Raw genomic sequence first — 144,179 nt, 5'->3', positions numbered from 1 at the left:
AAAAATAGACAAAACTGCTTATAACGTGGTTTATAATATAGCCAATAAAACTGATTAAAGACCCATTCAGTGATTTGCTCATCCGAATGATCGTAAAAATCATCAGAATTCAGATTTTGTCATTGTCATTATGTGCTAACATAGCCTGCTAGTGGTTCAGCCGAAAGCCATATATTTCAAACAAAACCAGGCATTTTACATGAATCTGTAATCTATATACTGACAGTCTATAGATTAGCTACATGTACTTGAATGGGGCTTCGACTTCGTCAATACTGCTCTTTTCTTCGTTTTTTGCCAAAAATGACAATTTGAATAAATTATTCTTCACTTTTAAGCAATTTATAAACAATTTTTTAATGAAGGTATAATTATTATGTACATACAAAACACATTCCATCGCAGGTATGACGTTGAACTGACTCAGCGTTCGGGTCAAATCCTTCCACTGAACATGCGTCATTAGACACGTTTTGCATGCAATTATAGCAGAAATCCAGCCCTGTACATGCAAAGACAAAGAATAATACCAATAATTTAATATAGCGGCTTCTATAAAATTGGTGTATCTAGGTAGTTTGCCAGCATTTTCGACATCATTCGCAAAAGATTAGACAAGGTTGCCAGAAAACGTTTAAATGTCGAGTTATATAGAGAGTATAAAACGTTTTCATACCATTCAAAAAACGTTTTTTGATAACTTACTACAAATATTCTAATATAATGTTATTTAAGTGTTAACAAAATATTTGGCAAAAAATGTTTTGCAAAATATTTTACAATAACATTTTGAAATTAAAAACAAAAAATTGTTGTAGTGTGTTTTCATTCAAAACATTTGTTTTCATGACCTTTATATAACCCGACATTTAATGTTATTAAAATGTTTTTAACAACACCAAAACCCAAAATATAACACATTTAAAACGTTTTTAAAACGTTTTGTGTTTGCTGGGTTACACCATGAAAGGGCCTTGAAACACTAATACAACGATTACCGAAGAGATATAGAAACACAACAAAAATATGGCAACACCAAACCTGAAAATTCTGTATTGAGACATAGCTTATAAGTGCGCACTGCGCAGTAACAGAGGCAGAGCCTTAATTATGTTAGCTATTCCAGATGTGTGCAGCTGTGAGCCAAACGATCTATCATCATTGAACAATGGATATACCTAGCAAACACAAAAACGTTTTTAAAACGTTTTAACTAAGTTATATTTTGGGTTTTGGTTTAGGGTAAAACGTTTTAATAACATTAAAATGCCGGGTTATATAAAGGTTATGAAATCGTTTTAAACGTTTTGTATGAAAACACACTACAAAAATATTTTTAAAATGTTTTCGAAATGTCATTGTAAACTATTTTTGCAAACATTTTTGGCCAAATATTTTGTCAACACTTCAATAACATTATGTTAAAATATTTGCACCCAGCAAACACAGAAATGCTCTTAAAATGTTTTATACAAAACGTTTTAATAACATTTAAATGTCTGGTTATATAAATGTCGTGAAAATATTTTAAAAACGTTATTGTAAATATTTTGCTCAAACATTTTTTGCAAAATATTTTTCAACCCCAAAATAACATTCTATTTAGAATGATTTGTACCAAGTTTTCAAAAATGTTTTTGGAATGTTATTAAAACGTTTTTATACCTTTTATATAACCAGACATTTAAATGTTTTCTATAAAACATTTGTGTTTACTGTGCAGTAAATTACCAACAAATGTTATTTAATGTTATGAAAACGTTTTATACCATGTACCCTTTATATAACCCGACATTTAAACGTTTTCTGACAACATTTTCTAACCTTTTGCGAATGATGTCGAAAACGTTTTGTGTTTGCTGGGTACGTGCTTTTTAATACGTGTTTTAAATTGGCAGCTAGATGACCATCTCAAAATTCTTTCGATAGTCCAGAGGGTTATTAACCCGAAAACCTAATGGTTTTGCAAAGCCCAGTCCTTTCCCTGAACTCTAAACTAAACTTAAGCCGAAGCTAAACCTAACCCTAAACCTAGGCCTCTAATCCTAACTCCGGCTCTATCTTAATTTTGACCGTAATTAATTTTGGACTGTAACAGGCAAAACGAGAAGAAGCACAACGCAGATTTTGGTAAATTAAAAAAAAAGCTTTTCCACAGGACAGTCCCCGGGGACCGTCGTGTACCGACCACTTGGGGTGTACAGGAGGTCAATGGTTTGTTGGTGTGTGTGTGGGGGTGGGGGGGTGGGGTGTGTGTGTGGAGGGTGGCGGGAGGGAGAGGACACTGGCTAAGCCACTTCCAAAGTCTGTTCAAATGGGCTGTTCCCAAGATAATATTTACCGGATGCAACTGGACGAGCTCAGACACATAAGGTGGTGACATGCAGTGGAAAGCGAAAACAGAATATAAGTTATAACTAGCACAGTGATGGAAGTGGCAGCAGTGGTATCGCCCAAAGGAAAGAAGATGAACAACTCAGTGAAATGGTGAAGAGGACATGCATGGTGATTTAGGTCATGGAAAAAAGATAGAGCTGACATTTGACCTTAATTGCCAGTTATAACTAACTGAAGGATTACGATTTAGCTATGTTTAATTTGGCAAAACAGGATAATAGTTTTTCAATTAAAAAATTATGTTGCATTCAATCATGGAAGAACGAGAATTGAGTTTGGTTAATGTCCTCTGTGAATGACATGTCATTTTGATGAGTCATTTTGAATATAAATCTGTTAATTTTGAATTGAAATTTGCGATTCCTCCATCGGAAGAGTCTGCCTTGTTAAAGGCAGGTGATCAGATTTTTTTCGTTTGTGTTTTATTAACCTCACGTTGAGGTCTGTACCAAAATAATTCCAATTCCCAAGTTTTGAGGTAAATTGCGAGACACTGCACGATTTAGGAAATGGAAAAAGTGCTGTATTTCTAAACACAGCACGAAAACACAGCAGAATACTAGATAACACAGCCCTATAACAGAAAACATAAGATTAAAAAAAAAATCAATTCTGTATTTCCAAACACAGCACGCAAACACAGAACTATAATAGAAAACTTAAGAATAAAAAAATCCATGCTGTATTTCTAAACACATCACACAAAAACAGCACAATAATATAAAACATAAGAATTAAAAAATTCATGCTATATTTCCAAACACATCATGCAAACACAGCACTATAATAGAAAACATTATTTTTTTAATAAAATCCACAGCACTATAATATGAAACATAAGAATTAAAATTCCAAGATGTATTTCCAAACACAGCACTATAATAGAAAACATACGAATGGTAAATAATGTATGCTGTATTTCTAAACACAAATCCATGCCTGATTTCAAAACATATCGCCAAAACGCAGCACTATAATAGAAAATTAACACAGCACTAAGAAAAAAAATCCAAGATGTATTTCCACAGCACGAAAACACAGCATTATAATAGAAAGCATAAGAATTAAAAATCCATGCTGTATTTCAAAACACAGCACCAAAATACAGCACTATAATAGAAAAACAAAAAATGTAAAAACAGTCGATGCTGTATTTCCAAACACAGCACGAATACACAGCACTATAATAGTACAGAGTGTCCCCCCAAAAGAGAACCCTAGTATGTAAAGAAACCTTTAATCGTTAGCTTTAATAAACCAAAACAATAATTATTTCAATCGGCTCACAACTTTTGAAGATATGCCCTTTTAAAGAAAAGTACCCGTGTTTCACTCTGTCCGCCCATAGCAAACAGAGTGGTTGGGATGGGTCATGCTGTGGAGTGGCCTGCACGATCACCAGCAATCACACAACTTGATTTCTTCCTTTGTGGCAAAATCCAAGATCTTTGCAAACATATTAATGCCGCATTCGCAAGTATTCGGGGCTCAAGGTTGGTACGCAGCGCAATTGATGCAATGAGGACCAGAGCTGAAACCTGTATTCGCCAAGGAGGCAACCAGGTAGAGGGCAGAGCAGCACAGTAAACTCACTCCAGAAGAACCAAAGACAAACCAAACAGGCTGCCTTTTATCCTAAAAAAAGATAAAGGGCTTATGTTGTACTTTAAAAGAAAGCAAGAAACAACAAAGTAAGAAAGTAAGAAACATAATAAAACAAAAAGGCATAAATAACCAAGAAAAAAAGTAATTGCAAGTGGAGTAAAAGAAATCCCATCCCACATTTTTACCCACAAATTAATGACACTTAAAACAATCTGTAGCCCATCACCGGTAAATACCAGTTATCATTGAGGAATGTTTGATATTTATGCATGGTACGTGTACTCATTTTCAATCTTGAAGCAGCCAAACCTCCTCCGCGGACAGAGTGAAAAACGGGTTAAAAGAGCATATATCTTCAAAAGTTGTGAGCCGATTGAAATAACTGTTTTGGTTTATTAAAGCTAACAATTGAAGGTTTCTTTACATACCAAAATATATTTGATCAACTGTTCAAAAATAGAAGAAAAAAAGGGCGCAATGAGGGTTTTCTTTCTATTGGGAGACCCTGTATAAAAACATAATAATTATCAATTCCATGCTGTATTTCCAAACACTGCAAACACAGCACTATACAGCATGAATATTTGTTGATTCTTATGTTTTACGATGATAGTGCTGTGATTTTGTGATGTGTTTAGAAATACTGCATAGATTTTTAAAAATCCGTATGTTTTCTAGTATAGTGCTGTGTTTTGGCGCTGTGTTTGAAAATTCAGCATTTTCCCGCGTTTTATAAAAATCAACGCCTTATTTTCCAAACACAGCACCAAAACACAGCACTATAATAGGAAACATATTAAGAACTACAAAAACCATGCTGTATTGCCAAACACAACATCAAAACACAGCACTATAATAGAAAACATAAGAATTAAAAAAAGAAATCCATGCCTTATTTCAAAACATAGTATCAAAACACAGCGCAATAATAGAAAACATTAAAATGAGAAAAATCTATTCTGCATTTCCAAACACACCACCAAAACACAGCACTTTAATAGAAAACATAAGAATGAAAAATTCATTGCTGTATTTCCAAACACAGCACCAAAACACAGCACTTTAATAGAAAACATAAGAATGAACAATTCAGTGCTGTATTTCCAAACACAGCACTATAATAGAAAACATAAGAATAAAAAAAGAAATTCAAGCCTTATTTCAAAACACAGCACCAAAACACAGCGCTATAATAGAAAACATTAAAATTAGCAAAATCTATTCTGCATTTCCAAACACAGCACCAAAATACAGCACTTTAATAGAAAACATTTTTGTTTCATAAAATCCATGTTGTATTTCCAAATCCAGCATGATTTTTAAAAATTCTTATGTTTTATTTCCAAACACAGCACCAAAACACAGCACTATAATAGGAAACATAATAGAAAACATAAGAATGAAAAATTCATTGCTGTATTTCCAAACACAGCACCAAAACACAGCACTTTAATAGAAAACATAAGATATTGTATATATTGTATATTTTATTAGAAATCACATAGCAGCCAACGGCTGAATTGCATGACATTTACATTAAAAATAGCATTATGAAAAATACATACATTTATAATTAAAACACTCAAAATTAAAAAAAAAACATACAAATAAATAAGAACACATTATAATTGCACTTGACTGGATTTGGAACAATATAAAAAATGACTGGCAGGAAAAAACAAACTACATTGCCTTTAGGATGTTGGTGAGAAATGGTAGGGGACTATTTTGAAATCTGTTGGTCCTACATCTAAAAGAGTCAAATTTTGGTTGTCTTCTGAGAGTCATGTGGGAGTGATACTTACTAGGTGGAAACCAGGTTGAGAACCTCACAGACGTGCTTGCTTTCAGGGCAAATTCCTTGCAGATGGTTTGTCTCCTTTCAGACAACGAATGAAGTTCAAGGGTAGCTAAGGAATCTGCATAGGTAGTGTACTTTCTACCAAGGATGTATTTGCAAACACGTCTCTGAATTTTCTCAAGCTGGGCCACCTGATTATGAGTAAGACCAAGATAAGAATGAAAAATTCAATGCTGTATTTCCAAACACAGCACTATAATAGAAAACATAAGAATAAAAAAGAAAATTCAAGCCTTATTTCAAAACACAGCACCAAAACACAGCGCTATAATAGAAAACATTAAAATTAGCAAAATCTATTCTGCATTTCCAAATACAGCACTTTAATAGAAAACATTTTTGTTTTATAAAATCCATGTTGTATTTCCAGCATGATTTTTAAAAATTCTTATGTTTTATTTCCAAACACAGCACCAAAACACAGCACTATAATAGGAAACATAAGAATTAATAAATCCATGCTGTATTTCCAAAACACAGCACTATAATTATATAGGCATATCACCTCAAAAATAGCGCAGCAGAAACACAATATTTATTATTTCCACATGAATGAGCTTTATTAAAGCATCAAAAATCAAAAAACGGAATTGAAATCGATGTAGTGGCAATTTAGAGATGCTCGTAAATGCAATGAAAACCTGCCACAAATGGCTGATATGACAAAATTGGCACATTTCGAGATTTTGAAGGTTTATTTGGACGCTTGATTGAAAAAGCAGCGTTAATTGGAGGATCACAAGTTAAATGCCTATCTTTCCTAACTTCGTTAGAGAAAATAAAATTAAAAAAATCTATCATTGAATAATTATAATAAATTAACCAAATATACTATTTTAGCAGACAAATTAAAGCTGAAAAAATGACTAAGTACACAACTAAAACAGCACTATAACATCAGCTGATTAATATGCAAAATTGATGCCAACAGAAAACCGTACATGTATGATATCAGGGTGCGGGTTTTTTGCACACATATGTATACAAAGTTCTTTCAATTGATAACAGAAAATACACAAAAAGTAATTAATTATGCAAATTAGCAAATTACAGCTAATTTTGTATTCATGATATTATTATGTAAATTAGGCATGAGTAATTTTTTTTTCAATATTTAATGAAAGTCTATTCACTCATCATAAAATATTTTGTCAAGAGTGAACCTGTTATGATGTTGAATAAAGAAACTGCAGTTAATTACTTAAATATAATACAAAAAATATAAAAGTTTGACATTTTGACGGCATCTGGAATAGAATTTCAATTTTCTGTAAACATGGTATGTGTCACCATTACTCAAAGCCAAATCCGAAAATTAAAAATGAAAATTCATTTGCAATGCGACTTTAACATTTTGTTATCCGGATTTAATAACACGGGAGGACAAATGTGACGTGCCATATCAAAAGGAGACACTTTTGGGCAGGATCGTAAATGGAGAAATAGCCAAAAATCTGCCCGGGGTGATTTTTTCACAATTTGGGTTTGTTGCGAATTTGCGATGTTTTTAATGTTTAAAATATTGTCTGATAGTTTCAGACCAGAATAAAACTGGCATCTTGTATTTTTTGAAACATTTTCAAGGTAATTCCTACTCTCAACATTGTCAATAACATTTTTAAAGGCCGATATCTCAATTTCCAATTTGATAATACCATAACGTACGAACTCAATATCTTTGCTTGGGAATATCCCGATTTCATTGGGGGAAACGGTTTTGTGGAGCAAAATATCTCTATATTTAAGATATGTAAAAACCTCAAAATTATTAACCTGCCCAAAAGTGTCTCCTTTTGACATGACACGTCACAAATGGTAAAATGAACCGCCATTACACTGTACCACGTATACAAAAATAGTGTGGCCTTGGACACACACAATTGCTTACAGCTATTGTGGTTTGGAAAACTACTTCCTACACAAATGTTATGTTTCAACTAGTTTTCCTCAAGTGTCTCATTTGTTGTCGACCGAAATAATTTACATGCCAAGAAAGATTAGTATTTCAGCTAGATGGTGGTTATTTATATAGGCTTATATTTGCTGATTTATGAGCGATCGTCAAAAATCCAGTAGCAGTAGCTCTTAAACAAAGTAATATTTAATTTTTACGGACCCGATGGTAGCCCCGGAAAGGCGTCACACACCATATATTAAAAAATCAAACAATTGGCAGGGATAAATGGAATATATGAAGAAATTCATATTTTGACGTGGATGTTTTCTAGAATTGGCCAACTTTGAAGCGCGCGCTTTTCAATTGTTATGCTTGTATGCACAGTGTGGCAGAATTATTGTGCAGCCACTGTGACATTCCTACTACAGCCAAAGAAGTAAGGTACCAGTTATGTTCACCCCCTGCATATCCTAAACAAAGACAGATATGTCACAATTGGAACCAGCAACCAATAGATGCACCTTTGAGCTCGAATTTAAGACCTCATTTGTTGCAATTGTTCAAGAAATAAACACACGACGATCTAAAAACTCAAGGAAGTTGTCCGATTTAAAAGTTGCAGTTTGCTCTATTGCATGCCCTATTGATTTGTACACAACGCGTTCGCTAACAAGAGAACTAGCGCCGTGCTTCCATTGATTAGCACGTTTAAAGTAGCGTCGTGTTTTCATTGATTAGAACACTTTTGATTTAGTTTCTTCAGGTTTTAGATCACCGTTTCTTTAATTCTCAACCAATTTTCAACAAATAAGGTCTTAAATCAGAGCTAAAGAGTACTGGTTTTGGCGGCTTGTTTTTAATCTTACATATTTGTGTTTATCTAGGATATACAGGGGTGAACACAACTGATACCTTAATTTTTGACTTACTGTAAAAAAACCAAAAAACATAACCCGATATTTGCTGTGTTTTTAGTGTTTTTCTGTCCATAAATCGTGCAGCACACCGGGGGGGGGGGTACTTCCATGACAGTTATGCATCATGTGCCTCGGGATAGACCCACTTTTTCAAACCGGCTTGTACACAATGACCCCCTTTTTTGTGTTATGGTCCTACCTATAACCCAATGACTTCCTTTAAAAAAATTCATGTACTGACCCATTTTTCTATTTCCTGCTATACCCAAATGACCCCCCTTTTAATTCCCAAATTTAGGCGGTATTTGTGTTCTCCTCCAGAAATAATGAGATTTTTCACATTTCCAAGGTGGCCAAGTTGTTTTTACGCAGTTTGGCACTTATTTATGTGTACTTAATGATACTCTTTTGGCAATCCTGTACTCAATGACTCCCATTTTACTTTTTGTTACCCCAATGACCATCCTTTTTCAAAGTTTCATACCGAATGACCCCATTTTTATTCAGGTTGTGTACTGAATGACCCCATATTTTTGTAATTGTACATTTGACCTGAATGTCCCCTACTTTTAACATGGCCGAGGCACATCCCTGCCATTTCAGATAGGGAGTGCCTGCACGGGACAGCACATGCATATTGCACTGGCCGTTTTGATATTACAAGTAAAAACGTGTTTCACAATGGCGCATAGAAGGTATATGTGGTATATCACGGGCTACCACTTTTTCGTTCATAAGATCTAAAAAGAGTACATTTCAGGCCTAAAATTTCACTTGGATATGAGAAAAATATGAGCTTTCTTCTAATGCCAAACTCTCTATTTTGATAGGAAGAAGTGGGGAGGGGGGGGGGAGATGAGTCCAGTAGAAAGAAAAAGGTGCCCCTCTGACAAAAAATGAAAGAGAAAATCTGGAGGGCAACGGAAAAGTAAAGGGGCAAGGAGCCCCCTTTCCACCAAAATTCACCCTGATCATGGGCAAAAATAGTGCAAAATACAAAATTGTTGCGCGCTTCGCGGGCACACCATCTCTCTTGAAAACAAAACCGGTATATGTATTGTATGATGCAACTGCAATTTATTTCGTCCGTGCCCCGAAATAATTTTATTCCCCTCTCCTGACTAAGAAAGCTGGCTACTAATTAGTCACCCATCTTTAATTTGAGAAGTTTCTATTCAAAATGAGTACATCATGAAAGAGTGTGCCATGTACATTTTTACTTAATTTCATATACATGATATAAGAATATAATGAATGTATTACCTACCTTCATCAGCTCTTATATTAACGCGACTAATAATAAACACAATGATTAAATATGGGGATAGCTCCATGTCGATTACGTAATGGTGATGATAGCCCAACCCTGTAAAATAGTCAAGAGCAAACATAAATCAGTTGGTCAATTTGATTCATCAGGTATATTAATTAATCAGTTTATATAGAATTCATTTGTCAAGACCAAATAAAAACCAAAACACCCGATCAAAGAAAGGTTTCCTCTCATAGGGGATGGTTAAATAACAACATTAACGCTTTGAAAAAGCCCGAATGTATCTGTCGAAACTGTCAGTAGAAAACCGTATTGTTTTCATTTGGTCTTGACAAATGAAGTCATTAGCAGTTGTTAGTCAATTGCGATATCACCATCACCACCACACCACCATCTCCACACCACCACCACCACCACCACCACAACCACCACCACCACCCCCACCACCACCACCACCACCACCACCACCACCACCACCACCACCACCACCACCACCACCACCACCACCGTCTTTAGCAGCAACTAAACACAAAACATTATTATAGTTATCTTTATCATGTTTATCTTACCTTCAAATAGATTTAATCCTTCTAGCTGGGTATAACGGTAGCCAAGACGATTTTAATCTAACTCGGCTGGTATATGCTTCAAGATATTAATGCTTTCAAGTAATTTGTCTATTACTGCTCAAAATCAAAATCAATACAACTAGAGACGCTGTGATCATAGAGCACGAAAAAAGCAGTGCCTTAAATTTTTGGCACATTTGACGCCTCACACTGACTATTTGTGTCATTACTAGTGCAAGTTGCGTCACTGTTCTATGTTTAATGTATGAGAGGCATTTTTGAGATAGGCCTATTTGACCCTTTAAGACATTTCAACCAAAATGAACAACCCAAAGACACTTTCTAACGTTAAAGCATGTGTGCAAGTGGCGTAAGTCTACTAAATTTATATTATTTGCGGCGGAAGATGCATTTTAAAGGTAGTTTGTCTCGGATCGGAAGTAACTCCTTAATGACATTTGACCCCTAAATATGTAAACATCCCGTAGACTGTCTTTTGGCAATACAGATATGCAAGTAACGTCATTGTGCTATGTAATTTGAGTGAGAAGAAGCATGTTTAGCTGAAAAATCATGCTTTTGATCTCTGTGACCCTCTGCGACCCTTGACCCCACGATTGTCATTTGACAAGTGTGGTCTTGCTCGGCGATACTTGTGACCAAATAACGACATCATGTGAGTGCGACAGAAAATACGATTGACAGAAGAAAGAAGAAATGGCTAGAAAACAAAAGACAACCCTGGAGACAGACGTGCCTACTGCACGTCAGTGTGTTACATAAGCTCCACAGTACTAATCTTTACCCGTATTATGGTGTCCCAGAAAAACGGACCCTAACGAATGTGGTGATACTTTTGAATGCATTTTCTGCAAACATTCATTGTTTACCTGATGTGAAAGTCACATATTTTGGCTATCATTTTCATAAAAGAACCAGAGCTTATTAAATGAAGCGTGTAATTCGAGATTATATTGTTAAAACTGTTTTATTAAGTGAACTCCCATTTTTGTGGTTGCAAACATTGTGGTATTTAAATATGCATAATAATAATAATAATAATAATAATAATAATAATAATAATAATAATAATAATAATAATAATAATAATAATAATAATAATAATAATAATAATAATAATAATAATAATAATAATAATAATAATAATAATAATAATAATAATGATAATAATAATAATAATATCAAAGCGCTTTACCCCAGCAAACACAAAAACGTTTTAAAAACGTTTTAAATAAGTTAAATTTTGGCTTTTGGTTTAGGTAAAAACATTTTAAAAACATTAAAATGTCGGGTTGTATAAAGGTCATGATAACGTTTTAAAACGTTTTGTATGAAAACACACTACAACAATATTTGTTTAATGTTTTCAAAAAATGTTATTGTAAACTATTTTTAAAAACATTTTTACCAAATATTTTGTCAATACTTAAATAACATTATGTTAAAATATTTGAACCCAGCAAACACAGAAATGTTCTTAAAATGGTTTTTTCAAAACCTTTTAATAACATTAAATGTCGGGTTATATAAAGGTCATGAAAACGTTTTTAAAACGTTATTGCAAATATTTTGGGCAAACATTTTTCGCCAAATATTTTTTCAACCCCAAAATAACATTCTGTTTGGAATGCTTTGTATCAAGTTTTCAAGAATGTTTTTGAAATGTTATTAAAACGATTTTATACCCTTTATATAACCCGACATTTAAACGTTTTCTGTAAATCATTTTTGTTTGATGAGCAGTAGATTATCAAAAATGTTTTTTAAGGTTATGAAAACGTTTTATACCCTTAATGTACCTTTTATATAACCCGACATTTAAACATTTTCTGACAACCTTTTATAACCTTTTACGAATGATGTCGAACACGTTTTGTGTTTGCTGGGACATTTATTCCGCTGTCGTTAGATTATGTCAGCTGCTATACAATGCCCAAAGCATGCGTATACCTTTGGGCGGCGCTCAATGGATAATAGTCATAATAGCTCCCCATTTCACCACTGGGTAGAGAGAAGCAAGTGAGGTAAAGTGCCTTGCTCAAGTGCACAACACGATGGCACCACCGGGGCTCGAACTCACAATTCTGCGATTCCGACGTAGAGCCCGTACCGCTGCGCCAACGCCCCCTAAACGACGGTTTAAGACACATTTTAGAATATTATTACATAATTATGTCGGGGTCCATTTTTTGGGACACCATGTAAACCTGTAGTTAAAATAACTTTCTGAGCAAGCTAGTCTAGCTGAGCATAAACGCTGAATCACAACAGGTAGTTAGCTATTTTTAAACAAATATTGACATGCGCAATAGCTTTTGATTTGTTTTATTTTTTATATTTTGAGGGTCCTTTAATTTATGCTTTGTTTTCGATGTGCTATTTTTGGAACCCAAGTTTTTTAAAGGGGTTTTGACAGTCCTTGGTACTAATCCTTTATCAAAATCACAATTTGGTTATCTTCATAACTGTTAATTTACATAGTACATTTTTAGGTTTTATTTTATATATTTTTTAAGCTACTTTTGAAATTAAATTGATTTTCCCTCTTTCTTTCCTTTCTTCCTTCCTCCATTCTGTCCGTCCACATTTCCTTTTCTTTCTTTCCTTCTTTCTTTCTTTCTTTCTTTCTTTCTTTCTTTCTTTCTTTCTTTCTTTCTTTCTTTCTTTCTTTCTTTCTTTCTTTCTTTCTTTCTTTCTCTTTCTTTCTTTCTTTCTTTCTTTCTTTCTTTCTCTCTTTCTTTCTTTCTTTCTTTCTTTCCTTCTTTCTTCTTTCTTTCTTTCTTTCTCTCTCTCTTTCTTCAAGTACAGACGGTACGCTCAACTATTTTCATATGTGATGCGATCAAGCAAATAATAAATTTTCAGTTTCTTATAGGATAGTAACAAACATTTGCAAAGTTGCATTTTGCAGAAAACTCCATTGCAATTGAACAATCAATTCCAAAGATATGAGCAATTAATGAGTTTCCAAAACAATAGAAAGGCTATATCTCAATATTTCCGAGTTCCTACTGATTTTGCTTGATCGCATCACATATTTATCATAACGTAAATTTACTACCTAAAACAAGGCTTAAAATACAGATTAAATTATGCATTGAATATTGCGATGCATTAAACAGACAATACGTTAAGTTATTACTCGGCTATCACTCAAATAATCATATTTAGATATATATATATATCGTGTTCCGATCAATATCATTTCGCTTTTTATCTTCTTCATATATATCGCGCTTAGCTCAACGGTGCAGTTTTTACAGAGCACAAGATGTCGTTTAATTCAAATTACTCACCTGTCACTCTAAGATAATAGAGTTATACCCACAACCTGTGTTTCTGCTGTATAATAAAAATCAACTTATATGCACAATAAAAACATAAAATTGGGAAAGCCGTAAATAAGCACATTGCGATTGCCAGCAAATATAATTTGCAAACGTTCTTGTAAACAAATCCAAAGAAATATTGGAACGTTAAACACAACGGGCTACAGCATTAATTCATCTATTGTTCTGGTTAGAGCGCTGACATAATTGGAAAATGTTGCCGATCAATAAACACAATTCTTCACCAGGTTCGCCGTCGCAAACTGTAACGACTGCGAACCTGGTGAAGAATTGTGTTTATTTATATAATTCCCGTCGATCATGCCACTGTTTTTCCTTGCAACTCAATATTCATGAGAGTGTGCATTCAACGTCCAGTGACTTGTGTTTGGCAGGTGTGAAATACATCTGACTGGGTGTTTTAATTACATAATGCATAAAGGTTTGGCATTATTGAATGGCTGCCTAGTGGTGTTATGTGTTTAGTGTCTACAACAATTATTATTATTATTTTCTTTATTCATTCTTTTCACTGCACTTATCCTTTCTTATGGTGATGAAAATGAGCTGAAGAAGATTGCAAGAATCTTCTGAAACGCCCTGGAGAAATACTCGTTCCATCGGATGGTGAGGTAAGCGCTAATTCTCGCTATTCGCAATAAGGGGCGCCGCCAGCGGTTTGCGATGTAATCGTGATGTATCATGGGAAAAGGTCGACATCAAGTCCGCGCAATACGAATATTACCATGCTATTTAGGAACACGTGACAATATTTTTTAGTTTGTCAAAATAAAGGTGTTACACGCGAATCGATACTCAATAATACTTAATAATGTGATTTGAAATGTGCACAATTAATTTTTCTCTATCGATTTGCGTGTAATACCGTTATATTGACAAACTAAAAATATTGTCACGTGTTCCTATGTAATAGCATGGTAATATTCGTATTGCGGACTTGATGTCGACCTTCATGATACATCACGATTTTCCCATGATACATCACGATTACATCGCAAACCGCTGGCGGCGCCCTTATTGCGAATAGCGAGAATTCTTTTTCTGTGTGCAGACATGCTCGAGAAGTCTAGCCAAGAATTTGCTCACAGATAGCTTCACATTCTAGGCTAGAGACCATTGCACTCAAAATCTAGTCGGATTCGCTGAAGCGTGACACCGTGCAAAGCAATGGAAGTTCAGAAGTAAACACAGCTGATCACAACAGGCGATTGCATCAAAAATGTTGCTAAAATTACACTTCAGCAAAATTTGCACACGATAGTTACGCATTCGATGCTAGAGTACTTTGCGTTGGTTTTTCGGTCGGACAGCGGTGCAATTCTTTGCACCGGAGGTTATTTATTCTGTTAATGTTGAAATTTGGATGAAAGTTATTTCGATGAGTCAACTGTATCTTTTTGAGCAAGAGTTACCAAATCTGGACAGTATAAAATTTTGCTGAAGCGTAATTTTAGCAACATTTTTGATGCAATCGCCTGTTGTGATCAGCTGTGTTTACTTCTGAACTTCCATTGCTTTACACGGTGTCACGCTTCAGCGAATCCAACTAGATTTTGAATGCAATCAAGGAACTTAGATCTCCGACTGACAAAGGTCATTGCGACTGACAAAGGTCATGATTCACACAAGTCTGACCTCATCTCTACGATCTGAATTGACATAGGTCAGTTTATTTCCCGGTATGCTTGGTAGGCACATCGGTCTTACCATAGACCATGGAAGATATTTAATAAATATTTGCTCAAAGTAGGTAATGGTGCATCCAACGGACGAGGTACAAAACACACCAAGGATCAAAAGATGATACAAGAGACCTAGAATATATAAAAACAGAAAGATTCGAGCCAGATATACCAAATTGGTGTGGGGAACAAAGACAAAGACAAGATAAAAACTAATGCAGTATGTAAACCAGAATGGTGTACACGGTTACTGCACTAGAAAAAATCCAAAACCACAGGGATTGTAGACAAAGTTGACAAAAAAAACAACCGACGTTTCGAGCAGATAAACTGCCCTTCCTCAGGGACAAACAACAAAATATATAAATACAGCAAAGAATTGAATCTAAAGCATAAAAATAATTAAATCATAGCAAATAATTAAACCAAGGTAGCAAGCAAAATGTCAAAACTACAGAGCCATATAGCAACTCTACATGAAGAGAGTTGGCTTGCTACTGGTCGGTTGTTTTTTGTCAACTTTGTCTACAATCCCTGTGGTTTTGGATTTTTTCTAGTGCAGTAAGGCACCAGAGACAAATTTGTTCGATCTTTGGATCGACCGTCGATGCTGCTTCGATGCTTGTTATTAATGATTGATTTATCAACTAATTAATCAGAATTAACACTAAATTTATATTGGTCAATATTACAACAGGTGCAAATTACTAGTTTATCCCAATTAACCATAGTCAATTAATTAATTTCATAAATAATAAGGATCGACCAAACATCGATGGTCGATCGAAAGATAGAACTAATTTGTTTCTATCGCCTAACCGTGTACACCATTCTGGTTTACATACTGCATTAGTTTTTATCTTGTCTTTGTCTTTGTTCCCCACACCAAGTTGGTATACCTGGCTCGAATCTTTCTGTAAATATTTGCTCCACAATTTATCAATACATGTATGATAAATTATTAAAACATCGTATAAGAACTATTCTATAGTAAATCAGTTATACCAACTGATGAGGCATTAAATATGCAGGATATTAATCATCTTCCTAATAGGCAGACTATGGTACATGTTATAGACGTGACTTTTTACTTCCACAAATGGCCGTTGGACGGACCTCATCTCTTCTCAAATTGTGACCTAGGTCCCGACATTTAACCCTATGCAGTCTCATCCCCCTGATGCAATGGTCTCTAGTCTAGAATGTGAAGCTATCGGTGAGCAAATTCTTGGCTAGACTTCACGAACAATGGCAGCCATTGATAGGGGCATCTGATCTGAAACAACCTGAAGTGTGAAATAATGCAGGCTTTGCGGGAATTTTAAACTGCGTTCCATCAACCGTGTGACAGAAGGATGCTGAAAGTTTACGATGCAATACAATAATAAGATTGGTTTTGAAGTAGGTAAGGGCTTTTCCACCCAATTGGTCAGTTACAAAACCACAAAACTCCCTGATCATGACTGTTCCAGTCACTTGGCCAGTTTGCCAATTACTTTATGTCCAAGATAGAGACAGTAAGATCCAATATGCAATCTAATGTCGCTGGTGTCTCAAGTAGTCGGCATAATTGTAATTTGTCTTTCAGAAACTTTGACACGGTGTCATTGCTGATGTCAGTGAGATTATCACAAAGTCTCCTTGTCCATCCAGTCTTCTGGATCCCCCACCTTCGTGGTTGGTTAAGCAACAGTTAGATGTTCTACTGCCTGCAATTACCTCCATTGTTAACATGTCATTAATGGAAGGTTTTGTTCCAGCATCCTTGAAAGCTGCTATCATATACCCACTGCTCAAGAAAAGTAGTTTGAACCATAACACTCTTAATAAAGCTACCGCCCAGTTAGCAACCTGACTTTCATCTCCAAGGTGCTTGAACGTGTCATTGCCAAACAGCTCAATGAGTACATGTCAAAACATCATCTTCATGAACCATTACAATCCGCTTATAAACAGTATCACAGCACAGAGACCGCTCTTATAAAGGTCCACAATGACATCATGTGGGCCATGGAAAGACAGGGTGTTACTATTCTGCTACTGTTGGACTTAAGTAGTGCGTTTGATACCATCGACCATGAACTGTTAATTGCGAGACTTCAAGATATTCTCGGGGTACCTCAGGGGTCTGTGCTAGGACCTCTGTTGTTCCTGATATACACGCTGCCCATTAGCCCCATAATCCGCAAGTATGATATGGAACTGCATACCTATATGCCGATGGTACAAAAATTATATATCTGTGTGCCCAACATCTGCTCATGGCGTTGAATGTGCTGTCACCAAACTTGAACACTGTGTCAATGAAGTTCAGGAATGGATGTCCATAAATTTCCGGAAGCTTAACGCTGAGAAAACTGAGGTTCTTGTCTTTGGTTTCAGAGCCCAACTGGCTAAATTTAACCTACCCTCTGTTCAAATCACTGGGGTCAACATTCCTGTTCAGTCCAACCATGTCAGAAACCTTTGGGTCATGTTTGATCGCGGTATGACCATGAGTGCTCAAGTCGCTAACATTTCCAAAGCTGCCAATTACCAACTCATTAATATTGGTCGAGCCCGCAAAATGCTCACCACCGAGGCCGCTAAACTCGCTGTCCATACCCTTGTTAGATCTCGGTTGGATTATTATAACAGCTTACTAAATGGCATAACTGGCTCTCTGTTAGGGATCCTCTCCAAATTGTCCTTTGAAATCAAAAGGCCCCTTTGAGACCCCTTTATGACCAGCCCCTTTGAAATTTAACAACGCTCCCAATATTTACCCGTTAAAACTTTACAATCACCCCGTTAAGAATCCCCGTTATCCCCTTTGAATTGTTGACCTAAAAGGTTAACAATTCTCCCCCACCATGACGTTGATTGCTGATGTGGGAATTAATTTCCCCATTGTATTTTAATGGTCTCCCCTTTGCCTGCCCTTTAAAGTAGTCAAATTCCCCTTTAAGCATCCGTTAACCTGATATCTAGAGTATTTGACCCTAAAGGTTAGCAATAATGAATTAATACCTCCCATTTGAGCGCCCTATCCCCATATCTGGGGACATTGACCTAGAAGTTTAACAATACCAAAAGAATTTGATTATGGGTTGAACTACAATACAGTCCATATGGTTAAGGTTGAGTTTACTAATAGGGAAACATCAAGGGTTTATCTATAGTTTAAACATAGACTGTATAATTCCTTTCTAGGGTCTATGGTTTAAACCTGGGGGTTTAAATATGTATATTGTTATGTGTGTGTGTGTGTAACCAAAAGAATAACAAATTGAAGAAAATGGTATTGTGGTGAAAAGGTTATGTGAATATATTTAATAACACAAAATACGCAATCTCTTTGTTTACCTTTGATTTATCTTGAGATCAACATCGTAACACTTAAATACATAAAGTGTTTTCATATTCGATACAAATCTAAAATGTGACGACAACGTTATGTTAAATGCAGGGTGAATACAGTTTTGAAATTGTAGGCTAACACAGTTTAATCTGACAGGTAATTCATATTAATCCAGCTATAGACAGTAATCAGTAATTAGTGTTAGTACTACATGTATTATATCTGCTTTTGAACATGTTGAACAATGTATGTTTTTGCTCATCATAAAAAATTACCATTTTGGCAGTTCCTTCACTGATAGAATCTACATTATATGCAACAATTATATGCAAAACACAAGCATTATATAGTTGCTTGATAAAATGAAATTGGAATGGAGAAATATTTATAGGCCTATTTGATGTGGCATGAAACTGCAAGTATCATCATAAGTGCGTGTTATTAAAAGTGCTTTTGAACATGTTGAACAATGTATGTTTTTGCTCATCATAAAAAATTAGCACTTTGGCAGTTCATTCACTGATAGAATCTATATACAAAAATTATATGCAAAACACAAGCATATAGTTGATCGACAAAAATGAAGTTGGAGGAGAAATATCTATAGGCCCTATTTGATGTGGCATGAAACTGCCAGTATTAACTATAGATATTATATACATTATCATGATTATTAGAACTGCTTTTGAACCTGTTGAACAATGTATATTTTTTGCTCATCATAGAAAATGAGCACTTTGTCAGAATTTTTGAATACTGATAGAATCTGTATTCAAAAATTATACGTAAACACGCACTAAAGAAATCATGTTTAGAAATTCAACCCTTTTTTTATTTATTGTATGAGCCGCCCTGTATCAATATAGATTGTATTATAGTTAACAGGATGAAAACATTTTTAAACAAACATCTTTTACTATCATATTGCCACATTGTCAAAAGTAACTGAGCATAGGAGACACATGCACCATGAGTAACAATAATTGGAGATTATTGACGGTCATTTTCATATGATTAGTTCTTTTCACACTATTTAAAGGGGCTTTAAAGGGGCCCGTTGATTCTAAAGGGGAAATTAATCTGCCCAGGGAATAGTGGTATTGGAGGTTAATATCGTGGGTCATGTTGGCAAGATTGGCAGACATTCTAAGGGTACGTAACGGGTCCCCTTTAAATTTAAAGGGGGAATATATAGCTACCCAGGGAATAATAATATTAGGAGGTTAGCTAGGGTGACTGGTTAATTGCAATTCCATTCCCCCGCAAACAATATCGCCCTGTTGAACCCGTTAAGACACAATCTATGTTCCCCGATGAAATTTTATGAAATCCCCTTTGCCTCCCCTTTAAAATTATATCATGCACCCTTTAAAATGCTCAAAGGGGACTCAAAGGGGCCACAAATTTCAAAGGGACAATTTGGAGAGGACCCCTTAACATGTCTTCAGAACATTCAACGCACCTCGGCTCGCCTTATTACCAGGAAGCGAAAATATGATCCCACCGACCTCATCGACTTGCATTGGCTTCCCATCAGACAACGTATTGACTCGTTCTGGTTTTTAAATCCATCTGCCAGCAAACCCCTGAATACATGTCTGCCATGCTGCAAGTTCATACTGGTTCCAGACGGCTCCGTTCTACATCTTCATCTGCACCTCAATTTGTTCAACTTCGCACTCAACACTCAACTTTTGCCGACCGGTCATTTTCATGCCACGCTCCTCGCATTTGGAACCAACTGCCAGATCGCATCAAACTTGCTGGATCTTTGGATATATTCAAAAAACTCTTGAAACATCATCTTTTCAATATTGCTTACAACCAATTACATTTTTGCTTTTAATAATTATATTGTTGTTATAGTAGTATATTTTTGCTTGTATCACAGGGTATCATTGTATAATCATTGTTTATTCCTTGCTTTTTGTGCCTAGATTATAGCGCCTTAGTGCAAATTCTTTTTGGCTTTTGGCGCTCCATAAATGTCAGTGATTGATTGATTGATAATTACAACTTCAGCTGTCAGAAATAGAGCAGGTGCAGCAACTGGTGGAGTTGGCATCGTTCTCAGTTCTGGTACAAAAAGATCACTAGCTAGCGTGACACAACACACAGACCGTACCCTGGCTGCCAACTTCCAGGGTAACCCAGCAACTACAGTAATAGTTATCTATTGTCCAACTAACGTGGACAATGAAGATAACATTGAAGCACACTATGACAACTTAAGAAGAACCATTGATTCTAACCCAGCTCACAATGTCCTTGTAATAGTAGGAGACTTCAATGGTAGAGTTGGAACTGGAGATGCAAATTATACCTATCATGACGCAACCAACAGAAATGGAAAGTATATGGTAGATTTGGCAATTGAGAAAAACCTCATTATTGCTAATACTTACTTCCGAAAGAGGAATGGAAAGCTGTGGACGTACATGAGCCCAACGGGAAGCAAATATCAACTGGACTATGTTCTGATTCGGAAAAAGTGAAAGAACAGCTTGCTGAGCGCTGAAGCTCATAGCACCTTTTCCAGCATAGGATCTCTTTTCCAGCATAGGATCTGATTATAGGATCGTATCAGCAAGGATCAGACTAAGCCTAAGAAAGAGCAAGGCTTTGTCAAGAAAGAAACACTACGACTGGAGGGTACTGTGTTCAAACAATAAGTTACAGCAGCAATACACAATTGAGGTACGCAACAGATTCCAGCCTCTAGAAGACATCAATGAAAATGCAACCGAGCGATATGAGAGATTCATAAGCGCCACTGCAGAAGCAACAGAGACGACCATCCCTGTTAGATAGAAAATCAGGAAGGCGTGCTTCTCAATAAAGACCATTCATGTAGAATCATTAAAGAACGTGTTTCTGTTACGTTTATTTTTGAGGTGATATGCCTAGTACCAGTTCATACCAAAATATTTATCGGCATCATTCAGTTTGTGTTTGAAAATGACAACTGTAAGCATGACACCCATATGTATTTGTTATTATTATTAAAGATACGAGACATGACAAAATACAGACACAAATTGTTCTGAGGTATCACTTAATTATACATTTTATTTCTTTGAATTTTAACAACCTGAAGAAGTTGCCTATTTTGCGGGGTAATTTTGGCAGTACCTTTCGGGGGCTCCTAGTCATGACTGAGTGATTATTTAAAATGTTGTAGTATGATGGAATTGAGTAGGGCCCAATGTAAAATTTCAGGATAAATAACACATCATAAAATGCGTCTGTTTGGAAATAGTATTGAAAACATGTACAAAAACTGTCAAAGTTACCGCATTTACGGTACCAAAATGTGCAGAACAACCTTCTCCATCCGTACAATCCATTGATGCGCTTGTTGATGTTCATTTAATCGATTCAATCTGATCCACTCAGGCCAAAGTCGGAAAATTTGAAAATTGAGTTACTACCATTACTAACTTGCTCAGTTTCTTTTTTGCCGACTTTAGCCTGATTGGATCAGATCTAGTCACAAATTACCTCTTGTTTAACTATAAAGATACTTTTGTGTATTATGAGTGGCTTTTTCTAAAACCTTGAGGTGTTTATAAATTCATTATCCTCTCGTTTTCGTGTTGATTTCTAAAGTGGATGACTGAAAGGTCATTTTTAATTCGGACTAAGTGAAATTTACTGTGCATACATTTTGATACTACAAATAGATAACAGTCATGATCATACTTTTCGTACTAATACCTGTACTGTAAAAACAGTGTTTAGAAAGTCAAAGTGAAGGCAAGAATGTGTTTAGAATTAAAACGTTATGTTTGGAATATGAATGTCAGATGTTTAGAAATTGAACACCATCATTGATACTTTAACACATAATGTTTAGCCGCTAAACATGTTTACATAGTGAAGGCAAAATTGTGTTTAGAAAAGTGTTTAATTTCTAAATACTGTTTTGCAGTGCATCTTTTAAAGGAGTGCTTCAGTAGGTAATAGGAACTTAAATTTGGTGAGTCATCTGGCATATGATGTCTTGCACATAAGCACAAGACAAGGTGCAAGAAGCAATTAAAACGTGGCGATCATGATCATTGGTATCAGCGCTAGCAGAATCAGTGGTAGAGTGGTATCAGCAGTAGGAGCAGCAGCATTTGAATCATCAGCAGTGGTACGAGGAGCAGCTGTAGTAGAAGCGGTGGTATCATCAGCAGTGATATCAGTAACAGAAGTGGTAACTGATGATGTGGTTGGAGCCGAAAGCGTGGTATTGTCTCCGTTACACAGATCTCCATGACACCAAGTTACATTTAAGTTTTCGCTTCCCGTTATTACAGAACTACTGTCGTAGCAGTAAGAGGAATTGCTGGAACTGTTGAGACATTGAGAAGAAACTCCCTCGTCACAACCCCTGATTACAGAGCTCGGTTTCCCCAATGTCTAAATCGATCAAATAGATGTAAAGAAGGGGAATGGAATAAAAGGAAAACATAAAACAGATCAACAACAATAAAAATAAATAATTAAAATGCCACTACTCAATTTAAGTTATTAATAGTTTAACCAATAGGACTAAGGGAATTAGTTTCAGTGATGATATGCATTTAATAGGATTAGTATTGATGGTAAATTGAAGTTATGTAAGGCAAGTGAAAAATACTAAACCATGAGCAAATGAAGGAGTTTACATGTTTGAAGCAATGCACTTTGTGGTATATGATCCATGATATAAGCATGCAACGGCCATTGGCCATTGGACCGGGCGTGATGAAGCTATGAAAGAAAATGGCTGTCTCAGATTCTTGAGTTTTTGTTACTATTTTAAATCTGCATATAGTATTGAATTTCGATATGTGCAACCAAAAATATATACGTACAAAACACATTCCATTACAGATATGATGCTGAACTGATTCGGAATCCGGGTTAAAACCTTCCACTGAGCATGCGTCATTCGACGTATTTTGAACGCAACCATAGCAGAGATTCATCCTTGTACATGCGCAGTATTCCCATCTCACTTGAGGATTTTGTGTGAAGCACCACGGCCCATGAGGTTTTCCATCAGGATTCCTGCAGAATGCGCCATCATCTAGACCACTCAGTGAATAATTGCCAAGTGTGAAATTGTGTGTATGAGGAATTTGCATTGACCAATCCTGGCAGTTGTTACCATTCGCTGTTATCGGTAGTGAACCACGATAGTCCTCACCCCGTGATATATACACGCCTGTCAAATATATGAATATCACTTTAAAAATGTATAGTAACATCGCGCATATAAATAATCCGCGCTTGCGTATCGTAACGCGCAAACAAGCACGCGTAACTAACGCCAGTATTAAGCCCACGTACTTGTTGCTTGCGTATTAACAGCGTATTAAAACAGTGGACGCAAGATACATCAACAGCCTTTTAAGCAAAAACTTGTGTTATTTCCATGAAACAGCTAATGAATGACAATAATAACCTATCTGTTTTACAATCATTGCGTGATATCGCTGAGGGTTTATGTTGGGCCGCGGTATTTTTCCTCGGGCTCGCGCTCCCCCGGAAAATTACCGAAGATTTCAACCTAGAGGTTAGTTGAAATCATGTTGAAATTTCACGTTGAATTTTCAACATGATTTCAACCAACTTTCAATGCAAAAATTAAGAAGTTTGAAATCTGTGCGTCAAAATTTCAACCTGATTTCAGCGTTATTTTAACGTCAGGTGTGCCCACTGGGAAAAAGGTAAAAACTGGTTTGCGCTGCAAAAGAAAGTCTTGTCAGACTCTATTGTCATTAAAATACATAAGGACATGTTTATATTTATCTGGGATTCATTAGATAGTGTGTAGTATGATAGCAACGAAATGTTCAGCAAAATATTTACAAGATTCTTTGTAAACCTTAACCTCGCATAGGGTTAAAGGCTGGCTCCCTGCTTTACGGATGCTGAGATATCTCCCACACACTGTTGTATCACATTCAACCATCAATATAGGGTTTGACTCCGTCTCAGAGTCCGTAATTGGACTCTTCCTGCAGACTGGATTCAACGTTCCATTTGCGTTATTACCAATATGAACCAAACTACCATTTATTCTGTCAGCTGAAAAGAAGTGGAAGATTAAAAATTAGCAACAGTACTACTGGCGAAATACATGTATGTGCATGTTTCTTAACGCGCTTTACGCAGACATGAAAGGGAAAGAGGGTGGACGGCTGTTAAAGGGATAAGACCTCACGTGTAACACACGTATTGGGGCGAATTGTGTCGAGTAGTAAGAGGGGATCCCATTTATTCTTCTAACCTCTTTTTTGTAATCCTGAAAGTGTCTATACTGTAACTCGTCTCACGTTAAGAGTGCCGTCATTGCGTTTACGTGATTGCATTGCCAGCGTGCGGATAAGCCGCCCTTGTAGGTTGCGATTTCCATACGCCGTGATCGTACGCCCGTATAACTCTTCAAAATCATGTTCCTGTGACAGAATTTGTCCGTCTTTATAATACATAATTGGTATTCAAGGATATTAAACATACGAAGGTAAGTCTAACTATTGATTGAAATCCTTATAATAAAGCAACAGTGCGGTGTGAAAACTTCATTCACACGTGCGGTTCATAATGTACAGATTTTCCTATGAAATCGGGATTGAAATGCACGTACGATCAGCCGTATAAAAGAGGTTATGATTGGTTTATTGGATACAAACGGCCGACGGAGTAACGCACGGTGGACGTTGGAATTTTTGTACGACGGTCACGCGGTTTATTCCCCCCACAAAAAGGTGTCATTTTGAAAATAAAGGTATGATATACGGCATGCTGAATTGTTTTAACATAGACACTGCTAAGAAATCTGTATAGGCGCCCTCCGGTGATAAAATTTTAGTCACAAGCATTTGAGGGTAGTACTGAGTACCGTATGGAGCATCGTAATATCTCTTTTTTGTGGATGTATACGCTTGCGGGATTAGATTTATAGTCACAACGTCAAATTTGGTCTTATATAGCACGCAATTCGAAGTCGGGACTTCTCTCTTGTCCAAAGGGTCGCTAGTCCGAAAGTTCTCTAGTCCGAAGGGTCGCTAGTCGGAAAACAAAATTAAGTTCGCTAATCCGAAGAGTCCAAATATTGAATAAGGGTTAGGGTTAGTGTTAGGGTTGGGGTTAGGGTTAGCGAGCCTTATTCTATATTCGGACTAGCGAACCTTCGAACTAGAGAACCCGACATTCGGACTAGAAAACCTTTTTCAGAATTAGGACTAGCGAACCTTTGGTGTTCGGACTAACGAACCTTCGGACTAAAGAGCCTTCGGACTAGAGAGTTGTCACCATTCGAAACTACCACCACGAAATACACACATGGCGTTACTCACAACTTGAAACGAGACACACTATAGTAAATGCATTTTTATATTCCCACCATGAAATATTGTCCCATGAAGTCTATGTTGACCCAATAGCCCCATTGGTTAATACAGGGATCAAAACACAAATATGCTTCGATTTCAAAGCGTATCAAATTATTTTGTGCGTACGACCTGGTTGTGGAGTTATATGTACCACAAGATCGAAGGCCAATTTACAAGCTGTACAGGGGTCAAAAATTAAGTTTGCTATGGTTTTCGTTAAACATGGGACAAATTGTTTGTCTAGCTTCAGGGAGTAAGACAAAGAATAGTTTACATATAGACGAATCCAACAAGCCAAGTCATGGTCAGGATTTGGCGGCCATATTTGGTTCCCCGCATGCACCAAACAGGTGTTGTGAGTGCCCAATTGGGTGGATTAAACCCGCTTAAAATTCGATGTTAGATTCTTTTGCGTTGTAAACTGTCATCATTCTTTTGTCTACGTGTAACACGGGTGATAGAATGCAGTTTAAAATACCCTTCAAGGCCGCATCATTTCACATTTTAGGTGAGATAGTTGGGTCCCCGTCGCGGCTATGGCCGCCATTGAGGTGCAGTAATGCGTGAAATTGGATTCGCCTATAGGATAGCATACTGGTTACTATGCGAAAAATAGGAAATAAGACAGCTGTATAGCGTTTAAAATTTTAGGAATGAGTTTTTTCCACGTTTTATCTTTTTAAATTGGGTCAAAAACGTAATGAGACAATATCTGCGCATTTAACCTTTTTATTTATTTTGGTGACAAGGTATATCAGAGATTTATTGAAACTAGCATCTTTTACGCGACCTAATCGCCTCCGAAGTGAAGTAATAATCGGGGTAACTACCATAGCAATAGGTAAAAACAATTTTTGAATATATCGCGCTGCACTACAAGCAGGTTGCAATCATCCCCTGTGTATGTCTGCAATCATAGATTGAATACAATAACGCTCTTTTCAAAGATACTAATTTTACAGTTACAGGTGCGAGTGATCAGCATGATATGGTTCAATGCAGTTTATGTACTAGTGTAGCGCGGTATAATTGTTTTCATCTATTGCTATGGTAGATAATCTGATTATTAGATCATTACGCCGGCGCATACACGATCAATTTGATTGATCAACATCAAAAACCCTAGATACAAGAGTGGATACAGATCTGCCATTGTGCACTGTTGAAAGAGTCACCAGCACAAAGTTTCTAGGCCTTCAAATTGATCAAAATCTTACTTGGAAGGAGCATATTGTAAATATCATTAAAACTTGTTCTCTAAATGTCGGCGTTATTAACAGAGTTAAACATTTTCTACCCAGTGAAGCTTTGTATACATTATATTGTTCGTTAGTCTTGCCGTACATGAATTATAGTATTTTAGCATGGGGATGTGCCTGCTCTTCATATATTCATAATCTGTTTAAAATTCAAAAAAGAGCATTGCGTATTATTAGTAACAGTAATTACAGATCTAGAACTAATCCTCTGTTACTTAAATATAATACTTTAAGCATCAAAGATATGTACGCTCTAGAGCTTGGGACATTCATGTATAAACATACAAATTGCTTATTACCCAATGTTTTTGACGACCTTTTACAAAGCACTCTGAAATTCACGCTATAAACACTAGATATAGAAACAATCTCATCTTACCTCGAGTCAAGAAAGTCTTTTGTGAGAAATCTATTAAATATGCAGGTATAAAGCTTTGGAATGCTATTATTCTGATATCAAGTGCTCGTCATCAGTGAAGCAATTCCGGAAAAAGTATAAACAACATCTTATGCAAAGCTATTCTTAGTCTTTCAATCATGTGTACCTCACCAATATTTTGTTCACTAATTTCATTAATTTACTTCAATAATTAGTTTTTGATATGTGCATTTTTGTTTTTCTTTGTTTTTTCCTTAAATGTTAACATAGGATATGTCATTGATGGACATGACAGCTGGTTGGTTGGACTCGGCATTTTTGTTGTCTACCAACCTGCTGCCATGTCAAATAAATGCCATATACCTGTATCAAGGGGTTACAGAGCTACAGGCCTTTGGGCCTTTACTGTAATTCCTTCACTCATCGTTGTATTATGCATTTCCATAATTATTATATTTGTATTATTATTTATATCTTTATAATGTATTATTCTTATGTATTTTTCTTGTATCATGTAATGAGTGAAAAGATAATAATAAATCTATCTATCTATCTATCTAACTGTACACACGAACATCAATAGTGATATTTACCGTCAATAAAATCAAACTAGATTAGATCTCTTCAATAATATATCTTTTGCCAATAATATTGAAGAGAAATATTACTTATAAATGTATCTAATCCTGCATCTAGAGTCCCCGCTATTAATTAATAAAATTGATTGTGTATGGGCCGCAGTAGAGTCAGGTTTGGGCACATGTTGCTCCTCGATGAAGCTGTCCTGAAGCTGACCCGAGGTAGCAGGGATTTGTACAGAAAGAGAGCATTATACGGACTGTGTATGCAGCAAAATTGAGCTATCGTTGACACGTAGTGCTCCATCTCTGTATAAAAGAACTTTGATAACTGCAGACTAGGTATCAAAGTACGCCAAGCGAAATTAACCATATATAGACTACTTAATTTTGCAATTTAGTATTTTTAAGATATGGCTTTTGTCTTATGTGTTCGGATACTTTTTTGTAGGTAGTATAATAGTTAGCTATGTTCTTACAGCAACAATCATTGCGATTGAAAATTTCCACCTTGCAGACGCATACAGACTCCCCAAAATCCACCATCCACCACGCATCGTCGAATCCATATACTATTGGATGTAAAATAAAAATCACATAATTAGGATTTCGTTGTACGTTGCTGCGCGGGAATTAAGAATTAAGACCGAGAAATATCATGCACATCCGGGGCGGAAATGACACCCGATATATCAATCCTCGGTTAATTCCCTAAACACTATACACCCTGTCTCAAAAAAAAACCCTGTGCAAGTGCAAAACATCCTCTTTGGCAATTAGAAAATTCCGTTGTGACATGATGCTTACATCAACGTCAAGGGCGCAGTCTTAGCTCTCAAATGCCGTTTGTTCTGTTCAATTTGCTTGTTTTAATCTCAAGAATGTTTATTTAACAACAAAAGGCGAAATCACATTTGTGCCACTTTTACTAGGGAAGAAGGCTAGGCTCATGCTGTAATGTAAATCACTGATAGCTGATGTTGATGCATCTAATGCACCCCCTTCGAGGCTCGTGCATCAACATCAGCGCGTGTGCATTATTTTGTCTAATTTCTCTCCCAACACGTAATATACGCGTTCATATAAGTGTACAATACTTAAGTTTGTCTTTGAACATGTCTTGAGCGACAAAGTGAACAGTATTAACATGATAAAATCATTGACATGCACATGTATTTAATTTTACAGCAGAATGTGAAATATTTATTTATCTTTTCATCTGTTTTAAGTAGAAAAAGAGAATCATTATACCTGTATCACGATAAAACAGTAAAAACAGTAAAAACAATTATTTTTGTGTAATTTATGCATGCTTTTGATTTCACGAAGTAACTCTTGATAAACTTGATCATTTATTTACATTTACATGTCAGTACTAACAGCCCTCTTCCCTAGTAAAAGTGGTACAATTGTGATTTTACCCTTTCGTTGTTAACTAAACATATTTCAATATCAAAACAAGCAAATTGAACAGAACAAACGGCATTGAGAGCTAAGACTACGTCCTTGACGTTGATGTAAGCATCATGTCACAACGGTATTTTATAATTGCCACATAGGGCGCTTTTCACTTGCACAATTGTTTTTGAGTTTATGTTCACTTCGTCTTTCCCAATTTACGACGATTCGCGATTCCTTGATAAAGGCATATGAATGAACGTTAGGATAAAAAAATCCGCTTAGCTTAACTTTTAAGCAGTCTATAAGATGCATTTGTAGTTGTATGTGACCTATTCCTATACGCCTATTAAAATTGTATAACACACATTGTAGACCAAGGACCAAATAGCATTATTTTTTTACAATATAAAATAACATATAAAATTATTACTTACAAACTAAATTATAATTTTCGCAAAAACACTCATTGTAAAAGTAAAATGATACATGATTCAGAATACATTGGTGAAAGGATTTATCCCCTATACGCTGGCGAAGTTACGTAATAATCGGATTAACTACCATAGCAATAGGTGAAAACAATTTTTGAATATACCGCCCTGCACTGATACGTTCACGCGGTACCACTGCATTGAACCATATCATGCTGGTCACTTGCACCTGTAAGATTAGTATCTTTGTAAAGACCAGTATTGTATTCAATCTATTATTGCAGACATACACAGGTGATGAGTGCAACCTGCTTGTGTAGTGCAGCGCGATATGTTCAACATTGTTTTCACCTATTGCTATGGTAGTTAATCCGATTTATTACGAAACTTCGCCAGCGTATATCCAGTACGACGGCAACTACTGACCTCTTTTGTTCGACTGATAATTATTACAGGTTGGTGAGCACGGCTTACGTAACACACAATGTTGAAAGTTTAGCTGGCATATGTTTTTTAGCCAAATAGCTCCTAAAATGGAAGACTCGGGTCGTTTTCTGCTTAAATTACGTACCATGACCACGGATAAAATATTGAACATTCGTGTAAAAACAACAAATAACGTGTAAAAGTTGAATTATATGGGAAATAACGAAGCTTGAACATGTTCATAGTACTAGCAGGAAAAATGAGAAAAAATGCGTGCCATAAGCACAAAAACGTTCATATCTATCAAGCAAGAAAAAGCGCGGGCGTCAAAAACGGATGTGATGTTAGATAATAACTAAAGTTTGTTTGCCTGAAAAATTCATGAAATTTGGTAGCTGTATAATGCCTAGTCGTATATTGAAGATGTTGAAATACTGGCTTTCAGAGTATCTCTGTGCGTGACTATTGTCACGCGGTGTGTTACACGGCTAATAATGTTTTCCCTATGAACAAATTTTCGTTGTTAATTGTCCATTGTTGGTTATCTAGCTAATAATAAACATCACTAGACAATTATTAATCGATATATGGACAGGCCAACTGCTAATTTTAGCTAAATTTCCTGGTGACATAATAATGCCAATGGTCACGCATGATTACGACACGAGGTCTCTTTAAAAGCAACTTTTCAACCTACAACTCGATTATTACAGCAATCATATTCGCTGAAAATTTAATACAAGGTGAAATTAGTTAATGTCTATCATTACAGAAAAGTGTTTTGTCCGCGTTTTATATAGTTGTATGTAACCATTTTAGTGATCATGACATGCTTTTTTCTCATTTTTTAAGCTACTTCGCGCACCATAAACATTAATCTTTTCCGCAATAGTTCAACCTTTATAAGTTATTGTTTGCTTTATACTCATGTTCAAATCTTATCCATGGGCTTAATACGAAAATTAATCGAGAAATGACTCGCGTATTCCATTTTGTGAGTGTTTTCCAAAAATTTGCTGGCTTATTTTCACCATTTTGTTACGTAACAGCAGAGGTCAAGCCGGTAAAAAATACCGGAAGTGAGTTAAGTTGCCGTCGTACTGTCCACACCCATTCATATATCTCACGATCTCACCTAAAGAACATTAAACCAGTTAACCGCACCGACCCACCATGTAATAAAAACACAGTTCACCGGGGAATTTTGAATCATGGGAAGGGCGACTGGACATTAGGAAACGAATTTGGAGAAAACCTTCTGTTAATAAAATACTATACTGAGCCACCAGTAATACATCAAAGAATGTCTTCCAATTCATGAAAACAAATAGATAATCAGAATATCGGAATAAAAGCTTAGAGGGAAGGTCTTGCTGCTCAGCGAGTGTTTGTAATTATCAGAAGGTTTCCCCTGATTCATTCTCTAATGACTTTGCGATTTAAGAATGTCCCATGTCCAGCTCACAGCGATATGTATCCATACAAAAAATCAGCACCGCTGAAAGGGTCTTATGCAAAGAGCTTTTAAATAGAAATAGAGTCGCAATAGATTATATAATCTTTTGTTCGTTTGATGCCGATTAGAAGTTGCGACAGGCTATTCATAAAAGTGGTACCATTGTTTCGAATAAAGGGGTTCCTCCATTAAATTGGTCACTGATCCGGCATCATATTAACGCTCTACACAACAGGCGAGTATCAATAAGTGACCACACTACAGTCATGTGTAAGGGCAGTCATGTGTAAAGTGGTACCATTGTACTCACGTATCCCAAATGTGTGCTTGTGTGGGTCTGAAGTATATGAGGAGGCTTTAGCTGTCGATGCAATCATCTTTACCACCCACCTGACGTTAGGCGTTTCATTTAAATAAATTGAATGCTCTCGCTGATCGATTACACATTAGAATGTATGAAGGCTGCCATGTCTAGTCCATATATCTATATTACACTATAATGGTAATCGCTATACGTATACATGTAAGTATAAGTATAGGCCTATAAAGGTTGTTTTTAAGAAATTTCCATTTAATTTTATTTTAAGAAGGAGATTGGTATAGAAATAGTGGCGTACCCAAAGAGGGAAGGGGGGGGAGGGCAGATTCACCTCTGTGAGAAGTCTTGGGAGGGGGGAGGGAGGCAGAGGGGAGGAGGGGATATGGAGAATGAGAGAGGGCTGGAGGAAGGAGAAATAAAAAGATATAATAAAGACAAGTAGATAAATAGAAATATAAGGAAAATGTTGGGAATGAGAGAGGGAGGGTGAGAGGGGACAATGAGAGCGAGGGAGTGATAAAGTGTAAGCCTAGGAAAGAATAAGTACGTAAGTACAGAGAAGGGAAAAGAAAGGAATGATGAATACATTTAATAATTATTATTAGGCCTATATAATAACTAAACACATAACAGCACTGGGCAGCCATTCGATGATGTCAATGCCTTTATTCGTTACGTAATTAAAACGCCCAGTCAGATGTATTTCACACCTACCAAACACAACTCACCCAATTTCGCAAACTGGACGTTGAATGTACACTCTCATGAATATTGATTGGCAACATTTTCCAATATGTCAGCGCTCTAATCGGAAACAATAGAACAATAGACCCTGCAGAGCGTTGGTCTTATGTACTTGTTATTGTTAGTTGTGATTTCATACGACTAATATTCGCTTACTACCAGGCGTGTCGGAAACTGTCAGTTTCCTTTATCGATGCTATTGTCGTAATGACGATCTGTATATAGCTGATGTTGACTGCTGCTTAGCAACCAAGTTGCCAGTTGATTTTCTGTCAGTTATCAGATCGTCAAAAAACTGACAGAAAATCAACTGGCAACTTTGTTGCTAAGCAGCAGTCAACATCAGCTATATACAGATCATCATTACAATAATAGCATCGATAAAGGAACGAAACGTCTGCAAGTAAGTGGATATTTTATTGGACTAGTCATATGAAATCACAACTAACAATTCTTCTATGAACAGTCATCGTACATCGTAAGATCCTTGAACAAATTCATCTGGACTGTCAAGGATCTTATGTACGACTCTCGGATATTCATGATTTCTTGATTTGAAACGTTTTAAATGACTTTTATTTGTATATTCTAGCGTTTCCAGATCTTTTACCAGTTTACTTCAGTCAAAACACATTGGGTGGCAATGGGTATACAATACATGTTTATTGACCTGATATTTACCGGCCAACACTGAAACAATCACGATAATTATGTCTTTCTGAAATATATTTCAAAATTCTAAGCTGTCTAAATGTTGCAAAGAATTTGAATACCAAGAAATCAACAGGCATCGGAACATTGGAATTAAATAAAATTATTACAATGTTCTAAATTATCAAGAACCTTTTCTTTTTCCTTCCTAAAAATAATGTTGAGAGATAATTAGTATAAGATTATTAAATGTCCAAAGCGAAATAATATTAAATTTTCCTTGAAATTTGTTACATGAATGCTTATCATGACATGCGTACTTCAAGTTTAAGCACGGCATGGGGCTAAATCTAAATCTAAATCATTCAAGCTCATTATGCGAACCATTACTTCAGATACTTCCAAACTCTTATCATTCTTTAGAAAAAGGAAAATATAAGAAAAAGGTCCAATTTTGGATAAATCACAAGAGGTCCATTCCCTTGAAAAGATATTATATGATAAAAAAAGAGCCATAGAATGTCCATTTAGCAGGGGAGGGTATGAAAATCCACATGTTATCGAAGCCTAATTCTTAATTCTTAATTCCTTTTTTTTAAAGAAAATTCAAACAGCTGGTTGCCATAAATTACAAGCTGCCCACCCAGTAAATTATCTTCCTTGTTTTGAGGGCAAAAATAAATTAAATTACTTTAGAACGGAAAATATGCGGGTGTATTTCAAACTTACGTATGAGTGCATATTTTCCGTATAAAAGTTTGATTTGCGAAAGTGTTAAATACCTTTATCAGCTCAAATGAGGACATTCAGTCCTGGCTATAGCTACCCAGACAGCGATAGTAAAAGTGCGGCTAAATAATAGTATAGATACATATCGTCGCTCGGATGACATAGTGGTGTATCACGAAAATGGCCATTTTGAGATAATTGCATCTGAAGTTTTTGCAACTTTTAACCGTTTGTCATATATACATTGCCTCGATTAAAATGTCCCCTTTTCTTGAATGGATTTGAAACTATAAATATTTAAGTTACATTTAATGTAAAATATACATTGTTGTCATTCACCAATTATTCTAATTAGTCATTAAACTTATACGTCAGTATGTCAAATTTTTTGAAAAATTATTCCCCATTCAAAATTGACACAGGACACGTGATACGCCAGTATGTCGAATAATAGTTGAATTCATATCCATATTGGCCACACAGCCACAATATACGCCACTATGTCGTCCAAAACACGGAGAATGTTGTATACAATTATTCCATTGAGTGAGATACGCCAATCCTAATTAGTGATAATACTTAATTAATTAATGACATGCATGTCTTGAAAGTTTGTCAGAATGTAAAGCTTTATACATAGATTATGAAACCTTATCTCGTTTTCTCAAAAATGACTGATACATCGGTACCTGTCGTCCAAGCCACGATATGCCTACAGAACTATAGAACGGAAAATATGCGATTGTATTTCAAACTTACTAGTATGGGTGCAACTTTCAACTTCCCATTTTTGATTCGTGTCACCATCGATGGCCCGTGAAGCTATTCCACCATGTGCTGTTGAGCTTTGGTCAGTTACTTTACCAAAGAGAGGATACGGTATTGTACACTGATGAGTTATAAGATCTGTTTGATATAAAATGAATAAGAAGTAAATATCATGTACTTCATTTTTTTACAAATGCCAGGATTTGTCTTTTATCGGGCAAATTTAAGCATTTTCAGCAGAAAAGAGCTAAATGACATATGAGCAAGCAACGTGGATTTTGACAATCTGCACCCAAAGCCCTTTCGACCTATTATTTGGCTTTTGTCAACTATATATATATGGTAATTAGCTGGGGGTCAAAACTCCATATGATCATCGTGTTGTCTATCTATCATGATCTATGCGATCTATTTGGGCACACGTTGATAATTTTGTCATAGTGACGAATTGAGGAATGTGAGAAATTACATTCTAGTAATGGTTAAGTGATACAACCTGTGCAGTACTCTTTATGTATTATTGTAAGTTGTTTTACATTCTGTTTTAGAATAAAGAATGCGATTGAAAAAAATGTACATGGACTCTGTGTATATCTTTCGCATGCATTTACTCTATTTAAATACTGGCAAGATAATTCGAACATGCTTTAGGCTATTCCAGTCGAAATAGACTATCACAGTTGAAATGACCTTAATCTCCCACACAGGGGGTGCAGAAATGGAGATGCTTGTTTTAGGTAACTCAATTTAGAATTAACACTGCCTGTGTGGAAGATTAAACGTTATTTATTGTTTTTGCCTACAGTGTAAAGTGCCGGGAGAATTCACTTTATCATAATACAAATCTAATTAAAGCCACCTCTACACCCCCACAAAAAAGAAGAAAAAACAAACAAAAAACAAACAAACACACACGTGGAAATCATATGAGATTATAAACGGACCAGTTGTATATTCATACTAATAAATGGCATTTTGTATGATATATGGTTAGCCCGTATTTGCGACTCTACCCATACCCATACCCATAACAATGAAAAGAATGTGATCCATTAAAAAAACAAATATATATTATATCAATTTCAAATCTAAAAAACGGTTCAAAAATCCTTCGAGCGAAGTATTATTGATAGTGATTAAGACTATGGACAGAAAAAAGGCAGACAGAGGTTAAGATTTCCCCCAAAGCTCACCTCAAACAAAAGCTAAGCCTTGGTGCTTGCAGGAAGGATAACATTTTTGGTTTACTAGTGCCTTTTCATATTTAGTCTGCTCTGGAGTATATGTTTATGTGATATAAAATTGGCAAATAAGCATATTACGTGACAGGTGCACTGTTACCTCATTTTATACATGTGAATATGAAGAGCTTGTTTCCAAGCCATGTTAAGTCCACAACCACATGTTTCTCATTTACTTGTGCGGTACATCACAGTTACTTTGACAAGTTTGAGATTAGTTGTACCTTCAATAAGCCATTATTTACCACAACAATGTTGCACAGCAATATGCGGACTATTGTTCTCATTTGGGAACCAAAGGCGTCACACAGTATTGTTATCGTACATCCATCCACAGTTTGCTTTGTAATGGTGCATCCAACTGAAATTACTATACCTATAGCATCACAACCCATTGCAATATCGCACAGGTAAATCAGAAACATGTGTTTGTGGACTAAACATCATTTGGAAACAAACTCTTCATAATATGTATGACGTACATACCTTCATCAGCTCTAACGTTAACGTAAATAATCATAAACACGTTGATTAAATATGGTAAGTTCATGTTGATTACGTGAAGGTAATGATACCTCGAACCTGTAAAAATATACAAGGACAACATAATCAGTTGGTCAATTGCACCAACAAAATATCAGGTACATTTTCAAGTATATGTATTAACTCTTTTAACGCGGGTGTCGACTGCAGACGACAAGTTTCAAATTTTACTTTAAAAATTCAAAAATTTCAGAAATGTCAATTTACATGACCATATTTGGAATCAGCATGAAAAATACATTAAAATGAGTACAATCAAGCCTAGTATTGGTTCAGTGGTTCCTGAGATAGCTATTGATATTTTGAGAAAATGTCTCAAAACTTGGACTTTTTATGTTGAAGCCTATGGCTAGCATGCAGCGCATTAAATAAGTGGCAAATTTACATGCTGATTTATATTCAAATACATAGACAAATAATAATAAGATGCATAAAACGATCAATATTGCAAATTATTGAAAAGCACAACATTGAAGATAACAAGCTGCATTGCACGATACACTGTAATATTCAGTGATAAAAAGTACAATTCAAATCGCAATTCGCACTCACCCCAACAGCAAATCACGCACACCCCACACACTATACATACCCACCTACATCCACCCCATCAACCTTTTTATGATATGAACGTGACACATGAGCAAAAAACGACACACAAAACACGGAACAATATAATAGTTAGCTCTATCTTACCCCTTCAAGGTCGGTATACCGGTAGCCAAGGCGTTTTTTTAATTAAACTTGTCTGGTGCATGTTTCAAGATATTTATGTGGTATTCTGTCGGTCCGTGCCACGCCACTTCCGGTTGATGATGCGACTTACGGTCGAGTGAAAATATTCGATTTTTGTTGATGATTTCTGTCATGGTGTTATGTAAATTTCGATCGCAAATAGTCAGTGGAATCAAACAACCGTTTCTAAGTCTTCAGAGTGGAAGAAACTTACTTGATTTACCGTTTATATACTGACAAACTTAAAATTAAATTCAATGGTCGAGTGTCGTTTTTTCCGAAATTGAAGGTCACTCCAACAACATCGCTATGTAGCCTCCTTCACAGCCGGTTTCTGTTGTTCATACAAACCGTGAGCCACATGCAGTTTGGGCCCGAGACTAGAGATAGCCCGGATGTTGGACCGACAGAATAACTGCACATAATCATTATCAAATACAACTAGAGACGTTGTGGTCATAGACCCAGAACAAACCCGTGCCTTTATTTGCACCTTTGATCCCAAAACCTCACGCTGACTTTTAATGCTATTATTACTAGTGCAAGTTATGTCATAGTCCTGTGGTGTCATTTTTTGGTAGAAGAGGCATTTTGAAGGTATTTCTCTCAGACCAGATGTGACCCATTCATGAGATTCCAGCCCAAATCTATAAACAACCCATAGACACTTTCTAACATCAATACATGGGTGCAAGTGGCGTCAGTCTACTATGTTATGTGGGGCAGATGAGGCATTATTTAAAAGGTATTTTGTATCGGACCGGAAGTAAATTCGTAATGACCTTTTACCCCAAACCTATGAACACCCCATAGACCGACTTTTGGCCATGCATGTGTGCAAGTAACTGTGCTATGTAATTTGAGTGAGAAGAAACATGTTTGACTAAAAATCATGCTTTTGGCTGGTCTGTTGTCGACAAGGCTGTTGTCGATAAAGCAATTTTCATGATTACAGACAAGCATGAACCATTTTTTTACTTGTTAATGTATTGCTTTGTCGAGAACTTGTCAAGGCTGATCTTGATTATCGACAATGAAAAGTCTACTCGACAACAGCCCCATGATTCACCTTTGTGACCCTGATCGATCGATTCGCATCCAAGATTCATTGATGCGTATGACCAAGTTATGCATGGTCAAAATCGACGAAGGCATTTGTGATGCGATCAAGCAAAATCAGTCGGAACTTGGAAATATTGATTTTGAGATATAGTCAAACAAAGGAAATATTTCCTTTTGTTTCCTCTTGTTTTGGAAACTCTTTAATTGCTCATATCTATGGAACTGGTTGTTCAATTTCAATGGAGTTTTGTAAATGCTTCTTACTATCCTATAGGAACCTGAAAATTCATTATTGCCGAGTTCCGACTGATTTTGCTTGATCGCATCACATTTGAGAAATGGCTAGAAAATAAAAGACAACGTGGCTGCATATACCATATACTGCATGCATGTAAGAAAAAAGACCAGGAAGAAAAAAGACACAGCAGTGGGTCACATTAGGTCAGTGGCGTAGCTTGGGTCATCACATTGGGGGGGTGTTTCGGGCACCGACCATGATTGGGCGGGGAACAAGCCGTTTTGCGGCAATTTTCTTATGGGATTTAAAAAAAATTCAGATCGATTGGGAGGGGGGTGGTGCCCCCCGTGCCCATATGACACTTCACCACTGCATTAGGCACTACATCTTATTTGATCCTTTAGCACGATTGGTGTCCAGTTCAGTACCGACGACTCTTTTTTCATACCCTGGTAATGTAATACATTGTATCAAGCATAATATCTAACATTTGCATAGTGTTATCGTTTTTTATTTAAATAAAACGAAAGCACTATCTAAATGTACAATAAAAAGAGTGATCGGTACCTATACCTATTGGGGCACCGATAGTGCTATGGGACTCAAAATAGATGTTGTGCCTAAGCTCCATGAACCATTTCCCGTACATAGGGTGTTCCAGAAAAATTGAAAATAAAAAACTACAACCCCAAATATTCAGTGTTTACCTAATGTAAAAGCCTCATCTTTTAGCTATCATGTGCAAAGTAGAGCTCAAGTTTTAAGTTAGAGATGATATCTGTATTATCAAGTTTAACCCCGTCTGCAAACACTAGGTTGTGGCATTTAAATATGCAGGCAAACACTAAAAGTCCGCTGTTTGGGGGATTGGCAGTCCATTTATAAATTTTATTTGACGTATTTTAATCATATGTTTTTTTTCTGCAATCATTTTAAAATATTAATAATAAATTAAAATAAAATTCTTTTTTCCTTTCTTTCTTATCTAGGCACGTGCAACGGGACATAGATATTGTATTTGTTGCGTTTAGTCTTCTCCTTCTCCTTACGACCACACCTTTGCTCTAGCTCAAGAACTAAAGTAGCCACGGGCCCATACTTGGTATAATGATGACCCGTGACCCAAACAATTTCTTAGGGTAGTCTCGACTCCAGGGGTCAAAGGTCACGGGCCCTAGTGGCCCAAATGTAAAAATACAAAGCATGGAATTTCTCAACAAATAAAGCAGCTTTAGGGCCCTGAGTTGGTTCAAGAATAGCCTGATGGGTAGTCTATATTTACAGTTATACATGAGCCCCATGTGTCATATATTATGGGCCCCATAGCCCCAAATGTTAACATAAGGGGCAAAAGAAATACAGGGCTAGCTCTAAAATACAAGGGCTTATATGTGGAACACGTATGAGCCTATTGAACACATTGGCCACAGATGTTCAATGCCAGGGGCCCCAGAGACCCAAATTATAAAACAAAGGGCCGGCCGTTTCTCAGCAAATAAAGTAGCTACAGGGCTCAGATTCAGTACACTATGTCTTCAGCATTATATTGTTAGGGGCTGTGCAATAATTATGAGCCCTGGGGGAGGGTAAAATTAGGGGGGAGGGGCAAGAAATTTTTGGAACACATTCATGGGGCGCCTTTTAAATAAAACGCTCTAAAAAGGCTTAGGAAAACAGTACGGAAACGCTTAAATACCATTACACCTTATGTGTTTATGAGCCACATAGGCCAAACATAAATGAGCCACAGGACCCCAAATGTTAAAACAAAGGGACGGCCGTTCAGGGGTGTTAGGGTGGAAGTCACGGGCATAGATATTTGAGATTGCTCTTCCTTTCTTTCTTTCTTTCTTTCTTTCTTTCTTTCTTTCTTTCTTTCTTACTTTCTTTCTTTCTTTCTTTCTTTCTTTCTTTCTTTCTTTCTTTCTTTCTTTCTTTCTTTCTTTCTTTCTTTCTTTCTTTCTTTCTTTCTTTCTTTCTTTCTTTCTTTCTTTCTTTCTTTCTTTCTTTCTTTTTCTTTCTTTCTTTCTTTCTTTCTTTCTTTCTTTCTTTCTTTCTTTCTTTCTTTCTTTCTTTCTTTCTTTCTTTCTTTTTTTCGTCAGCTACGTTCAACGTTCACATATTTTCATGGGTCCATTCCGCTAAAATTTATGAAGCTTCGTAAGTGTTGTAAGTTCCTTTTCACTAAACTAACTTACGAACGGTACTAATAGGGATTTACTACAGGGTCCCTCAAGTATTGGGTATTCGTAACTTTACGAACGGTTATTTGAGTGTTAAAAGTTTAGTGAAATGGACGGCATATATCATAACGTTGATAAATTTACTCCCTAAAACCTGGCAAAGATTAAAGCATACATTGACTATTGCGATGTAATAAACAGACAAAACGACAGGTTATTACTCGGGTATCACTCAAAGGAACGTATTTTAGATATCTATCGTGTTCAGATCAATATTTTTCGACTAAAATAGCATTCGCTTTTTAGCTTCTTCTTCATATATATCGCGCTTAGCTCAACGTTGCAGTTTTAACAGAGATTAGGAAGGCATTTAATTAAAATTACTCGCCTGTCAATCCAAGGGCAATGTCAGGTGTTTTCTTTCCCCGATGGCGAATTACCATAAACTTTTGTTTCTACTGTATGATAAACAGAGCCGGATTTACCATTGAGCCAGATGGGCCTGACCAAGGGCCCACAAAATTTGGCGGCCACCAAATTGTTCTTTGCATTTTTCTTATTTGGTCTATGCTTTGTTCCAAAATATAGTAAAATTGTAAACTTATATGCGCTTCTCGCGCACTGGCCCTTCAACTAGCAAAATTAACTTTCATTTTGAACGAAAAGTAGTGTAAAATTTATTTTTTTTGCGTGTTTTGGGCGCAACTTCCCTGATAAAATGGGAATAAAATATGCCCGTTCACCTCTAAATTTTTATAATTTCGCCGCGACTGTCGATCTTATACGGAAACCAAAACTTGGCCACTTGAGTGCACATGCCTTCCTCACGGTGAGTTTGGGGCCTCCAAATTTTGGCCTGACACAGAGCCCCTAAAAAGGTAAATTCGGGCCTGATAACAAACGCTTATATGCGCCATAAAACATAACAATTAGGATTGTCAGTAAATGTAATTTGCAAAAGTTCTTGTTAACAAATGTAAAGAAATATTGGATAAATTTATGTTATAAATACAGGGTGTGCCTGGAAGAACTGTATCGTCGGAAACTGCAATGTTTGGGTATTTTAAGCCATAAACAAAGCATAATTGAATAACCGATGTGGTTGAGGAATATATCAGCTATCACATACTTTTTGAACTTTGACATTTTTGAAATAAAAGAATTTTACGAAACTACCTCATTTTCAATCCGTTCCAAGGAGTCAAATATCTACCAATGATAATAAATGCCTCATGCGCTGATGATGCGCAGCGATTAGCACTCCGAATACAGATCATCTATTGATTTTTGAATCCGTAGAAAGGTTTGAAAATGAGGGTGTTTGTTAAAATTCTAATATTTTCAATAACGGAGTGGGCTATTGTCAAAATTCACCAAGTATCATCATCATCAGTCGGCTGCGGAGCAGGCGACTACAAGCTTTCTCCACCTATTGAGATCTTGGGCAAGCGAAACAATTTTGTTTGGCTGCAACATCCCTTCAGTATCTCCCAGGAGGTGCTTGACATACTGTAAGCACAGTGTGCGCGGCCGTCCCGGTTTCCTCTTCCCATGTGGTGGAATATAAAGGGCATATTCTTTCACAGGCTTGTCGTCTTCAAGACGCAGTATATGGCCGAGAAATTTTAGTTGATGAATCTTGACTCTGGCAACCAGTGGAGTGGTGTTGGTCAGATTGTAGATGGTTTCATTTGGAATCCGATCCACACGCTTGATGTTTAACATGACTCTGTAGCAAGATGTTGCACAGGCATTGATTTTGTTTTCCATGTCCTTGGTGATTACCCATGACTCACACCCGTACAGAAAGACAGTAACACAAGTTGTCTCAAACAGCTTGATTTTTTTTCAACAAGTATATGATAGCTGATTTTTTTCCGCAACCACGCTGGTTATTTAGTTATGGCGTCAAAATACCCAAACAATTAAGTTTACGACGACACAGTTCTTTCAGGGACACCCTGTACATCAATGACGTTTCGTGTTACATCGTAGCACTATTGAAATTGAATGATAAGTTCTCCCACTCCTGCTTGTCTGCTTAATGCCGGGCTTAATGTTGGAACTTGACTATGGAAGCGCTGTTTCCAAGTTTAGCAACTGGTCTTAAATATGTGGTAGAAAATGAATTTCCTCATCTCGGTTTAAGGCCCATTCTCCGATTAAGTGTTCAAGTTTGGTCTCAGGAATGACAAAATGCTAACCACGAAGAATTCCCAAAAATCATTCAGAATCAGTAACCTTTAACAGTTTCAGAACAAAAAACAATGCATGGGTGATTTTTTACAATTGTTCATTTTTGAACAATATTACTTGTACGTATTGGGGATAACGTATCTGTGGTAGCGTATCTGTGAAGCCATTTCCCAGCTTTGTCTTAAATGTGGTACATAACACAATAGTTTCAAAGTAAAAAAAATAGGTCTATTAACGGCAAAAAGTCCTGACGTTACGTTCATGTCGTCACAGATACGTTACCTAAATTCTACCCCTCGGAAATAACGCTGTGATAAATAAAATGAAGCCAAATACCATACCACACTTTAGTACATTGGGTGAAGATTGATCAAGTATGGGTATTAAGTCGGAAAGTGTTTACATTTGCACGACTTAATACCCATATATCCCTTCCATCTCAGCCATTTATCATTAAAAAGAAAAGAATTAAACACCTGCTTTGCTTTTGAAAATGAAGAAGAAGAATACCAAAGATTAAGTTTTCTTTTACAAACACATGACTATCCATGCCTACTGTATTGTTTGAGAATTGAGTCCTATGGACTCAGATACAACTTTTAACACTGTTTAAAACGGTCTCTTTTTTTTACATAATGAACCATTGTGACTGAACGCACTGACGCGTGACGCTGAAATTTGGTCCACATGTGTAAAACAAATACGGCTACCTGTATCTTTTTACTGGTTTGCATTTTGTCAACTATTTTTCGATTTATTTAAAAAAGTATTGGGGGGGGGGGGTCTGTGACTCTGTGCCTCTGTCTGTGACTCTGTCTGTATGTCTGTCCGCCTATTTTCTCGGAGACTAGGGGTCGCACGTTCCTCAAACTTGGTGGGTGGGTGCAGCTTGACCACAGACAGAACAAGTTTGTATTGGTTAGTGGGTCAAGGTGACCCGAGGTCATCCAGGGGTCAAATGAGTAAAAACTGTTTTTCTCAGAGACTGGGGGTCGCACGTTCCTCAAACTTGACGGGTTGGTGCGTCTTGACCCGGGACAGAACAAGTTTGTATTTGTTAGTGGGTCAAGGTCACTAGAGGTCATCTAGGGTTCATATGAGTAAAAACTGTCATATGGGCATGCAACTTGGTGGGTAGGTGCATCTTGACCTAAGACGGAACAAGTTTGTATTGGTTAGTGGGTCAAGGTCACCCAGGGGTCATCTGAGGTCAAATTAGTAAAAACTGTTTTCCGCCTATTTTCTCGGAGACTAGGAGTCGCACGTTCCTCAAACTTGGTGGGTGGGTGCATCTGGGCCTCAGACAGAACAAGTTTGTTTCGGTAAGTGGGCCAAGTCACCCGAGGTCATCCAGGGGTCATCTGAGGTCAAATTAGTAAAACTGTCGTATGAGCATGAAACTTGGTTGGTACAGTCAACCTTTAGAGTCAAATTTTGGAAGGTCATTTGGGGTCATCCGGGGTCACCCAGGGGTCATCTGAGGTCAAAATAGTAAAAACTGTCGTATGGGCATGAAATTTTGTGGGTACAGTCAACTTTTAGAGTCAAATTTTTTGACGGTCATTTTGGGGTCATCCAAGGTCAAATTACTAAAAACTGTCGTATGGCCATGAAACGTGGTGGGTACAGTCAACATTTAGAGCCATATTTTGGAAGGTCATTTTGAGGTGACAAGGGGTCATCTGAGGTCAAATTAGTAAAAACTGTCCTATGGGCATAAAACTTGGTGGGTACAGTCACCATCAGCCAGGTAATCGCGACAGCCGAGAACCGCCAAATACGGGTAACCGCCTAGTTACAAATAATAGTGCTTATTTAACTCATCCAGCACATCTTTATTTTTATTGGCCTCTTGGTAATTGGAAATGGCCCCTGGTTCTTCCAAATCTTGTTGAACCAGGGGCCACTTTTTTGCCAAAGTGGGCCCCTGGTTCAAGCTCTCTTATTTTCACCCTTGGTGACAGCCTTATCCCTCCCACTTTACCCCATCAAAATCATGCAGATTTTAGTATCAGGTTAAACGGCCTTTTTAAGGCCTGAAATATGTTTTGGTCAGGCATTATTAGCAAAAACATGGTAGTTTGGTTGTTACCAGTACCACCCACAGTGGTGGCACCATGGGGGGCATGGGGAATCCCCAGAAAAAACTCAAAAGACAAAAATTTCCAATTTTTGCGGTATTTGCGCAAAATTTGTTGATTTTGCCCCCCCTGAATATCACTTTGCCCCCCCCATGCCCCCCGAAAAAATTCCTGGCGCCGCCACTGACACCCAGGAAGTCATGTGCTGCTCTGTAGGCCACTTTGATACACATTTTGCTTCTAGGGTCCAAACCGCTGGAGGAATTGAACTCAAAACTTCAATATGAATATTTGAGTGATGAGCTTCAAAATCATGTGTTACAATCAGACCACCCAATTTGAAGGTTGGTTAATTTAAACATACATGTAACAATGGCTAAATACAATAGCAATGGAATTTGAAAAAAATGAAAGTATATACAGTCATGAAAACCATATTTTAGCAGTAGAGTACCCTGACATAATGAGGAGTTCATGAATAAAAATAATTTTGTAGTCTTAATTCAAGCCCATATCCACCCAGGGCGACATGCTGTATGTTCCTGCATCGGTTACTTTAGCATGCTGTATTGTGCTGTGCATAAGTTATTGCATGAGTAACAGCCGAAAATGGTTATCATAGATTCTCAAATATGTGATGCGATCAAGCAAATTCAGTCGGAACTCGGCAATATTGATTTTGAGATATAGCCAAACAAAGGTAATATTTCCTTTTGTTTCCTGTTGTTTTGGAAACTCTTTAATTGCTCATATCTTTGGAACTGGTTGTTCAATTTCGATGGGGTTTTCTGGAAAATGCAGCTGTGTAAATGTTCATTATCTCCGAGTTCCGACTGATTTTGCTTGATCGCATCACATATACGGTCTTGATCAACCTGTATTCCTTGTTTAATGTTTTACTTTAAACTTCTGTGTGATTTCGGATTTTATGTAGACTACCAAATATAGAAAATAATGAGGCGCCGGTGAATATTCATAACATTTTACCATCCATTCATTTACCGAGATCTTGTTTGTCATTTATTGTTTGACCACAAACGTAAACACTCACGCACATGGTGCATGCATGTGCTAGTCCATTATATGCGCGTATGTTTGGCGAGCAGGGACACAATATACGGAACGCACCTTGGCTGGCGACATGGAGGAAAACAATGGCATATCCATTGCTTCTTTAGCTTTATTGTTTTATACTTTCTAGGCATGTTATAACTTCTATCTTCACACATTTGAGAAAGCAACTCCTAAGTATAAGTTACATTAATAAAAGTTATTTCTTTGCGACAAAACAAGTCGAAATACCACTTGAAACTATGGGCGACACAGATTTGGCATTTTGAACACTTTATCGGAGAATGTGCCATAGCCTCCCCTTTTCTTTATCCTAATCGCTTCTGTTATGTATTTTCAATAACACAACGAGATGAAACGAATTAGACAGGGGCAGGAATATTTAAAAAGATGCGATTTTGAAATGCAAGAAGAAACCTGAAAAGGAGGGAAACTACAGAATGATTAATATGGATCGACAAAGATGCTCTCTTATGTGGGAAATCAAGCCGGGAATCGCACCTGGGCGGCAGTGCTGAGAGGCGAGTGATTTGTCCATTACGACAACCCATCTTTCACACATTGGCATATCTATTAGCCTTTTAGAGGTATGACGGACACAATAGGTTAGCGTTACACGAAGGGGGTAAATTCTTTTCAATTTGGCGGGTTTTACCCATATTGAATACTGCCCTCCGATTGTATACGCCATGCTTCGAAAAGGCTAAATTTGCATTATTTTTGCACCTTGTCCTTTAAATGTTCACAAGCCGGGTTACTTTCGCTTATTATAGTGATTTTTGCTCCCTTTATACCCATGATGATGTCATTCTCGTTGCATGCACGTTTATTAATAATCAAACAATGTATTGTTTGAAAACGACTTCTTTTATTTAGAGCGTTTTGTACATTTGTTATCTTTCTATTTAGTGTGTAGGCTTTGTGTAGTTAGCGCCCACTGATCTTGCTGATTGGCAAGACTTACAAGAATAGAATAATATTTGTGACGTGGTATATCGGAAGCAGACATTTTTGGGCAGGATCGTAAATGGAGAAATAGCCAAAAGTCTGTCCGGGGTGATTTTTTCACAATTTGGTTTTAATGTTTAAAATATTGTCTGATAGTTTCAGACCAGAATATAACTGGCATTTTCAAGGTAAATCCTACTCTCAACATTCTCAATAATATTTTTAAAAGCCGATATCTTAATTTCAAATTTTATAATACCATAACTTACGAACTCAATGTCTTTACTTAGGAATGTCCAATTTCATGGGGGAAAACGGCGTTGTGGAGCAAAATATATGTAAAAAGCATAAGATATGTAAAAACCTCAAAATTGATAATCTACCCAAAAGTGTCTGTTTTTGACATGACACGTCACATTTTATCGGGTAGAATCTTAGGCACCACAATAATTAGTTTATCATATAGCGCTATCAATGCCCCGATATACGGACTGATGGCTCTTCCCATACTACCCTGGAGATGTAATAAATAGTATTGGGCATACTAATAAAAATGTGTACATTGTTTTCATTGTTATTTTAATAGACAACGATAGCATTAGGCAAAATGTTCAGGGTACTATCGGGAGACTCTGGGTTCGATAGAAAGAACTATCGGTACTTCTTACCGGACTGAGAGCTATATGGGTGAAAATTGAACTTGATGCCTTACCTATCTACGCTTTCCAGATAAAATGCAGTAAATATAGATAAATAATAGATTCCGTCGTTTGATTTAACAGGTGCAATATGTACTGTAAGTATATAACGTTATCAGTTTTTTAAAACTTATTCATTGCATTTCTACATGCATACTGTAGCCGAGCGCACACAAGAACACTGTTTGGGCGCACTACCATGACTACAGTTGAACTATTTAACGTGACATTCTGCTTTTCATCAAAATCAATATTTCTTTCTAATCATGCATAAAGTAAATCTTCCGAGTCCATGTGATATCAATATGTAATAGGAACTTAAACTTGATGAATCTGTCTGGCATTCAGTTAGGACGCGGGACTACCGATTGTTATTGTTCTGCAAGGCTCACTCAGTCATTTAATAAGGCAATACAAACGATCGAATTTGGTATTCAAATGAACAAAATTTTGAGTTACACCTTTTCAGTGTAAATTTTTTTTTTCTCGGCCAAATGAAAAGCAATAATTTTCATTTTTTCAGTAAATATCAGGAAAAACTGTAATGCTTGACACTGTATTTTTTTCAAATCTTAGTGTTAAACTTAGTCGTGAAATTCAGTCATTTAGTGTAAGATTTTCGATTTTGATAGGCTTCAACTCTGCCCGCGAGCCTTTTTTGGATCAATCTTTTAGCTTTTCAAAGTAATATAGTTCGCTAAAGAAGGATTTTTCCCAACTTTCTAACGCACATCACCGTGAGCGATATATCATAGTTTTGTCAGAACTTCCGTTTTGATTCCATAATTTTTGACTACCAGCTGAAAAATTTTCAAATCCACGCGTGAAATCTTAGGCTAATACTAGCATTGTGGATCGATATCTCTGGGTGCCCGGCCTGGATACAGTGTTGCCAGAACTTCAATATAGCAAAGAAATTACCTAGTGTTTCAATTGTCATGAAGGTGACTGGGTATAGTGCCTTTTGTTTGTGTTTGTTTGAAATTGCTTAAACCCACCGAAAGTCATAATCAATGAAGCAGCCAAAACAATACAAGGTTAAACATGGAAGTTTATAACAACCTATTATAATGACCTAAAGGAAAAATCATTTATGGCAACAATGAGCCTTGCATTGTAACTTTGTAAGTCATGGTTAAAATGTGTTGAGTACCCACCCCACCCCCATAGGCCTACATAATATTACATACCGGTACCTTATAATATTTATATAGCACGGCTATACATGTAGCTATAGCCTACATTTAGAAAGTAGGTCCTATAGCGCTAAATTATGACAAATAGGCCTACACAAACCCGAACGCAAATCTGAAGGGTGTAATGAAAATGCCAACCCGCGATGGGGGGGGGGGGGTCATTCAAAATTCACCTGGAGATAGGAGGGACAGAAAATTAAAATCCCCTCTAATAACACGCGAATTTTTCTAGGTAAATAAACAAACAAACAAACAAACAGACAAAATGGTTTTCATAATCATGGAATCCATAGCCCCTATAAATTGAAATTGCAGGCTATCACGGGAGCAAATTTCCAAAATTCACCTCATTTACCAGAATTGGGGATTTGGGCTACCAAATCGCTGGTCAGGCAATCCTGGTTTTCAATGGAAAAGGGACCTGGTTGACAACAATTAAAATATCGATTATTTCTGCTGGTTGTTCTCGAGATAAAGTACTGAGTTTGACATTTTCGGAGCATGAAGGGAAAAAGGGTAAAATAAAAACGGAAATTCTGACAAAACTATAATATATAGACCCACACGATGTGCTTTACAGAGGTGGGAAATATCTTTCTTTAGCAAACTATATTAGTTTGAGACGATAAAAAATGAATTACGTAAAAAGCTCGCGGGCGAACTAAAGGCCTATAAAAATCAAAAATATCACACTAAAAGACAAAATATGATGCTTGAATTTTAACACCAGGATTTAAAAAAATGTATATCCAAGCACTATGTCTTTAACTGACATTACTGAAGAAAAAAAAAAATTGCTTTATATTTGACCGAGAAAATAAATTTCATAGCAAAAGGTGTATCTCTGAATTGTGCTGATTTTAACATGTATCGATCGACTTTTAGCGCGACTATGCATTTCTAAAGAATTGGTAGTCCCGCGTCCTAACTGCATTATGGTGTCTTATATATCAGCACCAGCCAGGAATATAACTTTTGATGCAAGGAACAATCAAAACATAGCCGCCATGATCATTGGTATCAGCAGTAGAAGAATCAGTGGTAGAGTGGTATCAGCAGTAGTAGCGGCATCATTTGAATCATCAGCAGTGGTACCAGCAGCAGTAGTAGAATCGTTGGTATCATCAGCAGCGGTACCAGACACAGTAGCTGCATCATTGGTACCCGCAGCAGTAGTAGAATCGTTGGTATCATCAGCTCAGCAGCGGTACCAGACACAGTAGCTGCATCATTGGTACCCGCAGCAGTAGTAGAATCGTTGGTATCATCAGCAGCGGTACCAGACACAGTAGCTGCATCATTGGTATCATCAACAGTGGTAGCATCATTGGTACCAGCAGCAGTTGTATCAGTAGCAGAAGTGGGAGCCGAAAATGTGGTATTGTCTCCGTTGCACAGATTTCCACGGCAACAAGTTACATTTAAGCTTTCGTCTGCCGTTATTGCAGAACTACTGTCGGAGCAGTAAGAGCAGTTGCTGGAACTGTTAAGACATTGAGAAGAAACTTCCTCGTCACAACCCCTGATTATAGAGCTCGGTGTCTCCAATGTCTGAATTGGTTAATAAGATGTAATGAAGGGAAATGGAGTAAAATAGAACATAAAACAGATCAACGAGAATAATACATTAATTAAAGACGAAATCAACTATAAAAACAACAACAACAACAACAACAACAACAACAACAACAACATGAAAGAATGAAACTACTAAAATTTCAGCGGTTAATAATTTAATCAACCCAACTAAAGGAATAAGTTTCAGTGGTGATATGTATTTAATAGGATTGACATTGATGCTCGATTGAAATTATAAATACTAAAGAATGAGTAAATGATGCTGTTTACATTTTTAAAGGAATATACTTTGTGGTATAGCAGGCCTATGACCCATGCTATAAGCAATATCACTTCTAGATAAACTAGTAGGCCCGTGATGAAGCTATGAAAGAAAATGGCTTCTTGAGGTTTTTTACTGGACTTGATGAATAAAAAAAATCATTTTAAATATCAGCATTTAGTGTGGAGGAAACTCCGTATGAGCAACTTAAAAAAAAGATATATTATACGTACAAAACAAGTTCCATTACAGATATGATTCTATACTGATTCGGAATACGGGTTAAAACCTTCCACTGAGCATGCGTCATTCGACGTATTTTGAATGCAACTATAGCATAAATTCATCCTTGTACATGCGCAGTACTCCCATCTCACTTGAGGATTTTTAGTGAAGCACCATGGCCCATGGGGTTTTCCATCTGGATTCCTGCAGAATGCGCCATCATCTAGACCACTCAGTGGATAATTGGCAGGTTTGAAATTGTGTGTATGAGGAATTTGAGTTGACCAAGCCTGGCAGTTGTTACCATTCGCTGTTATCGGTAGTGAACCACGATAGTCCTCGCCTCGTGAGATATACGTGCCTGTCAAATATATCAATATCATTTTGCTTTGTTTCAATAATATCGGTGGTCTTCAAGCAAAGATACGGCCAATTGTGTAAAGTAGTCCTAAAACAACTTGGGCCACTAGCATAGTGACTGAATTGAGTATAATATGATAAGTATCATATTATTTATTTATTAATGTCAATTAAGGGATCTGGAATGAGCGAATTGAGCGTTTCGACAGTATTTTTTGTGGGACATGAGAGCACATCAGACATATCGAATTGCATTCTGAATACGAGGAATGTCTTTCTGATATCAAATAATTTTAATTTTTGAAATTCACGATATAATACAAATTTTATGACAAATTATTAAAATTTCATATTTTCACATTTTGATATATAACAGTCCTCGAAGTAAATTTTATAAATCTAATGATATATTCTTAAAGTGTATGTAGCTGGGAGGAAAAGCCGACGATCAATTGATAATTGTGACCTTTCATATTGAAGATATGGATTTTTTTCCCAAAAAGACCTAATTTTTTTTGGTGTTTTGGGGAAAAAATCCATATCTTCAATACGAAAGGTCAAAATTTTCAACTGATCGTCGGCTTTTCATCCCACCTACATACACTTTAAGTATAAGTCATCAGATTTATAAACTTTACTTCGAGTACTGTTAAATATCAAAAATATCAATTTTTAATCATTTGCCATAAAATGTGTATTACATTGCGAATTTCAAAAAATCAAAATTATTTGATATCAGAATGACATCCTTCGTATTCAGAATGCAATTCGATATGTCTGATGTGCTCTAATGTCCCACAATAAATACTGTCCAAAGGTACATACCCCACCCCTTAAGTGAAAGAAAAGCACCAGAAACCTTTGTCTTAGTTCTAAAATCTTTGACGATAAGCATGAAAGTTCATTTTTTTCGCAAAATTCCAAGACTGGTCTGGAAGGAGTCTGCATAAACATCACGGGATAAATATTAATTAGGGTGTGTCGGGAGATGGTGTAAAATAATTGTTAAAATATCTCGGCCAAAAACAAACCCCTCCGATTTCCGTTTAACTGCTAAGCTCCCAAATTTGGTACAATTGTGCACTTTGTGATAAAAGCATGGGAGTTTCCACACATGAAGTACATGGTCCAAAGTCTTTTTTAAGATGCGGAGGCATTTTAGATTTGACCCCTAGTGACCGTTAGAGGTCACGAAAAGTCATTCAGGGTAAAAATCGGAGCAAGATGAAATTTTACCCCAATCAAAATGTGCCATTTTTACCCCACAAATCCTTGTGATCATACAAAATAATGTGGTGTATCTGTTGGCAAGATTCGAGCATTTTCAAATTTTTACCCCTGAATGACCTTTTGTGACCTCCAGAGGTCACTAGGGGTCAAATCTGAAATGCCTCCACATCTTAAATTAAAATTTGAACCATGTACTTCATGTGTGCATACTCTTATGCTTTTATCACAAAGTGCACAATGATTCAGCTTATAGGAGGTGTAATGTTTGGTATTTGAAATTATACTTATGCTACCTATGGTAGACATGTTCTTAATCGCTACACACAGGGATACAAATTTCAAATGGAGTCACCCATTCAGGAAACTCCTTTGAAAATTCAGGCTCCCTGTGTGGGAGAGTAAGGTTTTTGTCTTCCAAAGTGGGGTATTACTACAAACCGTCCCAAAACAAACGATTCACCGAGCGGCTCGGACAGCGAAAATGGTAAAACTTGAACTGGTTTTGCGCTGGAAAAAGAAAGTCTATAACGTCAGACTCTATATTCATTAAAATACATATTGACATGTTTATATTTATCTGGGATTCATTTGCAACGAAATGTTAAGGGGTACTACACCCTCAAGAAATTTGTGTCTATTTTTGCATTTTTCTCAAAAACTAATAACACAGTGGTAACAAAAGTGTTATATATTATAGGGCAAGGAATCCAATTACTACACTGGAATTTCAGTGACCCAAGACAAGCGGTTTGTTATTTATGATAAGAAATAAGGTAACGCTAGGGTGTACCTCGTTTCCTATCATATATACTGAACCGCTTGTCTTGAGTCACTGACATTTCAGTATAGTAATTGAATTCCTTGCCCCAGTAATATACATAACTTTTGTTATCAGTTTGTTATTAATTTGTGAGAAAAATGCAAAAATAGTCACAAATTTACCACAGGGGTGTAGTACCCCCTTAAGCAAAATATTTACAAGATTCTTTGTAAACCTTAACCTCGCATAGGGTTAAAGGCTGGCTCCCTGCTTTACGGATGCTGAGATATCTCCCACACACTGTTGTATCACATTCAACCATCAATATAGGGTTTGACTCCGTCTCAGATTCCGTAATTGGAATATTCCTGCAGGCTGGATTCCCTATTCCATTTGCGTTGTTACCAATATGAATCAAACTACCCGCTAATCTGTTACCTGAAACGAACCGCATGATTAAACATTAGCAACAACAGTACAACTATAATCAATATGTGCATGTTTCTTAATGCGCTTTACGGCTGAATTGTTGGTGTGACAAAGGGATAAAAAGGGCTCATGTGTAACAGGCGTGTTGAGGGGAATGTTGAGAATCCTTTAGTCGAGTAGTAGTAAGAAGGGATTCCCATTAGTATATTTCTCTAACTTCTTTTTTTGTAATCCTGAAGGTATCTATACTGTAACTTGTCTCAAGTTGAAAGTGCCGTCGGTGCATTTACGTGATTGTATTGCCAGCGTGCGGATAAGCAGCCATTTTAGAGAGTTGCGATTTCCAAACGCCGTGATATACGCCCGTCTATCTATTCACTCCTGTGACAAAATGTGTCCGTTTTATAATATATAATTGATATTCAGGAATATTGAACATACGAAGGTAAGCCTAACTATGGCTGGATATCATTATAATAAAACAACAGTGATGTAAGAAAATTTGACTTCATTCATACATGCGGTTCATATCATCATATGTGTCAGATTGCCATTGAAATGCGTGTGAGATCGACCGTCTTTGAAACGGCCGACGGCGTAACCCAAGGTGTACGTTGGAATTGATATATTAGAGACATTGCGATTTTCTAAACGCAGCACGTGGAACGTACGTTTTCGCGTACGTTTTACGTACGTTAATACGGTGTTAAATATTGCTAGTCTCGGTTCCAGACTGGATTTTGCTCATTCGTCACGAAGGAGAACAAGTGAGCTGAAATAAAGACTGTGATATTTGATCTAATTTAACAGCTTCTAACCTAGGTCGATAGAGGGCATAGTGATTGAAAAAATAACAGTCCCGATAACAGTAAGCTGAGTCTTTGCCTGATCAAAAAGGCCGCTTTTGATTTTGACCAAAATTTTGACCTACATGCTGATTAAACTTAATTGTTTTTTGTGCTCCCCAAATATTATTGTTGCCCAAAAACATATATTTTGGGTAGATTAAAGATCACTACATCCATACATCATGACTTTACTTTCAAAATGAGTCTTTTTCGTCCTGAAAATTGGGCGCGTTGCATGGACTTAGACATGGGTGATCCCGTCGCTATGGTAACGCCCCGGGGTCACCAATATGACGTCATGTCTACGATAGCGAATACAGGGGTCAAAAACTAACCTAAAGGTTGCTCTGATTTTCGTTAAACTTGGAACAAATTGTTTGTCTAGCTTCAGGGAAGAAGCTCAAAGAATAGTTTCCTTTTTTTATAATAAGATAATAATGTTCTGTTTATTATTCGAAAAATAGGAAAGAAGGCCGCTGTGTAGCTTTTAAAATTTGAATTTTAGGCGTGAGTTTATTATTTTTCCTGTTTTATCTTTGGGTCAAAAAAGTAATAAAACAGCATCCGCGCATTTAGCTTTTTTATTTAGAGAAAAAAGATAGGATTTTGTCTTTTGCCTCGTGTCATAATGGATGGACTGGCCAATATTTTGAGTAGTGGATGCCGGTACGATACCTTTTATTCTCATTCTTATTCAGTTTAAATATAATTTTTTTTATTAGTAAAACTGTTTTTTTTAAAGAAAAAATAAAGTTACTTTTGTTGGGACATCCCCGTTGTTTTAAATGAACGAAACCGTCACGAACATCTATGCCACTGAACCGCGTTCTTATGTCACGCACGTGTATTACGCGAACGCATTATCGTGAAATCATTGAGGATCGAGTTGCATTCTGAATACGAAGATTGTCCTTCTGATATCAAATAATTTTGATTTTTTGAAATTCGCAATGTAATACACATTTTATGGCAAATGATTAAAAATTGATAATTGATATTTAACAGTACTCGAAGTAAACTTTATAAATCTGATGATTTATACTTAAAGTGTATGTAGGTGGGATGAAAAGCCGACGATCAATTGAAAATTTTGACCTTTTCTTTTGAAGATATGGATTTTTCCCAAAACACCAAAAAAAAAAAAAAATAGGTCTTTTTGGAAAAAAATCCACATCTTCAATATGAAATGTCAATTTTAATAATTTGTCATAAAATTTGTATTATATCGTGAATTTCAAAAAATGAAAATTATTTGATATCAGAAAGACATTCTTCGTATTCAGAATGCAATTCGATATGTCTGATGTGCTCTCATGTTCCACAAAAAAACACTGTCGAAACGCTCAAAACGCTCATTCCAGATCCCTTAAACCTCTTGATGAAGCTGGCCCGAAGTCTGATAACCACGATAACAAAGTTTTGCAGAGAGCATTGCACATACATGTAACAAGCAAAACTTGAGTTATCGTCGACACATAAGGAAGGACAGCTTTTATGGTCTACTTAGCTCAGCAATGCTTTGCTGTCTTCGATAATGCTTCATGTACGCCAGAGCGTTCGATAGGAACAAGCGAACAGTATACGAGTTTGCTGATATTCCATTTCTCCATTATGACATTTCTTCCTTTATCTCTCTTTGCAGTTGTTCCAGCGATGACATCCACCCCTTAATCTATAAGCTTAACAACAACTCAGCCGCTGGGATTGATGGAATTACAAGTTGGTTGCTATCCGTGGTGTGGACTCATAATCTGTTCCTGTGCATTCTGGAGTTCCCCAGGGTTCTGTCCTGCACCTCTGTTGTTTCTGATCTATGTTAATGACTTGTGCCTTTCTTCCTTTTCTTTAAACAGTTCTCTTGTTCTTTAAGCGGATGATACTACTCTCTTCAAGCCTATCTCTGCTCCTGATGACTTGGTTGATTTCCAATCCGACAATGATTCCATCCATTCTTGGTTCTCCCTTAATCACCTTTCTGTCAATTTCTCCAAAACAAAAGTCATGGTCATTTTCACTAAGGGAGGACAGTTTTTATGGTCTACTTAGCTCAGCAATGCTTTGCTGTCTTCGATAATGGTTCATGTACGCTAGAGCGTTCGATAGGAACAAGCGAACAGTATACGAGTTTGCTGATATCTATCGGAGCGTTCAGCAGAGCAGCAGGATTAAAAACACGGTCGATGGTAAAACCATAATCAATTTCCTTTGTGTTCAGTAAGTACATAACGACCCACTTATCAACTACTCAAGTGGTCATTAAATAAGCATGTCTGGGGTCGTGTTTTGCGGTCAATAGAAAGTCAATAGTGCAATTAGGTTTCAAGGGGTTGTTAATTCAAGCATGGTCGTAAAATAGATTCGATCAATATTTGGTCAAAGTGTGGTATCGGAGCGCTGTGTATAATTGAGCGGATCCTGACAGAGTTTGCTACAGGCTTTTATGGGTTTGGGCTCTGATAAAAGCCAGGTACCTCTCCGATACAATGCGCTATCGAAGCCAGCAAAGCATTGCTGAGCTAAGTAGACCATAAAAACTGTCCTCCCTAAGAAGGACCATTTTCCGGATCTCAATCTCACTCTTAACAGCCCGCCTATTGAACGTGTGTCTTCTGCGACATTTCTTGGTGTCTGGCTGTCTGACAAGCTTTCCTGGAATCTTCACATTGATCACATATGCAGAAAAGCTCGCAAAATCATCGGCTTCATTCTTGGATCTTTCCAATCAGCCCCCTTCACCATCCGTCGTTCTTTGTACTTCTTCTTCTTCTTCTTTGTGATACTGCACAACGTCGCCTGTCGTGTCATTATTCAGTCTTGGAACCTCTCCCATGAGGACTTTCTCTTGGATTCCGACCTGCCTCTTCTTAGTAAGCGTCGTGATGTTGCTTCTCTGTGTCACTTATTTAAAATCTTTGCCAATCTTTGTTCTTCTCCCAACCCTTTCCAGCCTCATCCCAGACCGGGTCTACGAAACCTCAATTCCCGCGCTGTTCAAGTTCCTTTCCGCCGGCTTTCATTGTCCCAGAGATCATTTTATCCGTTTGCCTCCTCCATCTGGAATTATCTCAATGTCAATGCTTCTTCCCTCCAGGCCTTCAAATTGGCCATCCAGTCCCACCTCCTTTAACCAGTTCACATAATTTTGTTGGTTTGTTTTATTTTATTGTGTATTGATTATATGTATTTTCTAGTAATGCTTTGATTTTAATGTAAGGGCAATCCTTCAATTTATTGTGTTATCAATATTGGATCTGCCTGGCCTTGTGCCAAATGTTATAAATAAATAAATAAATAAATAAATAAATAAATAAATAAAGAAATAAATAAATGATATCTATCGGAGCGTTCAGCAGAGCAACAGGATTATAAACACGGTCGATGGTAAAACCATAATCAATTTCCTTTGTGTTCAGTAATTACATAATGACCCACTCATCAACTACTCAAGTGGTCATTAAATAACCATGTCTGGGGTCGTGTCTGCGGTCAATAGAAAGTCAATAATATCTGTAAGTTTATGTTTATATAAAGTGGTGTAATTAAGTTTCAAGAGGTTGTTAATTCAAGCATGGTCGTAAAATTGTTTCGATCGATATTTTGGTCAACGAGTGGGATCGGAGCGGAGTGTACAATTGAGTTTGCTATAGGCTTTTATGGGTTTGGGCTTTGATAAAAGCCAGATACCTCTCCGATACGATGCGCAATCGAAGACAGCAAAGCATTGCTGAGGTAAGTAGACCATAAAAGCTGTCCTCCCTAATAGTGCTCCATCTCTCCGATATGGATTTCCATCTCTGTATAAAATAACTTTGATGGCTATCGAATAAAGTATCAAATTACGCAGATCAAAATTCTCCATCTATCGGCTACTCAATTTAGTGCAATTAAGTATCTCTAACCCTAACCCCCTAAGCGCTTTTTGGCGACGGGAAGGGAAAGAAGGAAAGAATAAAGAGAGAAAAGTAGGAAAGAAGTTGTTTGCTGTGGTCGCAAGCACTCGGTCGGCGACACCTTGCCACGGGTCTTGGGCTTCGCTGGCCAGCGAAACCGTGCCTATATATCACTTAGGGCGATTGCGTCATCACACCACGTGGGATGCACGCACGAACAGCGCATATATCAAGTAGTATTTTGTAGCATACAGGCGGGTTAGGGTTAAGATATGGTTTTTTTAGGTGTTCTGATATTTTTGGAGCGCAGAATAGTTGTCTATTAGGGCTATTCGTCAGAATACGACGATCACGATAACGTTATCATACATATTCTGGTAGGTTTATTCATACCGCAACAATCGACGCGATTGAAAATTTCCCCCTTGCAGATGCATACCAGCTCCCCAAAATCCACCATCCACCACTGGTTGTAGAATCGACCTATTAAATATAAAATAAAAAATCGCATAATTAGGACTTCGTTGTGCGTTCGATGCGTTGCTACGTCTAGAATTTCCAGAATTAAGGCCAATAATCATAACAAAACGAACGTTTTGCGCGTTTTCCCCTCCCGTGAAATATCATGCGCATTCGGGGGCGGAATGACACCCGATATATCAAACCTCGGTAATTGATTCCCTAAACATTATAGTTGCGATATTAGTTATATTCACTTCAACTTCTTCTTTCTCAAAAGTAGCGTCCGCACAATGTTTTTTGGTGTTTTCTATATCTTTGAGACATACTGGTTCAGAATCTGGCGGTTGCCACCCTGGCACCCTTGGACATTTTGAAATAAATGACCTCAAAATAACCCCATAGGGTTATACAGGGGTCAAAAAGTTTTAAATTTTTGAACACTGTTCAAATTAAAAACTTCGGTCGAAGTTTTGCCACAAGTTTAAAAAATAACGGTTAGTTCATGAAAAAGAAGAAGTGAAATTTAGCAAAACGCGACGAGGTTTATTTGCCCGTAAGAGAGCTCTATTGTTCCGCTATTGTATCCGCTTAAAAGCTACTGCAAGAATCGCGGCAATCCCTGATATTGCTGATGTCTACCGCCGGCGTTTCGCATTTATTAACAATCAAAATTATCCCATACTCTTACATTTATAGTCTTATTCTCACCTTTTATATAATATTCAGAAATTGCAATTCGGAAAACTACTAACTTTTCAAGTGAAAATATATATTCCATCGAAAATATATCAAACTTAATTGTATACATAGAAATCTATTATACCCAACCCATATGACTTGTTCACAAGTTGATGCTTTACAAATTACCCTCACTTGACCAAACACGCATAATACATGATCGAAACACCCTGCAGAGTTTTACATAAGATTACGTGGCTTGTCTTAACGATTCAAAAGATGCCACTTTCTTACCCACTGACACTAGCTAATTTGCATGGCAGAAATCTATAGTGCGGACTCTCTTCAGTCGCAAACCAACAAAATTCGTGCTATTTTGGCGTTCTTGCAAAAGAAATCTCGTGAATCGAGTGCCCTCTCAACAATATCCCTAGATGTTTGCCAATAATGACACACTCTAGAAACGCCAACATAAATCACCCAACAGCTTCATTTTAAGAATTATTTCAGTATCCAAATCAATAGGAACAGAAAGAGTATGGTCTACACATTCCAGGAAAATGTTTTATTTGTTTCTTCCGCCATTCTATATTCCCTAAAATTATCACCTTTTTTCTCCAAAATCCTATGTAAATGATTCTCACGCACGCTACGCAGAAATTATGTGCGATAAATCATACAAATTTGCCACAATTTTACATCACTTTAGACAGTATTGCAATATCTTGATGATTTTTAGGCATTTTGAACGGCAACTTGAGTATTTTCAGAAATCAAATATCGCGCCAAGGGGATGACACTCTTATTCACGCATTCATTTACAACGCAAACTTGTATCGAATCCCGGTGGTTTGCGACCAATGAAATGTCCGCACCCCTGGATTTATTAATCCCTGGTATGAATTATGTATTAGATTTGTCAAGGCAATAACCACGATCCGTTTTGTAATAATATAAAAGCACTTGCAATAGAATCCCGCTGAGTTCAATGAACTGCGCCCTGAAACCGATGGAGAAGTGCCCCATAAAGAAGCTATCCCATTGACCTCTACAATGTTCAACACAAAGTGAACGATGTTATAACTTGGAGGGCTAACAAACCAACACCGCCAAATTCGACTGACGTGTGTACAACGTGGGATGCTATGAGGAAATTGAATACTCGTTGTCTGATCATGCATGTGTGTTTATGGTTCGGATAGCGGTTACTTAGCAACTCTCATTCCGCCTTGGGTTTATTGAATACACTCTATATAAAGTCATCAATATGTCGTTTCCAGTCCTTGGCTGAACTATTGGGTTCAGCTATTAATTTTTTAATAATTCTGTTACCCCATAGCATTAAAAACTAGTATTTTGATAATTAAAATAGCTGGATGCGGTATGCAGCTGACTGGGGTGGTTACGGGTCGTTAAAACCACTAGAACCACAAACCGCGAAATATGGATATCCAACTAGTTTGCCCCGCATGGTTACAAAGAACCGCTAACCGCGAAATATGGATATCCAACTAATTTTTGCCCCGCAGGGTTATAAAGAACCGCTAACCGCGAAATATGGATATCCAACTAGTTTGCCCTCGGAGCTTCAAAAACCACTCACCCCGAAATATGGATATCCAACTAGTTTGCCCTGCAGGGCTACAAAGCACCATTAACCGCGAAATATGGATATCCAACTAGTTCACCTCGCATGGCTACAAAGAACCACTTAGCGCGCAATATTATTTTAACTCAAAAAAGAATTTATATCTACCAAAAAACGTTTCAAAACGTAAAAAGCGGCCAAAGTTTAAAATCTTTCCTGTGTGGCTTTCACCCTTTTTTAAACTTGGTCCCATTTATGAAAGTTTTTAAAGACCCATACGAAGTCATCTATAGGCTACTTGTTGGTTTTCTTAGTTGTCAATGTTTATTTTGTAGAGCAAATGAATTAATGTTCGTGCGTAATTGAAGTTTTTTCTGTATAGACGTTATAATGTATTTTGTAGCAAATACTCACTTTGTTAAATTCTTCATCGTCATGTGCGATTCTGCGCCTTATGTACAGATGTAGGGCCTATATGTAGCAGGTTGACACACAGTCAATTTGCTAAGTATATATAATACTCTACTACTCTTTATGATCACGCAATAATAAAACATAAACCTTGAAATGTTTTTGATAATACATACGGTAGCCTACGTCATATTGCACCGCTTTCGAACAGTCTTAAACCTATAAGAGTACATTGTTGCATGTAAAAATTAGGACTCATTCTTCATGTTAATACTACTTTACTAAATGGGACCAAGTTTAAAAAAGGGTGAAAAGCCACACAGGAAAGATTTTTTAAACTTTGGCCGCTTTTTACGTTTTGAAACGTTTTTTGGTAGATATCACTTACGCGTATAAGGATACCGTATAAACACCGTACACTACTATAAATACGCTCTATCAGCGTGTTTATAGTGGGAGCAGATGTACGAGGATGTATAAAGACATTCCCACAATCCAATGGTGTTTATGAACGTGGTATGTCTGGCTTTTGTACACATGTGGTACAGTTGACCATACCTTGCATTAGTAGTGTGTATAAATATCTGGTGTTTTCATCATCCTTTATTTAACATTCAAAACATTAATGCAGTAGAACGGAAAATATGCGATTGTATTTCAAACTTACCAGTATGGGTGCAACTTTGACCTCCCCAATTTTGATTCGTGTTACCATCGATGGCCCGTGAAGGTAATCCACCATATCTTGTTGTGCTTTGATTGGCTACTTTACCAAAAAGTGGATACGGTATTGTACACTGATAAGTGATAAGATCTGTTTATTTTCGAATTTCAAACATGCGGAGAATGAATGGTTAAGGATACACAATCTATTGTTGGTCGAGCAGCCAAAAACTCGATTTTAATTATCAAAATCAATATATTATTGAAGAATAACACTTTGATGTTTTGCAAAAGTTCATTCTACATATCATATACTTTGAAAGCTTGCTTGATTTATTGTTGTGAATAAGTTATGTACGTTTTACAAAAGTGTTGTTGTTTCAGCCCTCTTTACAACATAACTCAAGAACCACAGGACCTACACAAGTATATTATGTGATATCTGAATTCTTCTACACATTCGCTATGAAATGATCAATACAATTTTTGCCAAAGCTCACTACCATTCGCAACATGCTGTGAACTACCAAATCGCAACAGTTTAAAATAGTTGCTAACCTTAAAATAGATCTTATATTGTATTGTGTTGTAAACTTTCATCATTCTTTTGTCTACGTGTAAGACGGGTGTTGGAATACAGTTAAAGGTTTCCACCAAAACACTTTAAAAAAAAAAATTCCACATTGCAGACACTATTCGATGTCATGGACATGACACTTGGGTTGAATAAAAGCGAAAAATATACAAATTACCCAATTTTGCATATTTAATTGGCGGCCATCTTGGATTGTTTAGATGTCGGATTTCAAAATAGCCCTGGTACAGAGCGATGCATGATAGAAGCCTCATTATTTAAAAAAATGAAAGATAAAAAGGAAACTTCAAAAATGATGTAGTTAGATTTTTGATAAAACATTCCATTTTCTTAGAAAAAGGTAAAATCAAATTATAGAAAGCGCTATTAGTGCAAAAATCCATGCTTCTCTTTATTTTCGCTTTAATTAAAAAACGGAATATTTTATCAAAAATCTAACTTCACCATTTTTTTAAGTTTGCTAGTATTTTAAGTAGTATTTAACAGAACTAGTTCGTTAATGAAATTTGACCCCAAATCTATGTTTCAGTTTCAGTAGATACCCAATAGATGCATTTACCTGTTCACGGTCAAGGACACCACTTTTTAGCGTGTCACCACTGAATGACCCACATTTTCTTGGATCCCCATAAATGATCCCCTTTATTCGACAAAAATCGCCACTGATATACTCCTAGTTTTGTACTCCGGTAGGCACTTTCATATTCAAGTGCCCTCCGGGATATACACGCTATTATTTTTTGTTTATAAATACTTTGGTGGGGGGAGGTGGAGAAGTTGGAACCTCGGACATAAAACAATTTCTGATCCCCCCTAAAAAGGGTGGGTTTTTTGATCCCCTTTTTATGGTCTAAAATTTTTTTGATCCCCCTTCGTGTCCTAAAAAAGAAACCAAAATATGTTATTAACTCATTAGCTAACAATTACCGTTTGGAGTTATTACTCATTGGAGTCATAGAGTTACACCCAAATTGTAAAGTGCGCAAATGTTGTTGATTTGAGAGTACACAATTGAAATACTTAACCAGCAAAAAATACCAAAGTATTTATGAACACTCCCTTAATACTTCTTTCTATACATTGTACCTGAATATAACCCGACCGACCCTATTATTAGGCCCGAGCCTACACTTTTTTTTTTTTACTTAAAAAAATAAAAAACGATCGACCGACCCTAAAACAAGCAAAACCTTAATTTTTTTCGCCAAAAATACGACGGTGCTCCTCGAAAAAAAACCCGGAATCTTACTCAACCCGGAAGTACCAAACCAGTGTTCGTCATGGCAGCCTCCGCGGCCCGGCTACGCTGACGGCTATTCTGTTTCTGTGGTTAAATCTGGTTCAAAAACAATATTCCAATCGATTAGATGGGTGGAATTACACGTTTTGGTCGGAGACTTTGCGCAGGAACTGTGTGATGAATTCCAACACGGATATGTTGTAGCGAGGGACGATTTGACTTGCGGTGGCTTGTGGGCGCGCGGTCCCTATCGAGACATGCAATTGATCGAGCCAATGCAAACCGTACAGGACCTTTCATACCGACATCTGGTATGCAGTTTTAGGTGCAAAGAGTATTATATTTAAGACTCATACTGGTGGGTACTTCTAACAAAGGAATGTTTTAACTCGTTCAACATTGTTAAAAACAACAAAAAAAAAAAAAAAAAAAAACCCTACCTACCTACCCTATTTTTGAACAGCCCATTACGCCAACATAACACTTTTTTTGGCCTAAGTGTATGTGTATGTATAATATAAACACATGTGTATATACCTACCATCATCAGCTCTTATATTAACGTGATTAATGATAAGCATCATGATTAGATATGGGGGTAAATTCATGTTGATTACGTATTAAGCTGCGATAGCCCAACCCTGTTATGGTAAACAAAAAACACCGACATTAAGATGCAGCACGAGTTAGGGGAAGCAAGTAATGAGGAAATAAATCCTATTTTGTCCTCACTTTTGATTTCTTACGCTGTAGAGTATTTTTGTGAAAAAAAAAAAGAGTATTTTCTTCATCACTTTTAATTTTTTTATTTCTTATGTTTTATATTATTTTGTGATGAAAAGGTGAGGATTTTTTTAACTTTGCAAATTTGTGATTGCTTATTTTAATTTTGCGATGAAAACAATGATGATTCTTTCTCACTTAACAAATTTGTGATTTCTTATACTTTTGTTGCATAATATTTTATTTATTTTTTGAGGCAAAAGGAAAAGAGTCAGAATTTTTTTCCTCACTTCATAAAATGTTTTTTTCAAACCTTTGCAAATACAAATATCCAACTAAAAACCCAGTTGGACTATAATTGTATTATTATGGTAGGCCCTATAAAAACGTTTAAAAATTCTAAAAAAGTATAGGATGATGTGAAAAAACGAAAACCACCAACAGCACCTGCACCAACACTACAACCAACAACAACACTAACCCGAGGTGCTCGCATATGTAAGGCATACGGGGATGTACCGCTCCAACGGAGCCCGTTTAACAACTTGAGAAATCCTTGAGAAATATTTTGAAGAAAAAAAACAATCCTTAGATATGGGTCTCCTTTTAAAGAACGTCCACGCTACGCCCGAAAACACATTATTTTAAAGCCATTTAGAGCGACGCCTTCAATTTTTCTCTAATTTCTTAGTACTTTTTGCATGATTGTAATGCCCAGTGGTGTAAATAGCACGTGAAGGACTTTAAGTACAGTAACATTTAAGTTTTTATATTAAATCTTGAGATCTCCGGTTTTATTCAGATTTCACCGATCGAGTGTCGACGGCTAAACACATCGTGTGCGTGTGTATCATTGAATCAGTAACTGTGTGCATATCGCTATTCGTCTTACGTATGTGTATCGCTATTATCGTCTTACTACATCCCAGTTACCGTTTTACCTCATTTGTTTGGCTCGAAATTAAAAGGGAACAATGTGATCAGTGAAAACTAACATTTAAAGCTATAATGTGTGATTTGCTCCACAGCAACGCCCTCAAATTTTTTTCGAATTTCTACTTTTTGCACCATTGTAATGGCCATTGGTGTACATAAATGCTCTGTGGCAGACTATAAGCCTGAAGTGCTTTAATTTATACAGTAAAATTTAACATTTATAATAAAACCGGGTCTCCTCGGTTTTATTATGAGCTCACCGATCGAGTGCCTAATAAATACATCGCCTGCTTGTGTATATTGAATCATTAATCAGTGACGTACCGTATAAACTGTATGTATATCGTTATTCGTAGTACGTCTTGTTTGTACATCCCATCAGCTGCGTGTAGCTTCGCCACTAATCATGATAAATAATACGATTGGCGAGATTATACACGCTTTGTAGGCGCTGTACGTCGACTAGACGCATAAACTGTGTGTATATCGCTATTTGTCTTATACGTCTTGTTTGAATCCCATCAGCTGCGTGAAGCTCCCGATAAGCATGATAATAATAATCGGCGAGCTAAATAAATGCATTGTAGGCGCTGGAATGAAATTTTCTTCGTTTTACCTCATTTGTTTGGCTCGATATTATAAAAAGGGGACAATGCGATCGGTGAAAACTAACATTTAAATGGTAATCTATTTTTTATGCAAATCACACATGATTGCTTTAAATAGGAATCTATACTTTATGCAAATCACAATTGCTTTAACTATTTTAAAGCTCAAATCCTAATATGGGTTCCTATTTTCGAAAAACCCTTAGATATGGGTACTTGTTATCGGTCTTAGAAATGTAAAGCATGGTAAGGGTTCGGAAGCTAACACATAATAAAAATTCCCTTTAAAAGGGAAGGCCAGCCTCAATGCAGAAGAGGTATTGTAAATAGTTTGTGTCACCGTAAAAGTCATTTTTTAGGATCACGCTTACATCCATGTTACATGACAGTTCACCAAACCATCAATGGTGAGAACATGCACACTGAAATAGCAAAAAACATTAACTCCTATAACTCCTGTCAACTCTTTAATTCATTACTCCAAATTGTTCTGTATTTTTGTCTTTACTGCTTTTTTATACCCATGCTTATTATTAAAATCAAGAAATACACTGCAGTTGTTAGTTAATTCGCTATGTAAACTCAACTTACATGCACATTTTATTTTAAAATGATTTTATATTATTTCGCAATGTATAGTTAACTATAAAGTAGATAGTGGCAAGCACATGATAAAGGACTGATCATTCACTACAATCTTCACTTTTAAACTGTATTTTTTGAATGTGTTGATTGTTAGTCCGAAACTCCTGCAAAGCTATGGACATGGCATCTTACCTACTCCATTCTGTAATAGTCTGCATTGTGTGTTTTCTCAGTCTTCAATCATTTTGTTGAATGTAATTTTATGAATCAAATAAAAAGATAGAAATTGGCCTCACTTTAGTTATGTGTCATTTTACAGTATTTATAATTTATAAAGTAAGACAATAATTTATTTATTTTCTATAAGTGCATGTCAAAATATGGGATATATTGTTCAATATTATAGCTAGCCCCTAAAAACTTTATCTTCAATCGAATTTTTCCCGTTGAAAAGACAAAACTGATGTTAAAGATAGCAATAATATCATCAATAACATTTTGAGTCAATTTTATCCATAAAACGATACAGGATAGGATAGATTACTTTGACTTCAATGTGGTCCATATAATGAAGATTTTGATTCTACAACATTATTAGATCTGTTATCAACATATCAATTATGCACTCACAGGCAACCAAACATCATGCTATGCACAGTAGTCCACTGATATGACCTCGTGATCATTCCCCCGCTTTGACCATGTCATTTTTTTGATATGCTGATTGCTGAACAAGTTTATGTTTATATGTGTAGGCCTAAGCTATGATAACTTTTTAAGTCATAATTAATTCAAACATAACTTTGGCAATACTCAATCGTTTTCGTTCGTTGAAATGGCAAAACATACTTTCTTTTCCTTGCAAATCGAATTAGCAGACAACAAAAACATTTCCACCACGAGAAGTAAAAAAAATAATTCATACCAATAGAAGAAGGCTATAATCTTAGCTAATCTTTAGTGTACACAAACCCCATCTCAGAATTAGGTACCAGCCCTATGGGCTGGCGAAAACCCGTCGAAAAATAATCCCAAGGACCCTCCCCGGATACTAACAGCCGCTGTTAGCATGCAACAACAAAACACACCACGAAGACAACAGTAACATTGGTTACAAAACTACAACTATATACAATAGCTCTATCTTACCTTCAAATATGATATGAAAAGTTCTTGTTCGGTAGCGAAGACGTATTTTAATAAAACAGATTCTTATTCATCTGGTACATGACTCAATGACTCTTTAATACAATAAATTGCTTTATACCAACACGTATACCTCAGTATTTCTTTTTACTAATCAAACGTAATGAGAGGAATTCATCGAGATACATTTATATAACATTCACTGATTAATACAAAATATAACTCGCTGATAGAGTACCGAAGTGTGACGTCATATATTTTCTTTTTTGCATTTCAGCATTTTCATGACCATATTTCAGTAGAACATGATGAAAAACATCCACAGTCCAAATTTGATGGGAATCGGATCATGAGGGCCCGAGATATGGCCGCATGAATACCTAATTAGCCCCATCAGTGTAAATTGGCCTGGTTCATAGCTGTTTGGAACCAGGCCAATATACACTGATTTCAACGGGGCTAATTAGGTATTCATGCGGCCATATCTCGGGCCATCATGATCCGATTCCCACCAAATTTGGACTGTGGATGTTTTTCATCATGCTCCACCGATATACATTCAAAACGCTGAAATGAAAAAAAAGTTTTCTGTGACGTCATCACTTCGGTACTCTATAGAGGATTACCGTTGTCACGTGATACCAACACAAAAGCAGCACATTTGCGTAAATAGACAATCTGAAGTACCACGCTTTTAGTTAATAAACTAAAGTCGTATGCAGACTCCGAGTATTGTACGTAAAATATTGTATGTAACCTATTATAATAGCTTATAATCCATTATATGCGCGCATGTTTAGCGAGCAGGGAGATATTATACGGAACGCACCTTGCATTGGCTGGCGACATGGAGGAAAATGGATATGCATAATCAGCTATATTGTTTTATACTTTCTAGGCATGTTATAAAAAGCAACTCCTAAGTATAAGTTAGATTAATAAAAGTCCTTTTTTCCTGACGAAACAAGTCTGAATACGACTTGAAACTATGGGCGACACAGGTATGACATTTTGAACACTTCATCGGAGAATGTGCCATTCATCAGTTCGCACCAAAATATACTCGTGCGGTAGATTCTTTTCATGCTCATCCATCTGTATAGAAACGGCCTTGGAGTACTGTGAAATATGGAAAGATTTGAGCAAACCTCGAAATCTCAGTATAAAAGCTACGGATAACAATGACCAACTTTAAAAAGAGCCAACGCCCTTTATATCAAGTTAGTTGATACCTGGTTTCTCATGTCCAATGATAAACTAGAATTGGTACCATTTTTTCTTCCCACGAGGGGTCGAAGGTCATAATGGGGACAAAATTTAAAATTAGATCTATCATAATTGTGTTGCAATATACATCAAACTGTTACCCTCATTGCTAGGAATAAAAAAAGGTAAATTGCCATATTGTGCTAGGGTGCTTAGTTCAGGAGCTAAATAGTTTGTCGAATGTCTATATCTCATGCCAAATATCAAATTAATATTATTAATCAAATATCCCCGGAGGGGGTTCTTCCTGGTTGAAGGTATACGGGGATGTGCCACGGTTTTGGGGTCCCTTTTCAGCGATTTTGGTATATCGATGGTATGGGTGGGTTTTCAGTAGAGACCAATGCACCCAATTGGGCGGATTTTGGCAAAAGTGCCCTTAAAGCGCCCAATTATGGCAAATTTGGGTGCCTTTTCTTGCAAATTGGTATACTGATGGGTAGCAAAAACAGCAAAAAGTAGGTATAGAGAAAATCAGCATCCGAAAGTCTGCGTGGCACACCCCCGTACAAAATCTTTTGAAGAACCCCACCGGGCAAATATCACGGAGGTCAAAATTTCAAAATGCACCAATTCAATCGTAACATGTCTTATTAGGCCTACTCTTTTCGGCAATTTGGCAAACGAAATAGGAAGATAATTTGCTTGAGAAATGTATAACCTCACAATAGGATGAAATTATGGGTCAAATGTTATGCATACGACATATTTCTATTGGACTTTAGCTGCATTAACTCTGAAGGGGATATGACAATACAAATATTGCACCAGAATTGTGAATTAAGAATGTGGTAAGATTTCTTAAGCATGTTAAGTTTAGGGGAGTATAAACTTGAGACCAGTTTTGATGAAGGACCATTTAAAAAAAATTACCTCTGTATACATTTTTGATATTTTGATTGGTGATGTCACATTGTGCAACTTTGTTGCTATGCCAATTATTCCCTGTAACTCAAAACACAATACAACATGAACATCTTTGAAGAACATGTGGTCGGCATACAGAAGAAGTCAAACATAAAAATTTATCTTGTATCTTAACAGCTAAATACAGATTATTCCAGAAATGAATATTATTTTTTACCATAAGACATTATTAACCTTTTAGACAATTAATGCCTCTACTGCTAACTAAAAAGTTCGGTCGTTTCATTCATTGAGAGCACTCGTGGTAATTTATAGATAAGAAAGGTATGTTGGAAGGAACATTAATGTGACCCGGCAGCACAAATGAGCCGTAAATTCCCTAAATTGTATTCTGAGTTACGGTGTAAAATGTGTGCGAAGGTCATATTCATCGGTAACTTAAGCTGGCCCGACATCCGTCTTATTTTGATAGTCAAAAACTAATCAATAATCGTATTGTTGAAGTGGATAATAAGCTTCTACCTTAGATGGCTATAGAACTTTTAATAGCTCTGGTCTTTGTTTGCTTTTGCTAAATCCTGTTCAAGTGGTGGGTTACCAGGCATTGTATTTTGTACAGGTATGCATAACCAACCATTAACAATGAGAGAACTTTCTTAAACCTCGTTGACTTGGGGATGATTTGAAATGACCGCCCATTATGACTGTTTGATATTTATTGCCAGCAATGTGGAAAAAGAGACACATGTAAAAACGTAAAAAGCTATAATTTTGTTGAAGGAGCAAAGTTTAACAAACCATAACCCCGCTTCTGGATATCGTTTGAAGTCAAATGATATACCATTTTTAAGTTTATGATGTTTATTTTTTAAACACGAAATAAAACAAAATTGACCAGGGGAGGAATTTACGGCTCATTCGCCGTGGACGGTCACATTTCACCCTTACAAGCAGGGTTCGATTTAGGTGATGTTCTTATGATATTGGCATATATCTTTACATTGTAAAAAATTGCAATACAAGCTGAAATTTGTGTAGCAGGTTGTCTAAAATGGGGAGCATTTTGCACTGCTACATTTATATCCGTTAAATCGAACACTGCTTACAAGACAAGATACATACTTGGTGCATACGCACCAATATGAACCTCGCACCAATCGATCCGTGTTCAACGTTACATAGTGACGTATATTTTATGCACTGGAGAAATAGGTAACCCTGAAAATAGGGACCGATTGACCAATGATCGTGCAGATACGCGACCACTGAGTATTTGTTCCTTATGAGGAATAAATGTTTAAATTCTTCCTCTATCATTAATGATATATTATGCTTAAAATGAGACCTGTATTTAATCTGTTTATTTTACTATTAATATGGTGATATTTGATGATATTGATTATTGAATATTATCATATCATGCCTTCCATAGTTTTTTGAACATTCCGCTTCCTCTATCTCCGCCATAGCACATTATCAGGAACATTACGTCCCGGGCGCGAATTTTTTTTCCGTAGTTAACATTTGAATAGGAGAAACTTATAATACATAATGTATAGTATTACATGTATTATGAGGCTAGATTCCACATGCCATTATTACTAAGTATTTCTTCTTACTTAACAAAAAGAAACGAACTATATTATATTTAAAATTCTACCAAGGATTGACCGGGGTTCGAACCAACAACCTAGCGATCCATAGTCAGACGCTATACCACTATGCTACGAGTAGTTCTGCCAGAAAGCCGTCTTTCTATCATACTTGTTGATTACGGAATAAAGCGTATATACACGATATACTATATTACTAGTTAATACGTATATAGGCCCTATCTCCGATCAATATTGAACCCTAACCCTAACCCTAAGACCCTAACCCTAACCCTAACCCTAAACCTAACCCTAACCCTAACCCTAAGACCCTAACCCTAACCCTAATAGGCGGGACACCACGTATACAGTTGCTTAAACGGGCTCCCTATTTAAATGTTAACTACGGTAAAATAGTTCGCGTCCCGGGCATTACGTTCTGTTAGGTCAGTTCAAGACACGTACATGCCACGACCATGTGACTTTTGATACTGACATCATAATCGCGTAAAACGTCATAGGGGCATCGGTTAGAACATTTTCCTGGCGTATTGAGCTAACTCCTCAGCTACTTGGTTTTTCACAATATGATAGTAATGGAAAGAAACGACCAAATGTTCGCCGTTTTTCGTCATTTAATTTTTTTTAAACGACGACATAAACATGCATCAACTCTTACACAGGTCAGTCTCTTACACAGCGCATGCATGATCGCGCATTGAGTGTATGACTGACTTCATTTGCGCAAACGTGTGGCTTACCCTATAGTGTATTACTCGAGAATCATTGGCATTCCTGACAATATTCATACTGATAAGGTTGCTCTGTATGAGTTCCGAACTTCTGCTGCGTCATTTGTGCAAATCATTTCTGGCAATATTCACACTGCGTTCTTTCGTATGAGTGTTAATGCGAGTTTTAAGAGACGAATTTCTGACAAAACTCACACAGATAAGGTTTCCTCTTTCGTACAGGTATGAGTGTTAAAAGATGTCTTCCAAGAGTATTGTTTCGTGAGAAGGATTTCTGAAAATACCCAGTGGAATACTGACAATACTCCGCTTCACACTCCACTTAACAATAGAAGCAAAAGTAATTTTAATAAATTGTACAACTTTATCCAACTTTGAACAAAAAATAGCATTATTTTGTAGCAGTATTTCTCCAGTTTCCAGCCTTGAATAACAAGTAATTTAGGGCTTATAACTTCTTCTTTTTACAATTTTTGTAAAAAAAAAAAAAAAAAAAAAAAAATCGGTTACCCGGATTTCCGCTCGAAAATTCAACCGGGTACCCGAGTACATAATTACCCGTTAGTTGAAAACCCTATGTCCCTAATGCAGTGTTTCTCTGGAATGAATTTCTTTGATGCGTGATTTTAAGGTTTCTCCTCATTGTGAGTACGCATATGCCTTTTCAAATTACCTGCAAAGTATTTCTGACAATACTCACACTGATATGTTTTTGTGTGAGTTCCGATATGATATTTAAGAGCACAAGAGTGTGCAAAGCATTTCTGACAATGTTGGCACTGATAAGGTTTCTCATTTGTCTGAGTTCTGATGTGTCTCTTGAGATCACCATTTTGAGCAAAACATTTATGACAATGCTCGCACTGGTAGGGTTTCTCTTTTGTGTGAGTTCTGATATGATATTTAAGACCGCCGGAGTGTCTAAAGCATTTCTGACAATGTTGGCACTGATACGGTTTCTCTTTAGTGTGAAGTCTGATGTGTCTGTTGAGGTCACCATTTTGAGTAAAGCATTTGTGGCAATATTCACACTGATATGTTTTGTCTTTTGTATGAATGTTAATGTGAGTTTTAAGAGTACTTTTGGTTGAAAAGGATTTCTGACAGAACTCGCACAGAAAAGATTTCTCTTTTGTACAGGCAGGTCTGTGAGTGTTAAGGTGAACTCTAAGAGTATTGTTTCGTGTGAAGGATTTCTGACAATAGCCACACTGATAAAGTTTTTCTTTAGTGTGAATTCTCATGTGGGATTTCAGGTTGCTAGCTTGTGCAAAGCATTTCTGACAATACTCACACTGGTAAGGTTTCTCTTTGGTATGAGTTCTAATGTGTTCTTTAAGATACACTGATTTTGAGAAGCATTTCTGACAGTATTCACATTGATAACGTTTCTCCTCGATATGAGTTTTGATGTGGTAAGCAAGAATAGAAGAATCTGCGAAGATTTTATGACAGTACTCACACTGGTAGGATCTCTTGTTAGCCTCCTTGCTTCTATAAGCCCGTGCATATTTGATCATATGTCTGTCAACATGATACTTTAATCTGTCGAAAGAGTGAAAGTAGATGCCACAATGCATACAAATAAATGGTTGCACAAGTCTCACCTTCATCGTTCTTAAAAATTGTATAAGAGTTTATCTATACGTAAAAGATGTGTTGAACTTATTGCCCCATCCACCACTGGAATATATAGACAGCTGCATTAAGGTCCACTTCAGTCACGTACATAAACATGAACTGAATTTGTAGCGGGTGGGCAAGTCAATACCTCAGTACTACCGGAAATGTCACGTAATAATTTATAATCTGGTGCATCTTCTCACTTAGCCAACATGGCCAATAGTACATGTACATGTATGTTGTATAATATTGTGACGAACAATACTATTCATAGCACCATTATGGATATCGCCCATGACTAGATAAATAAACGTGCCGATCACAATTGACCAAATATCGAGTATGTTGTGTTACATGGTGGCAGCGGTATATCAAGCTTTCCTGCCGTTTTAAAACCAGCTACAGTCAAAATCAAAGATACAGTAGTAAGTAGTAATCGCATAGAAGGTTTCAAAACGGTAAAAACGCGGTATAGTTATCTGATATGCCCACACCGAACGAAAATACTGACGGCCATGCCGGAGCCGGAGCAGAGTCGCATGCCGGTCAAGGCAACCAGGCACCGCAAGTACGGGTACCCCCAGGTATCAAACCACCTCCCGAACTCAAAGCCATGGATCAATGGAAAACGTGGAGGCAGATGTGGAAAAACTATGTCATCGTTGCCAAAATCAATGAACAACCACCCGAATACCAGACGGCAGTATTCCTACACGCCATAGGCGTCAAAGCCCTAGAAATATATAATAGCTTTGACTTTACAAGTCAACAGCAAAGTGTAAACCTAGAGGAAATTATAAATAAATTCAACGCTCATGCAATTGGCGAGAAAAACGAAACATACGAGAGATATGTTTTCAACAGCAGGCAACAAAAACAAGGTGAAAAATTTGAAGATTTTTTGGCTTCAGTGCGCACATTAGCAAAAACATGCAATTTTTGTGAGTGTTTAAATGAGTCTCTCATACGTGACCAAATCCTCAAAGGTATTGCAAGCCAGGATACACGTAAGAAATTGTTAGAAGAGCATACACTTGATCTTAAGCGCTGCATTGATATTTGTCGCACTGCAGAGAAAACCCAAAAGCATGCTAGCGAAATAAAAGCGTCAGAAACGTCAGCAACCGTCCATGGAGTTGCAGGTAGACACAAGTCTACCAATAGGCCTAAGAAAAAATACGGTCAACAAAGTAGAAAATCAGATAGGCCTAAGAGTACAGATACTAGGCCTAAGCAACAAATAGATTGCAGATACTGTGGTAAAAGACATGTAAGAGACAAATTTGCCTGCCCAGCATTTGGCAAACAGTGCACAAGATGTTCCAAAACAGGCCATTTTGCTGAGGTGTGTAGGACTAGGGCAACAGGAATAAAAAGAGTAGAACAGTATTACAGTGATAGTGATACATCAGACAGTACAGACTACATAAACATGATAAATGTACAGGATGTAAACAATACTGATATCAACAGTGCTAGGCCTACTAAAGAAAAAGATGACATATATGCAGAGATGGTGATCAAACATAGTGATACCAAAGTGGTATTCCAAGTAGATTGTGGTGCAAAGATAAACACCATACCTGAGAAAATGATAGAAAACAAAGAACTCATAGACTATAAAAGCAATACCTTACGTATGTGGAATAACGCCATATACACTGCAGTTGGCACTTGCAGGTTAGATTTACGGAACCCAGCAAATGGGAAGAAATACTCGGTGCCATTCACTGTATCTAAGGACAACCTTACACCACTCTTAGGGAGTGTAGCTAGTCAACGCATGGGTTTAATTACTGTCAACACAGACAATATCACCTCTCCAAACACAGTACTACAAGTACATAGGCCTAAAGAAACAAAACTGCCAGAAGAGCAGTATGAGCAAGTGTTTGACGGAGACCTGGGAAAACTCCCAGGAGAAGTACACCTGACTACTGATCCAAATATGGAGCCCGTCATACTTCCGCCAAGAAGATTGCCACATGCGATTAAGCCTAAAGTAAAAGAAGAACTAAAACAGTTAGAAAATAAAGGCATAATTGCCCCAGTGGTAGAACCGACAAAGTGGGTGAGCCAGATGGTCGTAGCAGAAAAGAAAAATGGGTCCCTTAGAATCTGCATTGACCCTAGACCTTTGAACAAGGCACTAAAGCGCCCTCAATATCAATTGCCAGTAATTGATGATGTGCTCCCAGAGTTAGCACAGGCAAAAGTGTTCTCCAAACTTGACCTTAGCTCAGCCTTTTGGCAAATTGAAATAGACTATGAGTCTAGCATCCTGACTACTTTTAATAGCCCATTTGGACGCTATAGATGGCGCCGCTTACCATTTGGTACTTCAGCATCCTCTGAGATTTTCCAACATCGTATACATGTTGCATTAGAGGGACTGACTGGAGTTATCTGTGTAGCGGATGACCTCGTAGTGTATGGCAAAGGTCAGGATGAAGAGGCGGCATTAAAGGATCATGATGCCAACCTCGAGCAACTGCTAAAGCGTTGCACAGATCAGAACATTAAACTTAACAAAGACAAGTCAATCTTCAGGGCTACGGAAATCCCATTCTTAGGTCATCTGATAACAAATCAAGGTCTGAAAGCAGACCCAGAGAAGGTCTCGGCGATCTTAGACATGCCTGCACCAACAGATGTGAATGGTGTACAGCGACTTGTTGGGTTCGTCAACTACCTAAGTAGATTTCTCCCCAGTCTATCAGATGTCCTAGAGCCAATCAGACAGCTAGTCAAGCAAGAAGTAGAATGGCATTGGACTTATGTGCAACAGAATGCATTAGACAAAGTCAAAGCAATGATTTCTGAAGCACCATTGTTAGCATACTACAACCCAGAAGATGACTTAGTCATCCAGTGTGATGCAAGTGGTAAAGGACTGGGTGCTGCCCTAATCCAAAATGGACGCCCAATCGCATATCACAGCCGCGCACTCACAGATACCGAAACACGGTACGCATCCATTGAAAGAGAGATGCTCGCGGTAGTGGATGCATTCGAAAGATTCCATCAATACACTTTCGGACGGTTTACACAAGTTATCAGCGATCACAAACCGCTGGAAATGATTGTCAAGAAACCACTGTGTAAAGCACCCAAACGTCTACAAGGAATGCTTCTGCGGATCCAGAAGTATAACTATGATATCAAATACAGTCCTGGCAAGACAATGGTCATTGCAGATGCCTTGTCACGTGCCTATTTACCACATACACCTGAAAAGGCAGAACCATATGCAGAAGTCAATATGGTAACTTTCCTGCCAATCAGAGACGAAAGACTTGAACAATTAAAGACAGAGACATCACAAGATGAGACATTACAGATGTTAAAGAAAACCATCATAAACTCATCATAAATGGGTGGACGGAAAAGCGAGATGAATTACCTGAGCAACTCACTCCGTACCATAGTTTCCGTGATGAACTAGCGGTACAGAACGGTCTCATATTCAAAGGATCGCGCGTAGTAGTACCACAGAAACTTCGGAAAGAAATGATGCTCAAAGTTCACTCCTCCCACTTAGGCACTGATGGATGTCTGAGACGAGCAAGAGAGTGCCTATTCTGGCCTCACATGGCATCAGACATAAGACAATACATAGCCACATGTGATGTCTGTAGAACATTTGAGACTAGTCAACAAAAAGAAACACTACAAAGTCATGACCTCCCCGCGAGACCCTGGGAAAAGGTCGGTGTAGACCTATTTACTTGGGACAGTCAAGAATTCCTAGTCACAGTCGACTATTACAGTAACTTTTGGGAAGTCGACAAACTTGACGACACATCAAGCAAGACAGTAGTAGCAAAGCTGAAGAGCCATTTCGCGAGGTACGGTTCACCGACGCAGGTCGTATCAGATAACGGGCCGCAATTTATCGCGGAAACCTTCAGTCGATTCGCTACCGAATGGGACTTTGAACACGTTTGTAGCAGTCCTGGTCACAGCCAATCAAACGGCAAGGCAGAAAGCGCAGTCAAGACTGCTAAACGCATCCTTACAAAATGTAAGAAAGCCAACACCGACTACCAGATGGCGTTTTTAGACCACAGAAATACGCCAACACAAGGTTTTGACACCACACCAGCACAAAGACTCATGAACCGTAGGACAAGAACATTACTTCCTATGTCTGATAAACTTTTGCAACCCAGAGTCATTGATGAGAGCAAAAACATGAAGCAACGCATCCAGAAACAAGCCCAGAACTATAACAAGTCAGCTAAAGACTTGGAACCTTTGCAAGAGGGTGATGTAGTTCGTATGAAGCCCCTCGTACAAGGGCAAAAGAACTGGCAAAAGGCGATTGTTTCAAGACGCCTTGACGAAAGATCTTATGTCGTCGAAACTCCAACAGCAGTGTACCGTCGTAACAGAGTGCACTTAAAGAAAACTCAAGAGACACCACCACCAGTTGTCTCATTGCCCCATCAGACTCCAGCAAGAAATCAAGAAACACAGCAGAAAGAGATTTTGAAAAAGCAAAACCAGAACAATCAAGACAAGACCAAGAACTCTAAGAAACCAGAGTCTTCACCAAAGAAAGGAAAGACTACCAGAAACAACCAACAACAGCCATCACCAAAGAAAACCAGCCAACAAGAGCCACAACCAAAGACTACCAGAGGCAACCAACAAGAGCCATCACCAAAGAGAGGCAACCAACAAGAGCCAGCACCAAAGAAAGGCAACCAACAAGAGCCAGCACCAAAGGAAGCCAACCAACACCAAAAACCAAGTCCAGATCAAAAAACAAGACCAGTACAGAGACAAGAACTATCTACCAAATCTGGAAGAAAAATCAAGTGTCCAAGTTATTTGAAAGATTATGTCTAAAAAACATTACCAAATTTTGGCACAAACCAAAAGAAAGACAAAAGAAATCTTTCTGGACATTTTGAAAGAAAGTTTTGAAGTTTAAGTAGTTTTTAGAAGTTTGTTTAGAAAAGTTGATCTTTTCAATAGTTCAAAAGTTGAAAAAACAAAACAAAAAATGACAGTCAAAGCACACTAAAGACTATGATCTAAGGACACTTAAAGAAAGACAATGATCTAATTTCATAGTTATCACATGAAAGAAAGACAATGATCTAATTTCATAGTTATCACATGAAAGAAAGACAATGATTTAATTTCATAGTTATCACATGAAAGAACAATGATTCTTTAAGATGTGAAATATCAGTTCACTTCCTTTAACATTTAGAAAAGGAAAGTTTTCAGTTTAAGTTTGCAACTTAAAAGTGATCACAAGTAACCAAAGACAGTGACTTTTTCAATAAGAAAAGGAAAGAACTTTCATGCATAAATTGATCTATTAAAGAAAGATCAAAACAGTTCATCTCACACTTGAAAGAAATTTCACTTTCGAATGTATTTAGAATATAAATACATCCTTTTGAAAGAAAGGGGGATGTTGTATAATATTGTGACGAACAATACTATTCATAGCACCATTATGGATATCGCCCATGACTAGATAAATAAACGTGCCGATCACAATTGACCAAATATCGAGTATGTTGTGTTACAATGTACAGTCCAAACAATATTTGTTGTCGTCCGGTTGTTTTCCATATGATCCACTTGCGCGAGAAGTGCTTAAACTTAAACTAAAGTCTGCACAAAAAGCAACTCAGCTGTTGTAAATACGCCTATAGCTTCAGAACTAATAATTGTTTCCACACTATTTCAGCATAGAAAGAAGGACGATTTATTTACGCGGATTTTGATACCCCATGTCCAATTTTGTTCATCACAGCAGTGTTTTGAAAGAAAATTATCCGAATTTAAAAGTTGCAGCTATTTGTATTGATTTGAAGTCAGCGCGAAGATAAATGGAGGGTGTTACGTGCTACAATGCTTGCATAAAAACCATTGATCGCTGTAAACTGCAACTGTTAAATTCGGGTATTTTTCTTTAAAAGCACTACTGTGTTGATAATATTGAGCGACATTTGACAAATGGGGTATCAAAATGCGCGTAAATAAATCGTCCTTCTTTCTATGTAGAAATATTGTGGAAACAAGTATTAGTTCTGAAGCTATAGGCGTATTTATAACAGCTGAGTTACTTTTTGTGCAGACTTTACTTTGCCAACACGGAAAGTGAACGGGTATATTTATCCTTCGCTGAGATTTTAAAAGTTTGACATAGTATATTTAATTTGAGTTGTGTGACAGCTTACCAACCAAACAAACAATGAGCCTATAGCCGGACTGACTATGCTGGTCTCAGATCGATGCCGTACGTAGCTAGCCTACTCGGGAGCCTACTGCTGGAGACCTGGACTTGAGGGTCGCTAGTAGGCTACTGCAAATCACTTGATGTTCGAATTATATGTTCTATCGTGTTTTAAGTCTTGAGATTATACTCCATAAATTACTCCAGAAAATAATGTGTTCCAAACAATGTCGAGTTGGTTTCATATCATAGAATGTAGATTGCTTTAGGGCACACACCACTAAATAAAGTCCCATTAAAGTACACGTAAATAATGAAAGTAAGTTTGTTTTTACCCCGTGTAAAATCTTTTTTCATATTTTAGTGACACCGATGTCTTAAATAATGATTTCAATTTAATTTAAAACTTGTTCTTTGATACAAGTTGAGACTAACTTTTGAGCTACGGAGACCTGAACAGCGCCACCCTCAATTTTCAGCAAAAACTTCAATTTCAACAAACGTTAACATGGTCAAGGAATGATCTTATATTCTTACCATGGTGACTTCTCTCTTATCTCTTTATATATGATGAACACTGTCACCAAATGTGCATTTCTTTTACTGACATAACATAGCATTTTCGCTTCAACACATATATAATTTTCTGGAGTATAAACATATCATCTAGGCCGCTCCTGATAAGATAACACCTGAGAAGGTCTGAGATAAACACGTGTCGGCCATTCCTTAAAATGCATGGTCCAGCTATGGTTCAATTTAAAGTACACACGCTACATCGCATCCAAGAAATTACCAACTTTAAGAGTTGAGCTCCACTAGTATCAAAATGCCATTTTTCGGCATTCTTACTACAAACTACTTTTGTATTCAATATTCACAACGGGTCTCACAACAAGGAAAATGCATGTTATGCCGTTTCCGTACTGTTTTCCTAAGACTTTTAGAGCGGTTTATTTAAAAGGCCCCCAAGAATCTGTGCCAAAAATCGCTTGCCCCCCCCTCGACTGGCCAAAATTGCATGCCCCCCCCCCTTTCGGCTCGCCAACAATTTCTTGCCCCCCCCAACTCCCCCAGGGCTCATAATTATTGCACAGCCCCTTAGTATCTGTCATTGAATTGACCAGATCACCTGAGGCTGTATGATACACATGGGCCGGTCAATGAGTTACATAAAAATGAAGTTAAGTTCCCGTGGAGGGAATTTTTGCCTGAGGCAATGTGTGGTTAAATGTTGAACACTCACAATAAGAGTTATTACCGTCTATTTGGTTGAAAAAGGAGGTGAGACATGATCAATTCTGTTCAGGCAGTGAAACCTAATGCATATATATTTTCTCATTCTGTATTTTCTTGATAATTATCTTTACTTGACTACTTACTATACATGGGCCTAGTATTATGCATATTTTGTTCTGTCTCTGAACGAAGGAACTATGTCTAACCCCATTATCACTTTATGAACTTTGCACCTCCATCTATGACATTATTCTTTATGACTTTTAGCGTCTATGAATAAAGGGACTGAATCCAGCCCCATTATAAAAAGCAAGGATATTTTCATCAGTTTGAAATATTTTCATTTCGTATGTATTTATTAAACAGAAAAAAATCATCAAAAAATTGCAAAGTGATGAAAAATAATAGGAAACATAAAAAATAAGAAAAATAACAAATGAAATAAAATAAAATTGGCGAAGTGAAAAATCCTCACTTTTATTCCTTACGAAATAATAAGAAACATGACAAATAAAAAATTTCAAAAGTGATAAAAAATTCTCACTTGTTCTCTCACAAAGTAATAAGTAAAAATTTGCAAAGTGATAAAACATCCCACCTTTTACCTCATGAAAATGAAATATTTGTGAAGTGATAAAAAAATCCTCACTTTTTTCCTCACAAAATAGCAGAAACATAAGAAATGAAAATTTTCCGAAGTGATAAAAAATCCTCACTTTTTTTTTTTATCACAAAATAACAAGAAACATTTGAAAATTGAAAATTAAAATAATATTAAAGAGTGAGGAAAAAAGTGAGGATTATTTTATTTCTCATTTTTAACTTCTCCTAAATCGTGCCTCAGCAGAATATAAGAAACATAATAAATGAAAAGTTTCCAAAGTGATAAAAAATCCTCACTTTTTTCATCACAAAATAATAAGAAACATAAAAAATAAAGAATAAAAATAATATACGCCTAAAGCATACTCAAATAAAAGAGTGAGAAACGAGTGAGAATTTTTTTATCACTTTGGAAACTTTTCATATATTATGTTTCTAATTTTTAACCCCTAAATTGTACCTCAGCTGTCCTTAGCTAAAATGTACTTTGGGTAACATGATAGACCCTGAATCTTATGCTATGCACCCGGGTTCGGGCAGTGCACCTGTATGCGTATTTTATGGTGTACTCCATAAAATTTAGTGGCGTGCGACCTTATGGTATACGAGCTACCTTTAACGACGCCATTGCGCCAAACCCGGAAATAATACCAGCTGCACAATGCCTTGTCTGTTTGACCAGACTAGTGCCTAATCACAAGGCAAATTGATTCTTAAATTTACGGTAAATTTGTAAATGAACTCATCATTCGTCATCTAATTCTAAGAAGCGTACGGCGCGGGGTAGGTAAACAGTTGTACATAATTGACAAATTGTAATTGCACTTCAGACGAGAGCTAATAATTATGTTTGTTAATGGTAATATAATAAATATCGCCAGCGCAGCGAGCAGAATTAGTCATGTTAGTCCACCGCGTAAACTTGTATGGCTCAAAATTCGGGCCGATAGTATCAGTTTGTGAATGAGGACATCGTATAAGTTCTTTGTACTAGAGCAGAATCTTGGTCAGAAATCAAGCTACCTCCACACACAGGTTAAATCAATTCCTATCGTGGTAACTTCCGGGGTAACTTGATCGCTGATTCATCTTTCTGCATCGCCAGCGGCCATGTTCGAAAGATAAAATACAGTAACAATACATGTAAATGATGAATGATGTATAGCATGTTTATAGTATGGATAGCAAATATAGTATGACTAAGATATGAGCAAGGGAGCAATTTGTTTAACGACTGAGGAGCTGATATCATGAAAACCCGAGCTCTTCCTAAATTTGTTAGTGATGTCTGTGATTTCCTTTGAGTTCCACCGGGGTGAGGGCACTCCCACTTTGGAGGTGACGCAAATGTAGGGCTGTTAAAAACCCCTTTTTTCAGCGTCGCTGTCACCCAAAGACCCCATATTTTTTATGAACCCATGCTCTGTCACCCGCATACCCCCTCTTTTTCCATTTGATCTGTCGCCCATTGCTCGCGAAGTCTAGCCAAGAATTTGCTCACAGATAGCTTCACATTCTAGGCTAGAGACCGTAGCATTCAAAATGTAGTCAGATTCGCTGAAGCATAACACCGTGTAAAGCAATGGAAGTTCAGAAGTAAACACAGCCGATCACAACAGGCGAACAAAAATGTTGCTAAAATTACACTTCAGCAAAATTTTAGACTGCCCAAAATAGGCCAATCTTGCTGAAAAGATGCAGTTGACTCATCAAAATAACTTTCATCCAAATTTCAACATTACCAGAATAAATAACCTCCGGTACAAAAAATTGCACCGGTGTCCGACCGAAAAACCATAGCAAAGCACTCTAGCTTTGAATGCGTTACTATGGTGTGCAAATTCGAAGCTAGAGTTCTTGAGTAAGTCACCCAAAGATCCTTATTTTTCAATTTGAACAGCAACTTTTATTTATCACTGATTTTGTTACTTATTTTGAAAAAATTAAGAAATTTGAAGCCATTTAGAACTAGAAATTCAATGTTCAACTTTTCTGTTGACGTTTCGGCTCTCACCCAAAGATTCTGTTTGTGTTTGGATCAAAAGTTTCAAATGAAAATCATGATTTATACCAGCACAGATGAACTTTCATGAACGAATTCAAATGATTTGTCGAAACGGTTGATTACAACGCATGCTTAAGGGATTAAAAAGCTGTGAAGTGTTTCCATGTGCTTCTTTTGTCCAGTTGGCCAACAATATAAGAAACAAAACAGTTCAGGTTAGTTTGATATGTGCTCTAGTCTTATCTGAAATTTACAATCTGCCATTTTTTACAGTATTTCAACTACAGCGCCGTATGTCAAAAGCATCTAGGGCAAAATGGAACAGCAATTCTATACTCTGTATTGCATAAGCAGTCCAGGGCCGTAGCAAGGTTGAAAAATGTGGGGCGGCCATCACAAATGTGGGGCGGCCAAATTACAAATATATGCCCAAATTGAATAAAGGTATGAAGAAAAACATAACAAATTTCTCAAAAAGTGGGGCGGCCATGGCATCCCCGGCCGCCCTGCTTGCTACGGTCCTGAAGCAGTCTATTCATAACTTCATCATGGCGACCTCGATGTCCGTTGTTTCTATTCACCATGTTCATTCTAGGTGATCAAGGTTTCAATGACCAGTAGAGAATGAATACGCACCCATTGTTTAGACATAAAACTGCCCCACATTATGGGAATTAGCTCATGTCTGGTCCAGGCCCAGAACACAATCATGTACGGTAGCCCTATATTTTGTTCTGGGACTGTTATGCTGCTACATTGTATACTACACACACAGAGGTTAACTATTAAATGTGTGACCTCTTAACTAGCACTGTGAAGTTGGACCAAATCGTTAGCCTGCTATGATAATTGCCTACCTCTTTTTGTAATTTTTGAGAACAAATTACAAAATATGCGGAAAATATGGTTTCAAGCATGCATGTAAACATATATATTTATTCCCCGATCTTTCACAAGAACACATGATAATGACTAAATGAGACAAAGGGATTAATCAGAAAAAATAAGGGCGATTTTGTAATACATACTTAAACCATATTTTGTACTTTGTCGGAATAAGTGGCTTGGTGTAGCAAAATTCTACAAATTTTATAAATTTGCTACACAATTTTGGAATTGAATAGGATTTGTATGTCATAGACTAAGACACTGAAAAGTGTGAATATACCAAGAGATATTTTGACAGCAGATTTTGCTATGCACAAAAAAATTCTAAATTCCAACGCTGCTTTGTTCTCAATATTACAAAAAATGACAATATCTTAGATACCCAGCAAACACAAAAATATTAAATATTAAAAGCATGTTAATTGTTATATGACATTCATGGCACCCTGTATAGAAAAATTTGTTTTACTAGCTTACATTTACACAATGATAATGGTTCGTAGGGTTATCACTTTGTTTTATTGGAGTAGCCTGACTGACCCTAAAAGTAGGCCCGACCCAGACTTTTTTGCCCCTCCCCCCAAAAAAAATGAATTAACAAAAAGAAGAAGAAAAAGTTCCAAGGCATTTAATATCAAATGCAATTTACAGCTTTAAAAGTAAAAAAAAAAAAATTAGGCCTAATATGTGGTGAATGTAAATCATTTGTAACGAAAACACATTATTTTTCTATTTTTGAGCATTTAACATTTTTTTTTTATCTCAGACTATTGATCATGCATGATGGGGCATGGTCACATGTTAACCCAGGCATGTTAATTGTTAATTTAATTTCCGCTTAATTTCCATTTTACCTTTCAGATACTGTGATCATTCGTCAATCTGCAGCGACATAACTATTATCACAACCTGCAAAATCATTACCAAGATTCCTGGTCGGGATTTGTTCAGGATAGAGCTATAGCACCATTTCAGACTTATCTGCTTCTTCACAGCTGACTGATCCACGCTGATTACAACATATCCAGTTCATCCATCACTACGATGCAATGTCGAAAACAAGTAATTTTAATGTAAGACTTTTAAACCCATTCACTTGTATATTTTGTGGACTCAATGTCTACTGTTTGAATAGATGGAAACGTCATATTGGGAGACATATGATGAAATATGTAAGAGCTCATAGAAACACACAGAGTAGAGAGAAACCGTATGGGTGTGAATATTGCCAGAAATGTTTTCCACATGCTGGTAATCTTAAGCGACACATCAGAACTCACACCAAAGAGAAACCCTATCAGTGCGACTATTGTCAAAAATGCTTTGCACTTAACGGTAATCTTAAAAGACATATCAGAACTCACCACAATGAGAAGCCGTATCATTGTGATAAATGTGACAAATGCTTTTCGGAATCTGGGAATCTTAGAAGACATGTCAGAACACACATGAAAGAGAAACCCTATCAGTGCGTGCATTGTCAGAAATGCTATACACAAAAGAGCGATCTCAAAGGACACATTCTTATTCACACCAAAGGTTGCCCTTACCAGTGCAGCTATTGTCAGAAACGCTTTGGCCGAAATTGTGATCTCACAAGACACATCAGAACTCACACTAAAGAGAAACCGTATCAGTGCGAGTATTGTCAGAAATGTTTTGCTGATTCTGGTTATCTGAAAGTACACATCAAAATTCACAAAAAGAAACCCTACCAGTGTGTGATTTGTCACAAACGTTTTGCACAATCTGATGATCTCAATGAACACAACATAACTCACATTACGGACAAACCAAATCAGTGTACGTATTGTGAGAAATGCTTTACACGAAATTGTGATCTCACGAGACACATCAGAACTCACACTAAAGAGTATCAGTGCCAGTATTGTCCCAAATGTTTTGCCGATTCGGGTAATCTAAATGTTCACACCAGAACACACACACAAGAGACGCCGTATCAATGCGAGTATTGTCAGAATTACTTTTCAACACGTGGTAACCTTGAAATACACATCAGAAGTCACACCAAAGATAAACCATTTAAATGTGATTATTGTCAAAAATGCTTTGCACAAAGTTCACATCTTAAGCGCCACATGAAAACTCATGAACATCCATAACTGAGGTCTACTTTTCAGATTGTTCATCTACTTGTGGGGATTCAGAAAAAGAATAGTTTGCACTATCTACAATGTCAAATTACTGAGATATGAGATAAACACAATGTTCACATTTTGACCATTTGGTGGACATTTTACGGAATTGCCCGTTCGTTTTTCTGCACTGCAACAAATTGATACCAAACTACAGAAAAAAGTATTAAAACATGAGTATATGTATGATGGATAATCACGTTTTTTAAGCTTTAAAGTGTTTCCGATGATGTTTCATAACCGAGAGAGTCTTTGTTATCTACTAGACAATGCTACACAATGTCTTATCGATCGGATTACCCTGCTTGTGAATTTGGTGGTTGTGCAATACAGTCTAAACCAAAAGAGACTAAGGAACATCTGACGGAAACCACTCAAACTTGTTTGCCGGGAAAGTGGTCCAGATGACCATATCAGTCATACATACCTGATGACGTGCCCCGAAGAATAGGACAAAATATTGTAGTGAGTAAAAATTCACTTGGTTTTGTCAAACAAAAATTCAAAATGTCTATTTTTGAATAGACAAAATGTCTATTTTTGAATATACCTGATGAATCTATTCAAAAAATAAAGAAAGAAAGCTATTGTTTTACATGTAACCTCTGTCATCTGAGAACAGCTAGGCACGTTGTTACAAAATTTATTCATTGACAGACATTCTAAAGCAAATCTGTCAGAAATTTCTGCATGAGAGTCGAACCATTGTATCTTCGCTATAAGTTCCCTTCTATCCTCGCACTATAATTTAATCAGTGATTTGATGCTCTGTTCACTGACCGAGCCACTAAATAGGTGAATGATTACCTCATTATCATGAATTTGGTTGTTGGTTGTAATTAAATGTGTCGATAGGTTTCACGCTTTAACTACACGTATCCATAATTATCAGTGATGATAGTGGGCTTTTATATTACAGAAGGGTGCTCTCTCATTTCTATAAACTTCATAGCGCCAATAGGCAAACATTTACGGTATGTGAGGGTGAGGACCCAGTCTAAAACTTAAGGGCGTTTATTGTTGGTGTGGGTTACAAGACAACATGACAGAAAGGATTTTCTAGACTGTTCTGAACATTTTGATAATTATGTGTGATGCGATCAAGCAAAATCAGTCTGAACTCGGAAATATTGATTTTGAGATGCAGCCAAACAAAGGCAATATTTCCTTTTATTTCCCATTGTTTTGGAAACTCTTTACTTGCTCATATCTTTAAAACTTTTTGTTCAATATCAATGGGGTTTTCTGCAAAATCCAGCTTTGTAAATGTGTTTTACTATCCTTTAATTTAAGAAACTAAAGATGTAATATTTCCGAGTTCCGACTGATTTTGCTTGATCGTATCACATATGATTTGCGGGGATTTTTCGGCCATTTTAAACATCTAACCTACGAAGCGAAACCGTTAAATAGAACACCTCTGGCTGCATGACCTCGGGCATGACCTCTATACTGATATAGTTTGGCGAATCTGTGGTGTACATATGCAAATCATTTAATTTTGAGCATGTAACAATTTTTACTCCCTATTCATTTCACATGGCCGCATGTTATTGTTAACTTAATTTTATTTTTATTTTACATTTCAGATACAATCTGCAGCAACATAACTTCTTTCACCACCTGCGAAATCATTACCAAGATTCCTGATCAGGATTTGTCCAGTATAGAGCTATTATTTAGCACCATTTCAGACTTTTCCGCTTCTTCACAGCTGACTGGTCCATGCTGATTATAAATCCAGTTCAGCCACCAGTGAATCCATTTCATCCACCACAAGTATGAATGTAAGATTTTTTAAACCACTTACTTGTACATTTTGTGGAATCTACCTCTGCTCTCTGAATAGATTGAAACGTCACATTGGGAGACATATGATCAAATATGTTAGAGCTCATAGAAACACACAGACTAGACAGAAACAGTATCGGTGTGAATATTGCCAGAAATGTTTTACTCTAGCTGGTAATCTTAAACGACACATCAGAACCCATACGAAAGTAAAACATTATCAGTGCGAGTATTGTCAAAAATGCTTTTCACAATCTGAAAATCTGAAAGCGCACATCAGAACTCACACCAAAGAGAAACCCTATCAATGCGAATATTGTTACACATGCTTTACACTTAGCGGTAATCTTAAAAGGCACATCAGAACTCACCAAAATGAGAAACAGAAACCGTATCATTGTGATCAATGTGAAAAATGTTTTTCGGAATCTGGGAATCTTAGAAGACACATCAGAACCCATACTAAAGAGAAACCCTATCAATGCCAGTATTGTCAGAAATGCTATACACAAAATGGTGATCTCAAAGGACACATCCTAAGTACTCACACCAAAGGTGGCCCTCAGTGCAGCTATTGTCAGAAATACTTTGCACGAAATATGGATCTCACAAGACACATCAGAACTCACACTAAAGAGAAACCGTATCAGTGCGAGTATTGTCAAAAATGTTTTGCTGATTCTGGTTATCTGAAAGTACACATCAACATTCACAAAAAGAAACCCTATCGGTGTGTGATTTGTCACAAACGTTTTGCACAATCTGAAGATCTCGAAGAACACACCATAACTCACATCACGGAGAAACCAAATCAGTGTACGTATTGTGAGAAATGCTTTACACGAAATTGTGATCTCACGAGACACATCAGAACTCACACTAAAGAGTATCAGTGCCAGTATTGTCCAAAATGTTTTGCCGATTCGGGTAAACTAATTGCTCACACCAGAACTCATATAAAAGAGAAACCCCAATGTGAGTATTGTCAGAAATACTTTACAACACCCACTAACCTTAAAGTGCACATCAGAATTCACACCCAAGAAAAACCATTTAAATGTGATTATTGTCAAAAATACTTCACACAAAGTGGACATCTTCAGCGGCACATGAAAACTCATAAATCCTTTTAGTATGAGTCAGAAACACTTTGTAGAAAATCAACCTATATTTCTAACCTAAAATGTATATACATGTAGCAACAAAAATAAACGATGGAAAACTGGGATATTACTTATCTGTTTTTGTGATCAATGAATTACTTATGGCGCTATACTAACACAGAGTACGTTCCAGGTGATGTGCGACATAATGTGCTCTTTCTTTGCTTTCCATGCTAATATTACATTACTGTTTTAAATAACGGTTAAAAAACGGTTGCATTGCAGCACATTACATCAAAGCTCCACTGTGCGCCCCATTCCTTTTTTAAAGGAATTTTTATTGTATAACTCATACAAAGTTTCTTGTCATTTGATTGCCCAATTACTATGATTATTTCTGCTATTTGTAGCGGCTAGCTGCAAGTGCGAGTGCAATAGTCATTTTTCCATTGCACTGACGCAGAGCTACCATAGCAACGCTGACAGACGTCCGAGCGTATAGTGTGAGGTTTCTACCTCGATAGGGGCTGTGCAATTAATTATGAGCCCTCCCCATTGCATTGACGCAAAGCTACCAGAGCAACGCTGACAGACGCCCGAGCGTATAGTGTGCAATAATTATTAGCCCCTCGGCCTGCCAAAAATCGCTTGCTCCCCCCTCACGGCCCGCCAAAAAATCTTTGCCCCCCCTTTACACATGCCAAATTTTGGGGTCCCCAATTTTCAAACCTTAAATGGTCTAGATATATGTTGCTAGTGCAGCGCACAGGAAATTTGCATATTAGAGCGTTTCCGTACTGTTTTCCTAAACCTTTTTAGAGCATTTTATTTAAAAGGCGCCGCATGAATGTGTGCCAAAAATTGCCACAAATTTCTTGCCCCCCCCCCCCAATTTTACCTCCACCAGGGCTCATAATTATTGCACAGCCCCTTATAGGTGCAGGCGTTGCTTCTAAAATAAATATACATTTAGATTTCTTTTAATTTATTTTGTTTTCCTGGTGATGTATAAAAAATAAATAAGTGGAAGCAACTTATTTATGACGGTTGACGGTGTTACATTTTTCCGAATGGAGTCATCAAAAAATAATATAACTTCACAACCCCTTGGCCTATTGAGCTGGGTAACGGCGGCTCGGGTGGTGCGGGTATTAATGTTTTCGGTCAACGTAACAAAAGAATTCTTAGGTCAACATTTTTTTATATAAATTTTTGAAAACTAGATACAAATGTTTGGAAACTTTTGGGACTTTATAACAAAACATCCTAGACGGTGCAATCCTAACCTTATTTGAATTGTTTTATCAAAACGAACAATTTTGACACCTCTTTCGCCAAATCGGAGCACTTTGATGTATTTGACCCCCATAGAGCCAAAACCGTGTCCTTTGACCTTTTCGGTTATAACTCAAGAACGGTATGGCCTAGATAGGTCAAGTTACACATTTTCTGAATCATTTTTTTTTAAGACCGTGTTCGATAACTTTTTCCGGCCAAAAGCTATTCCGGTTCAATTGCTACTATGCGTTTTTGTGTAGCAGTGCAGCTTCCCACCAACTGGTACCAAACACCCCATCCGAGGGGTCAGGCTCATACGCTATTATTTTCATTTTACCTTTCAGATACATTCGTCAATCTGCAGCAACATAATTACTATCACCACCTGCTAAATATTACCAAGATTCCTGGTCAGGATTTGTCCAGGATAGAGCTATACCAATTCAGACTTGTCCGCTTCTTCACAGCTGACTGGTCCACGCTGATCACAGCGTTTGTAAATCCAGTTCATCCACCATACAATACAATGTTGAAAACAAGTAAGCTGAATATAAGATTTTTTAAACCACTTACTTGTACATATTGTGGAATCTACCTCTGCTCTTTGTATAGATTGAGGCGTCACATTGAGAGACATACGATCAAATATGTTAGAGCTCATAGAAACACACAGACTAGAGAGAAACAGTATCGGTGTGAATATTGCCAGAAATATTTTACACAAGCTGGTAATCTTAAACGACACATCAGAACTCACACCAAAGAGAAACCCTATCAGTGCGAGTATTGTCAAAAATGCTTTGCACAATCGGATAGTCTTAAAGTACACATCAGAACTCACACCAAAGAGAAACCCTATCAGTGTGAATATTGTTATAAATGCTTTGCACTTTGCAGTAATCTAAACAGACATATCAGAACTCACTTCAACGAGAAACCGTATCATTGTGATAAATGTGGAAAACGTTTTTCGGAATCTGGGAATCTTAGAAGACACGTCAGAAGGCATTCTAAAGATAAACCATATCAATGCGAGTATTGTCAGAAATGCTATGCACTAAAGAGCGATCTCAAAGGACACATCCGAACCCACACCAGAGGTAGCCGTTATCAGTGCAGCTATTGTCAGAAATGCTTTGCAGGAAATTGTGATCTCACAAAACACATCAGAACTCACACTAACGAAAAACCGTATCAGTGCGAGCATTGTCTTAAATGTTTTGCAGATTGTAGTAACCTGAAAGTTCACATCAAAACTCACAAAAAGAAACCATATCAGTGTGTGCATTGTCTGAAACGTTTTGCACAGTCTGATAATCTGACAGAACACATCAGAACGCACACCATAGAGAAACCCTATCAGTGTATGTTTTGTCAGAAATGCTTTGCGCAACCCCGTTATCTTAAAGATCACACCAAAACACACACTAAAGAGTATCAGTGTCAGTATTGTCCAAAATGTTTCACAGATGCAGGTAAACTAGTTATTCACACCAGAACTCACACGCAAAAGACGCCATATCAGTGTGAGTATTGTCAGAAATACTTTTCAACACCTACTAATCATAAAAGACACGTCAGGATTCACACCAAAGAGAAACCATTTAAATGTGATTATTGTCAAAAATGCTTTACACAAACTTCAAATCTTAACCGCCACATTAAAATTCACAAATCCTTTTAGTGTGAGTCAGAAACACTTTGTAGAAAATCGACGTACATTGTGAAATTAGAATGTTATATATATAGTAAAAGCAATTAAATAAGCGATGGAAAGCTGATAGTATTTACATATCTTTCTTTACATTCATATATGTTCTTGACTTGAACAATAAATTACTTGGTAATCTTATTAACGGGAGTTCAGTATTTGATTTTCTATACAAACGGAAGGTGTAAAAAACTGATCACTGTTAAACTGATTGCTGATTGATCAGTAGCTGATTACCGATTGTTCAGTCAATGACCACTGATTGTTCAGTTGCTGCTTTCAGTTGAATACATGAATACAAAAGCGAAGTTATTTTGAGAGAAAAACCCGTGTATCATTTTAATTCCTTCAGTTAGATTTACCTGGTCAATATGGTAAGTTTTACGTGCAAATGAGTGGATTAACCTGTATTAGGTATGACGATTAGCATTTCAGGGACTTCGTGGGGTTCATTTTAAATTTTGGACTTAGGTGGTTTTTGAATCATATACAAAGACAACAATGTTAGAATGAGATTACCACTAGTAAGATAATACAAAATAAAGCACACAGGTATGTATAATGTTGATAAGCATTCTGCCATGTAATATAAACCACACACTTTCCTTTATTAAACCCATTTTTTGTTCAAAAGTCATTCTCTAGCAATGAATGTGTTACAAGTGGACTTTTATACATACTGGATTTCAATCAATGTGTTACAAGACTCAAATCATGGAATTGGGTGATTCTTTCATACATGCTATTTTTCACATGCCCAATAGACACAGAGAATGAATTTGAGTTGTTCTTTCATGCATATGACAGGCCTATGTATAGCAACAATTTCCCATGCTTAACTCAATTTGGCCAAAGTATGGACTTAGGTGGCTTTTGTATTCATATATTCAGTTAGTAGCTGATTACTGATTGGTAAGGAGCCGATTACTGAATGGAATCCCAACTGAATGGCATGTTTAACTTAGACATTTGAAACTTTGGAGTTAATCAAAATTAAAGAAACATTAAAAGAATTGTTGATTGACTTGTTTAAATTGGCATTCGCATTTTTTCAGTTAATCTAAATAAAGGAACAGTGTATAAAAATTTACTTTGAAGTTAATCTGAATTAAAGTAACATTAAATGAGTTAGTGATCAACCGATTAAAGAGGTATCAGCAGTTCAAAATCTTCTGATATTTTGAACTCAGTGGTAATAATACGGCCCAATGAATTTTACTTAGGCCATAAAAGCAAAGTGAAGTAATTTACCCTTGCCCATGTTAGAGTTGCGAATTCCCTTTCCCGAAGTCAATTGAAAATTTTGACCTTTCATATTGAAGATATGGTTTTTTTCCCAAAAAGACCTAATTTTTTTGGTGTTTTGGGAAAAAAATCCATATCTTCAATACGAAAGGTCAACATTTTCAATTGATCGTCGGCTTTTCATCCCATCTACATACACTTTAAGTATAAATCATCAGATTTATAAAGTTTACTTCAAGTACTGTTAAATATCAAAAATATCAATTTTTAATGATTTGCCATAAAATGTGTATTAAATTGCGAATTTCAAAAAATCAAAATTATTTGATATCAGAATGACATTCTTCGTATTCAGAATGCAATTCGATATGTCTGATGTGCTCTAATGTCCCAAAATAAATACTGTCCAAACGTTCATACCCCAGCCCTTAATGTACGATCTTTTTTCAGAATATACCTTTATTTTTTTTCAAAACCGATTTTTTGGCATATTTGTAATACTTACACATGTTTCAACTTATATATATGAGCAAACTGTCAAATTCCCCCTATTTGTAGTAAAACATGATGATTTTCTGTTGGTCCGTCATATTATCATAATTTTTCAGATTATGATAATTAATATATCGGTCGCAAATCGTAGTCTCCTACGAAACCATTTTGTTACGCTCCCTCCGAACATGTGGAGGGGGCGTACAACCAATCTGGCGGAGACTAACTCTACGGCCGTCCTAATCCAAAAAGTGCGAGATATTTCGAGCGATAGAGGTGAAGTTTATGATGTTGTTTCTTTGCAAATTTCCAATGTTTTTCGCATCCAAATGTATTGGGAACTTTCATAATGATTGCATATTAACTATTTTATCATTTCGGAAGAAAAAAAGAAAAATCTAAAAATTTAAAAAGATCGTACATTAAGGCTTTAACATCAAAACGGCTAGTGCAATTTACCTCAACATTTGGGAACTGGATTATTTTGGTACAGGCCTCAATAGGTCTACCAGAACAAACAAAGGGTCTTCCACAGACATAACACACTGAACAATATTATTAAATTTTTGAAAATGACAATAATGCGTTAAAAGTTTTAACGGCAGGTGTAAAAGAGTGATCACTGTGTGCTCTGACTGATTACTGATCACTACCCACTGATTAATCAGCAACCGATTAATGATTGCTCAGTCACCGACAACTGATTGCTAATCGTCGAGTAGTTGATTACTAACCCCGTGGGGGGTCTTCGAAAACAATTTTACGGGGATGTGCCACGCAGACTTTCGGATGCTGACTTTCTCTTTACTTACTTTTCGCTGTTTTTGCCACACATCAGTCCCGGCCATCAGTATACCAATTTTTCACACACAAAAAAATCACCCCAAAACACCCAAATTCGTACCCCCTCACGTTTGATGGTCATAGCATGTAATTTTAAGGAGTAGCATTTAGAATAGTTTTACAAAATCCCGGGGGGGGGGGGCACATCAAAAATTTTTGGTGGGTATGCTCCCCCGGAATTTTGAGGTGGTGGGTCTTTGGGAGCTGACGGTGTACCGGTAAAAGGTGGTCTTTCGGAGCTGAGAACCGGGCTGTGAACAAGTAAAATGGGGTCTGGCGAAAAGTCAAAATCAAGAGTATTTCTTGGCTTTTTGGTTGAAAATCGCTTGAAAAAACAAGAAATATGAGGAATAAGCAATTTTTGGGTCTTTTAGAGCTGAAATTATCAAAATCAAGGGTCTTTCGGAGCTTTATTTTGGTCAAATATAGCGGGTCTTTCGGAGCTGCGAAACCCAAAAAGGGGGGTCTTTCCGGGGGAGCATACCCGTATGGTCATTTGTGTTGAGTGCCCCCCCCCCGGTACAAAATGACCGCTACGTGATCTTTGAGCGCTACTTGAACACACGCTATTAGGAGCTTGGGTCAGTGGCTCTTGTGGCCGAGTTTGGTCAAGAAAATACGGTTTGACAGACGCATTGGACGAAGAAAAATGTAAGAAAGAAGATTTTGGAAGACGGCAGTATATCAAGAAAGAACCTGTAAGGGGTGGTGCAATAATTATGTGTAACCCCGGGGCGGTGAATTCTCAAAATGGTCTGTCAAAAATCGGTTGCCCCCCTAGTCTTGTCAAAAAAAACCATTGCCCCCCCCTTTGACATGCCAAAAATCCTTCCCCCCCCCCTTTTGGTGTGCCAAAATATCTTTGCCCTCCCCTTACACATGCAATATTTTTGGGAACCTCAACCTTAAATTGTCTTATCATTTAATGCGAGCGGTGCGAGCTCGAAATTTTGCATATTTGAACGTACGTGTTCCTACCGTTTTCCTACACCTTTAGGCGTAATATAGAAAAAGTGCCCACAATATATGTGCCAAAAATCGCTTGCCCTCCACCCTTTCGACCTGCCAAAAATCGCTTGACCTCTTTTCGACCTGCCAAAATGCTCGCCCCCCACTTTGGCCTGCCAAAAATCTTTGCCCCCACCCCTATAATTCACCACCCCAGGGTACACATAATTATTGCACCACCCCTGAGGAACAAAACAAAACAAAACAAAATAAAAACAAAACAAAACAAAACAAAAACAAACAGACAAAAAAGAAAAGAAAATCAAAACAGCAGTAACTATATGATGTAACGGCTATATATAATTTGTTCTAGTTCACGGAAATTTACAGAGTAAGAAATGACATATTTCGAGACGTGTGCAGGAACGAGAAGCATATAATTACTGATTTCGCTCATAACACGCGATCACGGCTTTAATACGTGCAACATATCTCGTATGCCACATTCATGTTCATGTTCAGAATTGAAGCATATGGAACTGGATGGAGCAGGGGTGTGCAATATTTTACGTTATATACAGATAAATCGAGTAAGTATGGTACATTATGATGATGTGGGGGTGTGTGTGTTATTTGATATGTAGAGGAGCTTAGAGGAAGGGGGTGAGATGTTTGGCGTTGCTTGTGGTGCAATAATTACGTGTACCCCGGGGTGGTGAATTATAGGGGACGGGGGCAAAGATTTTTGGCAGGCCAGGGGGGGCAAGCATTTTTGCAGGTCGAAAGGGGGGGGTCAAGCGATTTTGGGCAGGTAGAAGGGGGGGCGATTTTGGCACAAATATTTTGGGCACCGTTTCTATATTACACCCTAAAAGATGTAGGTAAATATTAGGAACACGTTTAAATATGCAATATTTCCTGCTCGCTTTATTATGATAAGGCAATTTAAGGTTTTTACATTTATTGGGGTTCCCCAAAATCTTAGAGTGTAAAGGGGGAGATTTTTTGGCACGTCAAAAGGGGGCGGTTTGGCACGTCAAAGGGGGGGCACGGATTTTTGGCACGGCCAAAGGGGGGCAAGCAATTTTGGCAGACCACTTTGAGAATTCACAACCCTGGGGTAGACATAATTATTGCACAGCCCCTTATGGTGAAACATTGTAGTTTTAAGGAAAAAAGAAAAAATTCAGAAGTGTGCGACTTTCATATTAAAAGGTGGGAATTGTCTTTAGATATAGTTAGGATGTAGTAGCTGGTATTTGTGGGAGGCGGGAATGGGGTGTGGGGTTACTGTACATAGGTGGTGGTGAGGGTGTTTGGTGTGAGTATGCCTTTGTATTCAGGTATTGGGAAGAGAGTTGCCCGGAGAGTTGATTAAGTGGGGATTAAGTGCTTACCAATTAAATCTAAGTGACGGCTTAAAAACTCGACCGCTGGTCAACCGGCGGTTGAACGCATACCATTCTTCAGAACAAGAAGACCTACCGGTTCTAACCTGACGGCCACCGGCAATTGAGTTTTGAAGCCGTCCCTATAGTAAATATTTACAATCCCCGACTACAAAACGACGAAAGGACTGGTAACACTAGTTCCTGTGGTAACAGAGCTTCACAACTAGAATTCGACTGAGCGGATACAAACGGACATAATATACTTTCATACAATATTAGTCATTATTCTTTGTGCATTTTGTCTAGTAGTACCATATTCTATACTATAGACTAAACCAAGGCATAAACCATGGCAGAGAACGGACATACTTGGGTTTCACCTGAGACGCCATCAAAATGCACTTGGCATGCTGAGAAGGATGTGTCCTCCAGTCCACATTACCAAAGCACAAAGTAAGTATAAAAAGTAATAATATTTAAAAACAGTAATATTAAATCGATTAAATTTCACATAAATCGTTTATATATGTTATTACTTATTGTTGGTAATGTCCCCATGCAAGCTTGTTGATTTTGATGATGAAATTTTCTCCCATTTACACGGGTACATTGTACAATCATAACGGGTTATTTTAACGTGCCTCCTGGCACGTTTGTGCAGTGAGATTAGGAATCCGTGCAGTGAGAATTCGAAATCCGTGCTTAAAATTTATATACGCCATTAAGAGTCAACACTGTGTTGGGGCCAAAATAAAGTATAATTGCTAAATTTTGCACGCTTCGCGCACACTGCTGGTCCATAATACCAGTCGTCACCTTCCCCTCTAAATATTAATGCTTCAGCATCTTATTATGTTACGGTTTGAGGCCAGAATCATGACAATTGTTCAAATTTGTAAACCCATTTTAAAGAGCACACCACTAAATTAATGCGCCATTCGTGTAACCCTAGTGTTTTGAGGTATTTTGGGCTGCTCTTTGGACTAATAACCAGAGAGAGTAGCGTGTTATAGCTTAAAAAAAATATATAAGTGTAAAGCCTATGCATGAATTTGAATCGCTATCGCCAAAGTCGCATTTGTATAATTTATTTAAAAAGTGGGCAGAAACAAGTTTGCAGCCTTGAGAGCAAGCCAATAAAGCGAGGGCGTTGCGGGGGTCGTACCCGGAAAACGAGGCTACCCATGCATTGCAACATAATGTAAAACTTTCATCGATTTGTAATCGACTGGTTATTAACAAATATTTGAGATATTGCCCAAAAGGCCTCAAAACGAGCGAAGAAAACTAGAATTTTAGTGTATTTCAATGGGGGCGATTATTTAGTAGTGTGCTCCCATTAGTGTCAAAAATCAATTTTTGCGCGTATTTGTCCCGGTTAAGTAATTTTAGTTCATGTAGCAGGTCATTGGGTCGGATTTTGACATTTTATTGTGCTCCCCTTGGCCCGACGACCCGACGAGAGTCCAAAAGCAAGGACGCAGCCTGGAATGGCATGTAGGCGATAATGAGTCAAATTGATAACCCTTCCGGCTCAATATCAGGACAATATCAATAAATCTTTCAGGCCCATTTAAGCTCATTTAGGCCTATGACAAACATTCACCATAATTATGGAAAACTTGGTGTGAAAAAGGCTTAACATAATTTAAATTAATGGCAAATGCGCCTTTCCTCACTCTTATGCTCAGGGGCTATTGTAGGGGGGAAAAGACAATGCACGTTGGCAAATGGAAAGTTCTGGTTACATGTACTTTACAATGCCCAATCGGGCTATACTCTGATCAGCTCTTAATATCTTTTGTTTAATATGGAGTTTACACTGATATTTGTTAACTCGTTTATCTGTACTTTTAATTGGAACACATTAGGTGGGTTAAACCGTCCTTTACTCTTATTATATTTAAAATTCAGTTTCCCCTTGTATCATTTATGATCCCAATGTGTTTGTTTGTTCCAGTACACAATGCATAACTTTATTTCTTGCTTTGAAAAATACCTTACTAATAATATTATTATTGTTAAATGTATTATTATTATTTTATATATACTAAAAAGGGTCCAAGAATTCAACCTTGGTTAAACTAGTTTTGAAACTTTGACTTTGAACATTTAATATCATTATTTATATTATCTGCAATTCTCATTTTACAATTTTTCAAAATGTTGGCGTATCAGGACGTGTTGTTGAAAATTTTACATGATTGATCACACGATTAAGAATATTGCAAATAATAGGCAAGCATATTAACCAAACAGTTCGTTAGTCCACCATTCTCATTATTTTGTGATGCGACGTTTTTTCTGCCAAAACTAAATATCTACAAAAAATATATAGACTTTGAAAGCGCATTTGATTTGATTCGATTTATTTTTTATTTTTAAACCTAGCTACAGCTCGATGAAAGTACACACCTGGTTCATTAATATCAAGTTAATGCTATTATGTTTTATTTTGTTATGTGTTATTCAGAAAATATATTACTGGGAGTTATTTAAATAGGTAGGTTTTCATTCAAAATGTAAATCCATTTTATGATGAAAGTACACACCTGGCCCACTAATCCCAGCAAACACAAAACGTTTTCGACATTATTCGCAAAAGGTTACAAAAAGGTTGTCAGAAAACGTTTAAATGTCGGGTTATATAAAAGGTATATTAAGGGTATAAAACGTTTTCATAACAATAAAAAACATTTTCTGATAATCTACTGCCCAGCTCACAAAAAATGTTTTACAGAAAACGTTTAAATGTCGGGTTATATAAAGAGTATAAAAACGTTTTAATAACATTCCAAAAACATTTTTGAAAACTTGATACAAAACATTCTAAACAGAATGTTATTTTGGGGTTGAAAAAATATTTTGCGAAAAATGTTTGCCCAAAATATTTGCAATAACGTTTTAAAAACGTTTTCATGACCTTTATATAACCCGACATTTAAATGTTATTAAAACGTTTTATAAAAAACATTTTAAGAATATTTCTGTGTTTGCTGGGTGCAAATATTTTAACATAATGTTATTTAAGTGTTGACAAAATATTTGCCAAAAAATGTTTGCAAAAATAGTTTACAATAGCATTTTTAAAACATTTTAAAAATATTGTTGTAGTATGTTTTCATACAAAACGTTTAAAAACGTTTTCATGACCTTTATATAACCCGACATTTTAATGTTATTAAAACGTTTTTACCTGAACCAAAAGCCAAAATATAACTTATTTAAAACGTTTTTAAAACGTTTTTGTGTTTGCTGGGATGTTAAGTTAACGATATTATGTTTACAAAATGTTTAAAAACGGTATGTTTTATGTTCATCGTATAAGAAATTGGTTGGATAGTGTTTTTAGATATCTGTAACTTTCGCAACTTTAGTGACATGCAAAGGTGCATATAAGGTATCTGCAAATTATATACAAAAATATTACAAAAAATTAAACGCACTGTCTAAGAACTATATAAATGTCCAAACAAACGTAAAACTTAATCACTAAGATGTTCAGTTAAGATGTTAAATTGTCTACAAGCAATACACAAAAAGATAATACCCAAATGATTTGTTGAGTTTATCATTTATATAGTGTTCAGGAGCGTCTACCAGACAATTCAATGTGGATTGGAGACTTAACTTAAAATATCGGCAGTAAACCTAAAACGTTCGTGAAAATTCCAAAACCATAAATGTCTTCTTTACAATGTTGCAAAAATCATCAAAATCATTGATCTGCGTGTCCCGAGGCTTATCCTTACGAGTGACCAAAATATCATGGAGTAAAAGGCGTTGTACGGCAATAATATTGCTTGATTTTTTTCGCAAAATGAATATATGACTGATTACCACAAGCTATACCCATTATGTAGAGGACTCGATCATCGTACTTTGTAAAGGAACTTCTTTAATATCCTGGTCATTTGTCGGGTTGAAACTTGAATTGTATATAAATATTTAAGCACGGATTTTTAATTCTCACTGCACGGATTTTTATCCTCACTGCACGAACGTGCCAGGAGGCACGTTAAAATAGCCCATGACTTATGCTCGAGAAATCCCATTTTAAGAAAATATACACATATTGAAAAAGATTTTGTTAATGCGCAAATTTACCCACCTTATTGCCATATTAAATTTAGTATTAAAGTGTGGGAAGTTTCGAGCGCTACTCGCGTAATGAATTGTAGGGTATGAGCCTCCGGCACATGTGTTAATGGATTGTCTACAATCCATTAACACATGTGCCGGAAGACATACAATTCATTACGGGCTCCAAGACAAAAATTAACCAAAAGCTGTAATGTGCATCTTTCTTTGGCATGGTTTTAGACCACAATAATTGTCCACATTTGGGTCATTTTATCATTAAATTTACAAATTTTCGCGCATTTGTCCTGGTAAACTAATGTTAGTGGGGGTATTTAGCGGGTCAATTTGAAAATCCCCACCTGGCTGGTCCACCTAAAAGAAGTCTACGTGAGGTCACAAATGTGGCTGGTCTGCCTAAAAGAAGTCTACGTCAGGTCACAAATCTGTCACCCAAATGAGCGATTTTAAAAATCTCGAGCATAGGCAGCGGAAGCGGGGAGGGGACTTCCCCTAAACATAAATAAAAGAAAAATTAAAGTAATATTTTCCTGTGCATCTTCTGTTTTAGTCCGAAAAATGCTGTGTTTGGGGCCAAATATAGGGTAAAATTGAAAAATTTTGCGCGCTTCGCTTGCATTGGCCCACAATACCAAAATTCACACCTTCATTTGGGGCTGATATAGTGTGAAATTAAAAATTTTGACGTCCCAATCAAATCAGCACAAAATATGCTTGCACCTCTAAATTTTAATGCTTCCGCCACCACTGCTCGAAGGGGATTACCCCCTCGGCCCTCACTCCGAAGCCCACTGTCGCAAAAGTAATTAAACTTGCCAACGTGCAGTGACTTTTTCGCCTAAAATAGCCCCTGAATCATAATGAAATACGGAAATTCTTCTGAAACTTAATAATCATGGAAAAAAGTCCAGATTTAGAAGCATTGTTGCATGTTCGTAACTAATTTAAAACAAAACCACAAAAATGTATTGTGCAAAAAGATCCTTCGCAATATTGTCTTCCCGCCCGCATCCACAATATTGCGAAATATGTATTTGATTTTTATTTGACACTTTCTATGACCGTTGATGATGCTGAACAAACAAAGCACAATCATTGTATGAAATCAACCATAATTGCAATATAATTAAATCCGCAGTGCCAAATGCACTACTCGTTTCAAAATAAAAAATAATAAGTATAATTAATAATTAAAAGTTACCGCGACCTTTTTTACAATACCCAACTGTAAACTCGGAATCAATTGTGAAGGACCTAATGTGTACAGAGTGTTTGAATTTATTATTATTTCTTAACCATGTTAACCTTAGCATTATGATTTATCGCACTTTTCTAGTTAAGTATTTAAATTGTGTCACCATCATGATTGGTATACATGTACATATAGGTTATATTCTCACATATAGTCAGGAAGGTCATGGTAATGCTCACGTCAGCATGGATATTCACAATGTGTAATCTATTCATGGTATTAAGTTCACATCCGCACGTATACATTGTGTAATCTATTTGTAACCGGTAATAAATATAATAATAATATAATATAATATAATATGTGACCGTACAGCACGAATGAGCCGTAAATGTCCTCAATTGTATTCTGAGTTACAGTGTAAAATGGGCATGAAGGTCATATTCATAGGTATTTCAATTTGGTGCTACGTGTATCTCATTAAATGAGGTACACGTAGCACCAAATTGAGGTACCTATGAATACGACCTTCATGCCCATTTTACACTGTAACTCAGAATACAATTGAGGACATTTACGGCTCATTCGTGCTGTACGGTCACATATAATATATAATATAATATAATATAATATAATATAATATAATATAATATAATATAACATACAATTGTTATTAACCATGATTAATGTTAGATATTTTGCTGCATTGTTCAACCTCCATACTTGGAAATAGAGAGATTGCGATTTCCAAACCCGGGTTTCCAAACGCAGTCATTACTGGTCGAACACGATAGGATTTCAGGTGTAAAAACTTAGAAAATTTTCTGATATCTTCTTATAGCTTCTGATAGCACGTTAGATTTGTTTGCAGCCCTCACTAGCTATAGCTTTTAATTCAACAAGCTACTTGGGGGAGGGGGCGGTGTCCAACTTCAAGTAATTATTTTGTGTAAGCTAACCCTAAGCCTATTCATAACCCTAACTCTAACCCTAATCCTAACCCTAAATTAACCCTAACCAATCAATGGCAGTGCCTGTTTCAAGCCTATAAGCCTACATGCAGGAACGCCTGCCGAATTCGACTACCAGTTCCAGACCCCGGCTCTATTGGGTAGCTGTGTTAACGTGCCTATGACCGAAATCTTATCGTATTCGACAAGCAATGGTGCTTGGACGCATCGAAGTGAGGTCGCGTATTAAGCCAGTTTTGAAGATTTTGCACGTGCGAAATTAACGTAGGTACATCGCTGAAAACGCACAGAATTGGTCCATTTCTCAACTTATAAAGACAGTCAAGGATAATGAACATACGTAGAAAAGTCTAATTATAATTATGATCCTTTTGATTGTAAAAAATCATTATACTAAAGCAACAGCGATATGTTAAAAACCGACTTCATTTATACGCGATGTTCACACGAAGAGATTGTCCATTGAAATGTGTGTGATACTTTCCGTATAAAAATGACATTGCGATTTCACATTTTGGACACCAACGTCATATGAAACGCAGGTGTTACGTAGAAATATGCTGATTTTACGATATGTCGAAGTTCATGCAACGCGCCTAACTTCAGAACGAAAAAGTCTCATTTTGAAAGTAAAGTCATGATAATGGATGTAGTGATCCCTAATCTATCAAAATATATGTTTTTGGGCAACTAATATTTGGGGAGCACAAAAATACAATTAAGTTTATGCAGCATGTTAACCTTTTTTTGGTTTTTACCGTTTTTTTTTAATCAAAATCAAAAGCGCGCTGTTTGAATTAGGCAGAGACTCGGTAGCCTGCGGTAACTTTTCAATCACTATGCCCTCTATCGACCTATTATAGTCTTTGTTCCAGCCGCCTTGCTCTCCTTCGTGACGAATGAGCACAATCCAGTTTAGAACCGAGACTAGCAATATTTAACACCGTATTAACGTACGTAAAAACGTACGTTAAAACGGAATTTCGACAGAGTGTGCCAAGCGTTCCAAGTACTTTTTTTTTCCAAGATTGTAGACGTAAGAAGTCATATTGTAACATAGTGTTACCTGGCCTGAGCACGAGTTTAAAGTCAAAATATTATGCCGGGTAACCCACTTCATAATATGTGCCCGTACACCACGAATGAGCCGTAAATGTCCTAAATAAATTATTGTATTCTGAGTTACAGTGTAAAATGCGCATGAAGGTCGTATTCATAGGTACCTTAATTTGGGGCGACATGTATCTCATTTTAATAGTCAAACACCTTTTAAACCAATCAATAATCCTTTTGTTGAAGAGGATAATAACATTCTACCTTAGATGCCTATAGAATTCTTAATAGCTCTGGTCTTTGTTTGGCGTTTGGCTAAATCCTGTTCAAGTGGTGGGTTACAAATCATTGTATTTTGTCTAGGTATGTATGAACAACAAATTAACAATGAACAGTGAGAGGACATACCTGAACCTCGTTGACTTGGGGATGATTTGAAATGACCACCAATTATGACTGTTTGATATTTATTACCAGTAATGTAGAAAAAGAGACATATGTAGAAACGAAAAAAGGCACCAGTTTGTTGAAAGAGTAAAGTTAAACAAACCATAACCCCGCTTCTGGATATCGTTTAAAGTCAAATGATATACCATTTTTAAAGCGTATGATATACATTTTCTAAACACGAAATAAAACAAAATTCACCGGAAGGAATTTACGGCTCATTCATCGTGCACAGTCACATATTTTTATTATCATTGTTTAATATTACTTAAGGGTCGTTATTAAAACTTTTTATACCCTTTATATTTTTTATACCCGACAATAAAACATTTTCTATAAAACGTTTTGTGTTGCCGGGTATAGACCACTTGACATCATTGTTCATCAACAAAGGCGAGGGACTGGTCTATCGATATGCTTGAACGAACCGCTACACTGTTCAATGGCTTTCTATAGAAATTTGGTGGGCGATTTAAAATGTACGTGCCCTGAGCAAACGATGCGTACGGTACGCACACTGCAGCGCAAAGAACAACGAAAACTGCCATAATTCGCGCGCATACGGCCGGTCAATGACGTCACATGTCAAGTGGTCTATAGCCTACCTATCGGATCGTGGAATTAAACCACGCTTATCTTTAACGGGATTTAAAAACAAAAGCAAATTGCTTTGATTGTCTTTTAATACGTACTGCTCTAGGGTATTTACTGAAGACAAAACACGCATCCTACCGAACGTCCTACATGTAATTGGCGACACACCGATGGTGCGCATAAATAACATTACCAAGAATACCGGATTAAAATGCGAATTATGTAAGAACACTTTATTATTTATATAATCTTTCATTCATATTGATCACAAGTTGAAGGTTAATTGTCCTGCTCATGTACATTCCTTTTTTATATATTTTGTTGACCAACTTCATCAAAAATGGTTAAATAATATTATGTTTACTTTTAGATACAGGGTGAGTAAAAATAAAAAGTGCAAAAAGGCAGAGAAGCTATTATTTCAAAAGCAAGTTCATTGTTCATTTTGAAATGTTCTATAAATGCAATACTCAAAAGTCACAAGGTGTAAAAAATGAAGTTAACCCCGCTCCACCGTTTTATTTGTATGAGTGATTATTCTGACTGCGACACCCGCTTTCAATGTTTGTCCAAGAGGCGCCTGTATTCTGAATAACAGCACACAGTGCGCAAAACTTGCCTTTTGCCTTCTTTTGTATCTTTTGATGTCAATAAAGTCCCTCGTATTTCTTACCTCTTTCATACCCAGCAAAATCCAACTTAGGTTCTCTATATATGCACAGGCCACACTTCCAGGGCGCCATGAGGCACTGTTTTGAATTGAATAATAATATGTAGGGTTGGAAGAATTCCCATTTCTTAACCTGACTGGCACTGAAGTATTAGATATTTATTTAATGGCACTGGTCTTGAAATAAAAATTTAGTAAGTGTTTATTTTAAGTTTCACACCTTCCTTTGTTTTAAAGATGTTCATTTTTTGATAAGTTAAGTTTCAACAACAGAATGAAGAAATGTATTGGTGGGTTTTTCAAAAGTCGAGCTGAAATGCGTGCAGATTAAAGTAGAATTAATTCATTATTATGAAATATTCAGTAAGTTTTTTTAGGGGTGTGAAGGACTTAAAACAAGTAAGAGACTTTTATTTGAATATAAACATGTCGAAAAAAGGCAAAAATAAAGTTAAAGTCAGTTTTGGACCCGCTTTTGGATCGGCAGTTTTTGTTGCGCCCTGATGTATGCTCTCATTCAAAATCATGGGTAAAAATTGAAAGTGTTTTTCGCAGTAAAAGGGTAATACAATAAAACTGTATAGATGCGATTCACTTAATTCTTCACACATAGTGACTATTAAACATTTTTTTTTAAAGTTTCCAACAACTGAAATATTCAACTTGGTTCTAAAATAATTATATGGCATAATTTCAGGGTTAGAACCAGCCTTAACTTCTTAATGTGCACATCCTTTCCTTCTCGAAAGGACAAGAATGAAGGAATTTTAATATAAACGGCGTATTATATAATAATAATTTATCCATAAAAAGTAATGTTTATTAAAATTACGACATGATTTGCCGAACTTTTTAATTTCAGTGGCGAAACTAGAATTTTTCAACGCAGGTGGCAGTGTTAAAGACCGAATTGCGCGAAGAATGATCGAGGATGCCGAGAGAGATGGTCTCTTAAAACCAGGCTCGACGATCATTGAACCGACATCAGGAAACACAGGTACAGTAATCTTATAGTTATAACCGATATTCTTAAAATTCTGGGTTAATATTTTCAAACAATATTATTACCTGTATATTTAAGTTTACTCCAACAATTATTACTGTCCCTCTTCTATCTCCTCAATCATCCCTTTTTTCTTCGTCAACTTATCGTCCAGCCTCCAATTTATTAGTATTCTTCCAAAACTCGCGGATTGTTCTCTTAGTACATTATGATAAATGACGTTTATACATCCCGTGTATACATTATGATAAAATAACGAGCTGTAACTGGCATTACTTTCACATGCAGGAATCGGAGTTGCATTAGCAGCTGCCGTCAAAGGCTACCGTTGTATCATTGTCCTGCCAGAACGAATGAGTAATGAAAAGGTAGCCCTTCTGCACGCTCTTGGTGCCGAAACGATCAGAACACGCTCAGATGCCGCCTTTGACGAACCAGACTCACACATCGCCGTGGCGCAAAGAATAAACCACGAGATGCCAAATTCTGTTCTTCTTAATCAATATAGAAATGCCGGGAATCCATTGGCTCATTACGACCAAACGGCTGAAGAAATTTTGAGACAATGCGATGGTAAGGATTGACTTGTTTGTCCTTGAGTACAACTTGCTGATAGGTTACAAGACGAATAGTTTATTGAGCCAATCAACAGCAGCAATATAGTAAGAATGGTGTTAGGGCTGAAGACGAATGAGCCGAAATATCTAGAAACTGTGTTTTAATTAGTCACTCAGATGAACATATGTGACCCGGCAGCACAAATGATGTATTCTGAGTTACGGTGTAAAATGTGTACGAAGGTCGTATTCATCGGTTACTTAAGCTGGCCCGACATCTGTCTTATTTTGGTAGTCAAAAACTAATCAATAATCCTATTGTTGAAGTGGATAGTAAGCTTCTACCTTAGATGGCTATAGAACTTTTAATAGCTCTGGTCTTTGTTTGCTTTTCCTAAATCCTGTTCAAGTGGTGGGTTACCAGGCATTGTATTTTGTACAGGTATGCATAACCAACAATTAACAATGAGAGAACTTTCTTAAACCTCGTTGACTTGTGGATGATTTGAAATGACCGCCAATTATGACTGTTTGATATTTATTGCCAGCACTGTGGGAAAAGAGACACATGTAAAAACGTAAAAAGCTATAATTTTGTTGAAGGAGCAAAGTTTAACAAACCATAACCCCGCTTCTGGATCTCGTTTGAAGTCAAATGATATACCATTTTTAAGTTTATGATGTTTATTTTTTAAACACGAAATAAAACAAAATTGACCGGGGGAGGAATTTACGGCTCATTCGCCGTGGACGGTCACATATCACGTAAACCAATCAGAAACACTGTAAGAAATGGCGCTTGGGTTGCGTTATATCATTTTTGTTGAAATAAGGTGATATTGTAAGAATAATGATTTTGCTTTGTTTACCCTTTTTGGGCTGGTTTTATCCTAAATTACAAATTTAAAATAAACGTCCAACCGTTTTCCTATTTCAAGTACTTGGACATTAATTTATAATTTTTAAATTTTCAGATACAATATGTATATTGTCCGCTTACGATCAGTACCTGAATATTTTTGTTTGACTTAAAATCACATCAACTGTAAAATAATCTTTATTGTTCCGTCAGGAAAAGTTGATATGATTGTTGCTGGAGTTGGTACAGGAGGAACAATTTCAGGAATTGGGAGGAAAATGAGAGAGAAATGTCCAAATTGCAAGGTAAATGGTAAAGTACCATAATTATGATTAACATAATTTCCATGCATTATCATCAATAGTGTGTGAGCCCGGGGTTTGGACGGTACCGGGGGGGGGGAGGACAAAGCTGCACTTTTACCATAGGTAGTTGACATCATGGGCTACACAAAAATGCCTGATATCAATTGAACCGGAGTAGCTTTTGGCGGGAAAATGTTATCGAACTTTACACAGACCCAAACTTCGAAGTTGCTCAAATTAGCGTTATGGTCAAGGCCTAGGATCAACCAAATCTCCATCCTGTGATTGGAAATTATAGCAACTGTTTTAACCCATACATGCCTAAAACCGTTCTATTGACGACCCCTTCCCACAGATCGTAGGTGTAGATCCAGAAGGCTCCGTATTGGCACATAAAGAAGACGCCGACAAACCCGATTCTGCTCATTTTGAGATAGAAGGGATCGGTTATGATTTCATACCAACGGTCTTGGACAGTTCAATGATAGACGACTGGGTCAAGTGCAATGACCAAGACTCATTCCTAATGGCCAGGAGACTGATCAAAGAAGAAGGCCTTCTCTGTGGTAAGCGATATCAATTTATTTATCCATAATAATCATGATAATCGTCATGACACTGTGTATACTTTCAGTCATCTGGGATTTGATCAATTAGTAGATAATTAAATCTGGTCAACCAGAAAAACTCACTTTTGGTCAGATGGAATCACCGACGTTTCGGCCAAAACCTTTGGCCTTCAGCTGGGTGGATGATTTAGGGTCATCCGAGGTCAATCGATGAGGAAGTTGCTAGATGACCCGATCCCAACCATGCGACAGATTCACTCTAACGCCCCCGCTCCTGTTGAGTGACGGTTGTTCGGCATGGTTGGGATCGGGTCATCAAGCAACTTCCTCATCGATTGACCTCGGATGACCCTAAATCATCCACCCAGCTGAAGGCCAAAGGTTTTGGCCGAAACGTCGGTGATTCCATCTGACCAAAAGTGAGTTTTTCTGGTTGACCAGATTTAATTATCTACTAATAGATAATCGTCATGGTTTTGAATAATGCCGCAAAAGATAAGAATGGATTTTCCAGTTGAAATCCATACTTCCCCTATGGAAGACATCAAAGAGCTTTTAAATAGAAATAGAGTCGCAATAGATTATATAATCTTTTGTTCGTTTGATGCCGATTAGAAGTTGCGACAGGCTATTCATAAAAGTGGTACCATTGTTTCGAATAAAGGGGTTCCGCCATTAAATTGGTCACTGATCCGGCATCATATTAACGCTCTACACAACAGGAGAGTATCAATAAGTGACCACACTACCATGACTACAGTCATGTGTAAGGGCAGTCATGTGTAAAGTGGTACCATTGTACTCACGTATCCCAAATGTGTGCTTGTGTGGGTCTGAAGTTTATAAGGAGGCTTTAGCTGTCGATGCAATCATCTTTACCACCCACCTGACGTTAGGCGTTTCATTTAAATAAATTGAATGCTCTTGCTGATCGATTACACATAATGTATGAAGGCTGCCATGTCCAGTCCATATATCTATATTACACTATAATGGTAATCGCTATACGTATACATGTAAGTATAAGTATAGGCCTATAAAGGTTGTTTTTAAGAAATGTCCATTTAATTTTATTTTAAGAAGGAGATTGGTATAGAAATATTGGCGTACCCAAAGAGGAGAGGGGTTTGGGGAGGGGCAGATTCACCTCTGTGAGAAGTCTTGGGAGGGGAGGAGGGAGGAAGAGGGGAGGAGGGGATATGGAGAATGAGAGAGGGCTGGAGGAAGGGAGAAATAAAAAGATATAATAAAGACAAGTAGATAAATAGAAATATAAGGAAAATGATGGGAATGAGAGAGGGAGGGTGAGAGGGGACAATGAGAGCGAGGGAGTGATAAAGTGTAGGCCTAGGAAAGAATAAGTACAGAGAAGGGAAAAGAAAGGAATGATGAATACATTTAATAATAATTATTAGGCCTATATAATAACTAAACACATAACAGCACTGGGCAGCCATTCGATGATGTCAATGCCTTTATTCGTTACGTATTAAAACGCCCAGTCAGATGTATTTCACACCTACCAAACACAACTCACCCAAGTTCGCAAACTGGACGTTGAATGTACACTCTCATGAATATTGATTGGCAACATTTTCCAATATGTCAGCGCTCTAATCGGAAACAATAGAACAATAGACCCTGCAGAGCGTTGGAAGACATGACCTTAATCTCCCACACAGGGAGTGTGTGTTTCAAATGAGCTCAAACATGTCAAACGGGGTTAGCTGAATGGGTGAATTCATTTGAAATTCTACAAGGGGTGTATGGATTTCAACTGCAAAAGACAAATACCTTTCTGTTGTGATGTGCATGGTTGGGGTTTGAGTGTTTAAATGGTTTTGGGTTGAGCGGAAACGGATGAGTTTTTTTTGGAATGTCATGAATGTGTAGGAGTAGGTGTGTATCCATGTATCTATTATCGTTATTAAGTAGGACCATTACAATACCGTCATCACGGTGCGAAACTTCTTTATTTCAGGTGGGAGCAGTGGTGCAGCAGTACACGCAGCCTTGGAAGCAGCACAAAGCCTAGAAGAAGGACAGCGTTGTGTTGTGATTTTAGCAGATAGTGTCAGGAATTACATGTGAGATTTACTCTATTCCTATCTTATTTGAATTTAGTCAACCATTCCATGTTCACACATGTCATAAGTAGACCTATACACTTTTCTCTCAGAATTAACAACCATCTTGATCCTGACGAGCTCTGATGGCAAATCTTTATTATCGGCTCCATTGTAATCACGGATAAAATGGACATCTAGAGGGATCGAACACGGTACCTAAGATCCAAACGACTGTGCCACACTATACCTCGACAACTTAGGCCAACAGACAAATAAAATATTTTGGTTGGAAATTATATCCCGAAATATCCGCTTCATAAAGCCTGGTACAGGTACATTTTGATCACCTTAATTTAGAAAAGATATTGCTAAGCTGCAAAAGTTATTCATTCTTGGCACCACGTCCAATTTGGTCCTATAGCGATATCGGTGCACGGTTAGATACCGATGTTTCTTTCTGTCACACCATGGCGACGTAATAAACTGCATCATGCAAAATATTTAATACTTGCAGAGTGTTGCCGTTGTTCATTTAAATCTAAAACGAAAGCACTATGCAAATAATCCGGACCTGACAGGAAGAGTCATCGGTAGCTATATTGGGGCGCCGATCTCGCTAATAGGACCGAATCAGACGTTGTGCATTAGAGTAAATGATTAATCTGTAACCTGAAATACGCGTAGTGAGGGATCTATGGAAGTAGCCATTTAAATATTTCAATTTCTTTGCCATAAAATGTTAGCTTTTACTGTCAGATACATCGCGTTTTAATTTTGAGCCGAGCAACCAGCGCCAATGTCGCCAATACGTATCACTCCTTCGGTCGTGTTACAGTACAATCCTTTGTTGTGTAGATCACCGTCCCGCACGCCATGTACGTATGTTATGTACTGTGTTATGAACATCGCGGATGCGTTCGACTAATATTTCCATTTTATTTAAAATCTCGGATTTTAACAAAACTACAGCACCTAGGGTCTTGATTTTTGCAGGGTATGTTGGTTTAATAAAGTACAATATAATCGTGTAAAACAGAATTTTGATAAATATTAAGGGCGTCCTCCTCAGCAAATGTTATAATATGCCTTTAAAGTCCGTGACAGTTGTTTAGGACTCGTAGATTTTAGATCTAAATATAATGACCTTTGGAGATCTTGGTGTACTTCGAACACTGTACTGCATGCTATCCAAACATAGGTTGGGCTACTATGTAAAGGTGTTTTTATGTTATCTTCTTCCATCAGGACGAAGTTTTTGTCAGATGACTGGATGATAGAGAAAGGGTTCATGGACAAGAAAACCAAGCAGGAAGAGTCTGTCATGGGAGGAACCGTGGACTCCAATGGTACTGACAGTAGGTAGTATCATGGAATCGAACATGGGACCTTCGACTAAAAGTCAGCAAAATAATTGTATTGATATCGTTGTCATTCCTGCTTACCGACGAACACCAGATAACTATAATCTGTTTGTATTTATCCAGCAAAAGAGGATGTGCACATTTATCTCCGGGAGACGTTAAGTGATGACGTCACGCGCATTACCGCCAACAAATACCGTAGAATTTAATCCTCATATATCTGAGCCTTTAAATGAGTGTCGTTTACGAAAGAGATGATAAGCAGACGCCCTCTACAAAGATTATTACAACAGCTTGCTCTGACAATAATACTTCCTTGTACAGCCGACTGTATCAGTATAATAAAGTTGCTCAAACTCCAAATAATGTTTTTGTTGAGAGCGTCTGTACTATTTTTCATCTCTTTCGTCAAAACAACTCTGCAAAGAGGTGTAGTATCAACAAAAGTCCGAACATGAATGTTACACGTTCGAATCCCCAATGCATATGAATGGCCAAGTGGTCCAAAAAACGCGTAAGATAAACGTGTAAGGTTACACGTGTAAGATTGCATCTTACACGTGTAAGGTTGTATCTTATACGTGTAAGATTGCATCTTATACGTGTAAGAATGAAGCGGGAATTTTAAATTGACGAATCACAGAGTAAGAAATCACAAACAACCAATCATCTCAGGCGTAACAAACTTCAACCAATAATATGTAAAGACGTTTTGTGATTTGTAACACCCACGACTTCTTATACGTGTAAGATTTGAATTTTAGTGATGGACGATACGTGATATTATTGGCGGCGAACCGAGGATAATGAGAGCTCGTCACCAAAATCTTAAACGAGGCATTTTCTTAATTTGTATAAGTACTACAATGTCCTGTATTTTATGACGAATCTCGGTCAGGAATTGTTCCGACTGTTGGTCCGTCATGGTCACATCCCGATTTATCTCACTTTTTTGCTACTTTTTTCAGTTATCTGGAGTCAATTAATACTCATATTAATTAAATTTCAAAAGGTGATTTTGAGCCGAGCAACCAGCGCCAATGTCGCCAATACGTATCACTCCTTCGGTCGTGTTACAGTACAATCCTTTGTTGTGTAGATCACCGTCCCGCACGCCATGTACGTATGTTATGTACTGTGTTATGAACATCGCGGATGCGTTCGACTAATATTTCCATTTTATTTAAAATCTCGGATTTTAACAAAACTACAGCACCTAGGGTGTACTTCATTTGCACTTCATTTTGATATACAAGTAGTTAATCAGCAATTTTACATAATAAATAATTGTTGAATGAATCCGTATATGGGTAATAATAGTGTCCTGGGGTACCGCTTTAAGTTTTTGACAATTAATTTCCATTGGTAGGGACACTTCATTACACATGTCATGTATTATGCTGTATTCGTAAGTAACATTTCAGTATTTGTAGGTAAGAATTAGACTTTTGGTGGATATCGCAATCAAATCTTCATTTTATAAAGCACTTTGAATGTATTATTTTCTTTATGTGCGTTTATTGATACTTGAGACCCTATCATGTATATTTAATGTAGGTTCACAGTGGTTGAAAGAGGATTGAAGTAAGAAACAAAGGCACTAAAGTGACTTTAATTTGCTTAATTGCACACAAATCGCTTAAAACCGTTATTGCAGACTTGTGAAGTCCATCTTGGTGTCAGTTACGTCTTGTGGCACTTCATTTGAGGGCAACTATAATTAACTTTGTACTAGGGTCCACCACTGTGTTGTCTAGATCATGAGACAATGAGAAAAGTCGTTTTTGTCCATGGTATTCGTAGGTAAACTTAGCGAAAACGTCAAAAGTTACCTTCGAATAAACCAATTTGGACACGAATTACTCAAACCAGAAGGTCGGTAAACGTTTAAAATGAAACACACATGACAGCTGACAAATCCAAGTATTTATCCCTTCTAATCTTCTTCGAATCTGATTTTTCTTTCAAATGAGCAGACCGTCGTCTATTTCAGTACATATTTTTCAACAATTAAGCCGTATTCAGTTTTGCATGGTGGGCATGTATGTGAATTCGCAACTTTCATTGACATATGATTTGATAGCAAACATACAGGCCTTCGTTATGTACCAATATGGGCATTGGCATGAATGGCGGTGTTTCACAATACTGTCATGATGTCAATTGTATTCGTAGGTAACATTCGGTTACCGAAATTTACCTACGATTACTTGCTTTTATTGTTGACATCTCAGAAATATTTAAACGCAGGCTATTGAAACTTGATAGAAATAAAGAGTGTATTACCCTGCACCTATTGCTTAACTATTGTTTACTATTCTCTCAGTTTGTGGAAATGACACAGCTTTTAACATGTATTCGGAGGTAATGCATATTTTTTACCAAACCTACCTTTGTGCCATTTAGAATTTCTGGCAGCTAAACACAATAATAAAGATGTCCGAATGCAATGCATTTCAGTATTGGACATATCAAAGCTTGTATCAATTGCGCATTTATTAGTGATTTCCATTTTTTAAAGATATATTTAGTGCTATGAAAATTTGTATTCGTTGGTAATGAAAAAAAATACCACTCAAAAAATTATCACAAAAAATGCACAATTATGTACAAATATGTGAAAAATTGAATAGGCAATCTTTGAATATACACCTTTCAGGAAATCAATTTAGATTCAATCCAATGACTTCTTTTCATAACTGATTTAGATGTTTTTAAAAATACTTTCAGAAATATTGTGAAAAAATGGGTAAAAATAGCATGTTTTGGGGTCTCTGTGTCTAAGTTTTTCACAGAAGGGGTCTTATTATATATGGCGCGAAGCGTATGATCAAGGCGAATAAACACAATACAAAAACAAATGCCAATTGATTAATACTTTTAAGTTATGGCCCTGAACATGCCGTGTACACTTTTCATTGGATTCGACCATATATAGATTACAAAAACATTAAAGGACCCTGTGTAGTTTGGTCCCATAGCGCTATCGGTGCTACGATATATACCGATGGCTCTTTATGAGGGCACGGTGGCCCAGCGGTACAGGCTCTACCTCACAATCGGAGGGTTGCGAGTTCGAGCCCCGGTGGTGCCATCATGTTGTGCATTTAGGCAAGGCACTTTACCTCACTTGCCTCTCTCTACCCAGGTGTGAAATGGGGAGCTGTTAGGAATATTGTCCATTGAGCGCCGCCCAAAGGTATGAGTATGCCTTGGGCATTGTATGGCAGCTGACATGTTCTAACAACAGCTGAATAAATGTAAAGCGCTTTGATACACGTGAAAGGCGCTGTATAAATGCCAACATTTATTTATATCGAATGTAATAAATTGCATCGAGCACAATAGTGACATTTGTTTAGTGCTATTGGTTCTGAGATGTTGTTGCTATTGTTTACTAGTCCCAGAAGACATTTTACTATGGATCTTTACAAATCCGTTAGATCGTCGTATCGGTACATTCCGAGAAAGAAAAAGAGCAAGGTAAAACAACCTTGTCTGTTTGGTTTATAGTTTGTCTGATATGGGCTATTCTAGAAAATAAGTGCACACCCCCTATAGACAGTAGACTTCGGTTGTATATATAAATGCGCTTTTATAAATGCGCACGTGACCAGATGGCCAGCGCCATATTTGCATTACATCACTGTCGATCACTGAAATGGCGACCATTGAAGGAGTGGCTACAGTTGTGACCTTGTTTCGTGGCTAGCACTGACAAGGAACATTGGCTGGAGGTTCGATGCTATAAAGTTGCAAGGATAAATCATGGATATCAAAGGATCATGATTATTGCACAGCACCCCCATGTACAAACATAACTAATGTTTATTTATTTATTTATTATTTATTTCCCCTTCCCCCTTCCCCCAAAACCACCCTCCCCCCTTTTACACTCATAAATTAATTGCTTTTTTGCCAACTTTCCCCTTCCGTGTAAAGTAAAACTTTATAAGCCGGTTGAATCAAACTGAACAAAATTGACGTATACAATTATTACAATATAATACCATGACAATAATGTGTATGACGAGATCTAACTTACTAGCTGAATAAACCTCAAACCATGCATCACATACGTGATTGTACGTCAAATTGTCATATAACGTATGAGCGTGATGTATAGTATAGTATACGAGTCTTCCTCAACATCTTCCAGCCGGGATGATTAGATCATGTACAGTCATCTACGTGTTGAATGTTGATACTCTAAATTATACGTCAAAGGGTGACAAAGGGTGTACAGATTACCGATTTAGCATGGGGACACAAAAAGGTGCTTAAAACACATTTTGAATTTATTTTTTTGTCCATTTGCGAGCGAATGAGTAAGTTAGAGTTGAGGAGGTCGGGCGGGGACATCTAGCCTATTAGTTTGAGAGGGTCATTATACCGAAAAGGGCTAAAGTTATAGTTTCCTCAATTTACGTTATAATTAGAGTTAGAATTAGGTTCAGAGTTATGTTCATTGGCGGCACTACGGGGGGGAGATACTTATCCTGACTCCCAAATAAATAAATCTATGACCCCTTCCTTCCGAAGAAAATGACAGCCCCTAAGTTCCCTACGTGCAAACATTATCAAATAACATCATCGGCAGCTACCCAGTTCTGACTTTAATGCCAGTAAGAATCACATTTCGTCATCAATATGGCCAATTGCCACGCCCATTTAGCAGGGAAATAATGAAATATAAGTTTTAAATCAGCTATATCTAGCTTTTCCGTCATAATTTTTTTTTTTTTTAATGGAAAATCCAAATAAATAGTTTATGTGTTGGGTCAAATTATTTTGCCCTTTGCAATCAATGCCACTATTTTGCAAAACCAATTTTCCTTGTAACCTGTCATTTTCGCCTATACTTTTGTGCACATCTGGGTACCTTACATTGTTGAACACGGTATGGCGACTTGTAGATGTCACGTGCGCATTTATAAGAGCGAATTTATATATATATACCCGAAGTCCACTGATAGAGGAGTAACTTTTCAATAAAAGAAATATCTGGATTTCCAATATCACTTGAAAAATCTTGAGGATATCTGATTCTGAACTATATTCAGCTGGATTTTTCGCCTGTTGACATTTTTAAATTCTGGATTTCAAACAATCACGACTGGACAAAATGTCCGGAAATGCGAACTCCTCTATAGGGAGTGTGCATTTTTCTGGAATAGCCCAATGCGCCCAGTGATTTTGATCACTTGTTCCAGTATATGTTTGTTCTGTTTTCCAGACACTTCTGTGGGCTCTGGAATTGGTAGTTTTTGGTCATTTAACTTTGCCTGTTTATGAGCGCACATTTGTTGTTTGGTTCATCGTATCTGCCTTTGTCCACATTGATGTATTTGAACACTTCCGTGGGCCTTGGTATTGGTAATATTTGGCTATCGAACTTTGCTTACTTTTGTGCCTACATTAGGTGTTTTTATCCCCCTCTGCGTACCGTCGGGTTATATGTAACTATCCATCTCAAACCGCTCGTAAAGTCGACAAATTGTATTTCGAGTTATAGTGCAAAATGTGCATAAAGGTTGTATTCATACTTATGTTTGTCCTACATGTTTCTCATTTTAGTGTCAATCAAACGCCAATCTTTAATCCTATTGTTGAAGAGGATAATAAGCTTATACTTATGTAAGATTTAGTAAATAGCTCTAGTTTTTGGTTGCTTTGGCCAAATCCTGTTCAAGTGGTGGGTTAACTAACAATCAACAATGAGAGGACATTCCTGAACCTCGTTGACTTGGGGATGATTTGAAGTAACCGCCAATTATGACAATCTGATATGTAATGCGATATGTAAGCGATGTGGACAAAGTGAAATAATGTAGCACCAAAATAATATACCTTTTACTGAAGGAGCAAAGTTTAACAAGCCATAACTCCGCTTTTGGATATTGTTTGAAGTCAAATGATATATCATTGTAAAGCTTATGATATATATTTTCTAAACACGGAAGAAAACAAAATTGACCAGGGGCACACTTTACGAGCGTTTCGACGTGGACGGTCACAAAAAAGGTCATGAAAACGTTGTATGAAAACGCACTACAAAATTATTATCGATTATCCAGAATGTTTTGTCAACTTAAATAACATTATGTAAGAATATTTGCAGTACGTTATCATGAAAAGTTTTATATAGCCTTGATATAACACGATATTTAAACGTTTTCTAAAATGCACAACATGGAAAAAGCAACAATAATTATATCCAATCAGGTAGTTTTCTAAACGTTTTTGTCATTTATTACTGCACATGTAGTCGACACATAATAGGTAAAATACCATTGCAAGCCTTCGCTAGAAGTATCGATTTGCGGCTGCACATAGTACGGTAAACATTCTATTTAGATATTTTTGTCTGGGTACGAAAAATGTACTTTACATTAATATTATCATTCATTAACCCTACATGTATTAAATTCAGTTCATTTAGCAATGTTTAGCGAAGTTTGAAAGTTAACTTAAAACTTTTTCATTCAGTAATCGATGCTTAACATTAACTGTCCAACGGTTGTTTGGAGGGTATTAGTAGAGAGACTACTTTCTGGCTACATAGGGTTACCTGCATCATTTTTGGACAAAGGTGCCAGCCAGATTTATAGAATTAATGGTTAGAGTCTCCTCTGTCTGTTTCACCTGGCTGGCACTAAAAAGTGACGTGAACTGAGATATTTTTAATTGCTTAAAGATGTGTTTTTTGTTACTTTTTCCCCATTTTTACCCCAAAATGTCAAATCTAAAAGTAGCTAATTTTTTACCATGTAAAATTGACTTTTTTTGGTCAAAATTGAACAATTTCATCAAAATAATGCATTTCACCCAAAATATTGCATCAAGATAATAGAGATGATTTTTTTGGTTAACAAATATTGAATACACATATGTGACGTGTCATGTCAAAATCAGACACTTTTGGGCAGGTTATAAATTTTGAGGTTTTTACATATCTTAAATATAGAGATATTTTGCTCCATAACGCCATTTTCCCAATGAAATCGGACATTCCTAAGTGAAGATAATGAGTTCGTAAGTTATGGTAATATAAAATTGGAAATTGAGATATCGGCCTTTAAAAATATTATTGACAATGTTGAGAGTAGGAATTACCTTGAAAAATGTCTCAAAAATACAAGATGCCAGTTATATTCCGGTATAAAACTATCAGACAATATTTTTAACATTAATAACATCACAAATTCGCAACAAACGCAAATTGTGAAAAAATCACCCCGGGCAGATTTTTGTTTATTTCTCCATTTACGATCCTGCCCAAAAGTGTCTGCTTTTGACATGACACGTCACATATTACATGTATTCTCCACAGCAAATGTGAAAGTCATACTAAATTTTCTTTCAAAGTCATATCTGTTTTAATAATTGCCACTTTTGGTACAAAAACTGTAAAACAGTCACAAGAACTTCATTTTTTAACTCAAATATCTCAGCTTAAGTCACTTTTCAGAAATGCCAGACGTTCAAATCAGAAAGATGAGACCTTCGTGGTTAATTTTAATCCGGCTGGCACCTTTGTCCAAATATCATACACGAAAATCTAGAGCAGATAGACGGATGTGGCCTCTCTACTTTATTGTGAAATTCGAAACATGTTGCATTTTGAACCAAGGAATACTCCGAGGTACAAAGCAAAATTCTTATTTTTTTTGCACAATACCCTCCAAACAACTAATTCTTGGTTTAGACTAACATATGAATACATGAAACCCACCCAAGTCCATACTTTGGCCAAATTGAGTTAAGCATGGGAAATTGTTGCTATACATAGGGCTGTCATATGTATGAAAGAACAACTCAAATTTATCCTCTGTGTTTATTGAGCATGTGGAAAATAGCATGTATGAAAGGAAAGTCCAGGATTTGAGTCTTGTAACACTTTGATTGAAATCCAGTATGTATAAAAGAACAACTTTTGAAAAAAAAGGGTTTAATCAAGAAAAGTGTGTGGTTTATATTACATGGCAGTATGTTATCAACATACATACCTGTGTGCTTTATTTTGTATTATCTTAGCAGTGGTAATCTCATTCCAACATTGTTGTCTTTGTATATTATTCAAAACACCACCTATGCTAATCGTCATACCGAATACAGTTTAACTCACTCATTTGCACGTAAAACTTACCATATTGACCAAGTAAATCTAACTGAAGGAATTAAAATGATACACATGCTTTTTTTTCTCAAAATCACTTCCCATGGACTTGGGTGGGTTTTGTATTCATGTATTCATATGCTAATTGCTGCACAGTTCTGAACCAAATTATATAAACGTCACTATGCAACTCACTTCTTTATAAAAAACAATAACAAGATTTTCCTCCACTGTATTAGGTAAAAAGGAGTGATTTTAATTACAACTTACATTTTTCCCACTAAAAGCCGAACTTGTCTACCACAAAGTAAGACTAACAACCAAGTAAAGTGCAATTACCGTAAAACCCCGTCTACAAGCATATAGTGTGCTTCTGATGAAAGCTACATTAATCCAGTCGCCATTATGGAGTTTGAGCAAATAAATTACGGATCCAAGCATATACAAACAAGTACTATTTTAAGACCGATCTATTGTATTGGTATATTAACGCTTGCTTCGAATTAATTAAACTTTTATAAAAAAAACCCCACTATATAATGCTTGTAGACGGAGTTTTACGGTATGGCAGTTGCTCGAGCGTGAGCTGTTCTGCGTCGCATAAAATTGGACACGCTTAAGTCTTTGTAACACTTACTTAACTTAACTAGTCGGATAATATGGTTAACATTTTAATTATTAGCAATTCTAATTCTTATGAATTTTTATTGTTAGCGTAGATATTTGTTTTGTTTTTATTGGTAATGATATTTTTCGTAATTACAAGGCAATCTAAGCCGTACGCTTTTGTCGACAGAATCTTGGCACAATTTACAGCTTACTCATTTTCTTATCCACTTCTATTTCTTTTTGGACGTAGAGTTAGTCTGACTAAAGCTCCTTTTATTTAAAGGGGTTTAGAACCCTTTCTTTACAGACGTATCAGAGACACTAGAATTTAAGGGTGGTTTAGAACCCTTTCTCTTAACAGACGTATCCGAGTCACTAGAATTCATCGATGATGTAGACGTTGACCGGCTTGGAGGACGACCACTTGGAGTTGATAGCCTTGAACTCGATGATGAATTTGACATTGCTGGGCTAGTAGCTCGGGAACCTTGAGGCGTTGACCTAGAACTCGATGATGAATTTGGTGTTGCTGTGCTGTTAGCTCGTGAACTCTGAGGTACTGACTTGGAATTCAATAAGTTCGACCTTGACGGGCTAGCAGCTCGAACACCTCGAGCTACGGCCTTAGCAAAAGGACGCCATGGTACCGGTTGTGGTGCGACGGATTGCCGCCTCTCTGGTGTTTGTGTTGCGCGACTTGCAAATTTCTTTGGTGGCGGAGGGGATGGGGGCGGTGTAATTTGTGTAAAGCATTCAAATACAGGGGGTGGAGGTGGAGGTGGATCTGTTTGAACATACAACTCTCGATACGCCGGCAACGGATCGGTTTGCTGGTATATTGATCTTAATGCCGGTGGTGGCGCTGTTTGACAACACGAGTCCTTCGTAGGCAAAGGACATGTCTGAATTGATATTTCACAAACTGGGTCCGGTTCTGTTTGCGTGTAGTCATCGTTTACATCCAACTCTTCTGTTTGAATAGCGGAGTCCTGATAGACGGTTGATTCTGTTTGGACCTCCACATCCTCAGCTGCTGGAGGCACAGTTTGGCAATCGATGTCTTGCGACCAAAACCCGGGCGATGTTTGTAAAGATACATCCATAAGCATAACTCGTGGTATGGATTTAGGCAATGAATTCACCTGTATTCCAATATGTCTTACGTCTGGCGCGGGCTCTTCTCTCTCTTGAAGTTCTCTTATTTTGTTGCATAGCGCCGTTTGGAATTCTACAACCGTGTCCAATTGTGTGCCAACTTTGGAATGTATCTCTTCAGTTCTTTGAAAGAGTTCGTTGGCTTCTCGAGATGTCTTGAATATCATGTATCCGTCACCTATGGTACGATTGATGTCTTCCACAGTGTCGAAAAACTTCTGGAACATTTCAAATCTGAAATTGGAAAATATAAATGTGTTGGATTAAACGTGATTGAATTGTTATTTTAATAATACAATCCACTGATTGGGCGTGATAGGTATGTAAGTAGGAAATAAAATTCGGTTTTACATGTTTTAAATTGATTTGAAGATTTGGATAATCAACACTTAAAAGGTCATATTGTAGAGTGGCGAGAGACAAAAGAGCTGAAGGACCTTATCTGGTTGTAACTACCGTGGTTGACAACCGCTATTCTAGCGATCACGAGCGATTGGCCGTACCGTTATGCCACTATGCCTTTACCAACTTAATCTTGATTTGAAGAGTCTGTTTTCAAAAGGCACTAAATCCAATAGCTGCCTTGCGTCACATTGTTCTGGTAAATTTGAACATTTTAAAGTTTAAATGACATTTTACTGATTGGAATGGATATTTCTAGCTTATTTTCTAACTAGTTCCAACATCATTTTGTCCCCTGAAAATTCTCCAATGCAAAGTTTAAAAATGGCTGCCATTGGATTGAGCACCTTTTGGAACAAAAATAATTTTCTTTTATATTGATCATTTTCTTCATCGAACTATTATAACTATTTTAGTAGTCCAATTTTAGTGATTCAAATGAATTACACAGAATTTGGAGTGTTTTTTTGGACCAAAACTCTTCATACTCAATAAACGAATCATGTCTTTGTTTACACTGTAATCTTGGCTTCATAAATCTCTTGAGATATCTTGCTACTGGTCTTGAATCAAAATAGTAATTTTTGCATTGACACAGTAGTCAAGAAAGGAAATTACAGGCCTTGTTTTAAAATTATTCTGTCAATGTCAAAATCACTAACTTGAGAGCAAGTAGATCATTGCGCAGGGCCCTGATGTCGGCAATGGTTATATCCGCTTCCACACTCACATCTGCTGCAGTTTTACTTGCAACGTAGCGTTCCACCAAATGTGACATGACACGCTGAAACAGGAGGTTGAACATTATTATTCAATGGTATTATTTAAGGTAAGCGGGTAAGCTACAATCCAGGACAAAATGTGTTGGATCACCCAAGTGTTTTTGAAACTTCAAATGACCTCGCAGTCACCATGAAATTCACTTATGAAACATGTTGATTTGTAACATATATCTTAAACCAATACCTATCCCTCAATCCCTCCCTCTTTCCCCCAGTCAATGATGGGTACTTCCACAACATCAGAAACAAAATTCAAGGATTCAACATTGATAGGGGAAAGGGAGATCAATTACAAAGCACATTAGTAAAGTAGGTAATGGGGATACGCATCAAAAACAAATAAACACAATGGGGAACGATTGCTCGCTACAAGAGGAAACTGAATATATTTAATAAGAAAGAATGAATAGTTTCCCAACCCAAAGTGTTACAATTAAACATGGCAACAAATATGCACAAATCCCGACTGGCACACTCCCGACTGGCACACAACCCAACTTCAAAGTTGGAACTTCAATTACAAAGCACATGCTAAAAGTGATCCAACAATTTTGTCCCGCATTGTAATTCCGATGCACAACAAGCAACATCAACTTGCACTAGGCCTAGCACTAGGAGGCACTAGGTGACAGGTTGAAAAATCCGTGAAAATTCTGTGATCCAACACAGATTTTTCACAGCTTTTTCAACCGGTCAGATTTTAAAGGGAAAATGTTTCCTATAGTTTGATCACTTCGTAATAGGCGGAAAATTACCACTACGCCGAAAAGTATATCCACGTTAAGAGTGCTATTAGTTGACCTGTTTAGTCACTATTTTGTGTGTTAAAGAAAGTAGACAAAGTATAACACTTGAATTAATAATTCGTAATGCTTCTGGCAAGATGTCACAAGACAATACTCAAAATGAAATAGTTTGGAATTAATCCGCGATGTTATAAGGACCGCTGATTACGAGCTGATCAAAGTATAGTGGAATAATATTACAAGCACATGTCGTCGGGAACACCACATACCGACAAATCCTATATAGCTATAAACCGTTCCTTTTGTATAAAACCGACTATAGAGGGCGACGTTAGTGATTAGGTGCGGTGCAAAGCCGTTCTTGACCGCGCTCGGCGAATCTCGTACGATACTTAACGGATTATAGTTATATATGGAAAGTTTATAGCACTGAACTGGTATTCTTTACTAAATTAAACATCCATTATATTTTAGTTCCATAAACATATGTTTAAAACCTATACCAGGACATTCAAAACGCTTTACCCAAACTGACCCCCCTATTTTGTCCGCCAATATTGATTACATGCATATTGCTATGACATTACCTACCCTGTATTGGGATCTGTCACTTCTTTTAAACTTCTTATTTCTCTGAAAATGAAACACGGTAAGACACAACAGCTGATTATTTTATTTCCGAAATATAAACACAGCACAAGAAATAAGTCCCCCTCTCAACATTTCGTCATAACATGGCAAGGTTTCGTTTTGTTCCAATAAAACGAACTTTGAAATAATTATATGACTGTTTACTGTGTTGTGTGAAAATGAATGAGCCCAAATTTAAGGCAAAAACTACTCTTTTCAATCACAAAGTGGTTGAGTGCAGTTTAAAATCTTCACTAAGTGAACATTTACTCTAGTGTGTATCAATTCTTGATAATTCAGTCATGTAAATCCTCTTTTTGGTGCAGCACAGTGAGTTATAAGATGGCCAATCCCAATATAACCTCTAAGTTAGTTTTAGTGGTATAAAGTTAAAGTATTTTGCGATATTATGACGAAATTTTGAGAGTGGGACTTATTTCTTGTGATGCGTTTATTACATTGTTATAAATATTAACTTATAATAAAGCGAATGTGATGCAAATTTGAAGCATAGAGATGTCTCAACTACTCTAAACGATCAAGTAAACAAAACTATGGGTATATTTTAGATGATGGGTGTCTAAGGCAACACGTACAGTTTGCTCTTATAGTGCTATCGGCCAATAGCGCTGTCGGTGCCCCGTCTGATGACACTTTCAATCATACCCTGATATAATATATTTCTATTAGAAAGAGCCTATATATTATATTGGCCCAAACTGTACGTGGTGCGTAAGTGGACGTTTGCTTTTAAGATTTTCTTTATTGCACACGGTTAAAAATATGGCAGGTGGGAAGGAATGAACATAAATTAATAATGTAACATTATATTGTGATTAAATTTGGTTAAAAAATAAAACAAGTAGTATTTTGGCATTCCAACTTTGATCTTTTTAAAAACCATAATACTACTTTTAAATGGGGATGTTCCAATTTCTAGCCTTTACACACATATTGTCATTGTAATAACCCGTTGTCACATCGAAATTATTTTCTGCTGAAACATGTCTCTTATTGACCACTCTTATAAAGCGGTGAAATTAAATTCATTTGGAATATACAAGAAAATTATATTTCATCCGTACATTGTTTTCTAATTTCCATGTCTCCCTTACTCCTTAAAAAGGTGAAATGGTATGGAAATCTATGGGAAGTGGAAGATAAGTTTAACGTGGTGAAAGGCATTCATCGAAATTGGACCATCCCCTTAACAATTTGGCCCAATTCTAGAATACACTTCGTACCTGTATCTTTTGGTAAGGGTTAGCAGGGTTAGGATAAGGGCTTGGGGTAGGATGTTAAGGGTACGGTTAAAGTTAGAAGTAAGGTTACAGATAGATCTTCCTACCAAAGTAAAGGAGCAGCACCTGCTTTCTAGTTTACTTGCAAATACTGCTGGTTTACTTTGTGAGGAAGAGATGCAAAGGGTACAATAGAATTATTCCAAATGTTTTGCCTTGTGTACTTTGTATACTTTGGGTGGTGCGTAATCCGACGAATTAGGTCGTTCCACGTGTTTTCTTATAAAAAACCAACACTTTGAGTATAACATGTTTAGGATCCATCTGATATCTTCAGTAGAGGGTAGAAGATTAAATGGTGGCGGGACTACGTCGTTGTCCTGTAAGACACCTAACCACATGGCGGTAGAGGCGAATTTCCATTCAACATCAGCGTTTTCCTAGTAAGAAAAAGCGATAAGAGAAACGGTAAAACATTATTTCGAACATGAATTACGTTACTATTCCCCTTCAATAATGTCAAATACATTTGACAGGTAACGCTACGTATCAATAACCGTTAACAGGTTAAGCTACGTGTCATTTACGTTTGACAGGTTTAGTATCAAACGGAATTCATATAAGAATATCTATCACTGTTGTGATTGGATTTCCAGTTTGATAATTATACTGTAACAGTTTAGGTATACACGTGTGGTTAAACTTGACACGGTATGGACATTGGTTTGGAAAGCTAATGGTATAGCACAGTACGGATTTGCCGTCAGAGTAAGAACATCATGGGTTGCAGAGCTAACATTATTACCACAGTATGGCTACGGTCATTTAAAAAGCTGATCAAAGGCAAGCAAAAATGAGGTAGCATGCTTTGTTAGTGAAGTAAGAACAAATTTTAATCTTTCTCCAGAGCAGCCAGCGCACACAAACAATGAAAAAAGTGCATTTTGCCAGATTCGGAAAGTGACCTTAGTAATACTAGCAATCTGAGCCACAGTGCCTCTGTGCCTCGGTTGACTATAACCTTAGCTGGATAGATCGTCGTGCTAGTATTACGAAGGTCGCAGGTTCGAATCCGGCAGATGCATTGTGCCTTTGTCAACGTTTATGTGCGCTGGCTGCTCTTGGGAAAGATTAAAAATTTGTTCATCTTATCAACCCAGAGTACTAAGTATAATAACTTTCTTAGTCATTACGTTTTGTTACCTGGAAAGATTTGATCATGTCTCACCCCTTTTTCAACCAAATCGACGGTAATAACTCTTGTAGTGAGGGATCAACATCTAACCACAAATTGCCTCGGGCGAAACTCACTTCCTGGGAACTAAATACCACACAAGGTCATTGTATGTAACTCATTGACCAATTTGTGTTATATAATGCCTCTAACTATAATGACATTCTTGTGATCTGGTCAACTCATTGCCAGATACGAACCTCAGGAGAGAATTCAATTTTGATCAATTCTCTCCAGGTAGTGAAACGTAATGGTGAAGTAGATAGAATATACACCCCTTTATCATATTCGAGTCGTAGTTGTACTCAATTTAAAACAATAGCTGTTGTAACAAATCACGAGATAAGCTAACTAAAACATACCTCGACATCATTAAAGACATTGCTCATAACAGCGATTAAGGCATTCATTAGAACTACAACGACGAACATATAGAACATAGCATAAAGAATTTTTCCAGCCAGCTGTAGTACCCAGGCTTGTTGAGGTAGCAACAAGGGTTCCGTGGACTCGAGCCCAAATGTGGACCAGTATAAGTAGACAACGCTTTCCATTAGACTGAAAGGAAAAAGTTTGAAGCAACGTTAGACTTAATGTTAATCAGGCAACCACACAAACCCTATCCCACGGCTGTTTGATGTGATCATTTAATAATTATAAAACATTTTACAGTGTCCATGTAGACCTGGACAATACCGTAAAATTCCGTCTAGAAGCATATATGCCTCTAAACGAGGGGTTTTTTTAACGAAAGATATGAAAGGCCAATACCCTTCTCAAAATCATTGCAATAGATTGGTCTTACAAAATCATGTTTGTACAGCCGCCTTTATCAGTAATATAGTTGTTCAAACTCCAAATAACGTTTTTGTTGAGAGTGTCTGCCTCTTGTCTCTTGTGTCAAAAAAGCCTCGTTTAGAGGCATATAAATGCTTGTAGACGGAATTTTACGGTACCATGAGCTACCATAAATATAAACATATATTTTGTCAAATTATTCATACTTTTCTGTTTTTTTGTGTGGTCATTTTGATTATATAAACTGTACATTTGTGTGCAAATTGGGGGCGCTATTTACACGCGCTTAAGATTTAAATTAGTTATTCCTTACATTTCGTGATATAAAGTTTTTTTTGTTAGTCTTTTTCTGATTTTCTGATACCACTATACAAACATGTGTAAATATGCAAACAAGATTTTAGATGGATAGCGCCATCATTGTTCAACTTTACTTAAAAATTAATTACAGTTTTACATGCAATTAAGGGATCTAGAATGAGCGTTTATTGCGTTTCGACAGTATTTTTTGTGGGACATGAGAGCACCTCAGACCTATCGAATTGCATTCTGAATACGAATCATGTCTTTCTGATATCAAATAATTTTCATTTTTTGAAAATCACAATATAATACAAATTTTTGACAAATTATAAAAATTTGATATTTTTAAATTTTGATATATAACAGTCCTCGAAGTAAATTATATAAATCTAATGATATATTCTTAAAGTGTATGTAGCTGGGAGGAAAAGCCGACGGTCAATTGAAAATTTTGACCTTTCATATTGAAGATATGGATTTTTTTCCCCAAAAGATCTAATTTTTTTGGCGTTTTGGGAAAAAATCCATATCTTCAATACGAAAGGTCAAAATTTTCAATTGATCGTCGGCTTTTCATCACACCTACATACACTTTAAGTATAAATCATCAGATTTATAAAGTTTACTTCGAGTATTGTTAAATATTAAAAATATCAAGTTTTAATGATTTGCCATAAAATGTGTATTACATTGCGAATTTCACAAAATCAAAATTATTTGATATCAGAAGGACATTCTTCGTATTCAGAATGCAATTCGATATGTCTGATTTGCTCTAATGTCCCACAATAAATACTGTCCAAACGTTCATACCCCAGCCCTTAATTCTTTACTTTCAAACATATCCATAATTATGATCACTAAATCCTATCCCTAATCCTGACCATAACTGTAATTCTATCCATAAATATAACTTTAAATAATTTTAGATCCCTAAAACGAACCTTAATGCTATGATTCTTCCTCTGAAACTAAACCCTAACACCTAAGCTCTTGGCTTGGCGGCAGTTTGTTTGCATTAAATACCTCCTTGACAATTTCGTCTGTTGTAAGTAAATTTTTGTATGTCCATCATCTTTAGATCAACTCTTTTTTCCTCTTCTTCAAATAAAGGTCTTCAAAATCCTAAAATAAAGTTGACAATTTGTCTAAGCTGCAGTGCAACAGAGCATAAACACTCCAAATGCACCTTTTTCAGATTTTAGGCCATAATTCAAATGTGTGGGTTTTTTCAATCATCTTGGGATGTTTATACAATGCAGAGCTATGTAGGATCTAACCGTTTCTGACATATTTAAGGAATATCTAATTTGCATCTCATTTACATACCATTTTAAGTTAAAAAAAACTCTCTTTAGTGTTTCATCTATTGTTCAGTTGTTTAAGATTGTGATTTAGCAGTTGAAGCCATTGTTATTGGGATTTTAATATTGGTATATGGAGCTTTATTTGAAAGGATCGGAGCCTTGTGAGGAGTTGAACCTACCACCCCAAACAAAAATGATTAATTTAACTTTACTGACTTGATTTAGTACTTACTTTCCTAGAGTACCTTTTCGGCATCCACCAGGTACCATGTTGATCTCTAAACATATCTCATATCTTACACTCTCGTCATCGTAAAAGGCATAAAGATACGTTAGCCCAATAGAGAAGGCAAGCACAACCACTCCTACCACCCAAAAGAAATGAACGGTCTGTTTTACCATCGAGCCAACAGATATTTGCAGCGGGCCAGTGACGTCACTCAGCACTACGTAAGGAAATAAGCGCAGGAATGTAATGACTGTCGAACATGCGAACAAAGCTGTAGCTAGAAGCCCCGGGTTCCACCATTCTAAGCCGAGAAAATGTAGATGTTTCTCGTTAGTGATATTATATGTAGGTCCAGCAGTATCAACCTGAGCCTGTCCTCCTTGAGACTTTGGCCGGGCAGCTCTTGCTCGAGCAATAGGGATCTTGGCAATCCGATGTATGGTTATCGGTCCTGTTGTTTTGTTAAGATCCGATGGTAGTTCTTCCGGTTCAAAATCTGATGGTAGTACTTCCGGTTCAAGATCTGATGGTAGTTCTTCCGGTTCAAGACCTGATGGTAGTTCTTCCGGTGCAAATGTTAAGTTTGCGATTATTGGAATGTCTTTGGTTGCTGCCACTGAAGGGAGAATTACGGATCTTTTATTAAGACTACTGACGGCATCTTTCTCAACACCTTCCTGTTTGGAGAGAATACAAGAAATAATCAGATAGATATGACTAACATTGTTTGCTTTTATGTTGACGTCTGAGGTGCACTTAATAAGAATTAATCGGGTGCCACTGTCTAATACATCCCGAGATATCAAGGGTCAAAATGTACACAGGGGTCAAGCACAGGGGTCAAACCCAGGGGTCAAGCATTGGGTCAGGTGACATGTCACGTGCTTTACGCCTACATGATTTGATTATAGCCACAAGCATCACTACCCTAGACGTTGCGTTTGACAGGGCCCATTTTAGAGTCAAATGTCACGTATGAATAATTATGGTTTAAATGTTACTTTTCCACAAATGTTTCTTGTCCTACAGATTATATGGCACATTTATGAGACATTAACATTTGATTTGACTTTAGCCGGGGTCTATGGGGTGAACACGTGTTTGGAGTCAAAGGTCTTTTACACTTAAGATATAAATATGTGATTTTTGCCCGGAATTTTGGTTTCCTTGATTCATTTCCTATAAGATCAATGTGTTCATAATAAGAATACAAAACTTTTTTTAGTTAAGTGCACAAAACTGGAAAAAACGGTAGTATAAGAACATGTATAGATATGGAACTTACTATGTTAACGTTGTAATAATGTTGGGCGAAACTAAACAGGAAACTTGAAAGAAATAGCGTCACCAAACTTATATCTCGTAGATGACGGCTTTGTGTGAAGACACTCTTGCCATATTTCGTTACTGACTTAACCTCACGCCATCCTATACCTATTGTATGAAATACAACATTATTAGCTATGGTTTAGAATGTTACAGCCGGTTATGTCGAAGGTTCGCACTGTCGAAAATAAAATTTGCTATGCTGAATATGTGTATAAACCTAAGCGTAACTTTAACTATAACCCTAGTTCTAACCGTAACTCTACACCTGGTCCTAAATCGAACTTTAGCTAACTTGTTTCATATTCGACACGGCCAACGTTATGCCATATTCGACTTTGCAAACCTTACTTTTGATATTGAAATCCTTCGGCATAGAGGGCGGACACCGTTAGAAATAATTTAAGGGGGTACTACACCCCTGCCCAATTGTGTGCCTGTTTTGCATTTTTCTCAAAAATTATAGCGCATTGGTGATAAGTAAGATATGTATATTATAGGGGCAAGGACTACAACTACTGCACTGGAAATTTTATTTCAGCACAGACAACAGTTGTGGAGTTACAGTCAAAAATGAGGGAAAACCAGTATTTGATCATTAAATCAAGAACTACTTGCCTTGAGTTGCTGAATTTTCAGTGCAGTAGTTGTAGTCCTTGCCCCTATAATATACATATCTTACTTGTTTACCAATGCGTTATAATTTTTGAGAAAAATGCAAAAATAGGCACAAAATTGGCCAGGGATGTAGTACCCCCTTAAGGGTACACGAATCGATTTTCATTATTTAAATCAATATATTATTGAAATATAACACTTTGATGTTTTGCAAAATTCGTTCTACAAATCATATACTTTGAAAACATGCTTGATTTAATGTTGTGAATGAGTTATGTACGTTTTACAAAAGTGGTGTTGTTTCAGCCCGCTTTACAACATAACTCAAGAACCACAGGACCTACAAAAGTATATCTGTGATATTTGAATTTTTCTACACTCGCTATGAAATGATCAATGCAATTTTTGCCATAGCTCACTACAATTTGCAAGATGCTGTGAACTACCAAATCGCAACAGTTGCAAATAGTTGCTAACCTTAAGTTATTTAAACGTCGGTTCATATCGACCAGCTGTTAATCTGCAGATCAAGGCATTCTTAAGAGTACTCTGCATAGTAATTCTGGTAACTCGACCGACAGTAAATTTTATATATAAATATGGCATTTTCATTTATTTCACATTCTATTACCTCCATGACCCATTATTCAAAATCGCGCACTGTGATTTGTTACGTGAAAGACCTTAAATTACAATGATGTGGCCAGGGCAATGAGCTTTATGTTCTTCTCGCGCAACAGCACAAAAAGAAACGCGATTCAGTACAAGCTGAAGCAAAGCATTACGATTAATCACGCGTAGGCCCTACAGTATTTCCGCAATACTCGCTGTCATGCTTTGGATAAGGGTATGCACCCCACCTTGAAGTAAAAGCTTAAACTATTTCGAGGGGCGAGTATTTTGTGGTAATAGAATAGAAATAAAGGGTGCGGCATTATCCTTTACACCCAAATAACGTGTCATCACCCTCGCCAAAGTTTTACGTTTTTACTGCCGCGGACACAATATTTTGATGTCAAGGATAATATATTACCCTTTATTTCTTAAATGCATCACAATTTATATAAACTAGAAATCACGAAATTCGAAAGAAATCAATCTATCAAAGAAACAAAAATCAGTCAGACCTAATTTACATTTGTATTATCAATATAAGTTCCTAATGCTGATGAACAAAGATAACTATTAAAGTTCTATTAAAGGTCTCTTTGCACTGAGTATCCCTTTCGATCATTTTGTTTTCGCAGAACAAAGCTGATTTTGTATTGATCAGTATATAAATTCAGTACAGTAAGCCAAAGAATTAAGGTACCAGTTGTGTTCACCCCTGTATATCTTACATAAAGACAAATATGTCAAAAAAAAAGCAGCAAATACCTGTACTCTTTAGCTCTGATTTAAGACCTTATTCGTTGAAATTGGTTGAGAAATAAAGAAACGGTGATCTAAAACCTAATAAAGAAACGAAATCATAGTTGCATTTTTGTGTTCTAATCAATAAAAGCACGAGGCTAGTTTAACGCACTACTGTCTGTTCAATTAGCTTAGATTCTTGAATTTTTAAGATATTGGAAAAAATAAAAAATTGTGGTCAACGTCATCAAAGAAAAGTGTTAGCACAGCCTTAGACCTAACCTGATTTATACTTTTCAAATTCTAAAGTTCAATTTAAAACCCCATTTCTTTTCAATTTTGGTCTTTTCCCGCGATATTTTTATAAAAAGCCGTAGAACGTCGGGTACCATAAACTTTTTGGAATCAATCCATTTAGAGCAATGGGGACGAATGTCACAATGCGCAGAGATAGTATTTATTCGACCATCCGCATCAGGAAGTATTGTCCAGCAAAATATTTGCCAGTATGCCTAATTTGTGTTGAAACCCTACTGTTGAAACAATACGTTATTATTTATGAATTAAGGTTTTCTAAAATAGGCACAGCTTATATGAATACATTCCTTGCGTATTTATTTATTTATTTATTTATTTATTTATTTCTTTATTTATTTATTTATTTATTTATTTATTTATTTATTTATTTAATTATTTATTTATTTAATTATTTATTTATTTATTTATTTATTTATTTTGCGTATGGGTCTGAGAATGGGTATTATAAAACTACACATTTATTTTCAATTTGTTATTTCGTTTTGTTTGTTGAATACAAACTGAAAAAACCGTGAAACAAAAGAACTTTTGTACAAGAAAATGTTATTTAAAACAATCAGGTTACAGAAAACAATTCTTGTAAAGTCACTGTATCTGAAAATGTCAAGCGAATGCTGATATTCTTGGGAAAGAATGGTGGTATTAAACAAAACTCAATTTACATTGTAAACCAGTTGAAGAACGAAATCCATAATTTTAATGTAATTGTTTAGGGAAAAATAATGCTTAGAATAATGTTATGCATAAAACGTAATCGCGCCATATAATTTCGTGTAACAAAAACCGGTAGACCATCATCACCTATAGAACCTATCCAATAACCGGAACGGTATAACAATTGAAATGGCAGGACAGATTGGTGGGGCAGATTGTTTTGCTAAATTGGATAGGGTCTATGCCCTAAGTTAAGAATGGACCGTCCCACTCGATTTGTAAAAAGGTCGCGAACCCTTTCGGTGGACCCAAGTAACTGCCTAAAATGAGGCAAAATTGAACAGAAATGGGGTTTTAAATTGAACTTTGATATTTGAAAAGTATAAATCACGTTAGGTCTAACCCTGTGGTAACACTTTTCTTTGATGACGTTGGCCACAAGTTTTTATTTTTTCAAATATCTTAAAAATTCAAGAATCTAAGCTAATTGAACAGACAGTAGTTCTCTTGTTCATGAACGCTTGTGTACAAATCAATAAGGCATGTAATGGGGCAAACTGCAACAGTACTTTTAAATTGGCATCTTCCTTGGGTTTTTGGATCGTCGTGTCTTAATTTCTTGACCAATGTCAACGAATGAGGTCTTAAATTCGAGCTAAAAGCTACAGCTATTGCCTGCTGGGTCCAATTATGACATATCTGTCTTTGTTGAGGATATACAGGGGTGAATACAACTGGTACCTTAATTCTTTGGCTTACTGTAATTCAGTACGGTATACTGGCATTACGATGAGTGGATACAATTTCTTTACCTAAAACATAAAGAAGGATGAGTCCTTTGGTTGGTGTTTGTAGTGGTTCGAAAGATTCAACTTCTCCCCGAATAGATATTGTATCAGCGAATAGTAAAAAGACAAAGAAGAGATCTGATGCTAGCTGCACCATAAACCTAACGTACCTGTCGTGGAAACATGGAGAGACAAGTTAAAATACGTTAGAATGTCAGAACAAATTACATTATACTCCAAAAACTTATTTCTAAAAATCCATTTCACTTTTTTTCCAACGATTCCTTTTTATATACAGGTTGTAACAATATTATATTAAGCAAAACATATTAGGCAAATATACCACTTAATATACCACTTATACTGATATCTACTTTGACATCAAAGTAACATCTTACGCTACTACATAAGCTTTTTGTCAATAAGATCGGTGCTCTACAAGCGAAGATATGGCCATGAGTAGTCCTAAAACACTTTTGTGTCTTTTTGTGTAGCGAAGGTGACTGAATTGAGTTGAATCATGAACCATCTGTCCTCTTATGATGGGTAATTTGTAAAATTGGACACTTGAAGTGGTATTTTATTATGAATAATTAATAGCATATTACAGACTTGACATTTAATATGGAATATTTTTTCGCAAAATTCCAAGACTGGACTGGAAGGGGTCTGCATAAACCGCACGGGCTAAATTTAATTGGGGTGTGTCGGGAGATGGAGTAAAATATTTGTTTGATAGGAAATGTGCTTTCCATGAGTTTACATTATGGTGCTCATAATGTAGCGAATTTGGCCAAAATGGCGGATTTAGGGAGGCTGAAATTGAGCTTTGTGGGGGACACAATTTCGGACTTTATGCAACATTGTTCTGTTATTATCACATTTATAGGGGTTTGAAGTGGTATTTCGTAAACTTCGTCAGCAATTGGCATTCATCACAGCTGAAATACGCTTGCAATGTACCAAATTTTTGAACAAGGGAGGAGCTTAAAATATGGCTCATAAAAGTTTTACATACTCAGAAAGTTTGAATGGCACCCCTTAGGTCAAATGTTATAAAATTACAGTACAAAACAACTGCGCGGATTAGTGGTTGTCCAATCAACTCACGCTGTTTCTTTGTGTACAGTAAGTTTATAACATTTGGCCCAAGGTGGCCATTCAAAATTTCTTAGTGCGTAACACTTTTCAGAGCCATATTTTTAAAAGCTCCTCCCACTTTCAAAACTGGAAGATTACAAGTGCATTTCAGGTCTGACGGACACTTATTGTATTTAGGTTCAGTAAATATCACCTCAAACCTCAATAAATTTGATAATATCAGAATATTGTTCCTCAAATTCACATATTTTACCCCCACAAAAATAAAATTCAGTATCCATAAATCCGCCATTTTAGGCTAATTCAGTACATTATGAGCTCCATTATGTAAACTAATGGAAATCACATTTTCTGACAAACAATTACTTTACACCATCTCCCGACACACCCCAATTAATATTTACCCCGTGCTGTTTATGCAGACCCCTTCCAGACCAGTCTTGGAATTTTTCCAAAAAATATTCCATATTAAATGTCAAGTCTGTTAATGTAAATTATGTGAAAAAACATTCAAGTTAAAATTTAGACTTCATATTACGCGGTACAAACTTGATATGTGTGAACATGGTAAAAAGTGGCCCAACTTGGGCGATTAAGTAAATCGGGAATAGCGTTTGAGCCTAAAGTTTAAAACTATGAAAGAAACCAATTCTTTGTTAACCAATTCTTTATTATTTTTTGTTAACCAAGAATTAGATAGTACTAATTCAGCGGCACATAACATTTCGATATTGCCCCTTTTATTAATTTCTAAAAATCGAAAGTAATCCCGAAAGTGAATCTTGTAAAGTGAATACGAGAACATGAAAAAAGTGGCCCTACATGTTTTCTGGACGATTTAGTTAAGTTTAATACCAAACTAGTAAAGAAAACAAAAAAGGTTTATCTATTAGCCAAGATAATTATTACTGATTGAACTGAATATAAAGTTGTTGCAATAGCCCCCTTTTCTAAAACAACAGGATTGCATTTATATATTTGCTTTGTTGCTGATCTACCAGTAATTATATACTATTTATGGGAAATATATATATTTTTTTCAATATGGTACCTACGAGCAGATAACAAGCAGGTACTGCGATTTTACTTGAGAGACACATATTTGTTGGTGCTACTAGTGCAAAATGCGGTATATGCTATGTCATGTGCTCACAGATACTCCCAGAGAGCAGAACTTACGGAGATCCGATGGTACTTTTAACCCACTTTGTAGGAAAGTAGAGGCAAGTCAGTGACATGAATGGAAAGCTAAACACGATACCGAGAAAAATATAAATCTGTACATAGAGGTTTTGTCACGGAGGTAGGCTAGGCGGCCATAAAACATGGTCCGGACGACTTGCTGGCAGTTTGGATGGGCTACAAACTGAAATTGGAAAAGAAATAGTTTACATATTTTCAGTTTTATTAAGAATATCGATATCGATCACTCATTACGTTACACATTTCCTTAAGCAATATGTCATTTTTCACCAACTTTGGAATGCTGAAAATGACACCTCTAGTAAACACCTGTAACTGATTGTCAACCTGGATTGGAATGAAAGGTAATACTATCTCTTGTCATTGTGCATGAAACTGACTTGTTGTCTAGTCACCTCTTGGAATGCTAATGGGACAGTCGCTAATGCGGTCCATACACGACCAATTTGATTTTGGTGACCCTAGATGCAGGCTTGGATACACAATAATATTTCTCATCTATATTTACATTTTGATTTTATTGATTTTATTGACGGTTGAACAGTAAAATCACTATTGATGTTCGTGTGTACAGTGCACAATGACATATTTTGTATCCACTCTTGTATCTAGGGTCTTTGATATTGATCAATGAAATTGGTCGTGTATAGGCCGCATTAGTAATCTAACTGTATGCTGAGTGCTTTGTAAGTGCAACTGTACAGTTGTGAATTACCTGTTAGTAGTACAGTAAGCCAAAGTATTAAGGTACCAGTTATGTTCACCCCTGTATATCCTAAACAAAGGCAGATATGTCATAATTGGCTCAAGATCTCATTCGTTGAAATTGTTTAAGAAATAAAGACACGAAAACCCAAGGAAGATGCTAATTTAAAAGTTGCCGTTTGCTCCATTACATGCCTTATTGATTTGTACACAAAGCATTCGAGAACAAGGGAACTAGCGCCCTTCCATTGATTAGCGCGTTAAAACTAGCGTCATGCTTTCATTGATTAGAAGACAAATATGCAACTTTTAAATTTTGTCTATTCATTAGGTTTTAGATCACCGTTATTTTAATTCTCAATCAATAAGGTCTTGAATCAGAGCTAAAGAGTATAGGTATTGGCTGCTTGTTTTAATTTTGACACATTTGTCTTTATTTAGGATATACTGGGGTGAACATAACTGGTACCTTAATTCTTTGGCTTACTGTATAGCAATAGTAGTGAGTGGGAACACAAAGGTGTGAAGAGAACATGCAAGGAAAGTCGTATCATAATGTATAACATTTCGTCATGGTAATTAGAATCCAACAATTCAATATTGAATCGGGTTAATTTGGTTGTTATTCAATATCAATTTATTTTCCAACATGCGTCGCACAAAGGCTAACTAGAATGTCAATTGAAAAGTTTGGTAAATGCATATTCATACATGTATTTCCTAAATTGCATCCTTTCATGTCTGAACTTTATCGGGAACTAGCAGGAAGATGTGGTCCCCGACAATAGCGAAGGTTCATAGTAAAGGAATGTTTATGTTCCAAACACGAAATACTATCCCAAGGGGATCCGTGCTAGACTATTTAGTTCATAGACTAATTAACTAGACCGATATGGTCGGTCACATTAATGTTAGACCACGTATGTGGTTAATGCAAAAGTCGGGCTATATAGAATAGCATGTCGATCATGATATATTGAATATAATTTTGACACCCCTAGTTTATGTAACACATAAAACGTGCGTGACTAAATTGTTTGTTTCTATAAACTAAATTACATCATCCACCGTCATCATAGATTATAAGCGCTCGAGCTCAACCAAATATTCCCCTGTGGTATTGGATCTGTCTCGTTAATGGCAAGTCGGCTGATAGTTAATGACCTCAATTATATACTTAGCCTTTAAGATAATGTTCTTAGAGAACCAATGAGCTGGAATGTTTGAAGGAAAGCTAATGTTACTCCTTTATTTTCTACGAAATTGAAGTGGGTCGGTTCAATTATTTGTCTTGATGAAAGTTATTATACTTGGTTCTCTAGGTAGATAGGATGAACACATTTTAATATTTTTCCCAGAGCAGCCAGCGCACACCTTCCGCTCTTCTCCAGTGTGTCTCTGTGGCTCAGTTGGTTAGAGTGTCGTGCTAGTATGACGAAGGTCGCTGGTTCGAATCCGACCATATGCACTGTTTTTTTAACGTTTATGTTCGCTGGCTGCTCTGGGGAAAGTATTTGTTCAATTTGCCATAAATAGGATAGGGGGATAATAGAGGTAAAAACAAATTTTTTGGAATTTAATTACACCCACTTCAGGGGTGGTGCATTGGATAATTTGAGAAACCTACATACCAAATTTGGGCATATTGAATGAAAAAAAAACCTTGCCCCCTGCCAAAAAACGAAATGTGCAATTTACCCTATGAATTACACACACAATCCCCATTGCACGAACCTATATTACACAATGTACTGCTATTTAATCTGGTTGCAAAGTGCTAGCAACATATGTGTTCTAAAATATTTGATGTGAGTGATTTGTTCGTGTCCTGAACCAGGTTGGAAACATCATTATAATGTATATTATGTAATAAATACCCACCCTCCTTATGTAGCATCCCACTAAAGATAAGGGGTTAATTCCACTGTACTATATAGATGTACTCCCTGGAAACACCAGCAGATGAGCTCTTTTGTGGCACTCACACTACACTGGGCTTCAGCAGTGCAATAAATGAGGTCATGAGGTTGGTAGAGGCATATATGAAGACGGAACAGGTGTTGAAGGGTTTCATGGTAGATCTAGAGTTAGACAGTAAGAATGCCAGTCTAGCAGAGCAAGCACTGGGCATTACAAACCTTGGAACCGCTACAAGGAATTCCTTCTCTTCCTGGAACAAAGGCTACGTGTATCCAGTGTACTGTTTGCCTACAAGGATAACAGATTTGGATGCCTCTACAGGGCAGCAGCAGTCCTAATCTATAGCTATGACCACTTGACAGAGTTCCTTAGTCAGAATCCTCACATCAACAACCGCTTAGCCTGCCTTGTCAGAGAAGTTATGGAGCTTCTTTATCTTAAAGTATCTCTTGTGGTGTGCACTTGGTGGAGCCATTCTATGCTAGCACAATAGACAAATATGCTACCCATACTCAACTCCAAAAGGACTGCATACAGGTTTGGGTCAGCCTAAGACTTTACAAGATTCATCAAGCCTGAATACCCCGGGGTAGCTGATGATCTATTCTCCGGTGTGAAGAAGACCTATAATGAGGAAGTGCTCTACGCTGTCTCTGAGCTTACTGAGGAACACATTGAAGAAGTAAAGAAGCTGACCCACTTAATGCTACCCCACCTACCTGCAGACTGTCCTAGCAAGGCAGAATAAGGACTACGGGATTGATGTGGAAGCATTCCCAATGGAATATCCTGTGAGTGACCAAGAAAGTGACATTGATGCAACACCGGTTCACAATATTGCCATGGAGAGACGATGTGGGACAGTAGATTACAGGCAGAGAAAGCTACGCACATTGAATGCGGTCAGCAGGCCAGTCATACTTCAGAAGAGCCAGGAACTGAGAGCAGGGCAAGTTCCTTCCTTCCGCGGCTTCAAGGCAGCAGCAGAAGCTAAGCGGGAGCTTGAACTCAACTGGAGTATATACATGAAGGACAAATTTGAAGTAGGTGCAGAACAGAGCCAAGAAATGGCTCAAAGTAATGAGAGGAAGGGGATAAACATTTTGGACAGGCTCAAGTCGCGCGGTGGTCCCTTCACGGACAGTGTGGACGTTGAGACCTTTCTAGCAGACCTAAGTGTGGATGGTGATACAAAGCAACGATGAAGCTTGAGATACAGTTTGCCAGAGAAAGTACCACTCTCCTTCCTAAGGTAGACCCCATTTGCAGAATAATGGTAACACTGTCGAGTGGAAAGAGGAAATTAAAATTTGTGCAGGAGTTTGGGGATGCCCTCATGACCTACATGGGGAGGAGAAGTGGCAGGACACTATTATATTATGAGAACTTATTATGAAAACTGGGATCCCAAACATTTGGCATGAGCAATGGAGGAGGCACAGGTGTTTTGGCAGGTCGAGAGGCGGAGGGGGCAAGCGATTTTTGGGGTTTTGGTAGGCCGAGTGAGGCACGCCATTTGGAAATTCTATCCCCGCGAGTGGCACACATTATTGCACAGCCCCTTTATAGAAAAGAATAAACGCAGCAAAGAATGTTCTTTCCTTACGTTAATTATTGTACTATCATCTGGTTTGATACACACACTAACTATAAATATATTATACATATCTTAAAAATAAAGGTTTTCTGTAAACAATGAGTTAACACTAAATCGGACTATATTACGTAATACATATCATGATTCTTCTCATGAAACAGTTCATTTTTCCCCACCAACATTATAAAAAATAAATAAATAAATAAATAAATAAATAAATAAATGCAATGAAAATTGCCACCTTTGGCGGCGAAAAAAAACTTCGACGCCGAAAAAAAAATGCCCCGACCCCAACTTCCTACCCCCCCTGGAAGTCTAATGGTGCGTCCCTTAAAACTTAAAAAAGTTCTAGAAATCGCCATAACGTCTAGAGGGTGAAGCTTTTGGTTCATAGAATTTGAGTCAGAAGGTTTATTTGGTTTGGACAAGGTGCTCAGGAAATGGTGACGTTAAGTTGCAAAGA

At 36.9% G+C, this 144,179-nt stretch overlaps 5 protein-coding genes across 7 annotated transcripts; 3 read left to right on the top strand and 2 right to left on the bottom strand.

The window, feature by feature from the left end:
• The first annotated feature begins 17,480 nt into the window (after positions 1–17,480).
• Positions 17,481–21,407, top strand: LOC140144721 (craniofacial development protein 2-like). Its single transcript, XM_072166534.1, has 2 exons — positions 17,481–17,625; positions 20,935–21,407. The coding sequence occupies exons 1-2, from the start codon at positions 17,481–17,483 to the stop codon at positions 21,405–21,407; spliced, it is 618 nt and encodes a 205-aa protein (XP_072022635.1).
• A 1,489-nt stretch (positions 21,408–22,896) lies between these two features.
• LOC140144724 (uncharacterized) lies at positions 22,897–37,242 on the bottom strand. Its single transcript, XM_072166537.1, has 6 exons — positions 37,151–37,242; positions 35,415–35,561; positions 28,978–29,070; positions 24,757–24,975; positions 23,757–24,109; positions 22,897–23,319 (listed from the first exon to the last, which is right to left on the bottom strand). Exons 1-6 carry the CDS (start codon positions 37,212–37,214, stop codon positions 22,951–22,953), a joined length of 1,245 nt encoding a protein of 414 aa, XP_072022638.1. The 5' UTR covers positions 37,215–37,242; the 3' UTR covers positions 22,897–22,950.
• A 46,365-nt stretch (positions 37,243–83,607) lies between these two features.
• LOC140144717 (uncharacterized) lies at positions 83,608–94,324 on the top strand. Of its 3 annotated transcripts, XM_072166530.1 has the most exons (4): positions 83,608–83,700; positions 86,731–86,942; positions 89,615–89,812; positions 92,542–94,323. In XM_072166530.1, the coding sequence occupies exon 4, from the start codon at positions 92,724–92,726 to the stop codon at positions 93,879–93,881; it is 1,158 nt and encodes a 385-aa protein (XP_072022631.1). In that variant the 5' UTR covers positions 83,608–83,700; positions 86,731–86,942; positions 89,615–89,812; positions 92,542–92,723; the 3' UTR covers positions 93,882–94,323. The 3 variants fall into 3 exon arrangements, with proteins under 3 accessions (XP_072022631.1, XP_072022629.1, XP_072022630.1); XM_072166528.1 differs by lacking the exon at positions 89,615–89,812 and having other exon boundaries at positions 86,731–86,931; positions 92,542–94,324; XM_072166529.1 differs by lacking the exons at positions 83,608–83,700; positions 86,731–86,942 and adding an exon at positions 88,014–88,490.
• Positions 94,325–97,952: 3,628 nt separating this feature from the next.
• LOC140144718 (cystathionine beta-synthase-like) lies at positions 97,953–116,717 on the top strand. Its single transcript, XM_072166531.1, has 9 exons — positions 97,953–98,026; positions 99,137–99,280; positions 107,292–107,407; positions 108,718–108,852; positions 109,147–109,431; positions 110,488–110,579; positions 110,935–111,145; positions 113,130–113,235; positions 114,463–116,717. The coding sequence occupies exons 2-9, from the start codon at positions 99,177–99,179 to the stop codon at positions 114,578–114,580; spliced, it is 1,167 nt and encodes a 388-aa protein (XP_072022632.1). The 5' UTR covers positions 97,953–98,026; positions 99,137–99,176; the 3' UTR covers positions 114,581–116,717.
• A 6,876-nt stretch (positions 116,718–123,593) lies between these two features.
• Positions 123,594–139,572, bottom strand: LOC140144720 (uncharacterized). Its single transcript, XM_072166533.1, has 9 exons — positions 139,471–139,572; positions 137,215–137,360; positions 133,419–133,567; positions 132,137–132,810; positions 129,859–130,054; positions 128,496–128,702; positions 126,983–127,024; positions 125,526–125,647; positions 123,594–124,695 (listed from the first exon to the last, which is right to left on the bottom strand). The coding sequence occupies exons 1-9, from the start codon at positions 139,527–139,529 to the stop codon at positions 123,594–123,596; spliced, it is 2,697 nt and encodes an 898-aa protein (XP_072022634.1). The 5' UTR covers positions 139,530–139,572.
• Between the last annotated feature and the right edge of the window lie 4,607 nt (positions 139,573–144,179).

Source organism: Amphiura filiformis, unplaced genomic scaffold (assembly GCF_039555335.1).
Source record: "Amphiura filiformis unplaced genomic scaffold, Afil_fr2py scaffold_75, whole genome shotgun sequence".
In the NCBI taxonomy this organism is placed as follows: Eukaryota; Metazoa; Echinodermata; class Ophiuroidea; order Amphilepidida; family Amphiuridae; genus Amphiura; species Amphiura filiformis.
This window is presented reverse-complemented; position numbering and strand designations above follow the sequence as displayed.

What these genes read in the sequence shown, in the direction of transcription:
- LOC140144721 (XM_072166534.1), top strand. Translation starts at nt 17,481, where the DNA reads ATGTCAAAACATCATCTTCATGAACCATTACAATCCGCTTATAAACAG. An exon ending in TCTGCTACTGTTGGACTTAA is followed by an intron (nt 17,626 to 20,934) that starts GTAGTGCGTTTG and finishes TTACAACTTCAG; the next exon opens with CTGTCAGAAATAGAGCAGGT.
- LOC140144720 (XM_072166533.1), bottom strand. Translation starts at nt 139,529, where the DNA reads ATGTCACTGACTTGCCTCTACTTTCCTACAAAGTGGGTTAAAAGTACC. An exon ending in CATCCTTCTTTATGTTTTAG is followed by an intron (nt 133,568 to 137,214) that starts GTAAAGAAATTG and finishes TTCATACAATAG; the next exon opens with GTATAGGATGGCGTGAGGTT. An exon ending in AATGATCTACTTGCTCTCAA is followed by an intron (nt 124,696 to 125,525) that starts GTTAGTGATTTT and finishes TTCCAATTTCAG; the next exon opens with ATTTGAAATGTTCCAGAAGT.
- LOC140144724 (XM_072166537.1), bottom strand. Translation starts at nt 37,214, where the DNA reads ATGAACTTACCATATTTAATCAACGTGTTTATGATTATTTACGTTAAC. An exon ending in TAACGTTAGAGCTGATGAAG is followed by an intron (nt 35,562 to 37,150) that starts GTATGTACGTCA and finishes TATATCAAACAG; the next exon opens with ATCTTATAACTCATCAGTGT. An exon ending in TGAAAGTTGCACCCATACTA is followed by an intron (nt 29,071 to 35,414) that starts GTAAGTTTGAAA and finishes TACATCCAATAG; the next exon opens with TATATGGATTCGACGATGCG.
- LOC140144718 (XM_072166531.1), top strand. Translation starts at nt 99,177, where the DNA reads ATGGCAGAGAACGGACATACTTGGGTTTCACCTGAGACGCCATCAAAA. An exon ending in AGAAATGTCCAAATTGCAAG is followed by an intron (nt 110,580 to 110,934) that starts GTAAATGGTAAA and finishes CCCTTCCCACAG; the next exon opens with ATCGTAGGTGTAGATCCAGA. An exon ending in AGAAGAAGGCCTTCTCTGTG is followed by an intron (nt 111,146 to 113,129) that starts GTAAGCGATATC and finishes TCTTTATTTCAG; the next exon opens with GTGGGAGCAGTGGTGCAGCA.